Source organism: Aulonocara sp. 'chitande type north' Nkhata Bay, linkage group LG2 (assembly GCF_057382095.1).
Source record: "Aulonocara sp. 'chitande type north' Nkhata Bay isolate Kocher_YH1m ecotype deep benthic linkage group LG2, A_spYH_male_GT1.1, whole genome shotgun sequence".
Lineage (NCBI taxonomy): Eukaryota > Metazoa > Chordata > Actinopteri > Cichliformes > Cichlidae > Aulonocara > Aulonocara sp. 'chitande type north' Nkhata Bay.
Window position 1 is genome coordinate 8,830,659 of NC_141345.1, and position 144,179 is coordinate 8,974,837.

At 42.4% G+C, this 144,179-nt stretch overlaps 6 protein-coding genes across 14 annotated transcripts in view; 4 read left to right on the forward strand and 2 right to left on the reverse strand.

Annotated features, from left to right (window-relative positions):
• The window catches only part of pcdh12 (protocadherin 12), an 18,045-nt gene extending 9,611 nt beyond the window's left edge, over positions 1–8,434 (reverse strand). Inside the window, exons 1-3 of one of the 3 annotated variants that reach the window (XM_086304741.1) lie at positions 8,377–8,434; positions 5,153–8,098; positions 948–1,039 (exon numbers count right to left, since the gene is read on the reverse strand). In XM_086304741.1, coding sequence (XP_086160867.1) covers positions 948–1,039; positions 5,153–7,999 — 2,939 coding nt within the window. In that variant the 5' untranslated portion in view covers positions 8,000–8,098; positions 8,377–8,434. Of the gene's footprint in view, positions 1–947; positions 1,040–5,146; positions 8,099–8,319 lie in introns of all 3 variants that reach the window. The other 2 variants (XM_086304727.1, XM_086304734.1) reach the window with 2 other exon arrangements.
• A 7,758-nt stretch (positions 8,435–16,192) lies between these two features.
• On the reverse strand, positions 16,193–30,358 carry gm2a (ganglioside GM2 activator). The gene is made up of 4 exons (XM_086304751.1): positions 30,166–30,358; positions 26,910–27,062; positions 17,935–18,117; positions 16,193–17,790 (listed from the first exon to the last, which is right to left on the reverse strand). Exons 1-4 carry the CDS (start codon positions 30,259–30,261, stop codon positions 17,635–17,637), a joined length of 588 nt encoding a protein of 195 aa, XP_086160877.1. The 5' UTR covers positions 30,262–30,358; the 3' UTR covers positions 16,193–17,634.
• Positions 30,359–35,659: 5,301 nt separating this feature from the next.
• On the forward strand, positions 35,660–47,013 carry LOC147337403 (uncharacterized). The gene is made up of 6 exons (XM_086264789.1): positions 35,660–35,670; positions 35,805–35,848; positions 45,078–45,291; positions 45,398–45,680; positions 45,860–46,153; positions 47,002–47,013. Exons 1-6 carry the CDS (start codon positions 35,660–35,662, stop codon positions 47,011–47,013), a joined length of 858 nt encoding a protein of 285 aa, XP_086120915.1.
• Positions 47,014–65,542: 18,529 nt separating this feature from the next.
• shtn3 (shootin 3) lies at positions 65,543–98,501 on the forward strand. 6 transcript variants are annotated; one of them, XM_086304761.1, is made up of 17 exons: positions 65,543–65,808; positions 70,806–70,869; positions 84,277–84,371; positions 85,138–85,309; positions 85,513–85,610; positions 85,838–85,919; positions 86,090–86,184; positions 86,780–86,926; positions 89,849–90,002; positions 91,780–91,954; positions 92,259–92,329; positions 92,510–92,616; positions 93,522–93,536; positions 93,815–93,877; positions 94,726–94,855; positions 95,609–95,882; positions 96,191–98,501. In XM_086304761.1, exons 1-17 carry the CDS (start codon positions 65,728–65,730, stop codon positions 96,303–96,305), a joined length of 1,938 nt encoding a protein of 645 aa, XP_086160887.1. In that variant the 5' UTR covers positions 65,543–65,727; the 3' UTR covers positions 96,306–98,501. The 6 variants fall into 6 exon arrangements, with proteins under 6 accessions (XP_086160887.1, XP_086160901.1, XP_086160906.1 ...); XM_086304775.1 differs by having other exon boundaries at positions 94,729–94,855; XM_086304780.1 differs by having other exon boundaries at positions 93,818–93,877.
• Positions 98,502–99,793: 1,292 nt separating this feature from the next.
• On the forward strand, positions 99,794–103,362 carry thoc3 (THO complex 3). The gene is made up of 6 exons (XM_086262422.1): positions 99,794–100,012; positions 100,564–100,720; positions 101,773–101,977; positions 102,405–102,566; positions 102,753–102,853; positions 102,947–103,362. Exons 1-6 carry the CDS (start codon positions 99,833–99,835, stop codon positions 103,108–103,110), a joined length of 969 nt encoding a protein of 322 aa, XP_086118548.1. The 5' UTR covers positions 99,794–99,832; the 3' UTR covers positions 103,111–103,362.
• Positions 103,363–134,162: 30,800 nt separating this feature from the next.
• cplx2b (complexin 2b) overlaps positions 134,163–144,179 on the forward strand; it is a 54,981-nt gene continuing 44,964 nt past the window's right edge. For both annotated transcript variants that reach the window (XM_086262434.1, XM_086262440.1), the window contains exon 1: positions 134,163–134,281. The gene's annotated coding sequence lies outside the window, so the exon portion shown is untranslated. The remainder of the gene's footprint in view (positions 134,282–144,179) is intronic.

Sequence of the window (144,179 nt, forward strand, 5' to 3'; positions counted from 1 at the left end):
ACCACAGAACAACAACATGTGTTTGTACGTGGATCAGATTGATCATTATAACATATGCAGGTTCTTAAATTTGGTGGGACCCCCCCCTCATATTTCTGCAATCAGAAGAAGACTGCATCAGAGCGCGCAACAGTGATCACAGTCTGAAGCCAGCAGCCATCTGGCTCTTAAACAACCCTCTGATTAAAGGAAAAACAAGTTCTGCATCTACATCGGGATCTTTCCTTCAGGATATCAGTCTGTTTTTTTTAAGTCAGTGTGCAAGTGCAGTTCCTATCAGGGCAGCAGGAAGAGACTTGTGGTGACCCGTGTTAGTGTCCGGCCACATTTTTAGCTAGAATAACAAATATTGAAGCCTTAAAGGATGAAATAAAGACACTTTGAAGAAGACAGTGTGCCTGGCATGTCCACTGTGCAGTCACTTCTACTAGAAAACATTACTCATGTTTGAATTTAAATCATGAGCTGAATAGACTACAAAGAGTTAAAACTAAAAACATGCTGGCATCTGATCAGAGTTAAAACTCTTCGGGAGGTGTGTGTGTGTGGAATGTGTGTGTGTGTGTGTGTGTGGGGGGGGGGGACTGAGTCTTATTTGTTTCTTTTTGATGAAATGATGACCAAATAAACATGAATACTTCATTCGGTCTGAGCACTCTGTGTCACCTTAAAGAGTGGATTCTTCACTAATCTTGTTTCCAGCTGATTGACCCTTTTTTTTTTAATCACACTTCACCCCATCCTAGTTTCGTTCCCATTTTTAAGGCTCCAGAAGTTTAAAAGCAGTTTAAATTCATATAGGTACAGAATGTGAATGTATTTCTATTTGGAGCAAATTTTGAGTATAACGTGGTTTTGTGCCAGATAGAAGCAGGTTTGTGACCTTGCTTTGATTTGCTGCGTCTGTACTCCAGAGGAGGAGGATGGAGAGGAGAAGTCAGACTGACCTGCCATTGCGGTGAGAGTATTTGTTTCCACGGAAGTTCGTTCTGGGCTGCAGCTGACCCTGATGGAGGAGAGAGAGGAGCTGGGAGATCTGCTGTAAGGAGGAAAAGATGGAGGGAGAGGAGAGATGAAGGTGAGAAACAAGAGGAGAAAAAAAGGGTTAAACGCACATTTTCAGACATCACATTTCAGTTTATCCAGCTTCACCTGAGGTTCACCTGACAGCAAACCAGAGTTACTCCTTCACAGTGAGTACTTCTACCAGAACTCAGGCACTGACCACATGATATTTCAATACACACATGCTGCACACATATTTGTGCAGGGTCAGACATTAATATTATATATATATATCTCAGAAAGCTGGTGGGTTATTCATCGGGCCTGTTTGGAAGAGCGGGGTGTAATTTGGTTTCTACAGGTAGATGAAACATGTTTGGAGGTGTAGAACCTCAAAACCTCTAAATCAGCGGTCCCCAACCCCCGGGCCACGGACCAGAGTCATTTGGTACCAGGCCGCGAGAGTTGAGGCTCAGGTGTGAAATGTATGGTTTTCAGGGGTTTTATTGGTTTTCAGCGTTATTTTGTTATCGTTTTTATTGTTAACTCGGTTTTCCTGGGCCTTTTCACGTGTGTTATGAATAAATCTTCTTTTTTTCGGTACCGGTACTAGTTTTATTTTGTTGTATTTATCCGCGACACCTTAAAGGCCAGTCCGGGAAAATATTGGCGGGCATAAACTGGTCCGTGGCGCAAAAAAGGTTGGGGACCGCTGCTCTAAATCACCACCCAAGCAAAGCAGTTTCATGGGCAGAAGTCAGCAGGCCAGTGCGGTTATTTTTAATTTATTTTAATTTGCTAAAAAGCCATTTCATTGATTTTTTTTTGGTCACACGTGATGATCCCTCCCACTGCGTTTTCTTTGTTTTCTTCCTGGTTTTGTGTAGGAGGTAGACAGAGTGGAGCCACTGAGCTGATTGCTACATAAGCTGGTTTTCATGCATTAAATCTCTTTCTGTCTGCTTTGGCTCACTCTGATTGATTTTTATGTTTTTTCAAACATTCGAGCTCATCTGCAGTCACAGCCACACACAGCAAGTTTGTGGTTTATGGCATTCTTGAAGCTGTTTTTTGTTGCACATTTACTGACCACAGAGTTAAAAATCAGTGCCTAACGAGTGATAACAGACCCTTTTCACTGCAGGCATTTTGAACTGATTAACACTCAGAGACCCATGACAGTGAACAAGCATCCACAGAGGATCTCCTGAGCTTTTTTCCTGCTGAAGGTCCACTGAATAATCTCACTCCTAAAGTGAAAACATTTTGTTTGCAAATCAAATCGATATGATTCACAAATTTTCTACAGACTGTGATGTAACTGAGGGGAAAGGAACATGTGCGTGTGGGATTATTTAATAAGTCGCTGTATCTCCATCACATGCAAAACATCACTTTAAGTAAAAGGTTTTTCTTTTGCTTTCAGAGTTGCAGCAGCTCATGTTTAAAGGATTAAACTGAAGCTCCAGTGTTTTTACTCTTCAGTAGTTTATAAGTAAATGTATGAACAGCTGAACTTTGAAAGAAGTCAATAATAAATCAATGTAACTGCCTTGTTAAGGTGAGTGGGTTTCTCTGCTGGTTGAACAAAAAGTGCACGTGATACGAGCGACATAAGGAAATTAATTCGTGCTCTTTGTGATTTTTGTTTTAGTGTTGCAGTGTGAGAACTGAGCGGCCAAGTCCGTCTCACTGCTCTGAGCTTTCTGCTGACAACTCTGTTATACAGCGGATACACACTGCACACCAGGGAGGAAGCACACACACATGTACAAGGTGAATAATGTGTGTGTGTGCATGCATGCTAATTTATGACTTTGTTTTAGCCGTGACATTTGTGTGTTTTTTCACGTGCACTCTGCTACAGTGACAGGAAATGGTCTCTACGTAAAAGCCTATTCTTCTCTGGCTGGTTTCCTTCCAGGACGAACTCCAAAGTATGCACAGTGATGATCATTTGTGTGTGTGTGTGTGTGTGTGTGTGTGTGTGTGTGTGTGTGTGTGTGTGTGTGTGTGTGTGTGTGTGTGTGTCTGTCTGTGTCTTTGTGAGGTGGAGGTGAACAGTAAATCCCCCTCCTCCAAGGCGTCGAGCAGGCCTCTTCCTCTGTGACCTCGAGGTGGGAGAGAAATATCTGAAGTCCAAGGAGTGCCAACTGGGCTGGCTGGGAGGGTTAAGGAAAGGAACTGGGCAGAACCCAAAAAGGCCTCTTCCCGTTTCTAATGGGATTCACGTGAGGATGTCGGGCCCGGCCAAGGTCTTTGTTCTCTGTCTGCAGGGCGTTGGCAGCGACTTTTTCCCTCAATAATGCAGATCTGTTTTAACAGTGCAGCATTTCCACAGCTGAAAGTTAAATTCACCATGACTATGACGCTTGTAAAGCATTTCTAAAATATAAACTGGCTTTTCTTTTTATCACCATTAATTGGTGGCATCCTCTCTACAAAATCAAATAAGGACAAATTAAATGAAGCTTTCAAAATGTGCTTGTAACTCCAAATACTGAAGAATTTATCCCCTTGTGGTCACGTGAAGTGTTAAAATGAAACTCCACATTTCCTGAGTAACATTTTAAGCACATATAACTGATGTTTATTTATAATTCCAATTATCATTGCTTGTCTATGTTCACTGATAGGTTCAAGGAACTGCTGAAAGTAAGCTGTAAAAATCCACTGTATGCTATTCACTCAGCACCAAACAACAGACATAACAGGAAACAAAGCTAGTGGCGTATTTAGGAGCCAAGGAACCAGATATTTCCTTTGGGAGATGGTGAAGAAGGAATCCTGAAACTACCCGCCATACAAAGGCCAGTCATCAGGAGAAAGAGTGAACAGTCGGAACTATTTTTCACTGGTGAATTAATGTTCAGTTGGTTTCAGGATCACAACCTAGAACATCACAGCATGAGATATAATGGGGGTTTTTTAAATAAGAAAAACTATTGCATGAAATAAATCCTGTTTGTTGAGTTATTTTAGGCCTGTGCAGACAGGCTCTCTGTAAGTTTTTTTTTTTTTAAGCCATTTGAAAGTGACAAAGCAGCGTGTCAGAGTAGTGTTAGCTTACACTATAAACACATGACAGCTTATTTTAGCCAGCCTCCCTCACACACTCCTCTTCTGGCCCACGTCCTACAGAGCATGGAGCGGCCCTTCCTCCAATATGAATCTGATATGTGAGATTTAGTTTAAAAGTCTGTCGGGGTTTCTCGTGGGGGATTTTTGGCTGTGACACATGAGCACATGAATAAATGTGCTACTTTTTGGTTTCAGAGTGATCCATCAGCGGGTTATTCTCCCCTACACTCACACGTCTCGGCTGACTCCAGCCTTCAGGCAGTCTGAGTAAGTCATCATACAGAAGGCTGAAAAAGCACAAAGACTGCTGGGAAACTGTAAGGGAAGCTGCTCTGTGTATGTGTGCTGCTGTGGTGGTGGTGGTGGTGGAGGAGGTGTGGGGTGCTTTTAATCTCTACTCTCTAATGGACTTCACTTCAGATTAATCTCCAAGCCTCAAAGGAGAACACTTAATTACTCCAACACTAACTGTAAGCACATGTTGAAATAAATGTGATCACACATTTTCGACCTAAGTAAATGGCATTTAGATGAGAGCCAGCAGCAGCAGCACATTATCCTTAATGTTTAAGCTATAGAAGAGAATGTAAATAAGAGCACATTAAAAAATCATCATGCAGATTTAGTGAAATCATTAACACCAGATAAATGGATAAATATGTCAATTCAACCTGCAGGAAAGTTGTGTTTTGGAATGAACGTGGCTTGTTGTAATGAGTTTCATTCTTGCAGCAAATTTAAATAGTTTTAATGTTTGAAATCAGTCATGTGTGACTTCATTTTACTTAGAGATCTCTCCACAAATGAGACCTTAATTCGTCTTTTTATGCAGGTTTAGTTGTATATACCGGTGAGTAAAGGCTTTTTAAACACAAAACAGTTTACTTGATTAAAGACACCCAAACTTATTTTATTTTCAAAGACTTGAATTAATAAATACATTCAAGTGGCCAAAATTGTAGATTAATGCCACTGATCATTACCTTAGAGATAAGAAACAAACAACAATAAGATTAAGTCTTGTTAAATATTATGGAATAAGTAAAAGAAGAAAACTCACCTGCACCTCTGGAGAAGCTGAAGAAAGCTCAATGGAGTCTCCAAAAGCAGCCATGGAAAGACGGACCAGGTTTCGAAGGATCTGCCGGTGAGCTGCATCACGTGCTCCATGTCCATCCGAGGTCTTTGGCCTCCTGAGAGTTGCCACAGATGCTGATGAATATTGTGAAACCGTTTCCTCTCCTTCAGAGTTCTTCGGCCTCTTTAAGGTGCTGGAATGTGAGACTGAGGAAGAGGATGAAGTGTTTCTGGATTTGTGAAGCGTCCGGTATGATGTTGCTGGAGATGAAGGTAAGGTTCCATCAAGTTCAATGTTTCCAGGTTTCCTAAGTGTTCTGCAGTGATGGGTGTTGGGCTGAGTGACATCCTCTTCTAGATAGCCTTGGGAATGGAAGCTTGCATTCATAACTGATGGCATTAAGCTATAGTGACTCTCAATCTGCTGATCATCTGAGGCTGGAGGTGGAGTTAGTGGCTGGGCTTCACCATCGTCCTCAGGGAGGTCTTCCTTTCTTCCTCGGATTACGGGAATTAACTGGATGTCAGATTTTCTGATGTTCTTCTGTGGGCGCCGAGGATGGCGGGTGTAGGTCGATTCAGCCTGTCTGCAGTTGTAGGCCCGGTTGTCCCTTTTCTCAGGGCGGCAAAATGTTGTCACCAAAGCGATGGCCAATAGAAGAAGCAGGCATGTAGCACCGAGGCAGATTGCCATCATCATAGTGAAGCTGAGCTGTCCACGGTTTCCAGGTGATGAGTTCTTTAGATGGTCCTTGAGGTTTATGAAAGTCACCTCCAGAGTTGCCTTAGTAGCCAACCTCGGAGTGCCCATGTCAGAAACAGTGATGTCCACCTTAAAGGTTTTCCCAATGAGTTCGGTAGCATTAGTGGTATTAACAAACAGCTGGCCTGAGGTGTTATTCAGCCAAAAGAGCTCAGACGGGTTTCCATCAGTAATGAGGTACTGGAGTTTCCCATTGAGTCCCGTGTCCTGGTCTTCTGCTTTGATTGTTGATGCGAGAAATCCAAGCCCCTCTCTGACTGAGTGATCAGTTGCCACATTGGTGGCTTCCTCTTTGATGGCATTCCCCAACTCTGTCACAATCTCACCTCTGTATGCATCAACGGGTACACTGAGAGATGCTACACCTTTTCTTGGTTTTGGCTCCTTGATGACCGGGAAGTTGTCATTTACATCTTCTATGTCAATATGTACTCTAGCTGTGCTTGTGAGTGGTGGATGTCCATGATCAACGGCTTCCACAATGAAAGAGTAGTTCTTGAATGCCTCGTAGTCTAAAGGTTGCTGGACACTTATGACACCAGTTTTGGGGTGAATTGAGAAAGTCTGCGTTTTAGTTTCCTCAACAATGGAGTAGGAGACTTTTCCGCTGAGCTCCAGGTCCTCATCATGGGCTTCGACTTTGAGAATGTGGTAGCCTGTCATGTTGTTCTCCTTGAACGAAGCTCTGTAGATGGGGATTGAAAATACTGGGGCATTGTCATTCTCATCCAGAACATAGACAGGTAGATGTTCGACATAAGAAAGTAAGGGGTTTCCGCTATCCCGGGCAAAGAGCGTGATATTATACTGCATAACCTTCTCACGATCCAGGGAGCCGCTGGTGACAATCATGTAGTCGTTGCCGTGCATCTTTTTAAGTCGGAAAGGGCCTGAGCCTTGTTGAATCTGTGCAGTCACATTTCCATTTCTTCCTGAATCTGCATCAGAGACCGTCACCACAGCAAGGAGAGTATCCTCTGGAGCTCCTTCCAGCACAGTTATAACCTGCGAGCTGGCTGGGGTCCAGGTCAGGCGTATCCTCGGTGCATTATCATTAATATCTATGAGTTTGACGTGCAATCTGCAGTAAGAGGGGATCGCATTTGGCCCATGATCGCTGGCCTGTACAATTACTTCGTAAGAAGACTGGGCCTCGTAATCCAATGGTGCCCTGATACTCACTTCTCCCGTTTGTGGGTCCACATAGAAGAGCCTTTGAACTTCTGGATGTGTGTGCTTACTAAATGAGTACTCAACCTCCCCATTGGCTCCCTGGTCTGGATCAGTGGCCTTGAGCTTGATCACAGTAGTCCCGAGTGCTGTGTCCTCTGGTAATGACACAGTTGGATTGCTGTCCTCAAATGTGGGGCTGTTATCATTTGAGTCCTGAATACTAACACGGACTAATGTGCTCCCAGATCTGGGTGGATTCCCTTTATCCCACGCCACAAGGGTAAGATCAAAGGAAGCCTGAATTTCCCTGTCTAATTCTTTGACAACCACCAGCTCTGCCTGTTTCGTCCCACCAGGACCAACTGTCACATCGAGATCAAAGTGCTGGTTGACAGACAGTGAGTAGGTCTGGAGGCTGTTGGAACCTGCATCAGGATCCACTGCCCAGTCCAATGGGATTCGCTTCCCAAGGCTAGCAGTTTCTGAGATCTCCACTTCTTGCAAAGTATTGGGGAAGCTGGGACTGTGGTCATTTAAGTCCATTACTTTCACGTGAACCCGCAGGCACTTCACAGCACCTCGTTTCCTGTAGAGGACACTAAACGCCACCTCACACAGGTCAGTCCCTCGGCACAACTCCTCCCTGTCCAATCGGCCCTGGGTGGAGACAACCCCATCTCGAGTGGTGACAGAAAAAGGAAGGGCTTTTCCCTGCTCCACCACCTGGAAATCCTCCAGAGATCCGCCTTCGTCCCTCTGCCGCAGGTCATCCGCCAGACAGCTGACCCGGGTTCCCGCCGGCTGCTCCTCCGAAACCTGGTACTGAATAGTTGTTGATGAGCAATGTGAGGAGAGGGTCTTGGAGCAAAGACTCGCAACGAGAAGCAGAGCGAGCAGCATGATGATATAAAGTAATAGTTAGCTGCTGTCTAAAAAAAGGTTTGTTTTTTTCTGTGAAAGACTAATTAAACAGACATCTCTAAGAATCCATGCGCTGACCTGTAAAGAAACAAATAAGAGATATTTTAAAATCGAAAGACTGTTAAGTGAAATTATTTTGTGACTCTCTCTGCTGTCAGATAAAATGATAAAATTCACATTTCTCCCAAACTAACCACCACGACCAAGTCAACAAAGTTAAGAAAAACTGATGGTTTTCAAACACAAATACCTAGAAAAAAAAAATCCAACATGGTCAGGATACAATTATAGAAGCCTACAATTAAGATATCATCCTCTCTTTTCTTCCCTCACGTCTGCCTGCTGTTGTTACTCACACATACAGCTGCTGGCTTCCAGCCTCTCACTTCATCCTCCTTGACTCTGTAAAGTTTGGTTCCAACTGAGAAAGCTTGGAAGTGGGTTTCCACATGCTAGAAGGGCACCAGCCAATCCAAGAGCAGGAGGAGGGTCATATGTAAATGAGTCCAGACTGAACACAAAAGAGACGCTCTCCCCTGTACCGAGCAAACTCAGCTCAACTCTGGAGTGCCTTCAGAGAAATATGACACTGCCTCTCTGTCACTTACCCCCCCATTGGTCTGCATTTCATCACAACCTGCAGTGTGGGACCTTAAATCACTTGGAAATTTTGTTGTATACCAGTGGGAAGATAACTGGCTGCAGGATATATACCCGAGCTTCATCACAGTGATCTATATCTGACACAAGAATACAAACACAGATAAACCATAACACACAGGCTTATTGTTCATGCTATTAAAAGTGTATTATTACTGCGCAGTCTGCCTGAACACAGTGATGACTTTCCCCCTCTTTGAACAGTAGTCTTTGTTTTATGTATTTGGAAATATGCAACATTGTTTTATTACCTCCTGGAAAAGCAATCCTTGAAGAGTTCGCCAGCTATGAAGTAAATGCTCAAAATCCAGAAGCCTGTCCTTAATGTGACAAACCCACATTCCAGCCTTCTCCCAAATATAATTACAGAGAGTTTCATCTTCAACCACACTGCCACATGAGGTCAAAACATTTCCAGAAAGCCATGGCAAACACATTTCGCTCATTCCTTTGCACTTAAAGGTTTGTTTATCAGTGAGAGGAGTTGAATGCTTTGAAAAAAAGTCAGTTCATGTCAATTTAGAATTGAATTTTATTTAGTTCAGAATTTAAAGTAAAAAGAGTAGAATAGTCTTGTAGTTTAATGTTTTTCCAGCATGTCCTCAGAATATCCTGCAGACACACAGAATTATGCCAAGGAAGGTTCAAGCATATCACTTTCCTTTGGCTCAGACAGAGGGGGACTATTCGAAGCCTAAAACCATCAGTGCTGTCACCTGCCAGTGAAAGACTGAGAGGAAGATGGATGACTGATGAAATCAAAGAAATGCAAGACGACAGAGCTGAGAGTCCTGTTCAGAAACATATATCAGAGATAATTTATGGAACTCATAGTCACACATAGGATCCACAGATTAGTTTGCCCGAAATGAAAGCAAAGCACAAAGCAACTGACTTTTTTTTAAATAAAGTTGTAACTAAAGTGTAAAAGCAAAACATGTAATTTGCTGAACAGCCAACAACATGAGTGATTTTAAAAAGCTGAAAGTAATCAGCAGTGATGTGAAATCTCCAAACAACCGTCCAGTTCACTGACATCATAAGGAGATCGTTTCATTTCAGATTCAGTTCTGTTTAATTTATATAGTACCAAATCACAACAAGAGTTATCTCAGGGTGTTTTATTTTGAAAGGTAAAGAAGCTACAATAATTACAAATCATTAGATGCACTTTGGAAAAAAATAGTTCTGTGGTTTAGAGTGTTTACTCAAAGGATCAGATTACTTTCTCCATCAGTTCTTATTGGGGTTAAGAACTCAGGTGAAACTGAATGAAGTGATAGCAGAAACTGCGGGCTCACTTTGAAATGTAAGTATCCTGTGGTCCTTGCTGCAAAATTAAATTAAAAGGCACAAAACTGACTTCAAAATGTGATTTAAAGAAATCATTAGCGATAGTGAAAGGGACACAAACATCAGGTTCCAGAATAGCAAGACAGTACTGGAGAACAAAATATCTGAATTACGCCTAAATATTAAAAAAAACAGAATAAATCCTAAATAAAACATTTAAGTGTAATTTAACCCTCAGTGATGGAGGTCGTCTGTTCAGGCGACACAAACCTGAGCAGGAGTTCAGCCAGGCAGGGCAGAGGTCAGCTGGTCAGATGTGGTTATCTCCTAAACAAACAGCATCACCCGCCTGTCTGCTATGTGTGTGTGTGAGAGAGTGAGAGAGAGAGAGCAAGACCACATTCCCTCTTGAAGCTGCAGACGAGAATGTTTTCGCAGACACACACAGGCATATGTCTGCTTCCAATTAATCTACCACCTGTATGGAAGAATATTTATGTGTGTGTGTGTGAGGAGGGGGTTAAGTAGTTCTATACCATCAGTCTTCCTGTGTATACTCAGTTTTGTACTCGTAGTTGAAGTTGGTTCTTATTAGTGTTTTTCTTTTGGTGTTCCTACGTTCACTTTCATTCATTTTTGATGTTGAAGATGTAGATAAAAATGTCGCTCTTGGGTTGGGTTGAAAATAAAAAAACAAAACCCCAGACCCTCCACTCTAAAGTTTAATGATTGACATTATTTTTAGTCCCAAAGATGAAGCTTGGGGTCCTGAGGATGGCAAAATGAGTTAACAACAAACTAAACTTCAAGAAAGAGGTGCACATCAATGATAGTGTGAGGGTGCTCTCTGAGAAGAGAGACAAAATGAACACAAACAGATTAAAATACATGCAACAGACAGAACAGCTGCTGAGACAAGCAAGAGGGACTTAAAGGTCCATAAATGAGCAAAAAGAGAAGCAAAGCTAGAAGCAGATGCAGGACACACTAAAACAGATGCAAAAGAAAAAAAAAAAAACAATTGTAATGATAAGACCAGAACTCATGTAAATCCAAACAGACAGAGGGAAACCAGACAAAAATATACAAAATTAACAAAATTAGATGCAGAAACAGTGGAAACTGAGGAGAAACGACTGATAAGGCACACCATGAATAGCACTGCAAATAACATGTACGGTTAACATTTACACAAAAACGATCCAGAACTAAGATCAGATAGGCTGATGGAGGTCATTCTGTTTTCTTCATTGTTAATCCAGTGCACTGTTGGGTGGGGCTGCCGGAGCCTGGAAAGGTGTGGCAAACCTGGACAGGTCCTCCTGTCCATCACAGACTGAAACGGACTAAAATGAAATGCAAAATGCAAAATGCTCTTCAGTGGGGCAGACAGACACACAATGAACAAAATTTACAGTACAACCACAAAAAAACCGACTGAAACATTCTGTCTTCAGGTAAATTAATTTATTAAGTTTGTTCTTTGAGTAAATTGGCAGAAAATAAACAGAAAACAGAATTTTGTATGAAGCAAAAATGATCACAAAGGCAAAAAAAAACAGCATTCAAGTCTCCAAGTGCAAACCAGCAAATAGATGCAAAATATCCACAGAGAGACTCCAACTGTGCAGAATCCACAAGCAGAACTGATTCTGCTGCAAAAGCTTTGTGGCTGGAAACGGGACAGAGTTGGTCCCCAAACGATATGTAAAGGTAAAAGGCAGAAGGTGAGAGGAAACTCAAGCTCATTGTTGGTTGTCATTAAGTGGTAGAAGCTTCACATGACTGTGTGTGTGTGTGTGTGTGTGTGTGTGTGTGTGTGTGTGTGTGTGTGTGTGTGTGTGTGTGTGTGTTTATCTGTGACCCCATTAACTCCCGTTAGCTTTGAGGTCCCCTGTAAATTCACCTTTCGTTTGGCTTAAACCCTCACTGAAAGCAGCTCAAAAACCCCTCCACAAACAGTGTGTGTGTGTGTGTGTGTGGTTAAAAGCAGGATGTAACTGATCTGCTGACCTGCATGTTGCTAGATAAGGATCAGAGTGGAGGAAGACAAATACCAAACACTCTGGTGAGGACAAACTCTGTGTGTGTGTGTGTGTGTGTGTGTGTGTGTGTGTGTGTGTGTGTGTGTGTGTGTGTGTGTGTGAATTAAATAAACATTCTTACCAAATTTAATTTACAGCCAAACACAGAAACTATTGTCTGCAGCTGCTGCAACTTCAAGAACATTAAAGTGTGTTTTTTGTTCACTGTCGAATCAGATTCTCTGATTGTGCTAACGACAGCTGCGTGTTTGTCTGCATCACATCGACATGAAGCATCTAAAATTATGAGACTGTTTCAACATGTAAGAGAAAAATCCTTCTCACTCCCAGTTTATCACATACTGGCTCTCATTTAATGAACTGGGTTCTCCTCCGCATCAGCAGGCAGGTGGGATGGCGCTGGCGTAGACCACAGGACAAGTTTGGGCTTTGGCTGTTGGTTTACTTTCGTGAAGAGGTTGTCCTCAGTGATCCTTCTGTGATATTTTTGTGTAGCTCAATCTCCGCCATTCTTTGCGCGCGAGGGGGTGGGGGGGGGGGGGGGGGGGGGGGGGGGGGTTGGTGCACTGAAACAAACCAAAGAAAAACTTTTAAAATTTAAAAAGCCACCATGGTCACACCAAATTTGGGTTTTACTTTATATTTTTAACCTTTAAGTCTCAGGTGGAGCGGTTAAGCTGCTCCTATTGTCCTATCCTTTTGTTTGTGTCCTGTGGAGGACGGACTAATCATTTCAAGGCTGATGGAAGCCACAGTTCAGACTCTCTATATGTTGCCTTTGTCTTTATTAGTCCGATAACTCTGTTCACCTTCATGTTCTTTTCTTGGAACCTGTCCTGGAAACCAGCCTGCTTGAATGTGGCCATGCCTCCGTAAGCGCCATCAGCCACTCTCTCCTGCCTTGGTCAGCTTCTCTGTTCTCTGCAGAGGAAACGGCTCAGCTGCTTCCCACTCTCCACCTGTGAACTTCTATTCACCTTGGGGTTTTTTTTTTTTGCCAGGTCAGTACTCCTCCTAGACTCCAATCCTCACTCCTGGCAAGTAAGACTTTTGCCTTTGATCACAAACAACATGCAAAAAACCAACCAACCCCTTCGTGACCATTTGGAAGCTTTTACTCCAGCAGTGCTCCTGGTCCAGCTACTTTGGAGAACTGGTTTTATACAAAGACTTTTGAGTTTCAAACATTTCAAACTGCCGACAGTCTGTTATCTGAGTCTGTGTTTAGCCTAATTATGAAAATTGTAATAGAAGCTGAAATATCCTCACCTAAAGATGATTAGTGTTATTGAACTGCTTTGGTCAGAGTTCCTTATTCTGTCTTTCCATTGAAACAATGTTCAGATGACACTTTAATCAAAGGCTTATCCTAAATCAATCTGCAGCCATTGTTCACCTGTTACACTCATGCCCGTGCCTCAGTAACAGAACATTGCTGACTAAGCAGTCCTGCAATTGTGGCAAACGTGGCATCAGACCAACACGACAGAGTCAGGAGTCAGACTGTTATTCTAATCACAGAGAGGGTTTCTCAGAGTCAGATCATGGCTATACTTATAGCAGAAATCAGAGAAGAGAACTGAGGGATAGGAAAGGAACTTCATCCTAATAACACAGTCTGCTAAAGAAAGGAGCAAAGACTGACTGTTTGCTAGCTGAAGCAGCTTTAAGGTGACGTGGATGTCTTTAGTGAAAAAGCATCATCATGAGTTGATTTTGAAACAAAATCAAATCAAAGAAAAAAATCTTTTAAAAATATGGTTCATGTTCTAGAAACCAGTCTGAGCTTTGAGACACGGAGCTTTGTTATCCTACTGAAGACACTGCACTGAGGTCATAAAAGATGGGCGTGGTCAGCAGCAGCACTCGGGCATGCTGTGGAGCAGCAGCCTGTACACTGACACAGGCATGATGGCTCCATGTTTTAAACGCCGAGCTGACCATCTGAGACTCATTAGACCACAAAACGTTTTTGTGAGTCTGTGTGAGCTGTAGCCTCAGTTTCCTGTTCTTAGCTGACAGCAGTGGCACCCGGTGTGGTCTTCTGCTACTGTTGTCATCAGCTTGAGGGTTCAGAGATGCTCTTCTACAGACCTCGGTTGTAACAAGTGCTATTTGAGTTTCTGTTGCCTTCCTATCAACTTGACACGGTTGGACCTCTGCCATCCACAAAGCATTTGTACTCTGATATTTGTATTAACGAGAAGCCGAACAGGTGTACCTAATGAAGTGGCCATTAAGGAATTACACACGAACACACCAGGCATCAGAGGTCATACGGTATGACCTCTGATGCCTGGTGTCCACATGCTGTGGTCGGTGTTTAAGTGAAGCCACGTTACCTTTTCTGGTTAAAATGCTGCTGCCAAAGTAAAACACTTCCTGTCTGAGATTAGCCCAGAAACAAGTGGTCTGCAGCTGCATCTTACACACACACACTTTTTTTTTGAAGGTGGTGTGACACTCGACTGCACTCTAAAACATAGATCCTGCTGTGTGTGGCCAACGCGTCAGACTGCAGGGGAAGGCGAGAAGAAACCTCGCTGAGCTTTTTATTCTGTGCTGATCATCTTTCTGATCTGAACCCTGTGTCTCCTTCATCACTGCTGAAACCACAAAAGAAGAACTTCATGAACATTTTCCAGACCATGGAGGCTGATTTTCATCGGTAGCTCACCAGCTTCAAAGACCCAGATGCAGCAGGCAGGCAGGAAACACATGTGGAGACTTCTCTTTTAACCCGTTCTTGCACAGTCTCATGAATCTTTCATTCCATTGGGTTTTTTCTGGATGTAAACTCAGTGGTGTTGGTCCACTCTATGCTGGGCTGTTTGCTTCGCGTGTAATTCCTCACTTTCCTCCTTTTGTTTCCAGTATTCTTTAGCGTTTCCTGTTAACATTCACTGCTGCCGTGACTTCAACACTAAGTGGGTTTGTTTGGGTCAAAATAAAGAAAGCGGGTAATTTCTATTGTTCTGCGTTCTTGAATGTGAGTTACACATTTAGTTTCCTGCAGTGAGAAGCAGATTAAAAATGCCCAAAGCTGACTCTTGGTCTTGACAGTTAAATCAGCAAAATTCAGTCTCAGCAAAAATAACTATGAAGCATTTTTATCATCATCTGTTACTGCTGCAGGTCTACACGTGACTCTTTAATGTGAACGCTCAGGAAATGTTTGGATGTGAAATGCTGCCATCTTGTGGGAAAACACAAAAGCACACATAAAAGCTGCAGTGCCCCGTGTTCAGAGATGATCACATGTCCAAAGCGAGTCCCAAAGAGCTTCTGAACCGGTCAACAACGGTTGACCTGGTGACCCGTAAATGTTTGGTGTGGCAGAGTTCACGAGGTTAGAGGAAGCCCAATGACAGTCAGTGCGTGCTGTTCATCTAATAGATCTTTGCCGCTTTGAGGTGTGTCTCCTGCTGCAGTCTTAATTCTTCTCCACAATGATGCAAAGCAGAGGCCGAATGGCGGCCTGCGTCTCCCTCATCTGGGAGGAGCCAATTCACTGTAGAGGACCAACTCCTGTAGCAACCTTACCTCTACCTAACAGAAACATCCTCTGAACTTTGTTTTAGTCATCGTGAACTAGGGCTGTGCGATATGACCAAAATCTCATATCCCGATATAAAACACCTATCGTCCGATAACGATATAAATCACAAAAATTTAACATTATCTGTAAATTCTGTGAATCTCGGGCAGCTGAAGTGTTTCCAGCTGGGCATCGTGTGTCTGGTGTCGAGTGTTTTACCGATGCATGAAACTACACATTTTTAGACATAAGTGGTAATGGCTGCCGTTTTCTTTGCGAGTATTTATTACACAGCGTGTTGCGGGGAAAAGCCTGTTCTAACGTTTGAGTCTAAGGTTTATTTTTTAGCACCTGACAGCTCTTTTTTGCTTGTCATCGGTAAATACTCTGCATACTCTTTCACGTGATTCAGTTTATTTTGAAAAGTCTCAAAGATCTTGAGCTTTATTGTGAAAGGTTTATGTGGAAAATAAACAAGCGGACACGTGATGGTTTTACCATCTTGTTGCTAACAACAATGCATAAAAACAGGCGCTTGTCCATCCATAGTATGGTTATATTAAATATAAGAGAAAGAGAGAACTTTAAGAAATTAATATAGCCACTACAGTGACCATCAAAACGATGAAAAAAATATTGCCATAAACAGTTTATTTTGCAACACCACGAAACAAACGATAGCATTAAATGAAACATTAGTCGTTTTTATCATCATCCGATATATATCGTTATATCGAACAGCCCTATCGTTAACCTTTTTTTCCTGAGGTAATTGATTTTACTGCACCAGAAAAGCATGAATAGCTTATGTGATAAAGTTTATTTAAAGCTGTGTTGAATCAGTCAAATGTATAACAGCAACATTTCTCTGTGATCATCACACAAGAAAAATTTGAACTCTGATTTACATGAATCAAAGAAAGAATGAATCAGGCACTTAGCAACAACAAAGAGTTTTAAAAAAAAAACCAAAAAAAAAAAAAAAAAAAACCATAGTGATAACAACAATAATAATACTAATAATAAGGTCATTCACAATAACTGAACAGTCAAAACTGGCTCCCAGTTAAAATAACACATGTGACATTATCCCAAAAAAAAAAAAAAAAAAAAAAAGCACAGAATGTTTAAAAATAAGAAATAAATTAGACAAATGTTAGCAGGTTTTTAGACAGTAGCACTAAAATTCAGTGAGCTGCAACATCATTTTGTTCCAAGTTTTGTCATGAGGACCGCTGACGGCTGAATTATGAAGAAATCATAAACAGACAGCCATCCCCTCCATCTTACAGTCTTTATTATTACAGGAGCAAGAGCTCCAGTGGTTATTCTTTATGTTAATGGTGACAGGTTTAGTTCCTCAGGACACATGAAACCAGTCAGACCTTTGGGGACTGACTGAGGTGCAGGACTGGTTGAATAACTGAAGGTTGAGATTTAGTTTTGCTTTAAGCTCCACTTGAGTCTAAAGAGATTGGTTTCTATTATTTCATTAAGAGTATTCATGTGATTTATTTCAGCATATTTATGCATCTCTGTCATCCATGTTTTAATCTATTTTTCTTCATATGAGCAGATCATTTCATACCTGTGATAATAATAACGTCATATTTCGACATAAAGGCTTCGCTTTTTCCTAATTCGTTTTTCTGTTACTGCAGGAGATGAAAACTATAAAAAGTTGATGAACAACAGGAACTTCAGTAGCTTTTCCAGCAATTAAAAGTAGTTTTAATAAAATTTCAGCTCCTGTAAAATCGTTCTCAATGGTTAAAAAGCACGATAAGAGGTCCAGCAGATACAGTGACGCAGTTTGTGTTCATACAGAGTGAAAGAAGAGCAGCTTGGATGCATCTTAACGTGGAGAAAACCTGTAATTTCACTAAAGAGAATGTTTCAGTGCATCACTGCGCCTGGTTTCGTACATTGCTGCAGGAGCTCATGTTCTGTGCGTTTCATCCCATAAAACCTGTTTTTGTTGTCTTTTCTTCTGATTATTATCCCACATCTCCCCTCCCTCATTGGTGAAAACTTTTTTCATTTCCCAGTTTTAAAACCATGAGGCTCCGGCTGACGGCTCAGTCTGAGTGGATGGAGAGCGTGACTTTGAGGCAGCCCAGCTCTTTGCCCTGACTGCCGAGGACCCCCTGAACCCGGTAGTCCCCGTTAGTCAGCCAGTAGGGCAGATCGATGTTGGGCAGGTAGAAGATTGACTGTGGCAACGTGTATGAACCCTGAGAACAGAGAGGGAGAGTCATGGTGTTTCATCATGTTTAAAGGTCACAGAGCTCAGGGCTCATGTTTCATCCCTAAATGGTTTTCTACACGTTTCAATCTCAGCTACTGAGAAGTGATCTGATTTGAAATCAAAGACTTACAGCTTTGAAGGGGCAGTGGCAGGGTAGGCCGTAGGTGTGCAGCGGTTCGGGACAGTCCTGACCGGGCGGGATCAGCTGGCTCAGGATATCGCAGGCATCCTTATAGTGACAACTGCCCACCTCATCCAGACAGGGCACCTTCACCCAGAAACCTGCCACCTCCTTCTCCAGAGTTACATTTAGCTAAAGATTGAGAGGAGACAGAGAAACAGCAGCACATGTGTTAAAAATGCTGCAGCGTCACCAGCGCCGTGCCGCAACCTTAATCCTGTTGAGAGGAAACGGTGATACCCGACATACTTCCATATGCCTTTATCATAGCTAACGTGCAAGTGCTAGGTATTTGGTTTTTAACTTAAATCTACAAATCTGCAGGAAGCTTCAGTTTATTGCCTCAGTATGTGCAGAGTTTTGAAACTCCAGTTTCCTCAGCTCTCCACATAGCAGGTTCCTTCATCAGCGTGAACAAGACGCAACAACAGCCACATAAGCATGTCAGAATTATTTTCAATTTTACAAAAAGCATCATAAAAATAAGATAAAATAAAGAAAAACATCAGCAGGTTGAAGCAAACGTAAAAACTAAAAGTGGCCAAACATGATGCAGTGACCTTTGATTTGGTGAAGGTAGAATAGAACTCCTCATCACCACAATCGCCTCAGGTTAATTACCCACTGCAGCAAATCCAAGAACTCTAAAAGAAATTCTAGGAGACCTCGAAGAGGATCATAATCAGAGTTTTACAGTTCATGCTTATCACTGCACATGTGACAAAGAACAAGTTCTGCTGAGTGATAAAGTTTCTTTTCCCGTTTCAGACGCATGATTGCCGCTTTACAGCTGGAAAGGAAAAAAAAAACAAACAAAAAAAAAACCTCCAAGTGCCTCTCACATCCTTAAACACACCATCACCACTACATCATGTTACACTACTCATTACATTACCTTCTAGCTGCTCTGTAATAAACTGTGACATAATCACCAAAAAAACAATAAAAACCTGAGGCCCCACACGACACAAATTCCCATCCTAATAAGGACACATACACCATCTTAGTTTTCAAATATGAACATGGAGCAAAGATGAAAAACAGCAGGCTTCAAAGCAATCGTCATGGCGATTCTACTTTAGAAACAGACTGCTCACACTGTAACAGGATCACTGTTATCTGCTGAAGATCAGGTGTAGCTGTGGGTTGTCTTTGTGTTAGAACGGTGTGTGTCTGCGTCAGCAGTATAATCCAGATAATTCACAGTTTGAATTTTACCGTCACGCTCTTGTCCTTTCATGCAGGGGCGGAGCGTGGGGGTGGCTTACTGGGCTTAAGCCCGGGTTGTTTTGTCAGAAGCCCGGGGTCTTTTGGAGTGTAATTTTTTCATAGTTAGATGCCTGGCTGACAACTGTATAAAACAAAAAGTACACACAATATTCGAAGCACATAGTGCACACTGTGGGAATTTACGACTGTGCGTGAATCCCCCCTGATATTGGTATGATCCGAGCTCAGTCACTAAGCGACTGAGAGAGGGGGTGGGGCAGCTGCTGCCAGCAGTGAGTGCGCTGTTGGAGAAACGGAGCCAGCCATACTAAGGAGAGCTTAAGTTTTACCAGGTACCAAAGCAAATCATTCCTACTGTACAAATAATGTAAATATGACGGTGTATCACGAAAGATTGATATCAAACTGATCACTTGACCAATATTACGTTACTCGCTCTTCAAGTGAATCAACAAATGGCGAAATGAAAAGCCGAACAAATGCTATTTTTTTAAGAGAGTCTTAGCTTACGTGTGTTTATTTCATATTTTCAGTTCTTACCCTCCCCGACTAAATCGGTTTCAGTTATGTACTGAAATATAAGAATGGACATTAGAGGGTTCTTTCAAAGAAAAAACTCAGGTAAATGTTATTTTATATATTATGCTTTGTATGTTGTTCAGTATATTTCTATGCAAAACAAGAGGGGTTTCAGTACACAGCAGGATATTCACATTTGTAACCAGATATTTACATACACTTTAGGGAGAAAACATAAAATATTTTTACTGTACAACATCAATTTAGAGTAAACTTTTGTTTTAGATAAATATTGAAATATATTTTGAATTAGTTAAATGTCAGAATAAAGAGAGGGAGAGAGATCTATTTTTATCACTTTCATTAAATTTAGGAGTACATATACACTAAGTTTATTGTTAATTAATAAGAAAACTCCAGACGATTCCATTCTGAGCTGAAGAAGCTTCTGATAGGTTAGTAGAGTCCATGTGAGTAAAGTGGTGGCACAGCTGTGGATGCATATAAGGCAAAACACAGAGCCTGTTTCTTTGAAATGGGAAAACCAAGCGATATCAACCAAAACACCAGAAAAAGAACTGTGGAGCTCCATAAGTGTGGCTCAATTTTGAATACAATTTGGTGCCATTTACAATTAAGAAATACAGATAGTTTCTCTCTTTACTCTTAAAGTTAACAAATGTGTTTTTTATATTTATCAATCAAAAAAAATAAACATTTAGTCTGATTTGATGTTGCAATTAAAAAAGTGTTTGTGTTTTGATCTGAAGAGTTTGTAAATATCTGGTTTCACCTGTATATTTGATGATTGTCAGCACACAGAGGGAGAGAGAGGAACAGAGAGGGAGATGGAGAATGAGGACAGAACAGAGATTGAACAAGAGCAGGTGAGACACACATGTTAGTCAAATGGTCGTTTGCCAAAAGTACCACCGTATCATAGGTACTCATGTATCTCGTACCTAGTGTTTCTTTTTAGGTTTGTTATTTTTCAAATTCTATATTTATTAAGTTTTGCAGGCTTGTTTGCACAACAAGGCTAAATAATTATATAAACTTTTCTCAATCTAAATAGTGTACTTTGGTAGAATTAAACAAGTGTAGTGCAGGTCTATGATGATTTTTAGTGCTACTATCATCTAGTTCTGATTGTGGTTCTGTCTTGGTTAAATCCCAAGTACTCCTGATTTTGAACTCTTGTAGTCCTGTTTTAATTCTGGATCAGTTCTGGGTCTGGTTGAATTGGGGTTTAGTCCTCATGTCTTGATACAGCCCTGACCTTGTTCTGCCTTGCTGCTTAATTAAAAAACTAGTTTAAGGTGTCCTGCACATGTGATATATATTTTTCCCTATAAGAAGACATTCTTTTTTGAACAAAACTCAAAACAGAGCCTATTAATCTTTCACTCATTTCTAAACCCCCCCCCCCAAAAAAAAAAAAAAAAAAAAATCCCACATGCATACTACCCTTTTGGGCTAAGCCCCGGGTGTTTCAAATGTCTGGCTCCGCCTCTGCTTTCATGTGATAAAAATAAAAGTAATGTCCACCATCGTCGTCCTCCCTGCACACAAACTGAAATCAGCTGATCGTAGCGACGTATGCATGAAGAAAACAACGTGGTTGGTGGTGTTTTGTCTCTCTCTTGGTTCGCAGTGCAGGTAAAGAACTTTGGTCACACAAGTAACCACATAATTGTAACTGTGTGATGTGATTACTGACTTTAGTCCAGTAGCTCATTATATTACTGTGATCCTGAAGAATGTAATGTGTCACTGTGTATCAATCATACACTGCAGTTTTTAATATTGCTGTTAAACATTAGAATATGGCTGTGTCTAGTTTGCAGAATGATTTAAATTTAAAAATCTTAAACCTGTAAAAATAAATGACAGCCCTGATCCGGGGGGTGTCCGTGTGTAGGCCTCACAGGAGGCAACTGGTTGTCTATTTAGTTATTTATTTGGTTAATATGTGTACAAATAAACCGATTGAGGAATGAAAGAAAAGAAAACTGAATAAAATCCAATAAAACCTGACTGCTCTGTGCCATCAGGTGTTTCTTCTAAATGCTTTATATATCTTGGCAAACCGGACAGTATTTTTATTCCTCTGTATCAAACACAGATTGGAAACAGGAAGTGGTTTTCATGCGTGCTTCTAAGTAAAGTTGAAATATATAAAGTAATAATACCTTTCTAATATTTCTGTCTCCTCATTCTGATGATATTAGCTCATTCATCTCTTTATTTGGCGCATGTGACCATGCTTCACAGACAAGCTTCTGTTTTCAGTGTACCATGTAACCCAAACAACATTCTTTGTTTAATTTCATTTTCCAAGATTAAAGACTAATCAACGGCTTCAAGTCTACACCACAAGTTGCACACACATTCTGTAGATATAGATATATACATGAAAACTTGATGTTTTTTAATTTTGTTTAAAAGTTTTTCTTATTTCTCTTGTTATTTTTGAATGTTCAAAATAAATTCTATCTCACAAATAGGGATGGGTATCGTCTAGGTTTTATCCAATACCAGTACCAAACCGGTACTTTTGAAACGGTGCTTAAATGAAGAACACAAACTTCGTCCAAAAACCTCTCATGTTTAGCTGGGTTTTTTTGTAAAAAGATAACAATCTTAGCCTTTTCTGCAGCTACAGTGGGGCAAAAAAGTATTTAGTCAGCCACCGATTGTGCAAGTTCCCCCACCTAAAATGATGACAGAGGTCAGTAATTTGCACCAGAGGTACACTTCAACTGTGAGAGACAGAATGTGAGAAAAAAAAATAAATAAATAAATCCATGAATCCACATGGTAGGATTTGTAAAGAATTTATTCGTAAATCAGGGTGGAAAATAAGTATTTGGTCAATGACAAAAATACAACTCAATACTTTGTAACATAACCTTTGTTGGCAATAACAGAGGTCAAACGTTTACTATAGGTCTTTACCAGGTTTGCACACACAGTAGCTGGTATTTTGGCCCATTCCTCCATGCAGATCTTCTCGAGAGCAGTGATGTTTTGGGGCTGTCGCCGAGCAACACGGACTTTCAACTCCCGCCACAGATTTTCTATGGGGTTGAGGTCTGGAGACTGGCTAGGCCACTCCAGGACTTTCAAATGCTTTTTACGGAGCCACTCCTTTGTTGCCCGGGCGGTGTGTTTTGGATCATTGTCATGTTGGAAGACCCAGCCTCGTTTCATCTTCAAAGTTCTCACTGATGGAAGGAGGTTTTGGCTCAAAATCTCACGATACATGGCCCCATTCATTCTGTCCTTAACACGGATCAGTCGTCCTGTCCCCTTGGCAGAAAAACAGCCCCATAGCATGATGTTTCCACCCCCATGCTTCACAGTAGGTATGGTGTTCTTGGGATGCAACTCAGTATTCTTCTTCCTCCAAACACGACGAGTTGAGTTTATACCAAAAAGTTCTACTTTGGTTTCATCTGACCACATGACATTCTCCCAATCCTCTGTTGTATCATCCATGTGCTCTCTGGCAAACTTCAGACGGGCCTGGACATGCACTGGCTTCAGCAGCGGAACACGTCTGGCACTGCGGGATTTGATTCCCTGCCGTTGTAGTGTGTTACTGATGGTGACCTTTGTTACTTTGGTCCCAGCTCTCTGCAGGTCATTCACCAGGTCCCCCCGTGTGGTTCTGGGATCTTTGCTCACCGTTCTCATGATCATTTTGACCCCACGGGATGAGATCTTGCGTGGAGCCCCAGATCAAGGGAGATTATCAGTGGTCTTGTATGTCTTCCATTTTCTGATGATTGCTCCCACAGTTGATTTTTTCACACCAAGCTGCTTGCCTATTGTAGATTCACTCTTCCCAGTCTGGTGCAGGTCTACAATACTTTTCCTGGTGTCCTTCGAAAGCTCTTTGGTCTTGGCCATGGCGGAGTTTGGAGTCTGACTGTTTGAGGCTGTGGACAGGTGTCTTTTATACAGATGATCAGTTCAAACAGGTGCCATTCATACAGGTAACGAGTGGGGGACAGAAAAGCTTCTTACAGAAGACGTTACAGGTCTGTGAGAGCCAGAGATTTTCCTTGTTTGAGGTGACCAAATACTTATTTTCCACCCTAATTTACGAATAAATTCTTTACAAATCCTACCATGTGAATTCATGGATTTTTTTTTCACATTCTGTCTCTCACAGTTGAATTGTACCTCTGGTGCAAATTACTGACCTCTGTCATCATTTTAAGTGGGGGAACTTGCACAATCGGTGGCTGACTAAATACTTTTTTGCCCCACTGTATAGGGGATTTATGGTATCACTCTTGGCTGGAAGCAGTGCTTAATCAATGGGAAAAACAAAAAACAACAAAAAAAAAAAAAACACCAACTTTGTCCAAAAACCTCTCATGTTTAGCCGTTTCCACTTTTTCTTTGGTCATTTTAGCCTTTTTGGCCAGGATGAAGGGAGTATCTGCCATCAAACAAGAAGACAGCCGCATGTAACTACGACAGTGTTTGCTAGTTCACCTTACGTGCATTAATTTAATAACGTGGTGAGCCTACTCAACGTAAATTACACACAAACAACATTAAGCTACTGACCCAGAGAAGAATGGCTGCTGCTGCTGCTGCCATCATCATCAGTCATCATTTCTGCTACACTGGCAGGGCTAGGGGCCAGGACTCTCCTCTTCGAGTTTTTGGGGGATGTTGCTAACTCTGGGTCCGATAACAGGCACCACACCCACAATAGATGTGCTCGATGTGAGCTCTTGCAGCAAGCTATCAAATACGGTGCATTTCTCGGCTTTTAAAAAAAAACAAAAAACGCTATGCGTCGCCACGTGTTTCATCAGATTCAAGGTGTTACCTCCTTTGCACAGTATCACCTTAAAACACTTGTTGCAGGCTGCTGAGTTTGCATCTTTTGCTATGAAGTACAGCCAGACTTTGACCGCTTCGCCTTGGGCGTTTTTAATCTGTAGCTCTGCTCTAAAAGAACATATGTACCTGGGCCCGCCTACTACGCTTGCAAAGGTAAAATGATTGGCTAGAATCCAAAGTGTGTGACATCTCAGGGAAAAAAAAGCACCGAAATAAAGCACCGAAATGTGCGCTGCTTTTCGGTCTGGTTACTACCGTTTATGTCAGAACCGGTGCCATACCGGTACCCATCCCTACTCACAAGTGACTAAAACCAAGACCCTTTCACTCCACATAAACTTTAACTGTCAAAGTGAAAGTACACGTGGGCAATGAAACAATAAAACGAGGAGCTGTTTCCTCAGGGCCGAGGTCTAACTAAACTCAATAACTGTTCAAAAAATACTCAATAACTGTACTCGATTTAGGGATAGGCACACTTCATTGGGACTTTGTAGGATTCTGACAGAGAGTCAGACGACTTTTTGCTTTGCCAAATAATAAGAATATTATACCAGACAGTTAAACCACTGTTGAGTAACCTTGTGCCTGTTACTTAAGTTAACCCTGTGGAGGATGACACTGCTATAAACTAGTCAGGTTTTTCCTAACATTTCAATACTTAACTAAAGGAATCAAGAGAAAGAATTTTGTCCGTTTCCATCAGCTCTAAGTTATTCAACCCACTCATTAATTAAAATCCATCAAGTTATTCACCTCAGTCAAGCATCAACAAAATATCCTCTATTTTGCCTGCAAAATACAAAGAGTTATAAGTAGAGCTGGGCGATAGAACGATAACGATATGTATTGCGATATAACTTTTTCTCGATCAAAAAATTAAACTATTGCGATAGACCTCGCCGCTCTTGTCCTCTTTAAAAAAAAAAAAAAAAAGAACAGCCAATCCAAATTAAGTAGCGCAGAGCCGAACCAATCACAGCCGCAGCGTCGCGTCACGTGACTTGTTACGTACAGCACAAGCGCCAAGCCACACATGTGTATTTGTTTGGGAAGCAGCCAGCCGCCGTGCCGCCCGGGTAATGGAGGAAATGAGTGTGCCGACTAGAGAAAAATCAACCGAGAGCGTGACCGAAGGTTACCGAAAAGAAAATCGATGATGGTTCCAATGCCGGAGAGATTGTCGAATGGGAGAGCCATAGAAGTTCCTAGTGTGAAGGTATTTCGGCTATTTCAAGTCTGACAAAAAACAGTAGCGCGCACTATAAATTGTGCCGAAAGAAAGTCTGGAAATACAATAAACCGGTGCATGCTCAATCTCTGACTGGAAGCGCTAATTCGTCATTCGGCTTTTGTCAGACTAAAGTAACTGCTAAAACTGTTTGAAAAGCTAAGCTATACAACAAGGAGAGATTGAGAATTTCCTTTTAGTTCTCAGTTTATTTGATATTGACAAAAGTTAGTCAGTTTTGTCTGTTCTTCTGTAAAACAAACTAAGATTTATTTTTAGAATTAATATTTTGTTTCTAAGTGGAATTGACAATTTAGTCTGTTTTGTTTGTTCTATTTTGAAACTTAAACGCTTTAGCGGCTGCCTTTTGTGTAGTTTGCAATATTTGCCTTTATTTATCTGAAAAAGTCTCATGTTCCTTAAGTACATCTACCCTGTTGAACTTATTATGGGAAATAAATATTTAAGTCAAAACAAGCTGCTGATTATTTCACATTTTACTTGTGAGCAACGGCACATTAAAATCTTACAAATATAGTTATTTGGCTTATATCGTGATAGATATCGTTATCGCCTGAAATGGAAAAAACCTATCGTGATATGAAAAAATCTTATATCGCCCAGCTCTAGTTATAAGCAATATTAAGCACAGTTTTCTGATGAGTAGGAGACTCACAGTGCACATTTTAACCTTGAGATACTCGTTTGTGTTTGACCACCTGCCCAGGGTGTAGCCCACCTCTTGCCTGATGACAGCTGACAAAGGCTCCATCTCAGCTCAACCGGTTGATCTGGTTAATTTGCCTGTGTGTGTTTGGAACTTGTGAGTTTGTGAAGTGTGCTGAATGCAGCTCCCTCTAATGAAAAAAATTAAACAAAAACCATTTCAAACTGGGAGACATTTAAGCCCTTTGTTCACTGTGGCTGCGCTGAAAGGGAAGTGCTAAAACTAACAAAGTACCCTACTGCTTCCTTTAAAATCTGCTCCTTTTGATGTTAGTCATAAGTGAAAAATTATTTGTGAAACTCGACTGAAAGCATCCTCATGTCACTGCCATCCATAGATAAGCGTACTCACAGACAGAGGAGTGCCGAGTTCAACGGCCGTGGACCCAGAAGCGGAGGCTGTCAGATCACCTGGGATGGAGATTGGGTCTGGAGACATGGTGAGGGTCTTCAGCACAGCTGGAGCATCAGGCGGTCCGCAGTTCTTCCAGTCGAAACCCAAAACCTGCAAAATGCATAAAACTATGTTTAAACCTCAGATATTTCCCATCACGGTCAGAGCGTTCCCGCATTTCCGTACTCCAGGAAAATCAACTTGTCCAGACGTGAAAGCTGAGTGACGCAGTCCAAACAGACAGCAATCAAGGAATCATTGGATTCACGACTTTCATGTTTGTTTCTTGGATACTGCAGTGTTTTTCCTTTTCGTTTATTTATTTATTTATTTATCTCTCTCTAATGTTTCCATTGTGGATCCACTCTCTTCAGCTCAGTTTGTGTTTCCGGGTTTAGTTTAGAAGAGCTGTTACAGCTCGGTAGTCTCAACCCTGGACCTCGCCGAGCCCCCACACGTACGTGCAGTTTTAAGGCTCTACGACGACTCCGGCAGGTTTCACGGATGAACCGTCCACATTTAGTACGTGAGGTCCCCTAAAACAGCACGGTGGGAGCTTCGGTGTGGATAAATAAAACCCGTACAGAGGCTTTGGTACCCGGTGTTCCAGATCTACTGGCGTTTAGATCAACTGGCGTTGGTCGAACAGATGTGTGGCATTCTTGCGTTTCAGGAGCTACTACCGACAAACCAGCAAAAGAACGCCAAATGTGTCACCTGTGACACTTGTGAGGTTGTCTCAAACACACTCCGTCAGTCTTGATGCTGTTGAACAACAAAATGTTTAAAAATGTGGCGAGTTTACCTGGTGATATCCTCATGCGCAACGCGATCGCGAAAACAGCAAACAAGTAATACCACGCCGATGTTGTTCACAGGACAGCAAGAGTAAACGATCGGGAGACTCTTGTCGTCGTTATCGTTCCCATTGCACGGTTTATTTCTCCGAATTCAAGGTTTTTGCTTCACAACTAAAGCGAGCAGTTTACTTTGTGCACTAACATGGAGTCGAGTCAACCAGCGCCACCTCTGGCCAAGTGCCACAGCCTACAGCCAGATCAACTTGTGACACACATCTGCAGCACGTTTGATTTCGTTTCATGCACAACACATTTGTACCTTTCAATTGTGTCTGTTTGTCCCTAACCCTAATGATATCATATATTCCTTATTGGCCTACATTTGTACAAAATTCCAAATTATATACACAAAGTCATAGAAATCACCACTCCAATTGGTCATCATGATTTTGATATTCTTTTTCCATAACAATGAAATACGCCTTGGACAAATATGACACGTCAATATTTCATTAGTGTTGTCACATCACATCCTGTAAGCATCGTTTGTCTGTGTCCTTTCTCTGGAAATGAATATTTCCAGCCAATATAGGCAATCCATCAACATGGCTGGAGAGTTGGTAGTTATATACAGTCTGTATAAGTGTGGTTAATCCAATGAAGATTTGTAAGGAGATGGCAGTTACTTTGAATTCACAGCAGTTACACAGTGATTAGTAATAAACAGCCAGTGAGAGTGAGTGGATTTAAGAAAGTCAGTGACTCGGGTGTGTCGCTTGGTTTGTCATCTGTTTGTGAGACTGGAGGAGACGTAGAAATCTGTTTTAAATCTTAGTTAGGAAGATTCCTGTTTGAAAACAAGCACTTTTTGTGAGAAATGCAAGAAGTACATCTGCAGAAAGCACACAGTTACATTCTGTCCATCATGTGGACAAAATCGAAAATGTTGAGCATTGAAAAACTGAGAACGCTGGGCAAGTTCAACAGAAATGTGTTTGTAAGAACGAAAAACCAAATTGTTCCTAAAATAGTTATGGAAAGTCTGTGTATGTCTGTGTGCTACATGTTAATCTGATGGGAAATAAAGTTGCTATTGTTTTATTGCAGTTTTTGGATAATTCTGAGTGGATTTACACAGTACGGATCTAAATGACCCGCAACAAAATCAATGTCACTTTTTTGTTTTTCAACATAATACAAGGGTTAATTTCCAAAACTTCCATATGATCTTCAATTTGTAGCAGATCCACTATCACACAGCAGCTGGAGCAGTTTCAAATGGAGCTCAGTCCACTACTACCATAGCCTACTACTAGATTAACTTGTGACACATCTGCACCTGCTGCTATGATCACATTGAGTAGAGGCTGAGTGGCTGCACTTACCCCTGGTACATCCAAATCTACCCACAAACATGTTGAAAGATGCAATGCCAGCAATGTGGCTTGTCAACACTGAAAACAATCAGTAAGCAAAGACAACAGGGATCACTTTTTTCTGTTTATTTAGCATGCGCAACATTTGTAGTCGCCTTCTGCACAGGGGAAGTCCACACACACTGTGTGGTACCACTTTCCACAGAAGGTGCATTCAATCTGCAAGATTGAATGAGATTGTCAGAGTCATTGTCTGACTGTTTATTACTAATCGCCTGCTGTACATTCACAGTAACTGCCATCTCCTTACAAATGTTTATTAGTTTAACCACACTTATACAGACTGTATATAACAACCAACTCTAAAATGTTTGTTCGCAGAGTAAAGACACAGACAGACTACACTAACGACATGTGATGTTACAACACTAGTGAAATATTAGTGTCATTTCATTCATTTCAAAGGTTTATTTGCATGACGCACAAACAGACACAATTGAAAGGTACAAATGTGTTGTGCATGACACGAATTCAAACGTGGTGCAGATGTGTGTCACAGGTTGATCTGGCTGTAGGCTGTGGCACTTGGCCAGAGGTGGCGCTGGTTGACTCGAGTCCATGTTAGTGCACAAAGTAAACTGCTCGCTTTAGTTGTGAAGCAAAAACGCTGAAACCGGAGAAATAAACCGTGCGAGGGGAACGATAACGACGACTAGGGTCTCCCGATCGTTTACTCTTGCTGTCCTGTGAACAACATCGGCGTGGTATTACTTGTTTGCTGTTTTCGCGATCGCGTTGCGCATGAGGATATCACCAGGTAAACTCGCCACATTTTAAACATTTTGTTGTTCAACAGCATCAAGACTGACGGAGTGTGTTTGAGACAACCTCACAAGTGTCACAGATGACACATTTGGCGGTTTTTTGCTGGTTTGTCGGTAGTAGCTCCTGAAACGCAAGAATGCCACACATCTGTTCGACCAACGCCAGTTGATCTAAACGCCAGTAGATCTGGAACACCGGCGGAATTTGGCTCACCTGTACGTTCCTGACGTTCTTCCACCCGAAGGAGCCGCAGCTCACCTGAGCTAAAGCGGCAGCTACGAGCACCGTTACCGCCACACGTTTGTCCATCCTCACGTTTGTGGCACAGTTCCACAGTGCCTTTAAACAGAGCGTCGACGGCTTATACCTTGCAGCACTTCCGTATTTACGATCGCGCTGACTGTAGTCACGTGACGAAACAGCACGTCTTCTTCTTTATATTGTTTATTGGCGGTTGCCAAACAGCAAAATGGTGTATTACCGCCACCAACTGGTGTGGAGTGTGAACAGAAATGAAAAATAAATAAATAAATACAAAATTCAAATCCTAGCAAACAAATCGGTCTGCCTTAAAAATTAAATAAGGCCTGATAACTTTCACTTCTCGAGTTCTTACGAAATAAATCAACCAAGTCCAGTTTCACTTTCATATCAGCAAGCTTTTCGATCAGTTGTCTTCTTTCAGCATCATATTTCTGACAGTGCACTGAAACATGCTCTATTATTTCTTCTTCTCTATTGCAGTCACACTTACTGTACGATGTTTTCCTATTAAAAACAACATACTATTCAAACCAGTGTGCCCAAATCTGAGTCAAGGTATAATCATTTACTCTCTCCTGTTCCTTCCTGTGCTTCTCATTTCGCCTGTTTTCCTTTGGATTTTTCGCCTTTTCCTGTCTTCTTCCCATTGCTTTTGCGACCTTTCTTTCATTTTGTGCTGTATTTTGCTCTTAATCTCTGTCCTACTGCCCTTATCATTTCCCTTAACTCCATGATGCAGTGGTACCCATAAGACAGTGACCATAAACCCCACCATAGTAACTCTTTATAACTGTTTGGTGAATCTCCATCAGAACATCAGGTCTGCAATCTGAGTGACTGTCTAGCAAACTAGCCAATGATGAGCTAGGATCTGAGTGTATCACAGATCTCAGTGGTCTTGGATCTTCAATCCACTGGACAGCTAACAGTATTGAAACCATTCATCACATCCAACCTTTGTGGGGGGTTTAAACCAGGAATTAAACACTGCTGTGGAAATTCAATGGTGCTCAGATGTCAGAGTGAAATTTGGATAAAAAAAATTTAAAAAAAGATTTTTTTAAAGTTGTGTTTGTTCTCTGTGCAGTGAAATATATCCAAATGAACAAGTTGACTATTTTCTCAGTGAAGTAAGTATTTTTGACAAAGTCTGTTCAAAAGCAGCAGAAAAGATTTTTATTTTACATATAAAAACATCCGAACACAGAGAGACAATGCAGAAACAGGAGGGGAGAGCAGAGGTGGAGTCTCACACTCATGTACCTGACCTGGTCATGTGTGTCTCAGTTGATTGACTCTGAGCACAGTGTTTAAAGAACGTATTACCGTGGAAAATAAATAAATGATAATCAGCAGAAGCTTTTTCAATGCAAAAACAAAAACACTACAATATTCTTTCTGTGGTAACAGCAAAATCATTTTTCTACAGCATGGAATTAAATTACGTCCTGTATCTGCACCATAACGCCTGTAGATGTCGCTGTAGGACAGAATAGAAATTATCTAAAGTTTTTTTTTTTCATTCAAACCTTTATTTAAACCTCAGTACAATACAAAATAGAATTAAACAGTACCGTATTAATGGTGTTGTACTTACAAAAAAATTGGATACTATAGACAACCAAATAAAAGAACAATTTTCAGAACCTACAATATAAATATGCTAGGAGGAAAGTAACCAATCAAGCCAAAGAATAAAGTGATTGAAAGATCTTGATTTTTTCACAAACACCAATAGTTTTTATAGCTTTTGGGTTAGTGGAGTTCTTAATTGAATTAAGATACTGTACAAGTTCAAAGGAGAATACATAAAAAGAGGGATGTCTTCCTAAACATTTGGACTTGTGAATATGAAATTTAGCCATTAAAATTAACAAGTTAATCATATATCTGTTATCAAAGTTGAATTGTCTTTGGTTTGTGTTGGTTTGTGTTTTGTGTCAGTTGAAGGGCTATGTCTGATGTTAATGTATCTGGTTTTGCTTCCCCTTGTCTCGCCTGATTTGCCCCAGCTGTGTTTCCCTCCTGTTACCCATTCCCTGATTGCTCCCTCTGTGTATTTAAGCCCTGTGTTTCTTTATGTCTGTGTCGTTATCTACCCTCATTTATGCTGTGTGGCCTGCCTGCTCGCTCATGTAAGTTTATTTGGATTGTTTTGTTACGTTTTGCCATCCAGCAATAAAAGCTGAGTTTTGAAATACACTTTTGCCTGCCGTGAGTCTGCACTTTGGGTCCTATTCCTGCCTGCACACAGCGACTCCTGACAGTTAGTGATGGGCAGATGAAGCCCCATGAAGCACTGAAGCTTTTCATCCAATTGGTTCACCCCAACGCGAAGCTTCATGAAGCTTCATTTGCTCTAGCAGGACACCTACTGGACGTAAAAAATAATAGCTGGCATGAATTTGAAGAGTGTGGCATTTTGCACACAGCCTGTAAATGTCAACAACAAAAGGAGTGTGTAAAACACCTATAGTGTAGTGATGGCAGTATACTGTGTATATTTATGCTGGCAGTATGGAAAATGATTATTTGCGGCAAAGTTCGAACCGCTTCATGAACCAGTCACGTGGTACAGCCGGGCAGCGAGGCTTCGGACGTCATCATTTTCAGCTCCTCCCATAAATGAAGCAAGCCTCGATACGCGCTTCGCGGAAACGCCCCCTCCATTACTCGACACACGCTCCGAAGCCTCGATACAGAACGTCCCATCACTACTGACAGTATCAATGTCTAAATTGAATTTGCTTTGAAGATAATCTTTAGAATGATAAATTCTGTGTATTAATTTATAAGAACTATCTTTAATTTTGTTGGTAATTAAAAACTGATTAGGGAGTCTCCAAACTTCGTTCCACATAATACCATCTGACAACCGGTTCCAGAAAAAAAATTACATATGGTACCATGTGTAATATTCTGTCTCAAATTTATGAATAACGTGTTCATAATCTGCTTCGTGAGCCACCATTATCTTTATTGCCGCTCGTCCATTTCAACATACAACACACCCACTTTCGTGACAGCAAACACTCCCCGTTGCCACTACGGTGGACCACAAGGGACAGTAAGCACGGAGTGCAAACATTATCAGCAATACAACATCTCCCTTTTTTTTTAGATGCCCACCAGTGACACAGCTGGTATACATTTCAAAATAGAACATCCCGAACCTGAGGATAAGGAACAGTTTTTCAACATTGCCATGTGTAAAATTACTGCGGCCTAAACTAACAACAACAATGCGATGTGGGATATGCACTCATTAGTACATGGACATTTGACATGTTTCCTTTTTGTTTTTTGTTAGGGCAGCGATCCGCCTACACCCTTTACATCACAGGTCAAGAATAACCCTCGGTTTGACCACTCGTCCTGATCTGGTGGTCAGTGCAGGGCTAGTGTCCATGGTTGGTGTTTTAGTGTCTCTAGATGGCGACAGGGGCTCTGCTTGTTGCTGAGCTGCACTATCTGGCTGGGTTACCAGATCGGATGTTGGTGCTGAAGGTGCCGGTGACGCCTTGGCGCCTCTCAGGTGCCGTCGGTTACGCCGTATAGTCTGTCCCTCGCCAGTGCGGATCACGAAAGAGCGGGCAGTCTCTGCAGGTCGGATGATGACAGCCGGTTTCCAGGCTCCGGACTCGTGCTGAAAGCGAATATGGTCCCCCTGCTGCAGCCTCGGTAGTGGTGTGGCGCTGCGATTGTAGAAACGCCTCTGATGCTCTTGTCTTTCCATCCGTGTTTTTTGCACAACCGTCGGGCTTATGATGCGAGGTACCAGGTGGCATCCGGTAACAGGAAGCACTGAGCGTAGACGTCGACTCATGAGGAGCTGCGCGGGTGACCTGAAGCTGTCGACTGGCGTGTTCCTTTGCTCCAATAGGGACAGGTAGGGATCTACTCCCTGAGCATGAGCTTTATCCAGAACTGATTTGGCCGTCTTGACTGTTCTTTCGGCAAGGCCGTTGCTTTGCGGGTACAAAGGACTTGAGGTCGTGTGGACAAAGTCCCATGTGACTGCAAAATCCTTGAACTCTCGAGAGCTGTATTGTGGGCCGTTATCTGAGATAAGCGTCTCTGGTATACCATGTCTGGCGAATATGGCCTTGAGCTTTTTGATGACGGACCCTGCAGTGGTAGAGAATAGCCTTTCGACCTCAAAGTAGCGGCTGTAGTAGTCCACAACTACCAAGTAGTCCCGTCCACGCCATGTGAAGAGATCTGAGGCCACTGCCTGCCATGGCCTCTCAGGGATCTGGTGTGGGATGAGAGGTTCTTTGGGATTCGCCGCGCGCCTCTCCTGACATATGGAACAGTTTTCCACCGTGGCAGCTATGTCCTTGCCCATGCCTGGCCAGAAGAGGGCGTCCCTTGCTCTCTGCTTACTCCTCTCAATCCCCATGTGCCCAGTGTGGATTCTCTCCAGCATGTTGTTTCTTAGGGCTGTTGGCACTATAATTTTGTCACCTTTGAAGATGATGCCATGGGAGTGTGAAATTTCATCTCTGAAAGTCCAGAAGTCCAAAAGGGTTTTGGGGCATTTTTTTCTGTCCTCAGGCCAGCCATCCTGCACAGTTTGCTTCAGCAGGGTGAGCTGCGGGTCGCATCCTGTTGCAGCCTGTATCTCTGAGAGTTTTTTGTCACTTACTGGGAGGCTGTTTATCACTGAGTGGATCTGGTCCTCCATGCCTTCACTCAGCGTGCTGTCTTGGTCGGGCAATGGTTTCCTGGACAGTGTGTCGGCCACAGGTATGTCTTTTCCGGGCCGGTGCACAATCTCTATGTCGTATCTCTGCAGCTGTAACAGCATGCGCTGCAGACGAGCAGGGGCTACAGAGATTGGTTTCTTCAGTATGTGCTCCAACGGCTTGTGGTCCGACTCTACGATGACTCTCCTGCCGTATATGTACGTGTGGAAACGCTTGCATCCAAACAGCACTGCAAAGAGCTCTTTTTCGATCTGTGCATAGTTGACTTCTGTTGGGGTCAGTGTCTTTGAAGCATATGCTATTGGGTGTCCGTCCTGCATCAACACAGCTCCCAAACCATACTTTGATGCATCTACCTGTAGCCGTAGCTCCTTGGTCGTGTCGTAGTATGCCAGTATGGGGCCTGGTTCTCTGGTTATGAGATCTTTCATTTGCTGGAAGACTCTGTCGTGGGTCTGATCCCAGATGAACTCTGAGTCTTGTTTGAGCAGCTGACGCAGCGGTGCGTTCACCTCTGATAGTCGTGGTGCGAATCTGGACAGGTAGTTCGCCATTCCAAGGATTGTCTCAAGCTCATTCTTATTCTCAGGAGGTGGCATGTCCTTTATGGCCTGCAGTTTCTTTGGGTCTGGCTGGATGCCCTCCCGGGTGAGTTTGTGTCCAAAGTAGCTCACTTCTGTGGCACCTATGACACATTTCTCTGGATTGAGACGTGCTCCCGTGTGCGCTCAAGCATGGCACGGAGGTTCTCGTCGTGTTCCTCCTTTGTCCTGCCAAACACGAGGATGTCATCCACGATGGCTGCCACTCCATTGAGCCCTTCATACGTCTCATCGATTTTCCTTTGGAAAATGTCCTGTGCTGATATTATCCCAAAAGGAAGGCGCAGAAAACGGTACCTGCCAAAGGTCGTGTTGAAGGTGGTGAGGAGCGATGACTTGGTGGTTAGTTGGATGGCCCAATAGCCTGAGCGAGCATCCATGACACTGAAGTACTGTGCTCCTGCCAGCTTTGGTGTGATGTCATCCAATGTTGGAAGCGGGTAATGAGGTCTTTTGATGGCTTTGTTTAATTCGCGAGGATCGAGGCATACTCTGAGCTTCCCAGTACGCTTCTCTGCGACCACCAGTCCGTTTACCCATTCTGTGGGTTCTTTTACTTTGATGATTATGCCGTTTTTCTCCATGTCATCCAACTCCCGTTTCAGTCGTTCCCGCAGTGTGAAAGGGATCCTCCGGGGGGGGCACACAACGGGCATGGCGTCTGGGTCAATGTGTAAGTCGCATTCTCCTGGGAATTTCCCTATGCCCTCGAACACATCGGCAAACTCCTCCATGACATTTGTGATCTGTACTGACATGACCAGCTTGACTAGGTTTAGATCCAGGCATGCTCTCAACCCTAGGATGGGGGGTGCTGCAGTGTCTACTATGTCAAATGTCAGCATCTTGTGAATGCCTTTCCACCTGCACTTCAACTGGCATGTGCCCTTGATGTTGAGTTTTTCTCCTCCATAGCCAGATAGTGTGCGTGTGGGCGGTGCCAAGCTAACCTGCTTAAAACACTTCTTAAACAATCGGGCAGGGATGACGTTAGCAGTGGCTCCTGTGTCAAGCTTAAAACTCACGGTGTGATGCAGTGAGCCTACTTCTACGTCGGCGTAAGCCTGTTCATCGGCCTCCCCTTCGTTGCACTTTGTTATGGAATCTATGAATAGCTCCGCTTCATCGCTTGGAGTGTCAGGGTTAATAGAGTACACTGGGTTGGGTTGGTGTGGTGCTTGTGAACGGCATGCTTTGGCAAAGTGGTTCATTTTATTGCACTTTTTGCACCTCTTCCCTTTTGCAGGACACTCCTCCTTCTGGCTGTGTGCTCGTGCACATCTTCCACACACTTTTCCCATCTTATTATAATGAGGTGCCCTCCTATCTTTTTGCTGCGTACTCTGGCGCTTAGCGGATACTGCATGCGCGGGCGCTGCTCCCTGCAGGCTAGTGTGTGGGTCAACCATGGCTTTCAATTGCTCCCGTGCGATCTCATAGGAGCGTGCAATGTCTATGGCTTTTTCTAGAGTCAAATCTGACCCTTGGCTCAGCAGCTTTTCTCTGACTTGTGGGAAACTGGTTGCGAAGACAATCCTGTCTCGGACCATTTCATCACTGTTAACATAGCCACACTGCTTGACGAGTAACTTTAACTCGGTCACAAAGTGTTCAAATGACTCCCCTTCACCTTGGAGTCTTTCATTAAACTTGTATCTGGCGAAAATGGTGTTCGTTTTCGGCATGAGGTACTGTTCAAACCTGTCGAGATATGTGGTCAGCTTTTTAGCTTCTTCATCCGATAGCTGCCATGTGTTATAAATGTCCCTGCCTCTTTCTCCGACCCACAGAAGAAGATAGCTGCACTGGGTCTCCTCGGGCTTGCCGCTTAGCGGGCCGCTAAACATTAGCTTCACATGTTGTACGAACCTCCGCCAGGCATCGGGAAGATTGGCTGAATCCCAGTCCATCCGTGGTGCAGGAACTCCCGACGAATCCATTTCGCTCTGTCGGTGGGCGTTTAGTTCGATTTACTCTGACACCATGTAATATTCTGTCTCAAACTTATGAATAACGTGTTCATAATCTGCTTCGTGAGCCACCATTATCTTTATTGCCGCTCGTCCATTTCAACATACAACACACCCACTTTCGTGACAGCAAACACTCCCCGTTGCCACTACGGTGGACCACAAGGGACAGTAAGCACGGAGTGCAAACATTATCAGCAATACAACACCGTGGTTATACTACTCTGAAATAAAGATCTGATAGATTTATTGTTTTAGATTGCTTAGAAAACCAAATCTTGCCAACAAAAGTTTGTATAGGAGATGCCAACAGCCTGTGGAATGAAGTGATATTAGGTTGATTCATAAACTGCATACAAACCCCTGATGGTATTGAGCCAAATACTTTTGTATAATAATGACGATTTATAGCTAAATTGAAACGTAAACAAAATTCTTCATAGGAGAAGCATACCATTTGAATCAAATAATTGGTTGACTAAAACAATGTTATTCCTAAACCAACTAAGAAGAAAGATTTTCTTTTAAATAAAATATCCTTGTTATTTGAGATATAATAATTGTGTGGACTAAAGTTATGCTTGTAAATAAGAGTCCATGCTAAAAAAGCTTGATGATGAAAAGCAGAGATTTTTATAGAGATTTTATCAATATCAAAATTACAGTTAAGGAAAAATTCAGTGCCACCTAACTTAGAAAACATGAACACGGGTATAGTATTCCAATTTGAAGTAGGATTAGTAATTATCTAAAATTCTTCATCAAATACCTAAAAACACAACGTGCAGAAGAAGTTGAGCTCGCAGCAGGAAGCATTAATTTTGTAAAACTGATGTGATTCAGCTTCAGTGGACACATGACACTCTGATAGTTACACTCATTGACTGTAGAAAACAATGGTTACACTGACGTGTTAATGTGGTTCTGTGGTTATTATTCAAATCATGTTTTTAATGTAAACCAGAAGTAAAATGATAGTTATGGTGTGTTAATACGACCATAACACACCACTTTAAATTTAAACACATCGATTTGAAGTTGTCCTTCACATGAATCTGATTTTTTTTTTTCTCCCATTAGCAACTGAACTATAAACAGCTGTAATGGGGAAAAAAAATACTTATGAATATTATTAGGGCAGTACTCAAGCCCAGACATTTTATAATCAAATAATAATCATGACCACAATAATAAAGAAGTGAAGAAAAGAACACAAAATAAAGAAAAAAAGCTTTAAACTTCAAAGCAGATGATGTCACACCAGAGTTTATTTAGAGGCATGTGTACTCAGCCCAACACTTATATCTATGAACGGTTTTCAAACGCTTTCTTTAACAAAGAGAGTAAATTCTCAGGAAACAAATACATATTCAAACACAACGGGCAATAACACAGCTAATCCAGACAGTGTCAGGAGTCATGTCTCAGCAAATGATGTGAGGCCACTCCTGGACCAATTGCTAAACACAGGAGCAGCGGCAGCACTTCCGGTCTGATAACGCAGAATACGCCACCACAAAGGATTTGTAATTTTGTAGAGAAAATCATCAACCTTTACTCGGTGTAGAACTGAGGTTTTGCCAGGACACTCCTGTCACTAGCAGAAAAACAAACTGAAAATGTCGCAAGAAATGTCACCGTCAATACTAATGTCGATAATGTTCACTTTAACAACTGGCAGTTAACCATCCCATTGTTTCAGGAGTAATGTATATCGATAACCTTGAATCGTTTTAAAACAAAGAAAAATACAGATACTTCAAGTTGACATCAATAAAAGTTTTTACGTTTTACACCCTAATTTCTGTTTGTTTTCACTGTAAGTTGAATAAATACATGTTAGTTGTTATTCAGTTCAAACTGTGGGTAGAAAATGCTGTGTGACCTGTTCTCTAATGTTTGCCCCTTTTTGTTTTGTATAAGTTTCTCCTTTTTGTTATTTATTCCTGTAGCTGGTGTGGAATTCACTTTTTCACAAAATTATTTTAGCCCTCTATAGTGTTGATTTTAGTTTTTCACAGAAAAGACTTGTTTTAGATTTCAATTAATAACTTATCATTTTAACAAACAAGCCCTGCGACAGACTGGCGACCTGTCCAGGGTATACAGAATGTATTTTTAGTGACACAGGACACAAACAAGGAAGCAAGATGTATAATTAGGATTATTTATAATAAATATGAATTTATTACTGCAATTTCTTTAACCACAGAGAATAACTAAATCCTTCAGGATAATGTCACATCAATGCACTGAACTCACCATGTTATCCCTCTAACAGAGCCTCCAGATGTTCTCACTGTAATTTCCCCTCATGAATGAATTTATGCTTGCACTAATCTGAATGTTCGGGGGGAATCAAACGCATTTTACTCACAGTACTCAAGCTGACTACCTTTGTTTGAATGACGGCGTACTCACAACGCGGAGGCTTAAAAACAGCCAAATCTTGTACCCAGTCCTATATAAATACATTTTAAAACTTATTTTAGCGCATATATTTTTTGTATATTTTGAAATACATTTCAAAATATCTATAGATATCTCTATCTCTCGCCCTATGACAGCTGGGATAGGCTCCAGCACCCCCCGCGACCCTGAAAAGGATAAGCGGATACATGAATGTGAGTCCCACAGCCTAAGTAAACTATCTATACACATAATGCTTACATAGCAAATGCTGGCAGTTGAAAAAGATAAATAAATAGTATATAAGTCAAATGTGATTCCATGCACTAGTGACGTGGAATAAAAATTTGACCTTTGACCTTTAACTCGGGCTCGAATCATTTCCAGTCAGCTTTGATGGGATTCTGCAGCCACACACTGATCTATTTCCCACAAACACAGAGACTTCTGTCAACAATGAGCTTAAAGTGTCACATATTGCAGTTACTCTGCATCATGCATTGCTGATGATGTACTTTTTGAATACCACACAATCTTACAAGCAGGTGGGGCTGTCTCCATACATATAAGATCAAGATTACTTTGTGCCAAGAAGACAGGATGGATCCATGCTTTCATGTTGTTTATGTCAAATTCTGACCCCATCAATCTAACATCAGAGCTAAAATTGAGACTAATCAGATTAGATAAGTTTTTCATTTCAAATATCTTTTATTAGAAGCAAGTATCTAGCTATATAGATAACAGTTTTTCAATCTTCTATTATCTAATATTGATAGACCTGCAGAATCTTACTCTTCTTTGGTGACAGAAGTGGCGCCCGGTGTGGTCTTCTGCAGCTGTAGCCGATCTGCTTCAAAGCTTGATGTGTTATGCATTCTGAGATGCTCTTCTGCATTGATTGTAACAAGCTATGTTTTCTTCCCATCAGCTTGAAGCAATCAAATTGTTCTTATTTTACACAGAAAACTGCCACTGGATATTGTCTCTTTTTCTAGTCTCTGTAAACTAGTGATGGTTATGTGGGAAAATCCCAGTATCAGCAGTTTCTGAAATACCTTAATCTTACAGAGAATATGATGATTTTATGGATAATTAAAGTCAGTCATATATCCACAAACACAACAAGCTGAAAGTCAGTGATGCTGCTCGGTTTGCAGTCCTGAATATCACGGCACAAGCAGGATTCACTGCACTGTTAATGTTAGCTATGTTATATTGTTGCCTCTGTTCGGTGGGGTCGAGCCAAACTGACTTTAACGTGTGTTTGAATGAGCTGACGGTTCACTCGTTAAGCTGAAAGAAAGATGCTTTAATCACAGGAGTCACACATGTGTCCACTCTACCATCTGGGAACTCTTCTTGTTTAGCACTCGTAATAACAAAAACACTAAATCCTGCTTCTCTTGTGCTGTTTTGTAGCAGTGTATACACCTGAGACTGCCACCTGTCTGTTTGTCCTGCACTCTCTCTCTTTTTCTTTCTCTCTGTAATAAATGTATGAACATGTATTTATAAGTTACACTTGTGTTTGAATCCTGCAGCTTATCACACACTTGATTTCCATGTGTGACAACTGCAGGTGTCCAGAGTGAGGACAGACTGAGGGACCCACTGCTGCACATCACCTGTGAGGCTTTGCACCCCTGATGATCCACCAGGACAAACTCAGCAGTGTGTGAGGAAGAGGAGGAGGAAGAGCCAGCAGCAGCTGACAGATGGAGAGAATAGACAGACTGTTCCCTGTTTGTGAAGGACTGCTAGAAAAGTTTAAAATAACTAATTGTCTGTCCTGAATCAGTCTTATTAGGTAATGTTCAAATATTTTTACCATTCCAGTGTTTTCAGTGTGGGAGAAAGTACTCAGGGCCTTCAAGTTGAACACTATGAAAGGCAGCAACAAGTGTAATATTCAGAAACCTAAAGTATGTATCAGCAGCAGAATGGACCTAAAAAAATGTTTGTTTCAGTTCTATGAAGCTTTGAGTATTTTGGATTAGTAGTACTGCTGTGTTTGTTGCATCATATTGCTGTAATTGTTTATATGCTTTATATATTCTGAGGTAAGTTGATCTATAGTGTTATATCATATTCTATAAGGATGTTATGTGTTTCTGCCCAGTTTGACCCATTTAGCAGAAGTCAGCCTGTTTAAGGCTCTGATATCTATTCTGTATGACTTAAAGCAGTTATGACATGGTCTGATTTTCTCACCCAATAAAGGACTGTTTAATATATCAGTCTACTCTTCATTCTATCAGACACAGTTATCACAGCTTGTACATTTTGTTTTTACACATATGTAAGCATTGAGCCAAATTTAGTAATGCCAACATATTAAAAGAACAATATTTGTCTCTTATATATAACACATCTATATATACACTGTAAAATATGTTTGTCTTTGAGTGAAGATTTAAGGTAAAGGAAATTTTAATAAACACAACTTGAATCTCAGTATTTGACACAGAGTTAAAGTTCACTGCTGGTATAACTAAAAATGATTAATAGAATAACTTTAATATTGAAAATGTTTTGTTCATTTGTTTTTGTTTCTACATGAGCTTTGATCATTCTCTGTAAGATTAAGGTCAGCTATTGAACGGCGTATATTTTAAAGTAAAGGCTTTAAAACCAAATTAGTACAAACGTCACTAATGTCACATAACTTTGCCGACATGTGGCCAGCAGTAATGTTTTAATGTTCTTCGTTATTAAACATTTGCACATAAATAAGTGACATAATATTCAGTACTTAAAGTTTACTCTTCGGGAGCCCCTCATCCGCCGTTTTTTTTTTTGTTTTTTTTTTTTTCGGCAAAATTATCCACACCCAACGCCGCGCTATGAATTCTGGGATATGTTGGGCCACGAAGTCTACACCGCCACAGCCTTAAAATTCAGGGAAATGAAGTACACATTTGAGGGCCGCATTTCGAGCAGCCTTCGAATTGGGACAGCCTTTGTCGCGTCGCTGTGACGTAATCGGCCTTAAAATGCGGCCTTTAAGGCTGCAGACCCTGAATTGGGATACAGCCCCTAGGTACAAAATCTTTAGGAGCGCAAACAAGGACTTCAGTTTTTACCTCATTAAGTTGAAAGTTATCTGCAATCCAACCTCTAAACATCCAAACATCCTCTAAAAATCCAGCTATGCAAAACCTTGGAAACATCTTAGGGCTTAAAAAGGAGATATATAACTGAATATCATCTTAATATCAGTGATAAGAAATGTCGTTAAAAGTGCTCAATAAGAGCTGAAGAGGGAGTATATAGAATAGAAACAATAAAGGCCCCAAAACAGAACCTTGTGGCACACCATGGGCAAAAAAAAAAAGGTAGAAGAGGACCTATACTTAGAAGTAGCCACAGAAAAGAATTGTTCACGCAAGTTAGATGCGAACCAGTCCAAAGCAGACCCTGATATACCCACCCAGTGTCTCAGCCTATCTAGCAGAATTTGATGGTCAACAGTATCACAGTATCAAAGTAAGGTCCAACATCAGCAAAACAAAGCTTTCTCCTGGATGTTACTGGAGACTCATAAGAAATGCAGTTTCAGTAGAGTGAGCTCTACGAAAGCCAGATTGAGTCTCTGAGTCTCAGCTAATGATTGGTCCTGCGGTGGTTTCACATTGATTACAAATTGTTCTGGTCTATGTTCATGTTATTGTGACAGCTAAACTGGATTCCTGTGCCAGAGTTACAGGCTAGCAATAGTATGTGTTCATTCACCCTGTTGCTGTAGTGTTGTATATGGATGGGGGCATCCTGGTACACGGAGAAGTTGGATCCGTTCTTCAGCTTCTCTGAGGTTAACCGGCGATTCACCATGTGGTAATAAAGAGCATTCAACAGATCTCCAGGAGAGTGACAACAAACACACAATCGCTCATGGCTCCTCACATAAGGAGCATGAAGTTGCAGTGAGTGGGTCATTTTATTTTATATGCTGGAAAAGTGCAGAAAATAGATTTCTTCAAGTCAAAGACTGTGGCATATAATTTCATTTTTGCTTGATGCAATGTGCCTACAATTAAAAGATTAAAACTAAAAAAATTTTTTTGAAAAGAGACTTTCTCCATTTGATTATGATTCCTATGATTCCATAGAAATGCTTTATTTATGCACATCTGTACCGAATCAAATGACTTGTCTTTAAATGAAACTAAATAATTTAAGATTGTCGACTTTTTTGTAACATTATGTTTAATTTTTAAAAAGACTTGATTAATTTAACAGATTTACCATCAATGTGCGACACCATGAGCATCTGCGCCTGGGTTAGCCCCTCCTGGAGATTGTAAAAGTGGATGGTGCTTTCAAAGGTTAGGAAGCCCACGTGAGTCCCCAGGCAACCTGCAGCAGAAAACATTCTGTCAACCTGGTTTCTGCCTGTGACACCTGTTAACTCATTCACTGCCAGCCATTGGCAGTGAATGAGTTAAACCCATTGACTCATTCACTGCAATTGACGGCTATAGACGTCAATGGCAGTGAATGAGTTAATAATCAGCTTGATTAACTGACAAACTCATGAAGCCGCAACATCAGGACTCACCAATCCCGGTTCTTACAGTTTTTCTCAGTCGCTTTGGTGCGTTTCTCAGATCAGAATTTAAATTCTCATAACTATTAGTTCAACCTCCACAACACTCAGTCATTTGTGCACATCATAGTAGCAATTTCTCCTCTCTCTGAACAAACTGCAAATGATTTTGGACTTGAATCAGTTGCTTCCATACATTTCCCTGCTGCTTTCTGACATTTCCATTTGCTTATGTCATGTCAGTCAAAAGTAATCATACCTATGGATGCTGAATAGTCGTTCCCAATAAAACTAATAGTCATACATCCATTGCTTGAGTCATCACACACAAAATTGTTGAACTAGTTATCACATGCCAAATATTGGCCATCTGTCAAGCAAATCCTATACCTTTCTGTATCATTTTTCCTGGAAATGTCTCCGAAATTGAACAATTGATCTCAGGTGAATTACAGCTGTCACTCATGAGGAGGCGTGTGAAAGTTTAGTTGTAACCAATGACAAACAACTTGTTCACTGTCAATTATGGATGAATCCTGTGAATCCCCAATTGGCAAGCATATATAAACTGCGCAGGAGCTAGTGTGTACCATTTCTACACTTCTGTGACACAAAATGGAAGGTCAGCACCGTGGAAGAGGGGTGAGGATGCGGGGAGGAAGGGGAAGAGGGAGAAGAGGCAGATATAGGCGGATTCCTAATGAAATAAGGGCTACAATTGTGGACCATGTTGTCAATCACGGCCTCACCATGGAGGAGGCTGGTCGAAGGGTGCAACCCAATATTGGAAGAACTACTGTCAGTTCAATCATTCAAACATTCCGTAGGGAAAACAGGTATGCAAACAGTAATACACTGTACTGTACTGTGCCATCTCAGACACATCACATGTTACTGTACTGTATTTGCAATTTCACAAAAAGTTCACTCTGCACCACATAGGATTGTAAGACAACCTCGCGGAGGCGGAAGAGGGCCCCTTTTTACCCCACAGCAAGAAGAAGCCATTTATGCAATGGTCATTGCAAACAATGCAATAAAGCTGAGAGAAATACAAAGCGCTGTCATAGAGAATTACACGGTATTTGGCAATATTGAATCTGTTTCAATTTCAACAATTGACAGAGTACTCAAGAAAAATGAAATCCACATGAAGCAATTGTATAAAGTGCCATTTGAACGAAACAGTGACAGGGTGAAGGAGATCCGTCACCAGTATGTGCAGGTAAAGCTGGTCTTCTATGTTCTGCACTGCAAACTGTTTTACAGTACTTCGTAGTTTCATGCAGTACACTTGCAATTCCACAGCACATACTCTACAATGTGTTTTACCAAATGCATGCATTACTGTTTGTTACTGTACACAGGCATATTGTGACATTGCATTTCTGTCTCTCTCTAAAGCGTGTACTGGAGCTGGAAGCCAGGGAAACACTGCACACATTCATATATGTTGATGAGGCAGGTTTCAATCTGGCCAAAGGCAGAAGGCGTGGAAGAAATCGCATTGGACAGAGGGCAACCACTGAAGTCCCTGGTCAGCGCGGAGGGAATATTACCATGTGCGCAGCCATCTCAGACAACGGCGTCTTCACCCATATCCCCCTTCTTGGTCCATACAATACCCAACATCTCCTGACATTTTTAGACACTCTTTACAGGGACCTAGTCCCTGAGAATGAGAGAGGTGGAGGCCAAGTATGTTGTTGTCTGGGATAATGTCCGTTTTCACCACTCCCATCAGGTCAGAGAGTGGTTTGCAGCACATGACAGAATTCTGGTTGAATATCTCCCTCCATATTCCCCATTCCTTAATCCAATAGAGGAGTTTTTCTCTGTCTGGAGGTGGAAAGTTTATGACCGGCATCCACATGAGCAAATGGCCCTGCTAGCAGCCATGGATGCAGCATGTGACGACATCACAGCAGGGTCCTGCAGAGGATGGATTCGCCACTCCAGGAGATACTTTCCTCGCTGCATTGCGAGGGATAACATCTGTTGTGATGTAGATGAAAATATGTGGCCAGACAGACAGGAACGTCTGGATGTGCCAGAATGATTTACTGTACTGTTACATGTGCTGTTTATTGTTCACATTAGTGCACAGCTCTACCAAATGGGTGATTTTATGTTTACATGTATTCTACTGTGCACAAGTGACTGTAGCATATTTTTCTTTTGCACAATTCTGTAGGATTACAAACACTTCTACACAATGGAAATGTGAAACGTACGTATTCAGTGTCTCAGTTACTCCCAAGACTCCCATAACATCTACAGTGACTTTACTGCACATTTCAGATGGCTGTACAGGTAGGCCATAGTGCTGTCGCCAGCATTTTCAGGTGTCACCAATTGTTTTTGCAATGGGAAACACTGAAATTATAAACTGTCATAGTGGAAACATGACAATGCCATTTGACTATCTTGTTCATAAAGATGGTGTCAAGACTTTTCATTTTGATGGCACTGACAGTTTCATTGACATGGATACTTGCTTTTGAGGTATGGATAATCAATTCTGTGCATGTGATGTGCTTTTGCAGGCTATCCACTAGGTTTTGCAGTTTGCACTAATTGTTTTGGGAAATGCACTAACTGCTGTGCAAATGTTAATGGTGTTCTGAGGAATGCACCAAAGCGACTGAGAAAAACTGTAAGAAGTGATTCAGAGAAGTACTTCAGGTATCCCACTTCCACAGCATTGTGAGGCACATCGAGCACAAACAGGTGGACCACCAGCTGAGGAGGTTGCAACTGAAAAAGATCAACAAAACCAAGAGGAGTTGTGATCATAGATCCCTGAAGAATTAAAAAAATAATAATAAATCCAAATCTTTCTGTATATGAACTTTGCAAGTGTTACTTAAGGGATTACACATGAGCTCACCTATTACTGAACAAGAATTTAAAAAGGCATACAACATTAAGGCCGCAAAACATGATACAACAGTTAAGAGACTGCAGGGAAAATAAACAACAGTGACTGGACTTGTACCATCATTGGCCCGGTAACACAGGTTGCTCTTCCACCTGCACTGGTCCAGAAAGGTGATGAACGGATTGATGTAGGTGTGGCAGGAGCGACAGCACACGATCATGTTTCATGTGATCACTGGTGACTGCTGCAGAGAGGCATAAGGGGGGAAAAGCTCAGAGAAAGCAGGACTAACTTCCAAGAAAAAAAAGACGTGTTTATGAACTCAAACTTTTCATGTGTCATGCCTCCCTTTTTTGGCTTCCACTTTCTTTACTTCCATATCAGGATCCATCCAGAGATGCTCAAACCATCCCCTTTCCTCCCACTAGGTGGTGCTTTTCAAAAAAGGTAACGTTAACTCTGTGTTTTGACTTTAACATTACCACAAAGTTTAGTTCCTCTGGATGTTTCCATGGAAAATTGTTTTATCAGGTACTCATCCAAGTGCTTTCTACAGTGTCACAGATGAGTGATGAATGTATCTCCCACTGAAAACCATTGTGTCCAGTTGAAATCAATCAACTTTTTTAAGGAGAGTGTTAGATGCTGTGCTCATGAGGACAATGGGTTTTAACTTGCAGCACAGCACAAAGATGCCATATTTGATCAATGATCAAAACACTTAATTGAGCAGAATTAAGTGAAAATGGAATCAGCAATCCTCAGCTTGCAGGTTAGGAAAAGTGGAACCAGAAGATATTCAAATACATCTCTTCACAGCTGCTGATGAATTCTACAAAAAACAAAGTTTGTTAAAAACACTTGCAGGTGAATCACCACTGATTTATCAGTGATATCCATTTACTCAAAAATTACTGATAAGTGGATGACTGGAATATATAGTTTATAATTTTAACAATGTTCTGTACAAAATGGGATTTTATATGCCAGATGTGGTATGATGCTTGTGTGATTTTTAACATGACCCTACAAAACTTTACAGTACTCATGCTACTTTACCAAACTTTTGATTACTAGGTGTGCATTTCCTGCTTTAAATGCATTCACTCTTTAGATTCAGAAATCTAAGTGATAAGAGGCCAGAAATGTTTGCACTCGCTTATGAACCCCAATCAATCAATGTCTTGATGCACGCTCAATCATCTAGGTAAGGAAATCTTAAAAAGCTGATTCTGTTTATCTGGATGTACCCTTTTTTGTGGGAGAAACATTTCATCGCTCATCCAAAAAAGGTACATCCAGATGTACAGAATCAATGTTTTGGGGTTAAATCAACAGTGTCACTGCCCTCTGCTAAGGCTGGAGATAATATAATGAGAGAGAATGAATGAGATAACTGACAGCTATCATTTTAATCATCCTGTCTCAGTTGTTTTAACTCATACAATAGTGTCATACAATAATGTGGTAACATCTGGACTGACGTATTTACTGTCAGCATTTTAATCGCTAGTTTAAAGGCTGTAAGTTGCAGCCTGTGGAATTAAAGAAAATATTTTATGGCTACAATATATTCTGCATCATTAACCCTTTAAGACCTACCATAGAACCAAGTCCGCCAGAGCTTATATTATATTTTTACATACTGTAGTGCCATTTTTGGGAGCATTTCAAGTTGATATACATCAATACAACCAATATAGCCCAAATTTTAATAATATGTATGCATTAAGTGTATAGTAATGACATAAATTGCAAAAAAGTGCAATAAACGGCCAAAAAATTGAAAATCTTTTTTTTTTTTACATATATTTCTAATTAGAGAAATTTAAGCGGCGTATCCCTCAAAACTGTAAATACATAAAAGTTGCATAAAATAGTTTCCCACCACAGGAAATTTATTTTGAGTGTCTTCATATCTTTATTTTTTAAATACACCAATTTTTATATACTGCAGAAAAAACGAAAATAAATATTATAATGCAAATTTGCAAAAAAAAACAGAATATGCATCAAAATAAACTATTTCCAGCAATGCAATTTGAGTCCTAAGCATCCCAGAAACGACACAGAAAGTCATAAAGTCAAACATAACTTTTAAAAACACCAGTACAAGCTCATAAGGCCCTGATGGTAAAAAACTACATTTCGTACATTACGTCACTTCCTGTTTCGGGTAGGTCATGGCGGAAATGCGATAGTTCGCGCTGATGGACGTAGGAAGTGTTACGAACATCTGATCGGATCGGCAAAGCATGTTTCTGGAATATTATGTTTTTGTTGCTGCAAGTGCTTTTTATGCAATTTTTGCAAAGCCATATGTGGAAGGAAACTGTGGCCTAGGGCAAGCTGATGACATAAGATGTAAGTACAACTCCTCCAGTTTCATACGCAAAAAAAATAATTGTGCTAGCTTAAGTGGTTGCAGTGCTATCTGGATTTAAAAATAGTTACGCAAAACGGAGCGTGCCCGCTCCGACCAGCTTTAAAGGGTTAATGATATAATCTATAGTATTGATACTGCATTAAGATGTTTATTAAAACCTGCTGACTTTACATTAACCTTTTTATTACAGGTACAGCTAAGACCATTTTATACACATTGCATTTTGTGCTCAGTAAAGAGTTAAAGCTCAGTCAATTAAAGGTCTCAAGCTTTGTTTGGCGCGAATGTCCAGGCAATCTATTGTGTAGGTGACTTGGAGCAACAGAAGGTTAAAACTGCATACACGCTTACAAAACACATATAGTACATATAATCTAAAAACAGGCTTGAGTGAAGGCCTGAATGTATTCAGCTTCTTGTTGCAACCTGTGGCATTTGAGTTTACTTAGTAACAGGTGACAGAAGATGGGTCAACAAGAGGACAAGTCCACGGGTATCTCCAGGGGCCCGTTCTTCGTACGTCGCTTACTACATCCAAGATCAAATGACACATCCAAGATCAAATCATCGCGCTAACCGTGAGCTCGCTAATCCGGTTCCCCGAACACACCTGCTGTTGACGATTACTACAGCTGGACGCAGGAATGTGACATCACTGGGTGTCGTAAAAGGGGCTACGCATCGATAGTAGAAACATTGATCGGCAACCCGCTGATTGGTCGGCGAAAATGTCGAAGGGGCGTGCTCGGTATTTTCCGGCAGCAGAGCAAGAACTCATGAGTGAGGGATTACAGGAGTTTCAGAGTTTAATTAAAACGCAAGAGAACACTGCAAAGGCTGCAAAAGCAAGGAGAGAGGGCTGGCAGAAAGTTGCTGACAAATCAAACTCGTAGGTAATTTAATAATAATAATAATAATGGATTGGATTTATATAGCGCTTTCCAAGGCACCCAAAGCGCTTTACGATACCACTATTCATTCACTCCCACATTCACACACTGGTGGAGGCAGCTACGGTTGTAGCCAGGCTGCCATATCGCGCCATCGGCCCCTCTGGCCAACACCAGTAGGCGGTAGGGTAGATCTATCATATGACACTATATTGTCCAATATCATATGGCATTATATTATATTATAATATGTTATATTATATCCCCTTTCACATTAGAGCCACAACAGGACCCACAAGAACATGGGAACAAGTAAAAGTGGAATACAGGAGTATTCTACAGAATGGTAATATTTATCTCTTAGATTGCTTTGCGTCTCTTGGCAAGGTAATACTGGCCTGTAATACTCTGTTAGTTTGTTCATAACAGCAACCAAGAAAAGGGCAGAGGAAAAAAAGACAGGTGGTGGTCCTGCACCCCCTCGTCAACAAGTTGGTTAAGTAAATAATACCCTCACGGGAATATCGATATCTCTCTATGAGCACACTGTCGCGCTGAGCTAAAGGATCCTGTCTATCCCGCAATATACGCTGAATTCTGAGGACTCTCCTTATCAATCTTGCACCTTCCGCAATGGGTTGGTCGCGTATACGGACAGGACATGGCTGCGACAGGCTTCCCAAATCCACCTTCGCTTTTATAGCCGTGGTCTCTCATCTTGATTACACGAAGTAATTTACAATTACTACTCTGAAATATGAATTACATCTGTAATAATCACATACATGTAATAGAATGTTAATAGTTCATTTCCCTTTTTTAGGAAATGACCTGTATGTATCTGTGTGACATCAATAAAAGGATCAAGTGCTGCATTATCTTTAGTTACATTGATAATATTTATTTATGGTGAAACAGTGGAAAAATATCGCTGTTGCTTTCGTATAAATGAAGCGGACATACCTGCGTGGCCGCGATCTAATCCTGTTTACATAAAGTAAACCTGCTCCCGAGCAGGTTTACGCTTACGGCTCTGTTGCTATGACAGCAAGTCCCGGATGAGCTTCGGGGAACCGACTGATCCAGGATCACGCGAAATCGTCAACAATCTAATCCGGCTAACCTACTTAGCGAGGTACGAAGAACGGGCCCCAGGGCCTGAAATCATCGCCATATTTGGGAAAAGATGTTAGAAAGAGGAACTTCTGTGTCTGACCTTAGCTCTAAAAATTGTCTCATTGTCTGTACAAGATGCAAATGATGTTCTTAGAAATACAAAAATATGTTATAGAACGTGTAACGTTGGGTTGTGTTGCGTGGTTGAGAGGAGGCGGCAAAACACCTAGCAGGCTAGTCGGAAGAACACACACCCACGCTGGTATCGGTAATCCACGGTGGTTCTTTAATACGCCTTCTTCAACAACCATATAACGGCTGAACGGCTGCGGCTCAACAACATAACACCCAGCGCTCATACAACCCAAGTGTTGCAAACAAAACAAAACAAAAGGTCTGGAGAGGAAAACATAAATCCGTCCCTCGTTAAGCACAAGCGTGCAGGCACGTGTCCTCATAATCCCAGAGAGAGAGAGCAGTGGCACAAACTGATGACACCATCAACCCTCGACTTGGGTGTCTTAAAGGGACACCACACCATAGTGGCTGTTACAAACGCAAGAGGGGGCATCAAACCCTGATGATATATAAACCATTCTCTGTGTATTTTTGGCAGAAGAAGTTCGCAGATGTGATGGTGTGTACTTCTTCCCACACGTGTGTTCTTAATGAACTCTTCATCTGATTGCACTCAACTGGGGCCTCCATTGGTTTGTTTTTGTGCCACTTGTCGAATTTGGGACAAGCCATTGCTCAAACACTGTGACAGGTGAGACCTGAGTTTGGGAACCGTGCCTGGTAGGTGGAGCTGGTTTTTGTGCCTTTTATAAGCTCAGGTATAGGCAAATAGGTATTCTTTGGAGCAAACCCGAAGCTGTGAATGCTTGGTCCAAGCCGTGCAAGTTGGCACTTAACTTTTTTTAATAAAAGCTTGATGCGGGCCCCCTAGCCTTCTGTTAGAACGGTAGGTCATAGAAAATGTACCACTTGAGTTCTGGCTGTTTAGCAGAGATTTAAAGTTATTTGCACCCTTGTAGGTGGGAAATATTGCGTTACTCCGGCAGAGAAACGTGTAGTGGACTCCACTGCACCTGACCAATATTTATTAGGGTGTGATGCGAACTTGTGGACAGGTAAATAAACAATACCATTGAAGTCAGGTGGGAGGGATACTCCTGCTGCGTTTTACTGTCCAGTGTAAGTCATCTCCTCCTTTCATTTGCAGAGTTCTGAGCTGCTAACCCCTCTTTGCCAAGTGGACTTCTGGCTGCGGGCCGAGGACCCGATACATCATTGTATTTTAATTTGTTTTAACCTGGTGTAATTTGACATATTGTGACGGCGGCCGATTTTGTTTGGTTTACTAGTTTTATTTTTCTGTATCAGTAGGCACTGCAGATATAGACTTTATATGTATATATAGTAGTGAGCTCAGACAAGGAGGAGACAGAGGTATCATTTGGTCTTGCTTCCCGCGAGCTAGTAAGGGAGCACAGCTGTTTATTATCGTCCCCGACAACCCCATTACCCAACACAAAGTCCCGCAAATGTCCAGGTGCCCTCTTTCGTCGCACAGGCCGATCTCGACCAGCAGGGGAAGAGTTACTTGGAATTAGAACGGGTGCCACCAGCATCCCCTGCCCTGGCGCCTGCTGGAGCGGGCGGTCAGTACGGTGAGAGTCTGTCCTGGTGCAACACCAGCATGCGCCCCAGGCCTGGCATGCGGATCCGGTACACCACTTCTGTTAGCCGCTCCACGACCTCCGCCAGCCCTTGCCAGTGGCTGCACGGCTTGGGGGACACTCCTCTCTTGCGAACCAGGCAGTACACCCAAACCTTGTCGCCAGGCACGAAAGCTCCCCCTCGGCACCTGGTGTCACCGGCTCTTCTCTGTTGTACTCCGGCGCTGGCCTGGGCCTGGCGGGTGTAGTCATGAACCACCCGCAGCCACTCCCTCAGCCTCCTGCAGCAGTCCATGGCCACCAACACGTGCCGGTTGCCTGACTTGGTAACGGGGAAAGGCCCTAGGACCTCCACTCCCACTCTCTCCATCGGGCCCCCCACCAGATACTGCTGCAGGGGGGCAGTGGAGCGTTAAGTGGGGCCCTTCCGTGCCGTGCAGGTGTCACAGCAGTGCACATGAAGTTCCACATCCTGTCGACAACCAGGCCAGTAGAACCGTCCCCTGAGACAGCGGAGAGTTTTGGCATTCCCATAGTGGCCGGCCCCCACCAAGCTATGGACAAGCTCGAGCACCTGCGACCGCAGCGACCGAGGCACCAACAGCTGCAGGAGATCCTTGCCCTGGCCGGGGGCCCACTGATAGGTTTGTAGCTTGCACCTATCCGCTGGAACGTTGAAGACAATATAATTACACTGCAAAGTAAATATTTCTAAGCATAAATGACAATCAAAAATACAAACTCTAACACCCACCATCTCCTGTATAGGAGGCCGTTATGGGTCTCCAGATTGTTGTACTGGGAGTAGTAGCCATTCACAAGGCCCAACACCCACGTCCAGTCTGGGCGTAGCGCCGCTTCCAGCCAGGCCCCCACCTGAACCAATGTCGCGTCAGCCTCCTGTTCCCAATTCAGCTGCTACGTGGTCAATGGGAGCCATCCCCCTCCGCTGGCTGCAGCCTGAGCAGCAGCGACGCCCAGTGCCTCCTGGACCCGCTACTCCTGTCGTTTTGAGAGGAGCAGTCAATGTGGATGGGACGGATGGGATGAGCAGAGCCGGTGTGAATGGTGTACTGAACCAGCTGCGTCTGCCTGCAGTCTTCGTCACAAGCGGCAATGATGTCCACATTCTCGTCCAGGAAGCACTTCAACCGCTGGCGCTGGGCAATGGTGAGGCCTACGCTGCTGCGCTGCCACAGGTCATCAACAGCTTGGGTTGTCTCAGTCGAGGGAGGTGTTGGGATTCAGAGATTCTTTTATTGCTACCATATAATCTGCCTTATGAAGAATGTATTAATAACATGTTTTACAGTATCATTTATCAGTAATATTTCCTGCAGGGTTTATAAAATTGCATTGAATATTTCTGTCATCACATTGACCTTTCTATTTTTACAGGTTGAGTTCATTCTATACACAATGCATGAATGTGCTTGGTTAGAGTTGATGTTCCATTCTAGAAGGTTTTAAGCTTCACTGGTGAGAGTGTCCAGATGATACATGCTGAGGGGAGATGAGAACATAGCAGGTTAATTGCATGCACGCTTACGATACACATATTAATCTAGTAGCAGGTCTGAGCGAAGGCCTAAGCATCTTCTGCTTCAGTTTGAGACTGGCTGCAAAGTACTCTACTTAGTGATTAATGACGAGGGTCCATTATTAGCTCTCAGAGATGTTGAGACCTGAAGTTATTACCCTAAAAGGCAAGTAATGTAGAAAAGGGAAGTTATATGTCGGTTTATGGTTATTAGAAGTGTACGTGATGTACCCTTGTCCGCACGAGTTGAACTTTTGCCGGTCTGTCACCATGTATTTTTTAACTGTATTGACGTAGGTGTGATATTTTATCCTATAAAACCAGAACCCAATGTATTCTTGTCAGAGCAAAACAATCCGTATGCTGACGGTTGGTTGTTCTCCTGTGATAATAAAACTCATCGTTTGATTGCACTTTTCCGGAGCCTCCGTCGTTTGTTGTCTGGTCTGAAGTTGATTGATCTCGCAGCAGAGGTTTGTTGAGCCTAGAGGCTGGGGCTGAGGCGAGTAGAGTTGGGGTGAGTAGAGATGGTCCAGAGTCACCGGAGTCCAAAGTCTGTTGAGCGGCAGCTGCCTGAAGCCTGGCTTATCTGTCTCTGGTCCCCTCCGTTCCCTGCCTTTGACCGCACTGGAAGGCCAGAGTCTCTGTACCAAGAGTGATAGCCAGCTTCGCGGTGTCAATGCAGGCCCCCCAGCGGGTCAGCAGATCAAGGCCAATGCACTGGTCTTGGATGTCAGCAAGCCAGAAGTCGTGCACCAGCTTCAGATCCTTCACTCGGATCTGCAACGGTCTCTTCCCCCGCATGTCAGTTCTCTCCCACGTCACCAGCTGGGTGTCGGTGGGCGACCAACCCATCACAAGCAGCCCGGACGTTCCAGGTCGTATTAGGGAAATGGTAGACCCCGTGTCCACCAGGGCCCGGCAGGGCTGGTCCTCAACACAGCAGCTCAGGTAGAGACCCTTGAGGTGCCCGACTAGGCCCACCACCGTGCATCGTTCTTGGAGCGGGGCTGTAAGCTGGAGCGGTGGTTCCCTGGCTATACCGCTCCTTCTCTCGTTTCCTTGAGGCCACATAGTCTGGTCTTTGGGGTGGGTGCCAGGCAGTCGTGCGCCACGTGGCCAAGCTCATCACAGAAGTGGTCGGTCGGTTGACGGGGACGCCTCCAGGGCACCAAGGGCTGCAGCTGGCATATCTCGGTGAACTCCCCCTCCCTGTCGCAGTCTGCGGCTCTGATTTGGGGGTAGTTTGGTGGAGTTACCTGCTGGTTAGGTCGTGAGGCAAGCACCAGCTTGGCCCTTTCAGCCTCAAGGAGCGCCTCACGGAGAGTTCATAGCATGGCCAGCCAGACGTGTTGGCGCAGTCGCTCTGGAAAGAGTCCTCGCAGAAAACCATGCAGGCTAAGCTCCTCACGGGCTGCTGCTGGGAACTCTGGGTAGCCACGACGAGCATATAGCAACACATCAGCTGCAAAGGTGCCCAGGCTTTCCCCTGCCCGACGGCTCCGGTTGGTCAGCTGCTCCCTGCTCTGATCAGTGGAGTGCCGCTGCCCAAATCGCCTCTCGAGTGCCATGGTGAGGGCCTGGAGCTCATGCTGCTCTGCCGGGGCTAGGTCAAGCAGTACCTGCAGTGCATCTCTTTCCAATGCTAGTGCTAGGTGCGTAGCAGCCTCTTCATCACTCCAGCCACTATGCCTGACTTGTGAGAGGTAAGGCTCAAGCGGGGTTAGCCTGTTGTATTTCGGTACCTTAGCTGGTGTTGTAGGCATCACTGCTCGCTGTCGGGGGCTCAGTATGTCGGTCGACAGAGGCAGCCCACGAAGCATTGTCCTAGCGTCTATCGCGAAGGGCCGCTGCGCTCTCTCCACCCAGAAACACTCAGTCACAGAGAACACGTCACCTGTAACCATGGCAACGTAACGCTGCCGCCTGGAACAATATATATATATATATATAGGACATCTACTGGACGTAAAAATATTAGTTGGCATGAATTTGAAGAGTGTAGCATTTTGCACACAGCCTATAAATGTCAACAACAAAAGGAGTGTGTAAAACATCTATATTGTAGTGATGGCAGTATACTCTGTATATTTATACTGGCAGTATGGAAAATGATTATTTGGAAATGCTTAAAATGGAAATGATCATTTACTGTGAGGTGAGGTGTGGTTGGGGTATGGACAGTGTTTGTGCTTTTGTAATGTTGAGGTATGGACAGCTACACACTGAGGCTTTGAGCCCCAGTCCTGCCTGTTCACATTTTATTCTGTAAAAACTAAATTTTCACTGCTTTTAGGACCTTTTTAGTGGGGAGAAAATAGCTAGGATTTAATGATTTAACAAATCTTTTAAATCCTTTGTCCTCCACAATGCTAAATGGCTGGGAGTCCTCAATCACCATGCTAACCAGGTCTTCATCTATTTGAGATTGTTCTCCTGAGGAAAGACAATAAAAACAAAGCACAAATATAAATATCACACACGTAACTTATTACAGTTGTATAATATTGTTATATCATGCTATATTATCATGGCATTCAACATGGGATGTTCGTCTCCTCCTGAAGGCCCGCAACACTGCCTTTAGGTCAGGAGATGCACACGCCTACAGTACAGCCAGGGCTAATCTAAAGAAGGGCATCAAAAAAGCCAAACACCATTACAAAAAGAAGGTAGAAGAACACTTCTCCAACTCCAACCCCCGACGCATGTGGCAAGGACTCCAGACCATCACAGACTACAGGACCACCAAACCCTCCCCCGCATCCTCTGATGTCTCCTTCCTCAACGAGCTCAACAACTTTTATGCTCGCTTTGAGCGAGGGAACCCCACAACCACAACCAAAGCAGACATGACGCCAGACCACCAACCTATGACTCTCTCCCCCACCGATGTAGGAGCGGTGCTGAGCAGGATCAATGTCCACAAGGCTGCAGGCCCTGATGGCATCCCCGGGCGTGTTCTCAGAGCGTGTTCTGGGGAGCTTGCAGGAGTGCTCACAGACATATTCAATCTGTCCTTGGCCCACGCTGTGGTACCGGCCTGCTTCAAATCCACCTCCATCGTCCCGATACCCAAAAACTCCAACCCATCTTGCCTCAATGATTACCGCCCAGTAGCACTCACCCCCATCATCACTAAGTGCTTAGAGCGACTGGTCCTAGCACACTTCAAATCCTGTCTCCCCCCCACCCTGGACCCCCACCAATTTGCATACCGCCGGAACAGGAGCACAGAGGATGCAGTCTCCATCGCAATGCACTCTGTCCTCTCACACCTGGACAACAACAACACCTACGCCAGAATGCTGTTTATAGACTTCAGTTCAGCATTCAATACAATCCACCCCTCACAACTCATCAGGAAACTGACAGACCTGGGTATCAGTTCCCTCATCTGCAAATGGTTACTGGACTTCCTGACCAACCGCCCCCAACCGCCCCCAACATGGATAACCGCTGCTCATCTACCATCACAATGAACACCGGTGTACCACAAGGCTGTGTGATGAGCCCTTTCCTCTACTCCCTCTTCACCCACGACTGCAGACCTGCTGATGGTTCCAACACCATCATTAAGTTTGCAGATGACACCACGGTGATTGGCCTCATCAGTGACAACGATGAGGCCGCCTACAGGGAGGAGGTGGATCGTCTGGCTGAGTGGTGCGACAGAAACAACCTGCTGCTTAACACCGAGAAGACCAAGGAGCTCATCGTGGACTACAGGAGGAATGCTGACCCACATCCACCCATCCACATTAAGGGGACGGCTGTGGAGCGTGTGAGCAGCTTCAAGTTCCTGGGAGTCCACATCTCCGAGGATCTCACCTGGACGACCAACTGCTCCAAGCTGGTCAAGAAGGCTCACCAGCGCCTCTTCTTCTTGAGGACTCTGAGGAAGAACCACCTGTCCTCAGACATCCTGGTGAACTTCTATCGCTGCACCATCGAGAGCATCCTGACCAACTGTATAACAGTCTGGTACGGGAACTGCTCTGCCTCGGACCGGAAGGCGTTGCAGAGGGTCGTGAAAACTGCCCAGCGCATCGCCGGAGCACCACTTCCTGCCATAAAAGACATCTACAGGAAGCGGTGTCTGAAAAGGGCTGGGAAAATCATCAAAGACCCCAGTCACCCATCACATGGACTCTTCACCCTCCTGCCCTCTGGGAGGCGCCACAGGAGCCTCCGGACTAAGACCACCAGGTACCGGAACAGCTTCTTCCCCACAGCTGTCAGACTCCTGAACTCTGCCTCCTGACATCTGACCCACGTTAAACTCATGGACTGAACATACACACACCCACAATGGACAACTGTACCCTCAAACACAATAATAACATGGACTGAACCACCACTCACAACCACTAGCACTTTATATAGCCTCTGTAGAAACTATCTACACCCTCACTTATCTTAACTGCACTACTGTATAGCTCTGTGTAAATAATCATTCTGTACATTCGATAATCTTTAATCCTACAACTGTTTACAACTTGCATAGTTCCCATTTCTGTATAGCTGTATATCCCAGATTCTGTAAAGTTAATTATTTCATATTCTGTATAGTTTTTCATATTTATATCCTGTTCATATCCTGTACATAGCTTGTACTCACTACAGCCTGTACATACTTATAGTTATAGAATATTCACAACATACTTCATACCGTGTACATTATAACATACCATAATAGACCCATTTCTGTAATATACTCACATATCTATATTATTGCTAATATATATTGTAATATATCTATATCACTAAAGCACTTCTGGATGGATGCAAACTGCATTTCGTTGCCCTGTACCTGTGCATGTGCAATGACAATAAAGTTGAATTCTATTCTATTCTATTCGATGGCTCACCTGGTCTTGCTCCACAATCAGTGTTCCCCTTATTCTCATGCAAAGCTCTGTAGTGCCTAAACATGGATGAGGTGTTGTTGTTATATCCCAGCTCCCTGGCACATAGCAAACACTTCACCTTGTACAAAAGTAAAGACAGCTTAACGCAAATTGTATTGCACCATCAGTATTATGAAAATACATCTTCTGTAGAAATTTACATACCTTGTTGGGAGGAATAAGATCAAAATGTTCCCACACAGGAGAGGACATCCTCCTCTTCTTAGCTGGCTCCATTCTCTCCTCACTCTCCAGAACGTCACATCATCACTACCCGAGGCTCCGAAGCACTTTTTCGGTAAATTAAACGTGTTTGTAAGCTAATCTGTAACTACCGTCCTTAGCTAGGTCCTGAGACCTAGCTAGCTAAGATGAGCACTTGGCTGTCGGGGAAACTTGATTTGTAAAGTTTGTTTAGCTAACCCGTGCAGGTGAATAAATTTACCCTGACTAAAGAAATCAAGAGAAACGCCCCAGGCTGCTCAGTCACTAATTACCTTTACTGTACTTTTAGTACAAGTATTATTCTGTAAAAGCAACAGGCTGCACTCTGCTTCAGCTCCTGTGCAGAACTGATTATTAAATATCTTCAAACAACAGCATGTTTTCAGTCTCTTGCAACATCTGTAAAGACAGTAATGTGGAGGTAAGCATCAACGACACAGAGCTCTCAGTTCTCACTCCTTCTTTATTCATCTCCAACATCAACTGCGCATATCGCGCTACAAAACACAGGAACACACTTCCTATACACTGGGTGTGAGTGGAGCCCTCTAGTGGTCCACCACACATGCCCCCCGAACACCCAGCAGAACTAGTCCAGGACCCGGGGCTTAAGCAAACGGCCGGAACGGCTGAACTGGGGGGGTGGGGAACTGACCGAGGGCAACCCAGCGAGGCTGGCACTGGCGGTCAGAAAAAGCTGCAGACGACTCGGACTCCGTTGATTTTGGGTCGCTCCTGGGGGAAAAAACAGAATCCATCAGCCCGGTGGCAGGTGGGCGGCCGCGGCGAGGGGCCTGGGCCGGGACCACCTGATCCTCTTGCATAACATGTGCAGGCTTAAGTCTGTCAACAGAGACAATTTCCTGCCGACCACCAAAGTCCAAAATGAAATGTTTGTTGCCTGGTTTAAGAACCCTGTATGGCCCGTCATATGGTGGCCGCAGCGGAGTCCTATGGGCATCGTGCCTGACGAAAACGAAACGAGCAGAGTCCAAAAGTGTCAGGCAGGCAGTGGTGCACAGGACCAGGAACAGGAAATGAGTCTCTTGGGGGGCGAAAAGGCAACAAAGAGGTATCGAAACATGGGGGAGGGCTCTCGGGTAAGAATTCCCCGGGGACCCGGAGAGGCTGGCCGAGGACCAGTTCAGCCGGGGAAACCCCGAGGTCTTCTTTAACCGCGCTACGCAATCCCAGCAAAACCCACGGAAGACGGTCGACACAGTCGCCACTTGTTAAGGAAGCACGGAGCGCGGCCTTAAGTGACCAGTGAAACCGTTCGCACATCCCATTAGCTTGCGGGTGGTATGCTGTGGTGCTGTGGACCTTGACTCCCAGGCCGTCAGCCATAGCAGACCAAAGCTCGGAAACAAACTGGGGGCCCCTGTCCGAGGTAATGTCAGCAGGGGGGCCGAAACGTGAAACCCACGTTGACAAAAATGCCCTGGCCACCGTCGCCGCTGTCGTGGACACCAGGGGTACCGCCTCTGGCCACCTGGTTGTGCGGTCCACCACAGTCAAAAGGTGCGTGAAACCCTGTGACTGCGGCAAGGCACCAACCAGGTCCACATGAACGTGATCGAAACGCCTACCCGGGACACAGAAAGGTTCGGTTGTGTGTGCCGGTGGATTTTCGAGCATTGGCATGGGATACAAACCGCTGCCCATTCTTTCACCATCTTGCGAAGGCCCGGCCAAACAAACCTGGCGCTGACCAGCTTGACCGAGGCCCGGACGCCGGGATGAGAGAGGGCATGCACCGAGTCAAAAACACGAAGATGCCACGAAAGGGGAACCACCGGGCGGGGGCGGGCGGTGGAAATGTCGCAAAGAAGGTGTGGACCGCCGTCCCACACCGGGGCGTCCTCCAGCACGAGGCCCGTTTTTGTTGACTGAAGGGCAAGGACGTCCGGGTCAGCACGTTGCTCGGCGGCCATGACAGCGTAGTCGATGCCGACATACACCGGAGAAACCAACACACGTGAGAGACAGTCAGCGGCGTGATTGGACTTACCAGCCACATGCTGAATGTCTGTGGTAAACTCAGAAATGGCCGCCAACTGGCGCTGTTGGCGTGCGCTCCATGGGTCAGAGACCTTGGACATCGCAAACGTCAAAGGTTTGTGGTCAACGTACGCAGTAAAGTTGCGACCCTCGAGGAAAAAACGAAAATGTCGTGTCGCGAGGTGCAGGGCCAGCAACTCCCTGTCAAAAACACTGTACTTGCGTTCAGCATCCCGGAGCGTACAACTGAAAAAGGCGAGCGGTTGCCAGAGACCTGAAACCCGCTGTTCCAACACCCCACCCACTGCCACGTCAGAGGCGTCGGTGATTAACGCGATCTCCGCCGACGGAAACGGGTGGGCCAGCAGGGCGGCGTGGGCCAGCAGGGCGGCGTCAGCCAGCGCAGACTTCGCTGCGGAAAACGCACGGACGCGTTCCGGCAGCCAGTCAACCGGATCTTTGGCTGTTTTACCTTTTAAAGCAGCATAGAGTGGCTGTAGCAGGTGGGCAGCTCTGGGGAGAAAGCGGTTGTAAAAATTTATCATCCCCAAGAACTCCTGCAACGCTTTAACCGACGTGGGACGCGGGAAAGCCGAAACGGCCTGGACTCTGTCGGGCAACGGAACCACACCTTCAGCGGAAATGCGGTGCCCGAGGAAATCCAGAACAGGCAACCCAAACTGGCACTTGGAAGGGTTGATGATCAGGCCATGCGCTGCCAAACGCTGGAAAACCTGGCGCAGATGGGATTCGTGCTGGCTCGCTGAGCAGCTGGCCACCAATATATCGTCCAGATAAACAAAAACGAACGGCACCCCACGCAAAACGGAGTCCATCAGCCGCTGAAAGGTCTGGGTGGCACCTTTCAGGCCAAACGGCATGCGCAAAAACTCGAACAAGCTGAAGGGGGTAATGACAGCGGTTTTAGGAACGTCTTCGGCGTGCACGGGAACCTGGTGATACCCCCGCACCAAGTCAATTTTAGAAAAAATCGACGTTCCGGCGAGATTGGCAGAAAAATCCTGAATGTGGGGGATGGGGTAACGGTCATTCTCCGTGGCATTATTTAAACGGCGGAAATCTCCGCATGGCCGCCACCGAGCGTCCGATTTGGGCACCATGTGAAGTGGAGAGGCCCATGCACTGTTCGAACGCTGTACAATGCCAAGGCGCTCTATGGCTGCAAACTCTTCCCGAACGACGGACAGTTTCGTGGGGTCGAGGCGGAGCGCGCGCGCAAACACCGGGGGCCCGACCGTGGGAATATAATGCTCAACCCCATGCTTCGTTACCGTGCTAGAGAAAGTAGGGACAGACAGCGATGGAAACTCTAAAAGCAAACGCTGAAAAGCATCCCCGGAGGTCACTACATTAGCCCGAATCAGTGGCTCGGCGGCCCGAGTAAAACAGGGTAGCGAAGAAAACGAGAGAGCATAGATTAAACGTCTGTTAGCAACATCGACAAGTAGTCCATGAGCACACAGGAAATCAGCACCCAAAATAGGTACAGAGCTAGCGGCAACAACAAAGTTCCACTGGAAATCCCAGCCATGAAAACAAACAGTCACCAACCTTTCCCCAAACGTTTTGATGGGAGAGCCATTAGCTGCAATGAGCTGCGGCCCACAGTTCGCTGCTAGTTCGTTGGCAGCGGTAGGGGGAAGGAGGCTCTTCTGGGAGCCGGAGTCCACGAAAAAACGTCTCCCGGAGCGCGAGTCCTCTATGAAGAGCAGCCTTTCTGTATTGCCAGCGGTCGCGGCTGCTACGGCGCGCTGGCGGGTCCGTTTCCCTGGGCCGTGAAAGCGCAAGGCGGCAGGCAGCGACGCGCTCTGTCGCCAAAACGCTGATGGTAGAAACAGATGCTCTTTCCGCGGTGCCGGCGTGTAGCAATCCCTGCCGTCAGCAAGGGGGCGGATGCTCCGGGGGAGGCAGGTGGAGGCGTGGAAGGTGCCGCAGGCGTGTCCGTAGCCAGGGCGTGAACGTCGAAAGTGCGGCTAGCCAGGAGAATGCGATCCGCTTCTTCAGCCAGGGAGCGATAATCCTTCACAGGCAGAAGCGGAGAGTTCGCGAGGACAGCTCTCACGGCGGCCGGTAGTTGGCGGAGGAAGAGGTGCACGAAGAGGAAACCACCGTCATCCGGCCCGAGCAACGATAGCATGTTCTCCATGAGCCCGAGCGCGGTACCGCCACCCAAGCCTGACAGGTTGAGGAGCTTTTCGGCTCGTTCGGTGTCGGAGAGGGCATTGCGCCGAAGAAGCAGCTCTTTGAGGGTGGCGTATTACCCTTGGGCGGGTGGGTCCCGGAGGAGCGCCATCGCGTGACGGGTGGCCAGCGGGTCAAGCCACCACATGGTGATACTTCGTGTCGTCAGCCAAGATGCCGCGAAGGGCGAACTGAGCCTCCACGTGTACAAACCATGACGGGGGGTCATGGAGCCAAAAGTCCGGCAGTTTCAGCGCCACAGCGAACGTAGCTGCAACAGGAGGCGGAGGTCCGGCGGCCGCTGATGCATCCATAGCAGAGTCTGCGTTATCTACGGCCCGTTGCATGCTCGAGTCAGGGGTCACCAATGTGGAGGTAAGCATCAACGACACAGAGCTCTCAGTTCTCACTCCTTCTTTATTCGTCTCCAACATCAACTGCGCATATCGCGCCACAAAACACAGGAACACACTTCCTATACACTGGGTGTGAGTGGAGCCCTCTAGTGGTCCACCACAGTAATACCATTTTAAAAAAAAAAAAAGCAAAAAAAAAAAAAGCTTGTACTTCAGTAACTCCTCATTAATAATTAACTATGGATTAAACTCTTGAACTGAAAAAATGTAAGAGAAGAACTTCAGATTCTGGGTGTGTGAGGACAGAGAAGGATCAGCTCTATTTCAGATTTGAGAAATAAACTTTATATTTCAGTTTGTGATGGTTCTGTTCTCTTTGTGATTACAGGAGCTGTGCTCACATACCCAGGATCTGAAGCAGACAGATCATCCAACATGTTAACTGCAAAATTAACTGATGAAAACAGTACAAAGGTTAAAGTACCACATGTGCTGTCAGTGACTGTTTAAAATGAAGAGTGGAATCCCTATTTTAAATTGTGTTTTAAAAAACGTTTTGAAAATCAGGTTAATTTGGAATTTGAAAATGGTTTTTGAAACAAGGTTTTTATTGACATTTAGGTCTTTTCTTTGTGAAATTCATTATCAAATTGAAGTGTTTATTGATCGATTAATAATTCATTTTGAAAAATGTATTTAAAAATAGTGTTTAGATTAAGTGATTTAAAAATCAATTCGAAAATGAATTTACAAGTGCAGAAATCATTTTATAAATTATTATTTAAGCACAGAATTCTTTATTTGGATGTGTGGCTATTGTGGTCCTCCATAGAAGGAGGCGATCAGGGGAGCAGGATGACGCTGTCAGTGAAGGGAGGAGGAAGAGGAGGAGGGTCCTGCCCGCCGGCAGCAGCATCGTACTGAGCCTCTCTCCATCCCATGTGCTGCAAAGGGAAGAAAATGAGCTCACGTTCAGACATGTGCTCCTAGAATTTCAGCTCTGTTCGGCTTTCCTGTTTTTTAAAAAAATATAGCTGGTGATAAGAATACATCAACAGCCTGGAAGATAATTTGTCAATCAAAATGCTTCCCTGCTCACCATCCGCGCAGATGGAGGGATGCGAGGAGGAGGAGGAGGAGAAGGACGCACACATGCAAACAGAGGTAAAATGACACAAACGTCTCCTGTGCTGACTTCCGACACTCCAAATCAGCGTGTGAGAGGCGAGCATGCATGCGGGAGCCCGAGCGGCTCTGTTGCCCTTGTGGGACATTTCGCCGCCCGGCTTATGCTAGTGGAGCTCAGACATCAAAGAGCCGGACCCCTCCCTAAATCGTGCTCTTCACGCCATTTAAGCGAACTGAACCAGTCAGTGAGGAGAAATGATACGAGTAGCACAGCTACATCTTCCTTCATGGGGAAGTTTCTGAGTTTAAAACACGCTGTGTGTCTTTTTGTGTAAAAATGTGCGGAGTGAATGAGGCTGCCGGTTTATTCTGGACCGTGTGTCTTACTGCGTGCTCCCTTACAATAGACAGAATGAAAAACGCCTTAAATCATGTTCTCACACCACCAGGGCTTGGCTATGACCCCAAACACCTGCATGGTAGGGGTGGGCACAGGGGAAGTGAACCCCAGACCCCATTTCAGTGGTAATGCCTTGCTCTTGGAATTTAGTTGCCCCACCCTTTGACCTCCAAGAGCGAAAAATATGCTTAAAGTTGAGGTGGGAACAAAACCATCAACCTTTAGTGCTTATTCACCTGCTTCTTGCCCCCTTTTGATGGCTTTATGCCCACTTACTTACTGGGAATCGGACTCTCAAACCAAAGTGTATCAGTGCCTTGCTCTAATGTTCAAAGGCAGTAATGGATCACTAAGCTTTATGCTCGATCAGAGTCAGGGTTTCATCAGAAAATTCTGTTTTAGCACCATCTTCTGCAGAAAAATGTATTTGTAGCTGTTTTGTGGGTGAAGAAGAATGGAAAAGAGTCAGAGTCTTACTCACATTCTAATTTAACCTGCTAATATTAAACTAGTTTGCTTTAGTTTCTTCTTGAACTTTGTAAAGAATTAAGTTATAATCCAAGAACAAGAGCAGAGTCTTAGGGTCGTATTGCAGTTTTTATAGGTTTCAGCTAAATTTCCTGGTCTTCATTTGACTCAGGCACTCTCCCAGACACCCACCTCAACCATGATCATACAGTTAAAGATCCACACTTTAGCCGTACTCTGGTAATTACTGTATTGGCTTATCAAGGCCCAGCTGTGAAGCCTCAAGCTGGATTTTTAAATGCATGAGCGAGGTGTGGATCCAAGAAACACAGCATGATCACTGCAAAGAAAGAAAAGCATCTACATTTTAGCTAAATCTACCTACCGTTTACAAGGATTCAGCCAAAAGAAAAAAGCTCAACCTTCCAGGTATTATCATATGTGGACCATGTTTTAATACTGTAATTGTCTCGGTGCAAAGAAAATGAAAAAATATTCATAATAACAGTTTGTTTCCATTAAAATTAAAAGGAAATGAGAATCAAATAGCTTGGGACTGCTACTCTGATAGGTGGGGAATAGGTTTTTTGTCGTGGTCGGTGGGAAGTGCAGGAGATCGAACCGCTCAACCAGGCAACCTCAGTGCCTTCCTGTGTGCCGATGAACCGGCTGCCCTCACTGTGCTCCTGAGGGAAATCTAAGCTGACAGTGTGTGAGGCTGCAGGTAGAGCCGGGCAAAAGTGGGACAAGTGCTTCCTGCTGCTGGAGGAAAGAGAGAGAGAGCACGAGCGAGCGAGTGAGCTGGATGCTGAATGTCCTTTTCGTGCTTTTTTATCTGAGGAATGTCCGTTTTGTCGCAATTCCGCCCTTTAGTGGCCTCGAACTTTGACCACTGATATGAGATCAAGCACCGTTTTCCTGTTAGCATCAGAACACCATGAACACATCTGTGTCACTGACACAAAATAGATCCAATCAGACTGTGTTCATCTGTTTGTAGAACTTTTTAGGTCACATCTGTGAAATCTAATGTAAGGGGAGCTGAGGATGGTGAAGCATCAGTTTAGGGCTACACCCCAAGAACAGTTTAGGTTCTTAGAGCTCAAACCAGGAAGTGCTGGTGTCTGTCGGTCCTAGATTTTAATGGAATAACATTTAACGGGTTTAAGAATTCCAGAAATTAGCCCAGTTCTCCAAGTAGCTGAAGTTACACCTCTGACATCAGTGTGTGCAGGTGAAATGTGTGCAAATAGGTCTTACATTACAAATCACAAGACAAGCGAGCACCAATTGTAAGGAAAAAAAAGATCCCATCCATCCCAGAATTTATATCCATATGTGGGATTTTGCAGTGTTGTTACTTCTCTGTTTTGTCAAGTGTTGGTACGTCATCCACAAAATGTCCTCCATCACTGTCAGAAACACCAAGTAGCTTTAGGATCTTCAGTGGAAAATGTGGTCAAATGTGTCCCTGACCGCCTTGTTTAGTGATCTAAATGACCAAAGAGCTATCTGTCTTGGTGGTCATTCATGATCTAGTCTGCCTGCGACTATAATACTAGGTCATTATGGCCACACAGAGTGAAACTAATGGTGCTCTGTGAAACTCATCAAAGTCAAAAGTTGGTTCATCAGCTGCAAGTTGCTCTGTAATGGCAGATTAAGTCAAATAACTAACATTTGTTGGAACAATCACAGAGTAAATAAAGAGTAAGGGGGGAAGCCACCAACATTAAGTCACCCAGCGGTTTGTAGAGTGTTACGAAGCTTCAGGTTTGGCCTTTCATCCGTCACCATCTTTGTTTCATTTAACCTGCATCATGAGGTGGAGGTGACTGAAAAAGTCTAATCCACCTTTCCAATCCCAAAGCAGCCACACCCTGATGCAAGCACAGCTTCATCTCCTGTGGATCAGAAGTAGAAAGAATAGAGGCTTAAGATGCCTTTGAGCCCTGTGCACACTCTGTGGAAACAGCCAGTCTGTGTTTGCATCACACCCAGCTGCTGCATCAGTCAGATGCTTCTCCTGTATTTACCAGTGACTGATGACCACCTGAACACAAACCCCTGATGAGTACAGTATGGTCACCGTGGGATTTGTCCAGGCTTTACAAGCAGACAGTAACTGCCTGAATGCATCTTTAAATTGCTGATGGGCAAGCGAGGATGGACACTAAAAGCCACAAAGGAGACATCATCTTCTATTTCTGAGAACTATAAAAATCGAACGTCTGTAAGTCCAAATGTTTGAATCATCAGTCCTTGAAGGAGCCTGTATTTGGGCCACCAGGAAAATTCACTTCACCTTGACTGACTATAAAACTCGTCCCCAGCTTCTGCCTTTTGGCTCATCTTATGTCAGTCCATCTGAAGTAGTTACCTCCAATGACTGTGCTAATGACATGCTGCATGTGGACATACCATTTGGCCTAAAAGTTCATCATTTTAACCTTGTATTTGGCATTTCCTTATGATGCGCCTTGTCACGTGTGACATCACTGCAGCGGTCCGATGGAGCGTGTAAAAGGTAAATCTTTTTAACGATGCACTCCCTGCAGAGGGTCTGATTCTGATGAATCTTCAAGGTTTGGCTGTTGCCAGTTTGCATCAGTCATATGTTAACCATTATGTTTGTTTCACTACATTGCTCCAGAAAATGAGCTTGAAGCTAATCAGTGTTCTCCAGTATGCAGAGAGTGATGTTTCATGCAGTGCATTTGTACTCTGGAGGTTGTTTAAACCCACAGGGAGACGTTTCTTTGCCTGTGTACTTTTGTTTTTTGCTTTGCAGGAGATCACTGAAAGCTTTACGAGTTTCAATTACCATTTTAAATTAATTGTGTGCAGAGCACAGCAGCACAGCAGATACTCTGTTGGTGGCTGTGGTCACTCAGGAGGGCACTTTACTTCTGTCCTGTAACAGGGAGGAGATATGAATGATGGGATGATAATCCAACAGTTACTTTTCTGCTCAGTGAGCAAGCACAGACACATATCTGAGAGACGGCTGACTAGAAAGAAACCGTCATCATCCCAAAGCTTCTTGGGGCTGCTCTTTTATTCACACGATGCCACCACACACCTGGCTTTACCTGTTTGATTTAGCAACATGAATCCTTTCATATGTCAGGCAACTCTGTCAATGTTAGTAATACGGGGAGATTCTAACCAGCTGTGCGTGTTTTTCTCAGTCAGACTAGAAATACATGTTTGGGTGTGGTGGAAAAGTTGATTTGTCTTTGAGTGTGCATGTTGAGTTTCTGTTAATCTGTGACGTTTGCAGCTGCTTTCATTTTTCCAACATTCAAACGCGGCGTCTCCTCAGCTGCTTGTCCGAAACACAGCACAAGAAGAGACAGTGGATGCGAAAATAAGCAGTTATGGCCTTTCTGGCTTTTTCTATGGTGGAAGTCAAGTCAGCAGGAGCAGAGTGAGTCAGTCTGTTATCAGAGGTGATGGGCTGTCAGTGTTATTACAGAAAGCCAGGCAGCATTTTAAGACGATGGAAGAGGGCAGCGCAGCCTTCAGCACAGAGGGAAATCGGGCAAAATGAACGTTTATCTGGAGGACGTGGTAGGAAGGAAGTGCTTGTGATGCTTGTGTTAGCTGCTAACACTGTCGCTGCAGTGTTCTAAGCATTACTTCATATTAGCCACATTCAGAAAGGATTAATATTATTGTTGGATTTTAAACGTTGGTGTCACCAAGTAAAGTAATGCCAGTGAATCTTAGCAATCACAGCTTGAGAATCACCAGATACATGCAGCTAATCCTGCAGAAATATTCTACAGTGGCAGCAAGGTCATGGTTCGTACCCGCCTAACGTGTGAGTGTTTCTGTCAGGGGTCTTTGTGTTCTCCCTGTGCCTGTGTTGGTTCTCTCCAGTTTCTCCAGCTTCCCCAAAGGTGTGCGTGTTAGGTTAACTGGTGACTCTCGATTTGATGTAGGTTCTGAATGATTGTTTGTCTGATGCACCAGCTTCCAGGTACTGCTCGTTGTTGGCCTGCTGAAAGTGTTTCAGGATAAAATCGCTGCTTTGTCACAGCTGAGTGTGTAAACTGTTGTGTGTGTGTGGGTGTAACTTCACTCTGCTGATATCAGTGACCTGTACGTTCAGCCTGTTGTGGAACACGATCTGATGGGTTGACCCTGCTGTCTGCTCCAGCAGTGCAACAGACTGACGGAGGAGAGAGACGAGGCAGAGAGACAACTCAAACACATCAAGAGAGGTGAGTCCAGCTTGTTTACACCTTCTCAAACTCTCAAACACACAAAAAAATGTGTTTTGAAGCAGGAAATGAAATTAAAGAATCTTTGCTAAACAATAACCTTCAGCAGCTATAACAACCAATAATGGAGTGACAGACATTTATTCTGCAGACATTAGTGTTCTATAGAGGATGAATAATACCAAGTCATCTTCTTACTTTTAAAAGCAGTCAACTCTGAAAAACCTTTACACATATCCCATCAGAATCAGTTGATTGTTTTTTTGTGCAAGAACTTGTATATCCAATTTTTTTACCTTGACTTTACTATGAATATTTTCCCAGTTACAGGTCCTAAAAGTACATGGGTGTGGCTTCGAATTTTTATCAATGGTTTTCAAGCCTTATAACTTTATAAAACAGAAGATATCTATACCAAATTTCCTGGTCCTAAAAACAAGCTTTGTACCATGGATGTTTGATCTGTACCCTGAAGATCCAGCTACTCCTGGCATTTCCTGTCTGCTCACTTTGACCTTGGGATAAACTGGTTTAGAGTTTCTGGATCAGCCCATATTCATTAATAGTTTCTAACTTACTACTCATTTTTCTTCACCTGTCAGATTTCCATTTAGTAAAGTCCTCGTCCTCCTAGAGGTTGCAGAAAACTATAATTATCATTTAAAAGTAAAAAAAATAAAATAAATGGTGCCATTAATGCTTCAGTGCACACAGACAAATACTTATGTCCAGATATCAAATACCACAGAGCAGCCTGACACCTCATCCCAGCGAGCCTTCACTTCCTCCGTCCCTCTTCGCGTTATTCATCTGTGCCTCTGCTGGTATGACATCACCAACACCTTGTCCTCTGAACAGGTGTGTTTAAGAGGGTGTCACCCGTTTCCATGGTGACTCTCAGTTTAGTCAGCCAGTTGTAGGGGAGCACTTTTGTTCTGAGGAGTTTAACTCCTGATTCTAAAACTGAGGAAACTGCAGCACTTACCTACGGCTCCCATGCCTTCCATGATTATTCACAGAGGTAAGAGAAGGTTTACTGATGTTTATCTATTATAGAAGCATGTAGGAGTCAAGTGTTTGCATAGCTACCTGATTATGTGTGGGATGGATAAATTAGTGGTGCTAAATGTCTGTTTAGGATGCTAAAATTCAGACTACCAACTTTTTCATATTCAAAAGGCTTATATTCGATATTCTTGTAGATTTAGCCATATTAACGAACACACAAGCCAACATTTGTCTTCCAAAAAGATTACATTTTAATTATCCTTTTGTGTCTTAGAGAAGCGGGTCAGTGATGTCAGTCGGTTCAGTCAGCTATGTGTATGTGGGCGAGCTGTTATTGTCCAAAGGTAACAGGAGAACCAGGCGTTCTCCATCTGTGGCTTGTCCTCAGGTGACGTTTCAGTAAAACAGGCCGATTCAGAGTCATCACCTACCTCCCCTAACTACAGCAGTTCTTCCTAAATCTAACGGTGTCGTGTCAATGTCTGATTTAAAGATATTTTTGTTTTACTGAGCTCCTTTGTTGATTTAATTTAAGTGGAGGCATTCAAATGATCTTACCAAAGTTAGTGTCCCCTGAGGATGAACTCTAATGATGCTGTCAGGGCTCATACTCTACATCTGGTGTCACCACAGGGCATGACACTGTATTTTTTAACCTTCTATGAACATAAGTTAACAGCTGTTGGATAGATTACTGAGAATTTTGATAAACTCCATCTTGGCCCCCAGAGGATAAATCCTAATTCAGCTGACATTTCCCTGCCTGCCATCAGGTCAAACATTTTATTTGACCTTTTAATTTGCACAACGTGGTCATCTACATTCGTGATCCTGCAGTGAGACTGACCTTTTGCATTTTTAAGCATTTAATGCATTGGCATTAAATTTGGCACACAAGCATGATCCCAGCAGCATTATGTTAATCATACTGGTGATTTTTACTGCCTGGCATCATAAAGTTATAATTAGCGTTACCAGTTATTGGGTTTATGACCAGTTAACAGCCTTTTCTTTCCTTAGTGTTCTGTGAGAATGATTAAACTGACACGCTACAAGCTAAACTAAGATTGCAATCATTGCAGAGATCATTATACTTAAGCATCGGCTTTAACCCTGATGCACCGTTTGTGTTATATAATTAAGAGCACAGAGCTGCCATTGTGTCTGCAGACTTTCAGTCGGTTGTAATTTTGTCTAACTGAGCCAAGCACGAGCAGCTGTTGTTGGGGCGGGGCCTATGGCTAATGGGGATGAAATAAATGAATAAATTAACAAATATTTGTTAGTTTAACTGGCGTTTAAAGAAACATGAGCTGAGTTATCCAGCTGGTGTTTTGTTGAGGTCTTCAGTGACTGTCAGATATCGCAGTCCTCTCCTAGAACTCAATAATATTCATATTAAATGGTAATGATGTAGCAGTTTAAAGTGCACGGCATGCTCCTAATGGAAGGAAATGATTGTCTTTCATATTTTGCAGTTTAAAGTAGAGTCAGTATACAATACAACGATCGGCAAAAGCGTATCATTACACACACAACAAAGAGGCCTTCCTGTTTGCAGTCCTTATGTTTAACAGGTGCAAATTAAAATCTGGGTGTTTAAAATTTTTATCAGAAAGGCTTCTGTTCATTTGGGGATTTTTCTCAGAACATTTCATGGGAACCTGTGAGAAAAACATATTCTAGTCTTTTAATCCGACTCAAACCTCAAACTGCCAGGAAAGTGTCACAAACTTCTCATCAGCAGCAAAACTGGACCTAAGATCCTCAGCAGTGCCAGCAGAATGCTGATCCTCCTTTTCACCATGGGTCTCATCACTTCACACACCCAGTCTATCGTTCATTCACTCATTTATTCATTCACCGCCTTCCCCCAGAGAAGACAGCAGTCGCTCTTGTCATGTTATTCTCATGAATTATTAAAACCTCCTGACATGAATAATTCAGCAGCAGAAAACTGGGGACGGACGAGGGTGTGTGTGGGAGGGGGGTGGGCTCATCTTGCCTGACTCTTTATCCACTGTGGTCCTTGAAAGGCCCTTTCTACCTGTTCCTCAATAATTGATGACCGTGCTGTAATGGCTTTAATGAGGGAGACTTGGCTGCCTGGCAGGTACTTGATTTTGAGCTCTTTTGGAACTCAAAGGCCAGTCTGAGATTAAGTGAGCATAAAACAGTGAAAACATGACCCGAACCGGAGTCTCTGTGAGATAATAAACTGGCCTCAGTGACGGAGGATCCTATTCACACTGAGAGCAAACATAACTAACTGACTTTATTACAATCCTGTGAGTAAAGTAACAGAATACGTACATGATTATGATACTCACTCAACATTTCACATTTTTGTATTTTTGTTTATATAAGTTTAATTTAAGCATATTTCTGTTATTTCTGTTATAGTTTGAGACCAACTATATATTATAGTTGGTCTCAAAAATGATTGTGGTTAAAAAGTCCACCTCGGCATCACTGCGTTTGCTTCTACTGCTGTTACATTTCTTCTGTGAGTGCAGTTTTTATAAGGTATTTTTAAGGTTTTAATTTTATCTCCATTTATTGATTCCCATTGCCATTGTTTAGCATAAAAATTTATCAGTTAAATATTTGTTCCTTTTCACAAAATCAGTCTCTGAGTATTTAATGTTTGTTGCTTATAAAAGTTGCAAAAAGCACAGAGAAGAACAACAGCGTGGAAGATCATGGGTTTGATGAGAATGCTACTAATACACATAAATGTGTGTGCAGGTGATTATAACGAGGCTTACTTTGTGTAGAACTGTCCCTCTAGTTGGTCTGTGAGATATCCACATTCTAATTTGGAGTGGATTTTAATGTGTTGAGAATTAATTGTTCCAAAAATCTAAAAATCTAAATACATTTCTGTTGTTTTCCTGTGACTGGACCAAAGATAGTCCAGGCATAGCTGCCCTGTCTCGTCTGGTGCAGCGTTGTGTCATATTCCATGGCAGAAATTGTGAGTTTAGTCCAAGATTACTTCTATAAATATGTTTGCAAGCTGACAAACCCTAAAGTAGGAATAACTAAACAGATTGCAAAGGTCCTAACATGTTTCCTGCAGCAGCGAGCACTGAGGAGCATCATTTAGGAGGAGGTGATCTGTCAGAAGGTTTCTTTCCCTTTATTTTGCTTTTCTTGAACCTTATATTTTCTCTGTTAAAATGGAAGCTGCCCGGCGCCCTCAGCTCTTTTCCTGAACCTTTCAGCCAGTAGGAAGCAGGCGGAACTGATGTCTCACAGTCTGCAATTTATTCTCTATTAAACCAGTGCAGCAGAGCAAGTAAAAGAGCACAGGAGCAGAGTGACAAACCTGCCTTCCTGGGAGGGATTTTGGCAGCAGCCAAAATTTGTTTGAGCTCAGTTAAAACCAAAGAACAATGAAAAACTCCACAGAACAGAAGACAAAAGAATATGTGAAATGCAATGAACACATCAGCAAATAAACTTTAGAAAAGAGACAAAAATATATTTCTATGTTCTTCTTCCACCAGTGCTTTGCATCACCTACTGTAATGCTGCATGTAGCTGGAGGCCAACTGTGCAGCACTCAGCTTCACAGGCTGATTGCCTGCAGTGTTATTATCATGTGCAGCCTAGTTATCCAGTCTACTGTACTTAGATAAAAGCCTGTGGCTGCACTTTCCATGCATTCGAGTACTGCAGGAAGTACTGAAATTACATGCTCAGAGTCCACAGAGGACCTGTGACCATGTGACTCTGGTAGAAACTTTCAAACTACATGAAATCAGGACCCGGGCATAAATACGATGAGCACAAAGGATCCGACACTCAAAAACAGTACAGAAAATAACAGTGGCATCAGATTTAATCACAGATTGTGCCCTAAAGCATTGAAGCTGTTGATCATGTTCACAATGAACTTCTAAAGTTAAAACATAATTACACAATTAGACATTCAGTTATCTACAGCTTAGCTTAGTGTTGGAGCTTAAACGCCACAGCTCTCTGTCCTCTCCAGCATTTTAACCCTGTTTTAACACTGCGCTGGGATTTTGCTGTTACGCACAGATGAATGTCCAAACCGTTGGCTAATCCTCCAAATCTTCTGCCGATAACACAGACCGCCACTAAAGCGGCTTTACCAGCTGCAGTTCGTCGATGAAAAACAAAAGCCTGCCTCTGTTTTAGCTTCAATTGTCACAGGTTTTAACAGCACGTCATTTATCTCATGAGGCCCTGAGCTTGGAGGAATTACTGACCCAGAACAGCTTCTGCAGGACAAAGTGTGTCTGTGAGAGGACAGCCACATGTTTTATTTCAAACTGTTCCTGTGATGCTTTCAAAAAAGATGAATCGTCTGCTCTTCAATCCTTCAATCCTTATCTGACAAATGATGCATCATTTTTCATCATTTGTCATGATCTCAGTCAGCATGAGTACGCCATTTCAACTCTTTGGGGTTCCAATTTATATTTAGTTAATAAATAACATCTTTAAACTCCTAATAATTCATATTGGTAGCTTACAATTTGTCACCAAAAGGTTGATTCTGCTCATCTGGACGTAGCGTTTTCAGTGGGAGAAACGTTTCGTCACTCATCACTTATTTAAGCTACTATCGTCAGTGTACGCACACACGAGAAAAATAAAGGAGACACAACAAGCAGGGTCGGTGTGTCGCGTTCTGCTGGATAAAATGCTGAGCATGTGGCACAGCTATATTACATTAAATATGGATTATAAAACCTACACATATCCACATATGTAAAGACATCCTCGCAGACATGTGGAGATAGAAATAAATGAATTATGCATGGTTTAACTTTAAAACAACGTAAACAGCCACATTAATGGTTTTTCAATAGAGGAAAAAAATAAAAGAAAGAAGAGGAAGAAGCTTAACATTTCTCACTGCACATTATTAGGTGTGGGATTACCGGGAGATCCAGAGACTGCACCAGCTGAGGGTTTCTCCTGTAAAATAACATTTGAAAGCTATAAATAGCTGAGAATGAACTGTTTGCTGCGTCTGACCCGCAGAGCTGCAGCTGAGCTGCAGTGAAGTCAAGTGGAGGACGATCCGCGGTGGCATGTGGGCTGAAGCAGTGTTTAAAGGGACCAAAAGAATCCCTGAGAGATCTCTGAGGGTTTAAATGAGTCTCTGGATTGGAGGGAATCACACACCCAAAGCCCATCCACGAGCATTAAACATTGAATGAGGGATTAAAAAAAGATCCGGAAGCCTTCCCTGTCTCCCTTCTCTCTCACGTCATCCTCACTGCTGCTTCCTCACCCATACCCAGGCCCTTATGTAAGCATGGCCGACACTCTGGGTCAACATCTTCTGCAGCTGAAGCTTTTCTGTTTGCAGCTCTTGGCTGCTCAGAAATGTGTGGATGGATTTTATTTGGTCAGAGCTCTAATCAGCACTTTTCTTTATTCATTTATTACTTTCATCTTATGATAGGTTTAGAAACAGTTAAAAGATGATGTTAACCTAGCTTTATTCGTTTTTGAAAAATATGTACTTAATAGTTAAGTGGTTAACCAACAAATACCATCCATCCATTTTCTGCTGCTTTCTTGGGGCGTGGGGATATAAGACACAGCGCTCACTGGTCCTCTCTCAGCTTCCCAGGACAACCAAGGATGCAATGTCTCCTTCCCATATGAAGGAGCTCCCCGCCCCCGACGGTGTCCCTAGGGAGTTGCTTTGGGACTCCAGGGTATATGATCTATTGTTACAGGCCTAGAATTTCAAGGCACGGCCAATTGGAGGATCAGACAAAGCGCCTCTTCTTTTTGCTGATGATGTGGTTCTGTTAGCTCCATCAAGCTGTGACCTGCAGCCTGCACCGGGGTAGTTTGTAGCCGAAGGTGAAGTAGCTTGAATGAAAATTGCACCTCGGGTCAGTTGGTGCCCATATCACAGGCCTGCTTCATTTTTAGAATAATTTATAATAATAAATCAAACTCAAAAAACCCAGACCTAAACATTTACATGATGAGGTACATGAGGAAACTATTTTGTTTGGGTCAGTTTATTTATTTGCCCCAACAATTTTGCTGTGATTTTGTGCCTTAAAAATAAAATTACTCTACTTTAGAGATGCTTCTCATGTTAGTGCAAAGCACAAGCCCTCCTGTCCATGTATATAGGACAGAGGCAGATGTGTTAGAGCTTTGTTTTGGGTCTCCTCAGAAAACGGTTCCTTCCCCTGCTCCTCAGCCTCCTCCTGATGATGTAGTTCAGCTTTATTTCCTGGTGAAGACGATCATTTAAAACAGAGCCCAACAGGATCGATGTCATCATTTCTTTTAGCAAAAATATGTTTGATTCAGATCTACACAGATTAAAAAGCATGATTATTTGTGGTTTTGTAACATAGTTCTATAGTTGTTGTAGTATCTCCTCCAGTGCTCTGTTACTATTCTGGATCAGTTTCCCTAACAAATGTGTTGCTTTGCTTTAAAGGAAGTCATTTTTCGGTGGTCTTTAGATCAGATCAGTGTCTAAGCCGAGTGACTGATCCACAGCTGGAGCGCGACGTCCCGCAGGCCCTTTAAATCCAGCTGTTTTTGTTTACGCGGAGCTGTTGGTATGTGCCCAGAATGCATCATCAGGCAGAGAAGCATTAGTCATGTTTCCTGCAGGTCTCACCTGACTCTAAAATGTAATAAGCTCAGGTGACCTGAAGGCATCAGCGACACAGAGACGGGTTCAGCTTGTGGTCACTGTCATCATCGAGGGATTTCTATTTTCTTCTCATTGTCTGATATTACTCTGACATTTTTTACACATGCAGATTTTTTTCATGCAGCAAAAACTTTAAACGTCACTTCTGTTTATGTATTTGTGAAAATGGGACACCAAGGAAAGGCTTTGAAGGACATGCATGGATTGGTGAAATTAGAAGTTAGACTTTACTTTTTGTTACAAATTAAGGAGAAAATATTGTGTATAAGTGTTATTAGGTGATATTTCTGATCACTGTCTGGTCTGGGCACGCCGGCTGAGCTAACATCTTTTAAAGATGACAATCAGGATAAGCTGACGATGTATGTTTCTGCATGCCAGCAGACGCGAAGGTTTCACTTACAGCAGCCTAACAACCGGTCTGGCAAATGATGGAGCAGCAGCCTGTCATTAACTGCTCCGCTCATGTGCTGTGTTATGAAGTCTGCATTCAGCTGGTGATGGAAAGTGTTACCCTGCACACGCTGAGTGCTCAAATACAGGTTATTGAGATTCCTGCTAGGAAACAGTGAACGGGATTCTTCTGTCATACTGCATGTGACAACCACAAAGCAGCTTCTATTGTGCAGCTAGCTTCTGTTAGGTTTCTGTCAAGTTTGTTTCCTGAGTTTTGTATTAATGAAACTTTATGGTGTTTGTTTGAGACGCTGCTGGTGTAAGCTGGTTCACAAAATATAATACAGATGCATCACAGATACGCTGTCTGTGCCTCTAAAGTGAGAGAGTTTGGTTGTAATTTGACAAAAATTTAATTCACAGGACAGTAAAAAAAACATTTTCTATGACTTTACATACAAAAACATGTCAATTCAAGTTTTAGGTTTTTCATTTAGCACAAAGAGCAGGTCATTTTGTGTGATCCAGGCTGTGTAAATGATTCAGGGAGTAACTGTGTAAGACTCATTTAAACTTTAGATTCTTTAAACTGAGTACTCTGCAAACCCTGAACGCTGATCTAGTTGAATTGACCCTGCATGCTCCCTGTGCTGTTTACGTGCATTTAACTACACATTTCAGCTCTGCAGACCTCAACTGTGATTGGTCTGTGAGTGAGTGGCTGTAGCTTCAGAGACAGAGCAGGTCATCTATTAGTTAAAAGGTTGGTAGTTTGATCCCTGGCGGCTCCAGTCTGCATGCCAAATATTCTTGGGCAAGATAGTAACCCTGAGCTGCTCTGATGCAGTCGTCGGAGTGTGAATGTTACACAGAAAGCACAACCATAGGAAAAAGGCATGCTGTGTAAAGCACTTACAGTTTTTTCTGAATGCTTAAACCCTAACTGTGATTCCTGTAGCACAATCTCTAAAACTATTCAGACTTATAGCAAAACCACTCACTGAGTTTGCAAAACTAAAAGCACAAAAACTGCTTTGCACTCAGTTTGCAATTTTGTAACACACACTTTGCAAAACTGTAGGCACAATTCACTGCACAACACTCAATTACCAAATTTCCAACACACTCCTAGCAAAAGTATACACATGTATGGCTATCATTAACACTAATTTGCCAACTGTCTGGCACACTTTCACATGTGAAAACTTCTTTAGATAATTAGTTCACTTTGCAATCAGCCTAAGCACTATAATACAGGTAAGCTGTGTGTGCGGAGTACAATGGAGGGAGCAGAAAGAGTGAGAAGTAGAGGAGGCCGAGGAAGAGGACGTGGAGGTGAAGAAGTAGGATGAAGAGGACGACAAGGACAAGGAGGAGCAAGAGGAAGACGAGGAGGGGGGAGAGGAAGATGAGGAGGGGGGAGAGGAAGGGTAGGAAGAGTAAGAAATAGAATTGCTGATGACATCAGAGCTACAATAGTGGACCATGTAATCATATGCCAATGAGAAACACACCAATACCATTGATGTAAAAATACTGAAATTGTTACTTTACAGAATTGCTAGATGACCAGATGCTGGGGCAGAGGAAGCATGTTCACTGCAGACCAAGTAACCCATATAGTCATTATGGTGATTGCAAATAATCCTATACTTGGAAATAAACACTTGTGTTTGTTTTGATGTGTTTGAATAAACACCAGTACTTGAAGTTTGGATCCCTCTATGCTTATGGATCTATGACAGAAGTATGAGCTCAAACTGACATAGCCTACCTTGTGCACAGAGAAAGCAAAAGCCAGATGTGTTTTGTATTCATACCATCAGTGTGCAGTTGGCGCATTGTGTGCTTAGTAGATGATGGCTTGTGTGTACTGTTTGATACGGAAACACCATTTTTACGAAGGTGTGAAGAGTTAATCTCGCTGTGTTTGCTTTTGCAAGAGAACTACAATGTTTTGATTATTGGGTGACAGGTTTTCTTATTTGTGTGAAGAGTTTTGCAAAATTAGCAAATAGTTACAAAAAATGTGCTTAAGCAATCAGAAAAAACTGTAAGTAGAGTAGAATTAGAAGAACCAGAATGTATTCAGCTTGCTCAGTATGCCAGTCTGTGTATACTTCTCTCCATCCTTTATTCCTGTAAAAGTAAGTTCTGTTCTTTCATATTTTAGCGCCAACATGAACTTTTGAGCTTCAGCAGAGGGATGCAGGCTCACCAGCAAGTACAAATACAAAAAATACTGAATGCTGCCCACTACAGCAGCTGTTCACTGCAAAGGTGTGGGTTACTCTGGAGTCTGACAGAAGTGTGCCGGTTTCATCTGTTTATGCCACTTCTCTGTTTCACACCACAGACAAATATGCCCATAAATATTTTGACCAATGCTAAATGCTACTGCAACAACAACAAAGAAAGAGGACAGTACATCAGAGTTATTACAGAGTCTCTGTGGCAAATGAGGAGGAGGAGGGCAGGAACACATTTCCTCCTGCCTTCAGCTGAAGGAGTGAAGAGTATAATTAGATTTGGAGCTTGTATATTGATCAGGAAGGACTGTGTTAATGGAGCCAGGATGTTAGCAGCAGCTTCCTGTTGGCTCTAATACAATCCAGCGCCAGCTGCTGAGAGAGCCCAGGACTGACTGTGTCGCAATACCAAAACTTGTCATGTATTTCAGCTGTATTTGAAATACAGACTTTAGATTTACAGTTTTTTACAGACGCTAGGACACATTTCTCAATACTTAGGTCACGTTTGCAAAACTCCTCACACAGTGAGCACAACAGAAGTCTATGTGGGCTAAACTGAGGACCAGTTATCATTGTTTTGGCACAAAATGCATTCAATGACTACATCTCTCAAATTTCATGAATTATCTTCTCACTCAGACACAACAACTGCCAAAAATCTTTGTACGTACAGGACATTTTGCATGTGCTTACATACTGTTTTCAAAACTGTTAAACTTATGGCCAAAACAATAACACAATGCAAAACTTGAAAAGACAGCAAAATCCAACAGCAATATTTTATTGAAACATATTTTAAATCTAAAAATGCAGTTTAACCAGCCACAGCTGATTCTCATTGTAGATGAACATCTACACAGGTGTTACTCCTTCAGTCTTTCAACTCCTTCAATTCTGGCAGCCAGAAGATTCTTTCCTAGGTGTGTTGCCCTAGATGACATAAGATGTGATGTGGATGAGAATCTGTGGCCAAATGGAGAAGACCGAGTAGATTAGCATTACTATTGTATGTGTATCAGTGGATGGTGTGTATACAAATTCTTGTATTTTGGGATTACTTAGTGCAAAAAAATAAAAATACATAAACAAATATTAACAAATTCTGCATGATGTCTGATTCATTCCAGTAACATATATTGAAATTATAAACAGAGATGTGTCCTTGTTTTACACAAGAAAACGCTGTGTAATGCTACATGTTGTTAGTGTTTTTTAGGTCATTGTTTTGTGGGTGACAAAGTGTGTTTGTCGGCTGTCAACCTTTGCTAGTGTTCTGGAAGAATGAGTTTATTTGAGACCTGAATGAAGTGTTTTGGTAGTTGTAGTGCATTTTGAATGTGAAATGAACTGCTTTGCCAAGCTGAAGGTCAGTTAGGAGGATTGTGTGAAGAGTTTTGCAAAAGTGACCTAAGTATTGAGAAATGTGTCCTAGCGTCTGTAAAAAACTGTAAACTCTGGGGATTACAGTTTTTTCTGAATGCTTAAACCCTAACTGTGATTCCTGTAGCACAATCTCTAAAACTATTCAGACTTATAGCAAAACCACTCACTGAGTTTGCAAAACTGTCTGGCACACTTTCACATGTGAAAACTTTTTTAGATAATTCGTTCACTTTGCAATCAGCCTAAGCACTATAATACAGGTAAGCTGTGTGTGCGGAGTACAATGGAGGGAGCAGAAAGAGTGAGAAGAAGAGGAGGCCGAGGAAGAGGACGTGGAGGTGAAGAAGTAGGATGAAGAGGACGACAAGGACAAGGAGGAGCAAGAGGAAGATGAGGAGGGGGGAGAGGAAAATGAGGAGGGGGGAGAGGAAAATGAGGAGGGGGGAGAGGAAGGGTAGGAAGAGTAAGAAATAGAATTACTGATGACATCAGAGCTACAATAGTGGACCATGTAATCAACCGTGGAGTGACCCAGAGGGTAGCTGGCCAACGGGTCCAGCCTAACTCGAGCCGCTACACTGTAGCAAGCACCATAAGGACATCTTGAAATGAGAATCGGTTAGTTGTGTGCTTAGTAGATGATGGCTTGTGTGTACTGTTTGATACGGAAACACCACTTTTACGAAGGTGTGAAGAGTTAGTCTAGCTGTGTTTGCTTTTGCAAGAGAACTACAATGTTTTGATGATTGGGTGACAGGTTTTCTTATTTGTGTGAAGAGTTTTGCAAAATTAGCCAATAGTTACAAAAAATGTGCTTAAGCAATCAGAAAAAACTGTAATCATCAGAGCTCTCTAACCAGTTACACCCTGAATGCAGCAGAGACGACAGCACAGTGAGACGAGTTGAGCTTTATTTTGACACGATAGCAAAGCTACTTCTCTCCTCTCACTCTCCATTTTTTTCACCAAGTCTCCAGATCTGGGTCATTTTAAAATAACCCAGGAGTCGCAAAGGCTCGGTGACACGTTCGACAGCTGTGAGCGTCTAACAACCTCAAGCCTGCTTCTTTCAGCTGTTTGTGTTAGCAGATACTCTCTGAGCAAAACGACACGGCACGATGCTCTGCATGCTTCTTCTCTTCTCTGCATCAAGGAGACAGATACTCACTCAAAGGACCTTTCAATGACTCACTTTACATGTTTAAATATCTGTCTTTCTGATTGGTCAAAACCTGCAACTCACTGTGGACATGCCATTGTTCGCTTAAGGTTCAATAAAGGTTACGATCTGTACTGGAAACCTGATTTTTATTATGTTCAAAGGTCGAGTAGCTTCAACTGCATCTGTGTGCGTCTAAATAACAGTCGCTTGCAGCTAAAGTGAAAATTTGCTGAGCACTGATTTTATTCACAAATCTCGAGGTTTGATGCTTTTTTTGAAATGATGTTTTAATATTGGCTTCAGACATTAAAAAATGGTAATCTCTGTCAAAGTCAATTCATTCTGTGAATATTGTGTAAAACAGTAACAATAAAACCATATTTATGTACTTGCATTACTTATGCTGTGTTATTACTCAACATTTAGAGTATGAAAGCAAAACTGACACTCTGTGTGTGTGTGTGTGTGTGTGTGTGTGTGTGTGTGTGTGTGTGTGTGTGTGTGTGTGTGTGTGTGTACTCCTTCAGTGTCTCAGATGGTGATTGAGGAGGTGAGTGTTCTGCAGACTCAGCTGGAGATCGAGAAGTCGTGTCGGGAGAATGCAGAGGCCCTGGCCACAAAGGTTGCACGCAAACACGCACACACACACACACACACACACACACACACATACGCTGCTCAATAATCAATGCTAAGATTAGAATTATCAGGGCTCAGCTGGCAGTATCAGGAGGAGTGAGTCAGGATGACTGTGCACAGAGACGATTTGACTACATTATCTGTGTGCATTAATGCCTCCACTGCAACAGCTGTGTGGTTACATTAATGATGTAGTAATATGTCTAAAATACTTAGAACAGGTACAGCGATGATGGTGAACAATTATACAGTTTAAAGGTACGGAACAGATTTTCATGTTGATAAAAGTACTAATAATGCCTTAAAGTGCTGTCACTTTCTATCATTTCTTCCACAAACTGTTTGTCTCTCGCCTCCTGTTGCCGATTTAGTTTCTGAATAAATGAACTGATCGTTTGTCCAGTGTGACGCCTGACATACATGATGCCTGCCCAGATTATTATTATTGACTAAAAATAAGTTCTAAAAGACAAAAAAACAACAACAAATCATCATCACAGAGCATTAGAAACATCTCAACTCATAAAATAAAAGCAACGTAACCTGTCAGACCAACTAATGTTGTAAATGAAAAGAAAATAATCCAGACCAGAGCAAAAATTATTATTAAAATCTATTAAAATCTAAATGCAGTAAACAGGAAATGTGTGCTTCAGGATTGATCCCGGTAGTTTGTGATCTATGATTTCTGTGGCTTTAATCTCACTGAGCTGCTCTTACTGTCGACCCCTGTAACCTCTGACCTGCAGCTGAACTGTGAGAACAGGAAGCTGAAGTACCCGAGTCTGACGTCACGGCCGTGTTTGGACGAGCTGCTCCCCAGCATCTCCGACTGCATCGCGCTGGAGGCCGACGCAGACGCAGCAGACACGGGAGACTGCAGCCCCGACGTCTTCACGCAGTACCATCAGCAGGTTAAAGGTACAGCTCACCAAATGAGGTTCACCTTCCACAAACAGCAGGAACGTGTTCTGGAACAACGTTTTTGTCACGGATTCATTTTTACTCATTCATTCTTGCTAATAATATATTTTTAAATCACTGCACTTGATGAGTTTTCCAATACACTCCATAATTCAGCTGCTAATCTGAATAAATGAATATACTTCACTGTGTTTGCTCAGAGCTGAGGGAGACAGTGAACAGCTTGTTGGAGGAGAAGAAGAATTTTGTCTGTCAGATTCATGACCAGCAGCAAAGGATAGAAGAGCTGATTACACAGGTGAATACTGCACAGCACAAACATTACTCTTTGTGACATCATGGGTCACGTGATTAGTTTGTTTCTGGAAACATTTTTTCAGTCCAAACCTTTCTCTTATCATACAAGCTTAAACTGTGGGTCAGTGTCTCAATAGTCATGAAGATTTCATAAATAAAAATAGAAAGAGAAATAAAGTTTTTGTTTTTAAGACGTTTTCTGTGTGTTTGCTCTTCCACTGCGAGCAGTCAGAGAAAGATCAGACCGAGATGAAGCAGCTTCGTGAAACAGTCGAGCAGCAAAGCAAAACCATCAAGAGATTTAACAGAGGTGAGTCGAAATAAACTGCAGGCAAAGAGCAACTTAATGCAAAGCAGAGAGCTGGAGTAAAAGCACAAGTAACCTCATTCAGCATCACATTTATGCTGCTATGCTAATAACTCCAAACCCTTAGTGTAACATCAGTGCCTTTCTAAACATGCCCCCCCCTGTATCTGCAGTCTCCATGATGGCAGCTCAGGAGTACGAGGGAATGAAGGAGCAGCTCGACTTGGAGCAGAGCCTCCGAGTCAAAGCTGAAACTTATGCACACGAGGTAAAGAGTGAGTCACAGAAATGCGGCTGTACAGTCAAACACCTAAAGAAGCTTAAAATCTGCCTTTTCCTGTTTGTCTTGGCAGAGCAGAAATTTGAAATATGATTCATGGTGGAATCAAACACTGCTTCCAGTTTTCCAGCTGGCAAACACAATGACTAATCTTTCACTACGTTAATACATAAAAGCCATGCTTGCTGCTGCGGCTGCTGTCTCACCACAGCTGCAGAACTTAATCTTCATATTTTGCATAATCGGCATTTGAGAGTTTCTCCAATTCGTCGAGAGCACTTTGTGACTCCCACAGTTTTCTAAAGTCATTCATTCTGATAATCCAAGCTGAGCTTTGCTGCTGCTAGCTTCAGTGATAAACAGTGAACTGTGTTTCTGTGCTTGTAACTGATGTGTGTGTTAATATTGGTGAAATGTCCTGAATCTGGTTTTTACTGATCTGAAAAGTGAACAGTCTGTGGGATTAAAGCAGATTCTGTGCTGGTTTGTTTAGAGTAAAGATTCACAGACGGGCATTTCCTTCTCTCTTTCTAAAACTTCCTTTGTTCCCATTATCCTCATTATCGTCCTCGGTTTTCTGCAGATGCTGGTGAAGCAGAAGGAGGCCAACAGGCAAAGCATGCTGCTGCTGCAGAGTGCTGAGCCCAGCGTTCAGCTACTCAAAGCCCTTGAAGACGTTGCTGCTGTCACCAAAACCCTGGAGGAGGAGCGACTGCAGCATCAGCAGAAGGTAAAATATGAAGCCTCTTCTTCTGCAGCCTTAATTTCACTGCCAAGAAGGCGGAGTTTCTACTGCTGGAGCTGTGTGAATATATCCTGAAACAAGCAAATATGATCATCGTGCAAGGATAATAGCAGAGGTGTGATTTTGTTGTGTTTACCTGTGAAATCATGTAGAGCAGTTAAATAATACTCTCAGTCAAAGCGGTGAGTGAGAGCTGTGCCTGTGCTGAAATATTTCCGCTGTGCTGAAAGAGTTTAAATATCTAAATTAAAATTTTATATTATTTTTCTTGTGTGTCTTGTTGTGGTTTCACTTCCGGGCTTTGCATTTTGTCTCTAGTTCCTTTTCTGATCTTCTCCACCCTCATTGGCTCCATCTGTTCTCAGTTCCTTCTGTAGTCCTGCCTCGGTGCTTCCTGGAGATTCTGCTTTTCTGGACATTTTGGAATTTTTGTTTTGATTTTTAAATGAGTTAAATCGGTTTAGCACTGAAGCTTGCTCTTTGCTAATACTCTTCTTTGGTTTGCATGTTGATCAGACAGTCCAATATATACCAATAAACAGAAAATATGCACATAGTCTGAAATGACACAGTCTACAGTACTACATATTTCTTGTAACATATTTCACACCGGTCCCATCATGACCTTGACTGAAGGAAAAATAAATACTGAAGGAGGACATGCAGAGGGTTGGTGTGACAGAGGAGGATGTTGGGATAGGGTGTGATGGAGGAAGCTGTGGCGACCCCTAAAGGGAGCAGCTGGAAGAAGAAGAAGGTTGTTAAAGGTTGAGTTTTACAGTTTTTTCTGAATGCTTAAACCCTAACTGTGATTCCTGTAGCACAATCTCTAAAACTATTCAGACTTATAGCAAAACCACTCACTGAGTTTGCAAAACTAAAAGCACAAAAACTGCTTTGCACTCAGTTTGCAATTTTGTAACACACACTTTGCAAAACTGTAGGCACAATTCACTGCACAACACTCAATTACCAAATTTCCAACACACTCCTAGCAAAAGTATACACATGTATGGCTATCATTAACACTAATTTGCCAACTGTCTGGCACACTTTCACATGTGAAAACTTCTTTAGATAATTAGTTCACTTTGCAATCAGCCTAAGCACTATAATACAGGTAAGCTGTGTGTGCGGAGTACAATGGAGGGAGCAGAAAGAGTGAGAAGAAGAGGAGGCCGAGGAAGAGGACGTGGAGGTGAAGAAGTAGGATGAAGAGGACGACAAGGACAAGGAGGAGCAAGAGGAAGATGAGGAGGAGCAAGAGGAAGATGAGGAGGGGGGAGAGGAAGATGAGGAGGGGGGAGAGGAAGGGTAGGAAGAGTAAGAAATAGAATTGCTGATGACATCAGAGCTACAATAGTGGACCATGTAATCAACAGGGAATGACCCTGAGGGTAGCTGGCCAACGGGTCCAGCCTAACTCGAGCCGCTACACTGTAGCAAGTACCATAAGGACATCTTGAAATGAGAATCGGTTAGTACAGTCACTTCGCACAAAGATTTGTAGCACTGCCATATGCCAATGAGAAACACACCAATACCATTGATGTAAAAATACTGAAATTGTTACTTTACAGAATTGCTAGATGACCAGATGCTGGGGGCAGAGGAAGCATGTTCACTGCAGACCAAGTAACCCATAGAGTCATTATGGTGATTGCAAATAATCCTATACTTGGAAATAAACACTTGTGTTTGTTTTGATGTGTTTGAATAAACACCAGTACTTGAAGTTTGGATCCCTCTATGCTTATGGATCTATGACAGAAGTATGAGCTCAAACTGACATAGCCTACCTTGTGCACAGAGAAAGCAAAAGCCAGATGTGTTTTGTATTCATACCATCAGTGTGCAGTTGGCGCATTGTGTGCTTAGTAGATGATGGCTTGTGTGTACTGTTTGATACGGAAACACCATTTTTACGAAGGTGTGAAGAGTTAATCTAGCTGTGTTTGCTTTTGCAAGAGAACTACAATGTTTTGATTATTGGGTGACAGGTTTTCTTATTTGTGTGAAGAGTTTTGCAAAATTAGCCAATAGTTACAAAAAATGTGCTTAAGCAATCAGAAAAAACTGTAAAACCCTCAGTAATCCAAAGCAAGAGTACATGTAGTATAATAACTCAGGTAATTAGACTTTTAGTTTTGCTTCAACAGTTGGTGACATTCTGCAGGTATCATAGTGTTATGGTTCAAAATATTGGGGATGGAGACGAGAAAAAACCACAATAACAACACTGGTCCGGCCGGGTTAAGTCAAACGATGATTTTAATGAACACACGCGTGGGAGATGGACACCGTATGCAGACAGCCTCAGATCTCAAAATGGTGGAGCATTGCTCAAACTCTTATAGCCTCTGGTTCTCCCACCTTATCATAAAAGCCTAAACATTCACATGCTTTCTCTCACACAGCGCCTAAGCTACGACCTTGGCTCCCTGTTTATCTGCTCCTGCTGAGATGGGGCAGAAAACTCCAGTATATTCTGTTCTCTTCTAATCAGACAAATAAGGCGATGACTCTCTGCAAACAGTATTTCTTATAACATCATAAAACAATATCATTCATCCACAATAAATCAGCAGTCTAATGTAATGCAAATCAGTTTAACGAATGCAATAGTTATCAGCTTCTTCTAATTCAGGAGAATACTGCAAACTAAAACTACATAATAATTCACAATCTTTAATTAGGGGTATAACATGGCATAAAATAATATTATAATCTAACAATAGGTGAAGCTGGTCCTTTACTTTTTAGTTATTCCTTGATGAGATGCGGTGGTCATGTGATTTAATGGGTCTGATGGCCTTTCATCCAGTGCTGCATGCTTGGAAAGCCTTCAGTCTGGTAACGGTGCTTCTGTGTAGCTTGTTCTGAATCATGTGCTACGCCTGTGTGTAGGTGCAGAACCTGGAGGAACAGCTGGAGCAGAACCGTGTGAAGACACAGCTAGAGGCTCTGCAGAGGCAGCTGGAGCTGCTGGAGGTGGACAAGAAGGAGGCGGAGGGACGACTGGAGCAGGCACTGAAGAAGAACGAGGAGCTGGAGGAAAAAGGTGGGTGGAGGTGGAGACGCACACACATTAAGAGTGTCCCATAGAGAATATATACAGGAGGTGCACTTCACCAAGTCCTCAGGTGAGCATTAAAATAGAAGTTTAACATTAAAAGGAGACAGGAGACACACAGCATAGCAACAGAAAAAAACTATCTGTGATTGGCTGGCAAGAGTCTGCCTAAACAAACTGAGTGTAACACAGTGAAGTAGATTGTTGCTTTTGTAGGAAGACGTGATGAAGCTAAAGATAGAACAAACACTTCCTCTCAGACCTGTGGGCGAGTCTCTTCTTTCAAAGGACAGAATAATATTTCAGCTGCATGAAAACTGGAGTCCTGTTAAAACTGGGATCAGTGAAGCCTCATGCTGCTACATGTTATTTATGCACCAATACTTTTCCAGCCAATGTGGCATGTGTCAATTGACCCAGTTTTAGTGCTCAGATCAAGCTGCACCAGAATCAGACCGCTTCAACCTTCTGTTTTCCATTTTTGTTCCTAATAAAATGGACGTGCTGATGAATATGCAGAGGATTAGCAGGGGTGGACTCAATAACTCTGCACACCCACAGATTCCTCATTTTGTCAGCTGACCTTGTGTGTTGATTAAAACTTTAATATCATTGTGAGCCTAGTATAGAACACTGGAGGTGAAGGGAGGCTGTATTTACTGAATTGTGCCCACTGTGATCTTCTGGAATGAAAGTTTTCCACATTATAGATGAAAAAATTTGTTAAAATAGGAAAAGGGAATAACATACAGCAGCAGGCAGGCTGAATGGTAATCTGAGGCACCGATCAGGTCCCACACTCTGACATACAGAGAAAGACCCCACAGCTTTTAAACACAGAAGCAGGTGCCATGAGATGAGGTTCAGATAATTCTTGTATTCAAGTAAAATGTCACAAACTCACTGAAGCTGAATATGAGAGACAATAATACAAATATTAACTGTTTAAGTCTGGTTTAACTCGAGTTTTTGTCTGACCTGCTCCCTGACTGGCTTTTATATTCATCCTCCATCTTTCCTTTGGACCGGGCAGCTTGTCTGTGTCTGTGTAGAGAAGCAGGTGGATGCTGCTGAAAGAGACGGACAGTCTGTGGGTGAGAGTCCTGCCTGCTGAGAGGATCCTGGGAGTTAATCAGCTCATTCCTGCTCTTTATGATATCACTGTTCAAGCTCACAGCAGGTCAACACGGCTGTGAGTCCACCGAGGGTTAGGTTAACTGCTCGGTCCCTAATGCAGTTAGCAAAGTAATCAATAATTTCTATGTTAGCTTTGAGTCTCTTTCAAGCACTTTTTCCTGAATCTTCTACAGACGAGGAGCAAGTAAACGAACTGCAGCAGACTGATTAATGAGAAATAATCTACATTTATAATTCACATTAAGCAAAACTAAGTAAAAATAAAATATCCATGGTACAGTCAATGTTTTACGGTTTTTAGTGATTTTCTATTGTAGTATAATGTGAGGAGGAAACAGCTGACCCGACGGCTGATTAAATAAGAGGGTTACAGGTCTCGGTGCTTCGTGGCTCCTGTGTTTATTCCTCTGCTGATGCAGAAAGAAACAGGATGACTCCAGCCTCACAACACTGTCTGATACTCGTAAATGGGTCACATGATGTCAGGGCTAAAACCAGCAACCAATGACAACAGTTAAAAACATGACCAGATCCTGCTCTCTGAGTTTAGGAAGGAGCTTCAATGAAAGAAAATCATCATTCGAGCAGCTGAGAGGATTTTTAACCGCTCACGTTTTCTTCTCTCCAGTTCACGAGCTCCAGGAGGCCCAGAAAAAAATCGCCATGACAACCAGCACAGACCCTCCTCCTCCTGCACCTGGGGTCGCGCCGCCTCCCGCCCCTCCTCCACAGCCACCGCCACCCCCTCCTCCTCCCCCTCCCCCTCCACCTCCGCCTCCGCCCTCCAGATGTAACCCCCTCAGGTGAGAGACCAGCGTTTGTCTCGGCCAATCAGAAAGTCTGGCTGCCAGTGAGGGCAAACACATGAATAAATAAATAAATATTAAGAGAAGGACTTAAAATCACGTATTTATTTTCCCGTATCTGATACTGAGAGTAACAACAATCTGATAAAAAGCTGATATGGATTTTCTTTCATATGTGAGATAAACATGTCGCTGAAGCTGTAATAGGAAGTAAATTTGACTATTTGCAAATAAGTCTGACCTCGTGATTTTTCTTTTGTTTCTTGGTTTTTCATTTTGAATCATTTTGCCTGTTTCTCAGCTCTCTGATAGCCATCATGAGGAAATCTTCCAAAGGTTCCAAAGCCTCCGTGAAGGCTGAGCAGCCTCCTGGTGGGTTTCACCACACTGTTTTATATTCATGTATTGATAGACAGAATGTTATTGTTATTATTTATCATGATTGTTATGGTCAGCAGCGTGTTCTCAGCCAAAGCCAGCCTCAGAAATAAATGATAACGCTACGTTAATCCAGTAGGTGTAATTTGGGTTTGTCTCCCTCTGGCTGTCCAGCTGCTGCTGAAGGTGTGGATGACGTGAAAGTGAAGGCAGTGAACGAGATGATGGAGCGGATCAAACATGGCGTCGTCCTGCGGCCCGTCAAGAGTCAGGACACCAAGGTGAGACGGAGCACTGCACGCTGAGAGGCGTAACCCTAACCCTTTTTTTTCACAGCTAAATTTGAAAAACAAGGACACGACTGGAGTTACGAGTGCAGATGTGAACTCCAGTTTAAACCAGTAAATGTGCTGAGCTGCATTTCCAGCATGACGAGGCACAGACATGCGTCACCTGTCAGGAATAACAGGCGTTTGTGTGTCTTTGCGGTCGACCTGCCTCCGTTTCTGTCACTTGTTTTCTTCTCTTTGTTGTTGTTTTGTGTCCTTTGTGTGTCTCTTCTTTAGTCTTATATGAAGCCAACGACGAAGCTTGGGTCATTGTTGTTGGGGCTTTTGTCTCTGTGGGTATTTTTAGAAACACTGACACCCCTCCATTGATTCCCAAATATATAAATGGATGTAGAAACACCTGAGCTTGATCTATCAGCTGGTAAAGGCTGTGAGGTGAAGTCTCTGACAGGAACCACATATAATCTGATCGTTCATTTTTTTTATCATTTCCTGCTCACTTTAATATGTAAAGAAAAAAGATCACAGTATTTACTATAGTGTATTTTAATGCTCCAGAATGTGAGTGAAGCATACACTCTATAAGAAGACGCATTTGCTCATCACCATTTTAAACTAATTGTCAAACGGGTTCTTTTGTTGTCAGCTTCCATTGATTTGTTTTACCTTCAACAAGAGTAAGAGATTAAATGTCACAAATATGAGCTGTAAAAAATCAATCTGTACTTCCTGATTCATCCTTCCTGTTTTATCTCAGCTCGTTGTTCATGTGAAAATGAATCCGGGTGTCTGTTAATACTTTCAGGGCTGTTTTTTCTCGTGCAGTCTGAAAGCACTCTGCCTGATTACTGTCCTCTCTTTCCTCTCCATGTTTCTTCTTCTTTGTGCTGCTGCAGAGGATAGCAGTAAAAGTGAGTCAAGTCACAGTTGCTCTCTGGGCTTTCCAGAGAGACTAACACACACACACACACACACACACACACACACTGCAGGTCCTCTTCCAGTCACTAAAACATGTCACTTTAACGTCCATTGTTAAGCACTTCATGGCCCGGACACCATGTGCCTGCTCAGTTACTAGAAGCTTCTTCCCCTTTTCCATGATTCTCTGCTAGTGAGGCTGCACAGATCTGTCGGTGGAACATGAAGGTCATGAAGGTCAAGTGTGATGTTTCTGTTTTTGCTCCAGCAGCCTCCAACCTGTGAGGAGAAACAGCAGGAGAGCGCCATGGAGGAACTGAAAGGCATCCTGGTAAAACGGGCTTATGTTGGCTTTACTGCAGCGTGTTAAATGTTGTTAAATGTGAAAAGAGAATATTCAGACAAACTGCATGGATCTTCCTGTGTACACTGGAGATGTCAAGAGGAGAAATAAGTGCATTGCCCCCTGGTGGGCGGTGCGCATCGTAAGCTCTGACCCCACGAATACGCCAGGCTTAAGATGGTGCTTGTTTCCATCAGACCTGCTGCAGGGTGTTTGAAGATTGATCTGGACGTGGTTTTCTGCGAACAGTGCCGGGTTTCTGTTTCGCTGAACCAAGTTGCTCAGAGCAGACAAAGAGCAGAGGAGGCCAGACACGGAAGCAACGCAAAACATCAGGTTAACTGTGAAAATACGAGAAACTGCATGAAGGATAATTCAAAACTCCCCCAGAGACAGACCTCGTGTCATTCAATACATTCAGCCCTCCCACTCGAGTGGGAGGGACACTAAACAGCCCACCAAGGAGGTTGTAGCTCTGAGCAGTTGTGTGATCACTCTGACTCAATGTCTCAGCCTCGTGTTTCCAGCACACCCTCACGACACGTTTGGGTGCGTCGAGACTGGAGCATCTTCCCCCACCACCTGATCGTGCCGGGTGCACTTATGAACACTCTGGTGCTCAAACAAAGTTTTTGTTAAAGGCAACCTGTGACTAGCACAGAGGTCTCAGGTTCAGCTGACTGACACTGTAACAATGTCTAAATGTAGTATTTATGTTTTCTGGACCTGACAGTTAGGATTGTGCAGTAGGATCAGTTGTAGCATCGCTGGTTGGAAACAATTTGTTTTCAGATTAAAAAACTATACTTCCTGCAGTAATGTGTGTACTCCTCCAGGAGACGGTGAAGAGGAGCCCCAGCCGAGGCTCGCAGGAGTCGGGACCGTCACCTCCCGGAAAGAAGGACAGCGAGCTGGAGGTCATCCTGAGACGCCGACGCAACAAGGCGGGCGAGGCCGGCTCAGGAGGTAGCAACCTGTCACCAAGCAGCTCATCAGTGTTGCGTCAGCAGCTATTTTCATTAATTATATACAATAAAACATTTAGTCTTTAGAAATATTGAAAATCATTATCAAAAGTGCCAACAAGGACCTCAAAGAGCCGCCATAGTGTTGGTCAGGATACTGTCACTAAAAGTTCTACTATTGTTGTTTTTTACTGAAGTAAAAGTATTTAAGTATAATCAGGATAATATGAATATAAGATCTTAATAAAAGCTTAATGAACAAAAGTCGTTCCAAACTGCTGTGTCAGTTTGTGTCCAGCAGAGGGCGCACTGCGCACACAGGACAAACACTTCTGCTCTGCTTTCCTCGCATTGATTGACCCGTTTGGCAAAAAGAGCCACAACCTTCTGATTTTAAGTGTGCAGAGTATTTGAGCTGGATAAATATTCATCTACAAAACTTCTAATTTCTAAAAAAAAAAAACAATGACACAAAGAAGAGCGAGCAGTAAGCAGTAGGATGTAGTTTGAGTAGGAGAAAAAGTTCAAGGAAGATAAAAACAGTGTTAAAAAGCAAATAAAAATAAAATAAAGATGAATAGAAATTCAATACATGCAGTCAGAGAATATAAAGCCACAGATGAAACTAACATCTACCCTCTATTATCAGACATCTGACATTCTTTCTTCTAAATAAAAGTTCTGTACCATTTTTTTAAGACAGACTCATGTAAAAACCTGCTTTTTGGTTTTTGTCTGTCTCTTTGATAACCAGATGAGGGCCGTATGAGCCACGTCTCATCTTCTGACAGCCTGAATGGAAGGCGAACCAGCAGCGACTCCGGCAAAGATCCAGAAGGGCCCGGCGGGCTGAGTGCCCCGTCTGACCCAGCAGGGCCCAGGCTTAGCCCAGAGAGACGGGGGTCGGGCTCGGGGCCGGTCGTAGCCCGGAGGAAGAGCTCGGACACGGGCAAGGAGAGGAGGTCCTGCAGCTCTCTATCTGAGAAAGAAACAGCCGAGTCTCCAGTCAGCAACGGCTGCATAAACAGGTGAAGCGACACTCATCACAAGCATGCCCTCCATCCCGTCCTAATACTTTCTGACCCGGGTGGAGACGCCATCAGTATCCCTGGAAGTTCATGTATCTAATCTAAAAACCTTTGCATGTGTAAAACAAACACAGAAAAGAATATTTGAAGTCATGCAGTCAAGAAGGAGGCTATGTAGTTAGCTGCAGTTTTAGAGTCCAGGTTCCAGCACAAGGTTGATGCTGACCTGGTCTCCACAGATTACAGTGATCGCTGCGTCTCGGCTGTTCTCGGTCTCTTACATGTTGCTTGCTGTCTCTGCTCCACAGTGTCAAGGAGGATCAAATCAAGTCAAACGGAGTCGACCATGCAGTGCCCGGTGATGATGCAGACGCCGCCCTCTGCGACAGCTCAATCAACGGCAGCGCAGACGCAGAGTGCTAGGATGGACTCTGAGTATCTTCGGTTTGTGCGTTTATTGACAAAAGAGTGATGAGATCAGGTGATTTGCAGAGTGTTTGCCTTTTGTTTACTGTGTCAGATCAAAAATGGAAACGTTGACTTTGTTGTACTTTTGTATTTATGTTTTTTTTGGATTTACACTAACCGACTAACAACTCGCTCGGATGAAGATGCGCAGGTAACAGAGCAGTAAGAGCTAATGCACTGGTGACTTTATGAAAAAAGCAGGGCTCAGATAAGGGGAGGTGATCAGCCATTGTAGAAACTCCAGCTGCACAAAGACCGACTGTATCTGCTGCTCCATACGTACCACATGAGGCTAACGTGCTCACATTCAATAAAACTGACACTCGGATTTTTGTAGCTACTTCTAAAAACACCAAAAAGTCTCAAAGGAGCCAAAAGAACAGCGTTAGTGCACTGTTGGCTTTTCTACAACGGCTTTTATCGGCCGCTCGCTTCTCTGATGATTTTTGACAATAAACCTGTGGATCCAGGAGGAAGGATGGGCTGCACTGTACAAGGGAAGCTGCACTATTTTTGCACAAATACTCAGTTTTCTTCAGACACTTTGACTTGTATAAAGACTGCAAAGCTTTAGGTTGATTTAGTTCTATTTGATGCACAAAGATTCTGCTCAGCGTCACTTTGTGTAATCAGCAGGAATGCGCTGTACTGTTATAGAGCCCAATTCTCTGGCTTCTCCTGCCTTGCCTCCACGTCCTGTAATTTTTCTCCTGGTTAAGTTAGACCTGTGCTGCAGCTGGCATCCTCGGTGGCGCGAGCATAACTGGTTTTTCTCTGTTTATAACCTGCAGTTGCAAATAGTGGAGAAACGCTCTTCTTCTGCTGCTTTCAAACAAACGAAACACTTTGTCATGGGTTGCTTTTGAGATGTGCACCACAGATTCTGCTGTGTTCTCCGGCAAACCAAGCAATACCAAATGTACCAACAGACAGATGATTGCAGTTTTAAAAGCGTGTTTTTTGGTAATGTGGGGATGTTAAAATCGAAGCTTCTTTTCAGACATGTTGTAGTCAATGATGAAAGCATTGGATGTTTCAGAAAGTTCCAGATGAAGTAAATGAACAGTTTAGTTTTGTTGTGCTGCTTTCAGCTTCCTGCAGCTGCCTGCAGCTCCACCTGTCCAGGCGTTTACCTGAGTATGAGCTCGGGCTGATGAAAACACCTGGGAGTCATTTTTATAGACAGGGTTTAAAAAAAACAAACGCTTCCTGCCTTCTCACACCTTTCAGTCCAGGTGTGTCGTCATAAGTCATGCAAGGTGAGAAGGGGGGAAACACAGAAGTGACATGTGACTGATATTTCAGGTTTAGAGGAACACGACACAAGCTTTTTAAAGATACATGTCACAGAAATGTTCTCAGGGTCCATGGGTCAGACCTTCATCAAACCTACTTTAGGGGCCTCAGTGAGAAAACGATGAGGAAAAATGAGCTAAGAATAGAAGTGCTTTGGAGGAATTAGGGTGCTTGTGTACTTTTTCTACCTCTCCATACACCTGCATCTAAACCTCAACATCCTGAGTTATAGTCTGTGGCGTGAAAACTCATGAGATCGTGTCATAGTCCACCAGAGACGAGATGTCTTCCTCCACTGAATCAGCACTGAGTCCAGAGACCTGTGTGCACGTGTCCTGAAACACCGCCCTCGTTCCTCACCAGAACAGTTGACTTTTATTTTGTAGGGCTTGCTGTCTTTACATCGCTTTCCTGGCACGTGCCCGCAACATTAAAACATTTTTTCACGAGTATGCAAAGACGCAAGGCACATTTATGTGACGCTTTCACTGCTTGTCATCTTTTCTTAAAACACAGAATCACATTTAAAAAGTGCATTTTGTTCCGTCCATTCGGTGTGTTTTACTCTAGTGCAAAAGGACCACACACTCGACATCAGAAGCTGCCTCAGGCCTGAATATTATGCATATTGAGGCCTTGCACAGGCCTCCGGATGGCAGGGGAGTCCCCCTGCAGATGGTGCAGGTTTTGGGTCCTCGCATCGATTGCTTAGTTGGTAACCAAGTGGCTTCTTAACCGAGGGATATACCATATTTGACAGAGATGGGGTGACTAGATATTGTGTGTGTTTGAGATATAAATGGAGTGTTGGTTTTTTTTAAACATCACTTTAAATAAATTGGAATTCAAATAAAACGAGAGATTTCTGTCTTTATTTCAACAATGAATTTGGAAACTTGCATTGGTTACATCATTGAAAGATATAATGAATGTGTGCCGAGTCAAAGATCACATGTGTGGTAATATGAACATATAGCATTACTTTGAGTGACAGCGTTACTGCCACTGAATCTTAAAGTCATAGACCAACATCTGATATATGTCAGAAAAGATGATGTAAAGTTCAAAGGGCATAAAAATCTCCCCCTGCACAATCAGTGGATTTATTTTTGTACTCAAACCTATCACGCTGTTGATGTTCACGTAGGCCTATGTGCAAAGAACTGCTGTATTTTCTTTAGAAAATGAGAGATAGTAAAGCATTTTTTTCTGCATGAATTTACAAAAGGAAGGAAAAAATTGAAGAAAATAAAAGCAAAATATTTCACAATGATTTACCTAAAAGCAGATCGTGCCACTTCTTTCCAGTTCTTCCACAAATAGTCACAAAAAAAACTTTGATGTATAGATTAACCCACTTTAAACTGTATGATAAAACTATCAGCTGTAGCACATTAAATGCACATAGGCTGCAAACCAGACTGTTTCTAATTTGACTGATTAAACATGCAGTGTGTTGTGCATGGATTGTGTCATGTTATGCATTCCACATTATTAATAATGATAGAAACAATACAATGAAGCTGAAGTACTTTTTGTTTTCTGGGATTTAAACTGAAGATCACTGACTGAGCTCTGAACTGTTTCATATTTTACTGTCATACAGAAACGAGGATCTGACAGTTTGTAAATGATGGATGATGCTCATTCTAAATTTCTTAAATAGCCCATTTCCCCAAAGCTCAACGAAACCTGTTTAAATTCATTCATAAGGTTTATGCAGCTGAAATTTCTTCAAGGTGAAGTCTGGCTTTATGTTTTTCTTGTGTTGGTTTTAGTTGTTAGAAAATGCATATCAATTCAAATAAATGATGTCACAGTTTGAGATTTCTTATATATTCTTTTAAATGGATAACTTTAACTTTTCTGTTTCTAATTTGACTGATTAATCATTCTTATGAGCAATATCCTGCAATAATAAGGCCTTTTCATTTGGTATTTAGAACGATTTAAATATTTTATTCCTTGCATTAAAAAATACAGATAAGATGGATTTACACATACTTCTTTTCTACTGTTGTTTTCTGAATGTATTTATGTTACAGGACGGTTACAGGACCTTTTATAAAGTTAACCGTCTGAGCAAAGTAAACAAGTGTCGGTCCCCTCCGAACCACCAGATGGCGCGCAGGCTCCCTTAAACCCACCTACAGTCGGCGGCCACTGTTGTTACGTAGGAATCCAAGATGGCGTCGCAGTATTTCCAAGAGATGCAGGAGAGCTTTAAAAATAACAACAAAAGCCGCGAATTCGCCGCTCATACGGCTAAAGTTCACTCGGTGGCGTGGAGCTGTGATGGCAGGAGGCTGGCCTCCGGGTCCTTTGATAAAACAGCGAGCGTCTTCGTGCTGGAAAAGGACCGTTTGGTGAGTCACATAGCGGCATGTTGCTAGTATGCTAGCGTTAGCCTGGTTAGCTCGCTACCGTGAATGAATGAATGTTGGACGTTAGAGAGCCGACTGTCACAAAAAACACGGCCCCCTGGATAATCCCCATCACTCAATAACTGCCACTAACTGAACAGCCTTGTAGTTATTTAGGAATTTACGTCATTAAGCAGAAACCTATAAGCTCCGTCTGCAGCCCAGCTTTCTACTTAATTTTTTATTCATTTTAATTACGTATATGTTTACTGATTAGTATTTTTATCACTGAAATGCCCAAATTGATAAACTTTCATATTTATGTAAAGAGACATGATCAAATCAGAAAGTTAAAGTCACAGCCCTCAAGTTTAAATTATAACTTGAGGGATGCTAATTTTTTTTTCCTTTCCACAAAGTGTGGTATGCAAGATAATCTGAGTCATATTTCTAAGAGAAAACTTTACAGGTGATCGTCTTGCTGGGCTGCTTGTGGATGTGCTCTGTAAAGTGGCACACGATGGATGCCTGATACATGTGATGTTTGTCTGCAGGTGAAAGAGAACAACTACAGAGGTCACAGTGACAGCGTGGATCAGCTCTGCTGGCATCCCACCAACCCGGATCTGTTTGTCACGGCGTCCGGAGACAAAACCATCCGCATCTGGGATGTACGCACCACCAAATGCATCGCCACCGTCAACACGAAGGGTAGGCTCTTGGTTTTTGTGGCGAACAGAGTCAGCAGCTAGTACTGACCTCAGGTTGCTGCTGTTTGCCTGCATTTTCTCTTTGGGAGTTATTGTAGCTGATAGAAGCTGACTGATTCAGGTAACTGACTGGGATCCTTTATGACCCCATCTGTATATTTATGTCAGTTTGTTAACATTGTAGAGTCTGATTTGATTGTAATTGGGCATTTACTATTGACAGTTGAAGATTTTAGATTAAGATTAAAAGTAATCCTAAGTATTTTTGAGTGCTTATGCTCAAAGGCTTTGAAAGATTCCACTTCTTTAAACCGGATGTTCGTTCAGCATGAAACAAAATCATGAAAATAGCAAACAGTCCGAGTATGATGACATCATCCAAATTTGTTAATCAGAACGTTACAGAGTCACCTGTTCATGGTGAATTCATGAGTCCGTACCTGCTGATTCATTTTTTCCAGGTGGTTTCTCCCGGGAAGCTTCTGTAATTTGAACATCCTTCAAATCTCATTAAAAATAATTGTCATACAGACTTCTGTAAGGCTTGTTTGTCTGATGTTATCCTCTAAACACACAGCTTGCATTAATGCTGAATGAGCTACCTGCGCTCTTAGCTGCAGCGCTGCTTACTGTGACTAGATGGTGAAGAGACTCTTGAAAAGACACTGACATAAACCATTGTGAGTTATAGACTTCAGTAAAGCGCCAAAGATGTTTAGTGAGTCGAGCTTCCCAGATTATGAAGTCATAAGTAAAGCATAGTAAAATACAATTATTCCTTCATTCATGGTTACATTAGACAGCGAGTTGTAACCAGTTCTTTGAACAAACAACATCTCTGTGCAGCTGGTCAGCCCCCAAAAATTTAAATGAATACAAAAAACCTTCTGGTTATTCAAAGATACAATAGTCTCACCGTCTGAGGAAAGTCTGCTGGGATGATAGCGGGCACTTTTGTATCGGTCATTCAAAATGCCCACCCGTACAGGAGTCATGACCCTTCTTTAAACCTCGCTCATCACTGTGTCATCAAAACTGAATCTTTGTCTAAAGGTGAAAACATCAACATCTGCTGGAGCCCGGATGGTCAAACCATTGCCGTGGGGAACAAAGATGACGTGGTGACTTTCATCGATGCCAAGACGCACCGCTCCAAGGCAGAAGAGCAGTTCAAGTTTGAGGTGAATGAGATCTCGTGGAACAACGACAACGACATGTTCTTCCTCACCAACGGAAACGGCTGCATCAATATTCTGAGGTACGGAGCAGATTTCTGCTCACGTTCATTCCTGACATGCATGTTCATGAAAAGCTGAGCGTCATGTTCTCCGTCGCTTCTCACACACCAACACAGGCTAGCTGCTGAGTGAAAGTGTACAACTAAAGGTTGGGGAGTTTGATTTTTCTTTTTTCAAATCAAGGTGAGAAAATGTCAACAAGCTGATCCCAGAGCTGGCTGGAATGGTCGCCACTTCATTGTGATTTGGCTTTAAAATGTGTTTTTGCATTATTAGAAAACAGAGGAACTTTTCTATCTGCTCCTAATTCTGTCTTTGAAATGAACACGCAAACACTGCAGGTCAACAATAACTAAAGGTCTGAAGGTATTTTACACTGACTCACGTTTTTCCTGACCTGTGCACGAGCCACGTGGACTCCTCTGAAACACCTGGGTTTTTTCGCAGTTATCCAGAGTTGAAGCCCATCCAGTCTATCAATGCCCACCCGTCCAACTGCATCTGCATCAAGTTTGACCCCACAGGGAAGTACTTTGCCACAGGAAGTGCTGATGCGTTGGTCAGCCTGTGGGACGTGGAGGAGCTGGTGTGTGTCCGCTGCTTCTCCAGGTCAGAGACGGTTTATTTTCAGAGTTTTAGGTTTCATGAGATAATTACAGTAATGGTCTTTTAAAAAAATAAATAAAAACACATCATGGATCACATCTTTATCGTGGAATAGAAATGTGCCGTTATGACTCTAAGGTTATTCTGGATCTCAGAGAGTTTCTTTCTTTTATCGCTCTGATGGTGCAGACTGGACTGGCCAGTGAGGACTCTGAGCTTCAGCCACGATGGCAAGATGCTAGCCTCGGCCTCCGAGGATCACTTCATAGACATCGCTGAGGTGGAAACGGGTCAGTGAGACAGTTTGGAGCTGTAAATTTGAAATATATATATATTTTTTACTAAGCATTAAACACATTCTCCGTCTTCTCCTCGTGTTGTAGGAGAGAAGCTTTGGGAAGTTCAGTGTGACTCTCCAACCTTCACAGTCGCCTGGCACCCAAAGAGGCCCCTGCTGGCCTACGCCTGCGATGACAAGGAGGGCAAGTACGACAACAACCGGGAGGCGGGCACCGTCAAACTGTTTGGCCTCCCCAACGACTCCTGAGGTCATTTCTGCGTTCAGACTTGTTTAGCTTGAACTCTGTGAGCGAAACCTGCCAAGGATGGAAGTAGAGAGTCTTCTCCAGCACCGAGCGCGATCCTAAAGCAGCAGTAGCCTTTTCCCACCAGCAGATGGTGCTGCTTTCCTAGCGCTTCCTTTACAAACTTAACTCCATTCCTCATTTGTGTACATGAATAAAAATGTGCTGTAAGATACTGTTTGTATGTAAAATAAAGTGTTTTGATATTAAAGCTGCTCTCTGTCTATAAGTCTTTTGTTTTGAGCTCTGATAGCTGAACTTGTGATTATAGTTCAAATATGAAAATGATGAAAGCCTCGGAGGTGTGCGTTAGTTTATTAAGCTTCATTATTTTTATTTGACTTTAGACACTGGATGTTGACTCATCATATCCTTCCTGCAGCCTGTAGGTATACACCAGGTAGGTGTACCAGATAAGAGGAGATGCACCTGTACCCTGTATAAGTACACAGACACACTCAAGCCAAGAAAATCAATTCGCTTTTGCCTTCAAGTCAAAGACTGATTCACTGCTTTTATTACATGTCCACTGTTCCTAAATAGTTCATTTTTATTTCTACATTATAAGACCTTTTATTTTTTAATTAGGCCATCGTTATAAGGTATAACACTGCCGAGTGTAAAACAGACATCAGCTGACAGCAGAAGTGTCTTCCTGTCTTTTCCTCCTGTGACTGCTTTATCTTCCTCCACCCTGACATACGTTCACAGTGTGAGCAAAAATTTAAGGCCCTCAGCCCAGGCTGGTGGCAGCTGGTCACTCCCGGTCCCCAGAGCCTGAGAGCAGCAGGCTGCAGGTTGTTTTCCCCTAGCAGCTTCCTGTCGTCTTGGCGGGGATGTCAACGGGAACCCTGCTGTCTTGCTTTGATTTCTTTTAATTTGGTTCAACCCCACATGAGAAATGTGCCCAAAAACCTTCCTGTGGAGTGGCTGCCCTCTGCTGCCTCGCCTGTGCTGGCATTAAATTAACCTTTTATTTTATATTCAGAAATATTTGCTGGAAAATGTTTTAATGCTTCATTCACTAAAGTCTTTTAGAAACCTTTAAGGTTTCTGTGCAAAGAAGACTGTTAGCGCCATTTATAGTTATTACATGTTTTATTTTGAAAAGCCTGAAAAGGATATGGTGCTTTTGTTGTGAAAGTTTTGTGAGAAATAAAGTAAGCGAATGGCGGAGCGACACGATGGTTTTACCGTCGTTGTTGCACAAACCGACGCGTAAAACAGCCTCTTGTCCATCCAGACTCTTATTTTAGATATAAGAGAAATAGAGAACTCCAAGAAGAAACAAAGATAGCCATTACATTAAGTAAAACCATCATGCTCCCAAACAAGACGACTGCATCGCTATGAGATCGTGCAAAGTTTGATACAGCAAGTCAGTTAAGTGCACAGAGCTGTATGCATGAAGAATCTAAGAAAAGAAGAAATAAGCTTTCATGGATAAAGTTTTGGACTATGATATGCTGCTAAGCTACAAGTCGTGTTAAAACTGAACAATTGCGATTCTCAACTTCTTACAAATAAGTCAGTGACAGTGTTTTTGGTCTTAAGAAGATGACACTAACTACGAAAGCCTCAGCTTTGTGTCATAGACCATTTTGTTTCATGAACACTTGTTGAATAAGAAGTTGTGTAAAAGGGGCAGAGATGGCAGATAAAGACCCGCAAGGTTGCAGGCCCAGGGCACAGAGCTGCAGTAGCGGGACTGGCCACAAGAGCGCGCAAAAGTACACCGAAAGAGGTTTGGAAGAACAGCTCGGCAGGCACATAAACGCAAGAAGGTCCAAGCTGTCACAATTAACTTCAAAAATGAATAAAATTAGTGGACTGATGAAAGAGAATGAAAGCCTTGACATTGTTGATGAACATTTAAGTAACTTTTCAAAGCTGCATGAAGAATTCTTACGGGCAAATGATGATGTACTGTCACTGTTGCCAGAAGATGAAAGGAATGTGGACCAGATGCTCTGGTTCAATCCAAAAAAGGAGCAGTTCAGTGCGTTTATGACTGAAGTTGAGAAATGGATCATCGTAACAAGACATCAGCATCAAGACGACGTGAGCCCAGATGACAGCGTGTCAGTGACTGCTAGACTAATTGCAAAGAAATCAGGTACCAGCGTTGGAAGAAGCTCAGTCAGTAGCCGCTCATCAAGATCGTCCAGAGCTTCTTCGGTATCATCTGTACGGCAGAAAGAAGAAGCAGAGCGCGCTGCTCTGCTCGCACGAGCCGCATCCTTGAAACAGAGACAAGCCTTGGACATTGAAGAATGTAAGTTAAAAGCAAGAAGAGAACAGCTTGAGATCGAGACAGCTATTGCTGCTTCTACAGCCAAAATAAAAGTGTTAGAGGACTGTGAATATGACAGCTGTAAAAATGATGTGGAACAGTGTGAATCGGCTGTTAAGCACTTCAGCTTCCAAGAGCCAAAGGTACAAGGTGAACATGATGGGCATTCAAAGGTAAACAGTCACAGTGTAAAACAAGAAGATGACTTGCACCAAACTGATGCCAGTGTTATTCCAATGAATCTATGTGAAGTCATGTTGAAACAAAATGATATCACTGAGATGTTAGTCAAACAACATAGACTGTCACATTTGCCTCAAAGAGACATTCCCATTTTTAGTGGTGATCCACTTGAGTTCATACCATTTACAAGAGCCTTTGACCATACAATTCATGACAAAACTGACAGTGACAGTGACAGGTTATATTACCTTGAACAGTTCACCAGAGGTGAGCCCAGAGATTTGGTAAGAAGTTGTCAGCACATGAATCCTCAACAAGGCTACAGTGAGGCAAGGAAGTTGCTGTTTTGTCATTATGGTAATGAACTGAGAATTGCAACTGCCTACATGAACAGAGCATTCAATTGGCCACAAATCAAAACAGATGATGCAAAGGCTCTTCATAGCTATTCACTGTTTCTCACTGGTTGTAACAATGCAATGCAAGACATCAGTCAACTGCAAGAGATGGAGATCCCCACGAACCTCAGAGTTATTGTCTCTAAACTGCCATACAAAATGAGAGAAATGTGGAGAGTCTCTGCTTTTGACATTCAAGAAACAAGTGGAAGGAGAGCAAAGTTCTCAGATCTGGTTAGATTCATAAACAGACAAGCAAAAATAGCTGCAGATCCTTTGTATGGTGACATTAAGGATGCTGAAGACAAAGCAAAGTCATCTGCAAATGTGAGAATGACTAGATCATCCAGGCAAAGGGGAAGCACATTTGCTACAAGTGTAACACAAGCTGCAAATGAAAGGTCACCTGAAATTAACAAAAGTGCTTCTTGTCACACTAGCAATGCCTTCCAGAAACCATGCATATACTGTGAAAAACTCCATACACTGGCAGAATGTCAAAAGGTCAGAAACCAGCCTTACAAAGAAAGACTAGAGTTCCTTAAAGCAAAGGGTCTGTGCTTTGCATGTCTGACACAAGGTCATCTGAGTAAGGACTGTAAGAAAAGATCATTGTGTGAGTACTGCTCTAAGAGACATCCAAGTATGCTTCATTGGACAAAGGAGGAGGACAGTAAGGCAGACGATTGCATCCAGAGATTCCCACAACAAGTGATGAAACACACACTTCAGGCAGAATTTGTGGAGCCACGGGGGCCGGAAAAGGCATTCATGTGTTATCGATCGTTCCTGTGTGGGTTAAGTTGAAGAAAGGCAATAAGTTGATTGAGACTTATGCATTCATGGACAATGGGAGCCAAGCCACGTTTTGTTCAGAAAAACTGATGAGACAACTGGGTGTAGAAGGTAAGAAGACAAAATTCATGCTTCGCACAATGGGACAAGAAAAGATGGTGACAAGTTACCACCTGTCAGGATTAGAAGTGTGTGGTTTAAATGAGAACACCTATATAGATCTTCCTGACATTTACACTCATGCAGACATTCCAGTGTCTAGAGAGAACATCCCTACACAGGATGACTTAAAAAGGTGGCCACATCTTCGGCAAATCAAGTTCCCACATTCAGACGCAGACATTGGACTTTTGATAGGATGTGATGTGCACAAGGCTATGGAACCATGGGAGATTATTCATAGTAACGATAACGGTCCATATGCTGTTCGAACAGTCCTGGGTTGGGTTATCAATGGCCCTCTCAAGAGAGATTCTTGCTCTACTCCTTCTGACAGAGAGCTGAGTGTTTCAGTAAATCGCATCTCTGTCACTAATGTTGAGAATCTTTTGATGCAACAGCTCAACTATGATTTTCCAGAGAAAGCTTCTGAGGAAAAACAGGAAATGTCACGAGAAGACATCATGTTTATGGATTCTGTCAATGGCACAGTTGAAAGGATTAATGGTCATTATAGCATAGGTATTCCTTTGAGAAACAAAGCTGTCAAAATGCCAAACAACCGGAGTGCAGTAATGCAGAGGGCAGAGAATCTGAAAAGAAAATTAATCAGAAACACAGAGTTTCACAAGGAGTATCAGAGCTTCATGTCTGACTTGCTGAATAAAGGCTATGCAGTTCAGGTACCAAACACAAAGACTACCCCTGAAAATGAGAGAGTTTGGTACATACCACACCATGGTGTGTACCACCCCCAGAAAAGAAAACTCTGTGTAGTTTTTGACTGTGCAGCATCCTTTCAAGGGAAATCACTGAACGAAGAACACTTGCAAGGGCCAGACCTAACGAACACACTGATTGGAGTACTAACAAGGTTTAGGTGGGATCACATTGCCTTGATGTCAGACATAGAAGCTATGTATCACCAGGTGCGAGTACCTCCAGAGGACAGTGATCTTTTGCGTTTTCTCTGGTGGCCAAATGGGAACTTGAATGAACCTCTGCAAGAATACAAAATGATGGTGCACTTGTTTGGGGCAACATCCTCCCCAAGCTGTGCAAACTATGCACTAAAAAAAGCAGCAGAAGATGCTAAAGAAAAAATGCCACTAGCAGCAGTTACTGCTGTTCTGAACAATTTTTATGTAGATGATTGTCTTCTGTCAGTTTCAGATGAAACAGAGGCATGTACTATGGTCAGGGACCTGACTGCATTGTGTGAGAGTGGAGGATTTCACTTAACAAAGTGGATGAGCAACAGCAGAGTTGTCCTTGCTTCCATTCCTGAAAAGGAAAGAGCAAAAGAGATGAAAGATTTGGATTTGAGACATGATGCACTACCAGATGAAAGAGTCCTAGGAGTGAACTGGTGCACAGAGACAGATGTATTCAAGATCAGGATAACTGAAAAATCTGTGCCAAAGACTAGGCGAGGCATCCTCTCATTTGTAAGTGCAATATATGACCCATTGGGCTTTTTGTCTCCTGTCATTCTGACAGCAAAAATCATCCTGCGAGAGCTATGTGGCAGGAAGATTTCATGGGATGAGGAAATCCCAGCTGAACTGGCTCAAAGGTCACAAGTTTGGCATTCAGAGCTTTCAAAACTTCATGGCTTTACCGTCAACAGGTGTTTGAAACCTGCTGGATTTGGAGTGGTCATATCTACACAATTGCACCACTTCGCTGATGCCAGTGAGAGAGGCTACGGAGTCGTTACTTACCTCCGTATCACAAACCAGAAAAGAGAAACTCACTGCTCATTCATTATGGGCAAGTCCAGAGTGTCTCCTCTGAAGCAGATAACAATTCCACGTCTGGAGTTGACAGCAGCTGCAGTTGCTGTAAAAATGGACAAGCTCATGAGAAAGGAGCTGCAAATGCCACAAGAAGAATCTGTGTTTTGGTCTGACAGTAGCACTGTTTTAAAGTACATTTCCAGCGAGAACATCAGATTTAAGACATTTGTAGCAAATAGAGTGTCACTTATTAGAGACAACACAAAACCAAGTCAGTGGATGTATGTAAACTCTGAATTAAACCCTGCTGACCACGCTTCAAGAGGAATGAACACAGAGACATTCATGAAGTGTTCAAACTGGATTGCTGGGCCAGAGTTTTTGACAAAAGATAAGAAAAACTGGCCAATTCCACCGGACATTAAAGAAATACCAAAAAATGATTTCGAAGTCAAAGAGGTGATGAGTGTGGATGTTACAAAATTACATGAAAATCCAGTGAACAAACTGATCTCTCACTATTCAGACTGGTACCGTCTAAAAAAGGCAGTTTCCTGTATACTTACGTTCAAGCAGCTGCTTGGCAGGTTAAGTGCGCATCGGAAGCTTCTCATGTCACAAGCAAGTGGCTGTGACAGCAGTAAAAGGAAATCTGAAAAGGTTGCAGGTCAAATGCAGCAGTTCAAAACATGTATTAAGGGATCTTCACTTACCACTGCAGATGTTGCAAAGGGAGAAACTGAGATTGTTAAGTTTTGTCAAAATCAAAGCTTCGCAGAAGAAATTGCAAGTCTTCAAAAAGGTGACAAGCTTAAAAGGAGCAGTCACATTGTGAAGCTGGATCCTTTTGTCCAGGATGGAGTTTTAAGGGTTGGCAGTAGGTTGCATGAGTCTGCACTACCAGTAGATGTTAAGCATCAAGTGATTCTCCCTAAAGGTCATCATGTTTCTACTTTGATTCTGAGACACATTCACCAAGAAACAGGCCATGGAGGAAGGAATTACATATTATCCAGGCTGAGAGAAAGATTCTGGATTCCACAGGCAGATTCAGTAATAAGAAAGATCCTGTCAAAGTGTGTAACATGTAGAAGGACATCTGCGAAACCTGGTGAACAAAGAATGGCAAACTTGCCACAAGATCGCCTGATTCCTGACAAACCTCCATTCACAAATGTGGGCATAGACTATTTTGGACCTTTTGAGGTCAAGCATGGGCGCAGCAGAGTTAAGCGATATGGTGTATTGTTTACATGTCTTGCTGTTAGAGCAATACACATAGAAGTTGCCCACTCACTTGAGACTGATTCTTGCATAAATGCATTCAGGAGGTTTATTGCAAGACGAGGTCAAGTGTCTGTCATGAGATCAGACAATGGCACTAACCTTGCGGGTGCAGAAAGGGAAATGCGTGAAGCAATCAAGGGATGGAATCATTCAAAAATCTCAGAAATGCTCATGCAAAAGGGCATCACCTGGATATTTAACCCCCCAGCAGGGTCACATTTTGGAGGAATCTGGGAGAGACAAATTCGCTCAGTTAGAAGAATTCTTAACCAGATCCTAAAGCAGCAACCTCTGGATGATGAATGCTTGCGGACATTGCTATGTGAAGTTGAAGCAATTGTCAACGGCAGGCCAATAACAAGAGCGTCTAATGACCCCAATGATTTAGACGCACTTACACCTAATCATCTACTTCTTCTTAAAGGGCAGCCAGTACTGCCACCTGGATTGTTTCAAAGAGAGGACTTGTATGCAAAAAAAAGGTGGAGACAGGTGCAGTACCTGTCAGACATTTTTTGGAAGCGTTGGACTAAAGAGTATTTGCCGCTTCTACAAGAAAGACAGAAGTGGTTAGTGACTAGGAGAAATCTGAGACCAGGAGATGTTGTTCTCATAGTCGATGACAGTGCACCAAGAAGTTCCTGGTTAATGGGAAAGGTTGAGAGAACAGTTCCAGACTCACATGGACTTGTCAGACGTGTGTTTGTCAAAACCAAAACTAGCGTTTTGGAGAGGCCTATCGACAAGTTATGTTTGTTGCTTGAAATGGAGGCAACAGTTTGAATATCAGCCTCATGTGTAACAGATATATGTTCAACACATATGACTTATGTTTCATATAATGTTTGGTTAAGCCAGTTAGATTATGAGTGTTGATATTAAATGACGCTTTATTGTGTTAATATGTAATTGTTATGCCTTAGCAGTAACAATTAGGGGCCGGAATGTTATAGTTATTACATGTTTTATTTTGAAAAGCCTGAAAAGGATATGGTGCTTTTGTTGTGAAAGTTTTGTGAGAAATAAAGTAAGCGAATGGCGGAGCGACACGATGGTTTTACCGTCGTTGTTGCGTAAAACAGCCTCTTGTCCATCCAGACTCTTATTTTAGATATAAGAGAAATAGAGAACTCCAAGAAGAAACAAAGATAGCCATTACAAAGACAATGTGGTGAAGTGTCACCACTGAAACTTAAAGGTTTGCGAATTTGATGTTGTGTGTCTTTTGTCTCCCACCACAGTGTTTAACATGAAGATAATCAAGATATTTTAACCTGAGCAGGCGTTCTGTAACCTTAACCAGGTCATTTCGATATATATAGTTCATATATGTTTATATTTTATAAGTTCAATTTGTTATATCTGTGAGATACTAAGAGGCCTCCATATGCAACAGGTACTGTTGTAAAGGTTTTCACACATACAAAGAAATATAGCAAAACAAGAGTAACAAACATGTATTAGTATTGGAATAAAGTGACTAAAATATGTGGTAGTGAACGAATACTAAAAGTATTTAGATGGTGTGCTTATGACACAGATTTTAAACCAAATGAAAGTGATAATAGATTTCAGTCCTGGATAGAGAGTGGACTAACAACATTCCATTCCTTCACACATAAAGGGACACTACAGAGTTTCCAGTCTTTACAAATAAGAAATGGCTTAAGACAAGTAGATTTCTTCAGGTTTCTTCAAATGAGGGATTACTTTAATAAACACTGCAATATCCCAAACCCAAATATGGTTGAGTCAGAAATTTTTTTTTTTTTTTTAAATTCATATTTTTATTAAGGTTTCAAAAGCAGGCATTCACAATATGTACATCATGTAAGCATTCTTCATACTTAGGTTATCTGCCTTAGATACTGAAATAGTATTTTAATTTACAACCAAGTCATAAGGGAAGAATACTTACAACGATAGAAGTAATTGAAACCATCACATAATCCGAAAATCAAAAAACAAAACTAACAAACCTAAAAAAAAAACAAAAAAAAAACCAAAAAAAAAAACACGGATGTGTTGTATGGGGTGATCCTATAAATATATATACATACATCATAATTATTGGTTTGTAATAGTAAAATCTGGCCTATGAGACGTGATATATTTGACCCAGTTTTCCCAATATGATGTAAATTTCTCCAGCTTGTGGTTAACAGAAGCTGTTATCTTGAGTCAGAAATTTTTAAGATAGTTAAATTAGCATATGATAGTTCTCTGAGAAAGGCAATCTCCAAACTATATGATGTGCTCCTTCAAGCAAGGAAGGATGCTACTCAAAATGTTAAGATTAAATGGGAATTGGAATCGGGGATGGGTATAACAAACGAGAACTGGGAGAGGATTTGTAATTTTCATTGGTACTCAACAAGTTCTTTATCTTGGAGAGACCACTGTTGGAAGAACATTATTAGATTTTTCAAAACCCCTCATCAAACTAAATATAAAAATGGGACAGCAGAATGCTGGAGAAGATGTGGATCAGAAGAGGCACATCATTATCATATCTTTTGGGACTGCCCTAACTTAAAAAATTACTGGCTGGGAATCCATAAAACTTTGTGTGAGGTTTTTAAGATAAAATTTGACATCAATTTTGTAAATTTGTACTTGGGCTTGGTTGCTGACTCGGTCCGGGGAGGGGACACAAAACTCTTACAAGCGCTATTAGCGGCCAGCAAAAAAATCAACAACCAGAAAGTGGTTAAATCCAACTCCGCCAACACTTGAGGATTGGTTTAATGTGGTTTTCGAAATATTTAAAATGGAAAAACTGACATTCTTTTTAAAAATTCGGAAAGACAAATTCTATAAAATATGGAATAAATGGATTAGCTTTGTGTCCCCCATCCGCCCTGAATTTAGGTAAGACCAGCCCTGAATTGGTGTATCTTGGTGTATCTCCCATGTATCGTACAATGTCAGGTTGACCCTCAACGTTTTTTTGTTTTTTTTTTCCTTTTCTCTTTTTTTTTGACTAAATAATGTCAATGCACTTTATTGTAACAAGTCCCTTTTTTTTCTTCAATAAAAATATAATTTAAAAAAAAAAGAGTTTGTATCCTTCTCATGAATCATAACAGCATAAATACACTAACAGCCAAAATTATTCACTCACTCGTCCAAATCATTGAATTCAGGTGTTCCAGTCAGTTCCATGTTTACAGGTGTATAAAATCAAGCAGCTAGGCATGCAGGCTGCTTCTGCAAATACCTGAAAGAATGGCTGCTCTTGGGACCTCAATGAGTTCTAGTGTGATACTGTGGATGACACATGTGCAACAGGTCCAGTTGTGAAATTTCCTCACTTCTAAATATTCTACTAAGTATTAGAGGGATTATAACAAAGTGAATGCAGGCTACAGACCTCCAAACTTCACATGGCCTTCAGATTAACTCAAGAATAGTGTGTTTCCATGGCGACCAGCTGCATCCAAGCCTTACATCACCAAGTTCAATGCAAAGTGTTGATGCAGCGGTGCAAAGCACACCACCACTGGACCCTAGGGCAGTAGCAGCATGTTCTGGAGTGACCAATCATGCTTCTCCATCTGCCAATCTCATGGACGAGTCTGGGTTTGACGGTTGCCACGGGAACAGTACTTCTCTGACTGCACTGTGCCAAGTGTAGAGTTTGGTGGAGGGGGGATTATGGTGTGGGGGTGTTTTTCGGGAGTTAGTTCAGGTGAAAGGAACTCTTTGTGCTTTAGCGAAGACATTTTGGACAATTTCATGTTCTCAACTTTGTGAGGACCTTGCTTTGTGAAGACAAATGAGTGATTTAAACCAGCACAGGCTAAACTGATCCTATAAGGATCTTCATTTCGATGCTGACATAAGTATTAGTTAAGTCAAGCACCTTTGATTGAATTTGGCCTCATGAACCTGGAGTGTTTCATCCAATCAGTGTCCCTGCTGATCCCAGCTGTTACTCATTGTGTCTGAGTATTGTGAAGAAGGTGGTCAATATCCATATTTGTGATTACCAGTGAGCATCGTGAGTTAATAAATCAAGTATAGTCACCTGCAGGCTATATCTGATCTACCTGGAGCAGCCTCACCGTTTCATTAACTGCTGGCCTGTAAATCACTGATATTTCAGCTTTTTGCTGCGGCTCTGAAACCCTGTTAACTCTGCTGCTGCTGCAAGCAAAGCAGGAGTTATAAGCCTGTAAGACATTTACAGTGTTGGGGAGTAACGGAATACATGTACCGCCGTTACGTATTTAAAATACAAAATATGAGTAACTGTATTCCGTTGCAGGTACCGCTTAAAAAGGTGGTATTTAGAATACAGTTACTTTGTTGAAATAAATGGATTACACGGCGGTACTTTCCTGTTTCATATTGAGGCGGGTCAGGACTGTTTGGGTTTTGTTTGACAGCTATGTTCTGTTGTTCCAGGCGGTAGCGTTATGGTTGCCATGGTTACAGGGTGACGCTCTCTCTGCGTGTTTCCTGGGTGAGAGAGTGCCTTTTTGTTGTTGTTGTTGTGCTAAGCTGAATGCTGACAGAATGCTACAAGCTCTAAAGAATGTAGCATCATGGGCAGTGTAGTCCGTGCTGCAGGGAGAATGGACTGCCATACCCGTTATGTGTCTGTGAGCGCGAGGAGGGAGAAAAAGGCGAGTGGAAAAGTACGAGTTGTCATCGAGCAGAAACGGGAGCTGGACGCATGTAAATATAATAATAACCACTGCAGCCAAGAAGAGTGCCTGACGAGCCCAGTTGTAAGTAAGCTATTAAGACTCGACTGTACACTGTGTTCGTGTTTTCCTCCGAAACAATGTTCCGTTGGAGCAGCCTTTCAACGCCTCTCCACACAACAAAGTAAAGCTATTTTTCGGCTACAGCCCTACACGGAACCCGACGTATTAGCCAGAGGTCCCTTTACTACGGTTCGGACCTTCAGTAACAGTAATAAATCACAGCAATAGTACATTCACGTAGTTGTAAAAAGCATGATAATATAGTAAGTAATCCAAAGTATTCAGAATACGTTACTTCACAACACTCAGTGTTGGGAAGGTTACTTTTAAAATGTATTCCATTACAGAATACAGAATACATGCCCCAAAATGTATTCTGTAACGTATTCCGTTACATTACTCAATGACAGTAACGTATTCTGAATACTTTGGATTACTTACTATATTATCATGCTTTTTACAACAACGTGAATGTACTATTGCTGTGATTTATTACTATTACTGAAGGTCCGCGACTCCGAACTGTAGTAAAGGGACCTCTGACTAATACGGCGGGGTCCCTGTCAGCTCGTAGCCGAAAAATAGCTTTACTTTGTTGTGTTGGTCAACTTTTCTTGCGAGAGACAGAGAGAGGCGTTGAAAGGCTGCTCCAGCGGAACTTATTGTTTTCAGAGGAAAACACGAACATTGTGTACAGTCGAGTCTTAATAGCTTACTTACAACTGGGCTCGTCAGGCACTCTTCTTGGCTGAAGTGGTTATTATTATATTTACATGCTTCCAGCTCCCGTTTTTCCTCGATGACAACTCGTACCTTATTCCATTCCCCTTTTTCTCCCTCCTCGCGCTCACAGATCCATAACGTGTATGGCAGTCCATTCTCCCTGCAACACGGACTACACTGCCCACGATGCTACATTCTTTAGAGCTATGCTTGTAGCATTCTGCCTGTTAGCTTAGCACAACAACAACAACGAAAAGGCGCTCTCTCACCCAGGAAGCACACAGTCGCAGAGAGAGAGAGCGTCACCCTGTAACCATGGCAACCGTAATGCTGCCGCCTGGAACAACAGAACATAGCTGTCAAACAAAACCCAAACAGTCCTGACCCGCGACAAAATGAAACAGGAAAGTACCGCAGTGTAATCCATTTATTTCAACAAAGTAACTGTATTCTGAATACCACCTTTTTAAACGGTAACTGTAACGGAATACAGTTACTCATATTTTGTATTTTAAATACGTAACGGCGGTACATGTATTCCGTTACTCCCCAACACTGCCAACACTGGACATTTATTAAACATAATGACAGAAACTGTTAAAAGTCAAATCCAAATTGGATTTTTGCCAGACTTTGTGTCTGGCCTGGGTCATTTCCTCTAGATTAATTTGAGGTAAACAGCAGAGAAGCAAGCAGGACAAATCTGCAGTAACATCACATCTCATACTAGATATCTGCTCTTCATCTCTCAGTATAATGAGACAACGAGTCAGCCTACATGAGCCTGCTCTGATGTTGCCATCTACAATATTTGATGTTATTAGATAAATTCAGACACTAAAAATGTAAACATCAGCCCAGGGTGTCTCTTGTGTTACTGGTTCAGTCAGCAAATTAGAGTTTTTACTATATGCATTTTTTTAGAGCAAAGAAAGGTAGCAAATACAAAGGGATGGTGGCTCATGACCTTTGCACAGTATTGCATTTGGGGGTAGGGATGGGGGTTTAAGTGAGGTAATGTGGAAATGGAAAAAAATCTTATTTCACTGTGTGAGGGTGCAGGGTAGCATTTCCCTTGCTAAAGTGAAGCACACACTCGCCATGTCTGAGGTGCCTATTTAAGGAGTTTTTTTGGGGGGCTGCGATGTTCATGTGTGTTGAACCTTGGTATTTATAAAGAGAAATATATTCAGAGCTCTGGGAAACGACTGAAGTCTGTTGTGATTGTTTTTTCTGTTATCTGGTCCCCTTCACGTTAACTACCGACCGCTACATGCTGTAAAACATCAATTCCAGCATCTCAAAGATGCTTTCCAACAAAGCTAAGGGCAGCAGGTCTGCAACATGACAGCCATATTAGAATCAGGGAGGTTATTTTGAAGCCCTTGTTCAAATAAATGGGGAGAGAGCCATAATGTCACCAGCCACTGCAACATAAAAATTATATTAATAGCAAAAATTTTATTTTGGCCCAAATAAGAACTTCTAATTCTGTTTGACAGCTTAAAACTGCTTGATAACCTCTCTGTGTGACTTAATCACTACCGGCTATGTTTACCACTTTGCCTGCTGATTGGTTCTTTGGTGTCAGGACAGTCTCCACCTTAAATAGAATAGAATAGAATAGAATAGCCCTTTATTGTCATAGTACCTGTACAAAAAAAACTGAGTGCTCCACACCAACTGTGCCAGAATAAAATATAAATAGTAGTCAATAAAAAACAAACATTAGAAGTATATACAAAACAAGAGAAAGTCGTTGCAAAGTGCTTGGAAGTAGTGCAAAGAACAGACGTGTCTGAGTATAGAGTCTGTATGTGAGTGGCCTGAGTGATGAGGGTTACTCAGACCATGGCTCAGATTGATGAGGCGAGTGGGTACGGGTGGAGTGTGGGGGGATAATGTTTAATAGTCTGAATGGCCAGGGGAAAGAAGCTGTTAATGAGTCTGGAGGTGCCATCCAGGGGGCAGCCAGTCCAACGGATGGTGGGCAGGGTGTAGGGGTCACCTGTGATGGCCCTGGTTTTCCTGAGAAAGCAGGATCTGGTGATCCTGTCTGCCAGGGGTGGCAGAGGGCAGCCGGTGTTAATGACCCTCTGCAAGGCCTTCCTGTTCTCAGTCGTGGCCCCTGAGTACCAAACACCAGGCAGGAGGAGAGCACGCCCTCCACTGAGGAGTGGTAGAAGGCCAGCAGCAGCTTCTGGTCCAGGTTATTCTTCCTCGGGATACGGAGGAAGCGCAGCTGCTGCTGGGCCTTATTTACCAGGGCGATGGTGGTGTGGGTCCAGGTGAGGTTGGCAGATATGTGGGTGCCCAGCAATTGGAAGGTGGAGACAGATACTACCCATTCTCTATTTATAATGAGGGGAGTGGACCTGTCTGTGCCTGCTGAAGTCCATTATGAGTTGTTTTGTTTTAAGGATATTCAGCTTCAGGTTGTTTTATGAGCACCAGCAGCACGTTCTCTACCTCCACCCTGTACGCTGTCTCATCTCCATCAGAGTTGAGCCTAGCCAGCCGATGGTGTTATCGGCATACTTGACAATAATGTTGGTTGGATGGGTTGGTTGTGTGCAGTCATATGTGTACAGAGTGTAAAGTAGGGGTAGGCAGTCTCCGATGTGCTGAGAGGTTACCTGCTCAAAACTTACATGACTACAGACGGGAGGGCTGTAGGTCTGTATTCACTGAGGCTGTCTACGCCAGTCTTTTTAGGGATGGGAATGATAATGGAGGTTGGATGGATTTTGTAGACATCACCAGGCACAGAGTGAGCAGCTGTGCCTGCTCAGACTAAAGCCAGCATTATTGTGACTAAACAGACAAATGTAGAGGTATTTAAGCATTGCCTGTGCTCTCCTAACTTCACATTAAAAAAAAACAAAAATCCAGCTTCTGAAACACAGCAGGATGCTCACAGACTCCTAAACAGCCTTTCAATAATGCCTTCTTCTTAATGTGCTTAACAGTTTAAACATATGGGAGGTGAAACGTGTCAGGATTGAGCCGCAGCCTGAAACAGGTTTCGCTGATCAATTGTCTCATTAACTGAACAGCAGCTTTCCCAATGTGATCCTCCTCTATTTCATCAGAGAGCTCAGATGTGCTCCAGCATGCTAATCAATCTATCCAGAAACTAATGCTTTCAGACAAGGTGTATGTAGCTGTGTGTGTGTGTGTGTGTGTGTGTGTGTGTGTGTGTGTGTGTGTGTGTGTGTGCTGGTGAAGGCCAGCTGTGTGCTGAGAGACAATCAGACCTGCCCGTCCATTTGCCGCTGCCACAATGAATTAGGGTCCAGATCCATTAAAGGGCAATTCCACTGTTCTGGATCGTCGGCGTGCTGCATTGATTGCAGGCTTCCTGATTGATTTCTGGAGTTTGATGAGAATCTTAAATGTCCCAGCAGTGACCAAATGTGCTTTGTTTCAGCTGGTCAAATTGTTCAACAAACATCCGTCAATCAACATTATTGATCAGACTAACATTCGCTGTATTTACATGCCCTTAAGGAACCGGACTACTCCAGCTTTCCAGCTTATTCCTGCCACGTAAACAACAAACCTTGTTACCGTAATGGAAATAGAGGATTAAAGAAATCTGATTTCCCAGGTGGATTTCTCTACAGTATTTGTGAGAAACCAGATTTCTAATTGGACTTTACAAGTGTGTATAGTGGGTATGTGCATGACAGAAGACTGCTGACAGGTATATAACAGTGATGGAAGAGGTGTCCATATCTTTTATTAGATTCACTCCTTATGTGTTAATAGACCTCTCTGCACTGAATCAAACTTGTTATTAATCTCTGTCTCTCTTCCACAGCATGTCTTTTATCCTGTCTTCCTTCTCTCACCCCAACCACATACATAGGGCGATCGTGGCTAAAAGAGTTGGCAGTTCGTCTTGTAACCGGAAGGTTGCCGGTTCGAGCCCCGGCTCGGACAGTCTCGGTCGTTGTGTCCTTGGGCAAGACACTTCACCTGCTGCCTACTGCTTTAGCCATAATATAGATATATTACAAAATATATATTAGCAATAATATAGATATATAGATACAGAAATGGGTCTGTTATAGGTATGAGGGTACAAAATATGGGCATGTTACAATGTACACGGTATGAAGGTATGTTATGAATATGCTATAACCATAAGTATGTACAGGCTGTAGTGAGTGTACAGACTATGAACAGGATATAAATATTAAAGCTATACAGAAATATGAACTATGCAAGTTATCAGTGTTGGGAAGGTTACTTTTAAAATGTATTCCACTACAGAATACAGGCCCCAAAATGTATTTTGTAACGTATTCCATTACGTTACTCAATGAGAGTAACGTATTCTGAATACTTTAGATTACGTAATATATTATCGTGCTTTTTACAACTACATGAATGTATTACTGCTGCGTGATTTATTAATATTACTGAAGGCTACTCGCCATACCAATACCAACTAGATTTTTAAATCTTAATATAAAATGAATAACAGTAGGGTGGACACAGTGTTGGGGGAAAATGGAATACATGTACCGGCGTTACGTATTTAAAATAAAAAAATATGAGCAACTCTATCCGGTTGTTCAGTGATGACGCGGCGAATCCTACTTCCGGGTCTAAAGTAGTCTGCGTTTAATATGGCTTTTGTGTTGTTAACATGTTTAATGTTATGCATTTTCTTCTATTTGATCTCAAAAAGCTCCTAAAACAGTCAGTGATCACTGTTGACCTCTCTCGGCTTTTATTACCACTAATCATTTATTTAAGCTCAGTTTTTAAAACCTTAGGATGTAACTACAGCCCAGCCCATGCAGCAGTATATGAATGACTAACCTCGTATTATGGATGGATTATCTGAGTTGTTCTCCTGGCTGAAGTTTGGTCCTTTTACAGCATCCTGCCATGCGATTACATTTGTTCCTGACCACCGAGAACACTCACGTTAACTTTTATCGAGTGGAAAAAAAGTTAGCTTGTTTATATTATGCTAACATAGCTGTGTCGCTAGCGGTAACGTAGCACATCATTATACACCAGCTAGCCCAACTTCAGTAACCCTACAAACGTCACTACTGTTTAGTTTTCTGTCTTCATTTATGTTGGAAGTGATAGCAGAGCTGTACGTTTTAATTTGTTTCCAAAACCCCGCAGTCAGGACATGCTATATTGTATTTAGATTGAAGCTAGCGAGCTAACTCCCTGCTAACTTCTAACTCTGTTAAATGTCATAAATTCCGTTTTCATGGATGCCTGGATGTTAAACTCAATTGTTACACCTGGTAGAGCAGAACGCTGATCATTTTATTAAAGATGAAAGACTTTAGACAGTTTTTCAACTCTCAGTAATGCCATAGTGATCATTTGATATATGGACCTGCAGCGGAGTTTAGACCCAGACACGGCTAGTGACGTCAGACTGAACAACCGGATTACAGTTACAGTTACCGTTTAAAAAGGTGGTATTCAGAATACAGTTACTTTGTTGAAATAAATGGATTACACGGCTTTTCCTGATTCATATGTTAGGCTACGCCCTCTCTATTTTTTGGTAATTCCACACCGGACAAAACACGCATTAAGAGGCTCTAATGCCTGTGTCTCAATCTCGCGGCCCATGTCACCTCTACTTGCAGGCGCATAATGACGTGAAGAAATATTTTTAAAAATTATTTTTCAAAAAATTATTTAATATGAAGGCAATCCGGCTTCCTCCCACCGTCCAAAGACATGCAGATTGTGGGGATAGGTTAATTGGATAATCCAAATTGCCACTAGGTGTGAATGTGAGTGCGAATGGTTGTCTGTCCCTGTGTGTTGGCCCTGCGACAGACTGGCGACCTGTCCAGGGTGTACCCCGCCTCTCGCCCTATGACAGCTGGGATAGGCTCCAGCACCCCCCGCGACCCTGAAAAGGATAAGCGGAAGCGAATGGATGGATGGATGGATGGATGGATGGATGAAGGCAATCCGGTCTTTAAGTCTGACGTCATTAGCCATGTCTGGGCCCAAACTCCGCTGCAGGTCCCTAAGTCAAATGTTCACTGCAGCATTACTGAGAGTTGAAAAACTGTCTAAATTCTTTCATCTGTTACAGGTTATGTGATAGGTTTTTTGTTTTACTTTTAGAAATATAAGAAAATATAATGGTCCTGCATGTAGTGAATTATTTTATTTTGCAGTAAAGCTGCTCCTTTTTTTTTTCTTTGCATTTTTTGCATGCTGCTATCGACTGTTTATAAAGTAAAACTAACAAAAAGAAAAAAAAGAATCCAGTTCTGTGCAGCAGAAAACAGCAGACAGTTTTTGGAAACATAATGTTAAATATATATATATATATATATATATATATATATATATATATTGCTCGGTGTACTTCATTGGCTTTTTTCCCCTAACAGCTTCTCAGATAATTGAGAATTTAAGCCTATGAAGCTCAAACTAGATCTGAGCAGCCTCATTGTCCATCCACACAGGCTTTGTTCAGCAGCTAGTGCTCAAACATTTAATTGTTGTTTCCAGATTAAAGTTATCGATTTATTTGAGTTGGGATCTGTAGGAGATTACAGACATGTAGAAAGGCTTAATTTTAATTTGAGGTTTGATTTATCAGGAGGGTTTTTTGTCTTTTTTCAATGTCTTTCTTTTATTTCTAATCACATATTTGGATGAAAGCGAGCAGTGACGTTTGAAGATCAGATAGCCCAAACCCAGATGATCACGTTAACATGAATTATTTGTGCTTCCACAAAGTAGAGGGCAGGGCGAATGTGCCCCTCGTGTTTGAATGCACATCAGAATGAGCAGTATTCCTTATTCTCAGAAATATGTTTTAAGGATGTGAAAGTTTCCACCTGACAGACACAAAGCTGAACCGAAAGGTGCTGAACCGCGTGGAGGGGGATGCCAAGCAATCACTGTATTTATTTTTTATGAAAAGCAGTAGGTGTGTTCAGCAAGCCCTGCTTGGACAAATAAAGGCTGAGTCTATCACAGACGACAATACGAGATATTTGGGTGTCTAATTTGTGATTTTAACCTCAGGGGACAAGGCGAGAATGACACAGATTACTGCTTTAACTGCATGTGCAGGAGTCAGGACTTTTCTTTCTGGGAAGGCAGTGAACTGCTGACAGCGGCAACCCTCGGCTGACTGAAGCAAATGCTCTGCGTAAAGACGAGAAGCACTGGGACACACAAGCACTCACCTCAGCAGAATTCATCCTAAAGAAAGTCATCTTTTTTTACATTTTATTTTTTCAATGCAGCTTTATTTGTTCTACAAAATGTTTGCACACCTGAATTTCAACTACGCATCAGGGGAAAAAACCTGAAGATAAATAATATTTCAGTCTGTCTGAAGGTCCTCATATATATCAGTTGCATGTTCTGTTTAAATCATTTCCAATAAAGAGCTCATTTACATATTTTTTTTTCACCTTCTGTTGTTGAAATAATGACTAAATAATGACAGGAGTGCAGACTGTTAAGACGAATGTCGTTTTAGACTTAATGTTGATTAACTGATTATCATAATTGTTGTAGTGTGACATTCTAGCACATGTAGTTAATGAGCAAACTCTGTAGTTGATAAATATAAACTTCAGTATAAAAAATTTATGAGCTCGGTCATAAACAAGTGAATGCAGAAAAAAAACTTGACGCTTATGTGAGGATTTGGACCTTAGCTGTAGCTGCACAGAGGTGAACTGTCGATGAACTCTTGGTTCTTGATTCGAGATGTTTCGAATAACTCTATCAGTCATCTTCTGCTGCGTATCCCCAAGTCTCTTCCTGGGTCTAAATTGTGGACATTCACTTGTTAACCCTGAAACAATAAAGGCATAAATCTGTGTATTAATCTATATTAGTTCAAATAGATCTAATAGGTTGCTCTAGTCTTCCAAGTAATACCTTCCCCTGGGGCGACCCAGGCTTCTAAGACCAACCCAGATTAACAAGTGCCACGATCAAGAGGGGAGATGCCATGACAAATCTGACTGATAAGATTTAACCTGCGAGGTTACTTGGGTTTCTTTGTATCAGGGCAACCAGTAGATGTCAAAGCAGTCGCGTTGGGCGAGTCCCCCCCCCCCCCCAACCACATCGGCTCTAGAACCTTACTGCACTCTCTACTGCATAGGATCCAGCTCATACAAGCTGAACCAGACTTTTTCTAATGTGCTTTTGTGGGCCTACCAATTGGCAAAGCTTCACCAGTCCATTTACCATCTTTACCATGCACCTGTGCACTAGCTTTGGCCAGTGCAAATGAGACCACAAATACAAGCCCAGCTCCAAAGAAGCTGGGATGCTGTGTAAAGTATTTTATTCATAGGAAACTCTTCCACTGCTGGCATAGATGCAGTATACGGTTCAGCATCATCCTACTGAACCACGAAGGACTTCGCAGAAAAAGACATCTGGATGGGCAGATATGTTGCTCTAACACCTGTATGGAACTTTCCACATGTGCCAGCTGCCAGTTCCAGTTGCTGCTAAGGGCCTGAAAATCACAGGCATCAAACACTGATTTTCAGCCTTGTCCTGTGCACACAGAGATTTCTCTGTATCTCTAAATACTGCAGATGATGAGATATTCAGTTTTCACAATGTTTTACGGAGTAAGTTTTGGCTCCAGACACGCTCAGTTGTTGATCAGTTTTGTTCTGTCATAAGCAATCCTTCCTCTTGGCTGATAACTGTCATGTTTCCTTTCATAAACAGCCTGATTTACAAACTGTTTACTGCAACCTTTATAGCAGTTGTGATGAAAGATGCAGTAGCAATTCATCTCATGTTTTCTTCTTTGAAGTATTTCCAACAATCGAGGCAAGTGATGGATCGTTTCCCGAAGCAGGAGCGATGGCTTGTTGGCTGATGATAAACTGAGCTCCCCTTGTGACTAATGGACTAATCAGTGCGGTAACGCCGCACAACAAAGGAAGAGGAGGAGGTAACCATCCAAAAACAGGGAAAACAAATATAGAAGCTGTTCCACTGAAGAAAGTTAAGCCGATACCAAGGTTTTACCATGCTCCGGTGACTCCACCGCCTTCACTTTCTTGTGAATTACTTCATTTCTTTTGCATTTTCTCCTCCTACATTACCCAATGCTGGTGAGAAAACACAAACAAACACAAAGCTGAACAGGGTTGGCGAATCACAATCTGGTGTGAAGCTCATGGAATAAGATTCAGTCCACTGCTGTGTTTTCGCTTCAGTTTAAATGCTTTATGAAAGATTTTACTGCAGCAGGAGGAAGAACAAAGACCGGATTAATGAGGAGGAAAGGAGATAAAGGAGGGAGAGTGGGTGGGGAAGAGAGAATAGAGGAGGATGAATAAAGGAAGCCTAAATGTGGTCTGAAGAAAGGAAGCAGAGACAGCGCTATGGAAGGGGACAAGACTCAGGTGAAAGTTTATAGGCCATTTATAAACACACCACTTCCTCCCACTGTGAGTGAAGCCAGGTATGGTATAAATGTCCCTTGTGCTAATGATGTCATTTGACCACTTATTTTTTACAGACATTATTTCATACTTTAAACATTTCTTTTCCTTTGTATTTTGCTTTTGGATGCTTCCGCACCTCCACATTCAAACTGTCTTGAGCCAAAAGCAAACTGGAGCAAAATATGTCGACCTTTGATCAGATTAAAGGAGGCAAACAGCTCCTGAACTGTGCTGATCATACAGCAGGCAGAAAAGCAGCTAGTCTTTTCTGGGATTGCACATTTATTTTGTAATGATTAAAGATTTGTGGTTGGATTTGTTTCTTGAGTTTCAGGGTGACGTCATCATATCACCTGTTTGTGAAGTAAGTGTAGAAAATTAGGAAATGAAAAAGAAAGCATCAAAGTAAATCCAGCTCCTTTTCCTACAGTGACCTTTTCACATCACTGGTATACGACTCTGTTACACACACACACACACACACACACACACACACACACACGCACACACACACACACACACACACGCACACACACACACGCGCGTCTTCATTCAGTCCAGTCTCATTTCATGGCATATATACAGAGGCGCATATTACCTGTTCAGGAGATGGTGGATAATCACATTAACAATAAGAATCAAGGGAAATGTGTTCTTATTGAACAAAACCACTCTGAGGATAATTTTGAACAGATTTATCAAACTTCTCTAAGCCTCTAAATGTACATTAGAGGCTCAGTTCACCTTTTTTATTCTCACTTTACACTAATGACTGTACTACCTCCCAGCCAAATCAATATGTTGTGAAATTTTCTGGTGACACTGTGATACTACAAACCCACAGCTGTGTAGTGGAGGAATGCTCACCAACTAGATATTAATACAAATAAGACAGTGGAGATGCTGGTGGATCCCAGGTCAGTTGGAGATCACCTTCCAGTGGCTGTAAACGGCCGAAACATCCTTCAAATACCTGGGAATTCATATTGTTGGCGATCTAAGCTTGGTTTGTCCTCAGATCCATCAGTGTTGACACTTTCTCCGTAGACTCAGGTCGTTTGGTGTTTGCAGGGATATAATGATGATTTTCTTTTATAGAACAGCAATTGAGTCAGTTTTAAGGTATGGTGTTGCTAATGGTTTGGTAATCTAACTGTCAAATCAAAAGCTTATATTTGAACTTTGATTACGACTGCAGGGAAGATCGTGGGCACAACAGCTCCTCTAAACCCTCAAGAATTACTAGAACCGAACATCCTCAGGCAGGCAGATGGCATCATAACATGTTCTCTCATTTTCTGCATTCTGAGTATGTTTTACTATACTCAAGGCAAAGGTACAGAGCTTTTCTATGTAAGCATAACTGGTACAAGCACTCGTTCCTTCCCTTCCATCATTTAAGATGATTAATGAACACAGACCATGAGAGGAACAGGTCCAGAATAATAATTTAAAAAAAAAAAACCCAGATAACTAATTTGGTTCTTTAATCACTTTTATCTCGTGGTTACAGATATATAAGAGACTTTGACATTCAGCAGCCTACACCGTACACACCACAGTACTGCTTCCTCTACATCACAATTGTGTTTTTTCAGTCAAATCTGATTCTGTCGTTCACTACTAGATGCAAAGATTTTAGTAGTCATTTGATTTCTTCTCCTTTTTTATACAAGGGCACTTTGTTGAAGGCAGCACATGTTTATCTGTGACTGCATTTTATAAAAGCTGTAAAGACACAAACTCGTGAAATTTCATGTCAGCGTGCGGATCAGTCATTTCTTCATTCGAAACATCTCAGCTGATGCCTTGAAGCGGGGGGAGCGGGGCGCTTCGTGTTAGTACTGTGATCGCAGCAGCATGACTAATCTGATGCCAGTGACTTCCTCCAGCGCTGTTTTGATGGACAGATTTTTAAAAGACCTTGTTGCGTTGTAGGAATGTTCCTGGACTTTAGAACAGCAGGTCAACGCTGAAAGTGTTGATTCTGTGAACCACTGTTGGATTTAAGCACTGATGGCTCTGCAGCATGAACACATGATAAAGTGTCTTGTGAGCTGTAAACAGATGGAGCATGAATCCAGAGCATATACAGTGTTTTCTTCATATGAATTATTCACTAATGGCTGAACCTTGTGTGTTTTAAAGTGACATCTGGTTAATGAAAATGCTGCTGCTGTTCTGTAGGAGGACTTTCATTTATGGCAAACACCGGCTGCAATTAAACAAGATTATTTTTATTTAATTTTTCTAATGTTATGAATATTTTGAGGATCTACTCAGTTCCTAAAATAAGTTTACAAGGAAAACGAATAAAACTATAGGGATGTCCTGTGGAGACGGATTTAAGCCCCAGCACAAGTTTATCAAACCTTTACAGGCAAGCAGGCCTGTTGTTTACTGCTGTAGTTTTTAACTGAAGCAATAAAAATTATTATATCTGCTAAACATGAAGGCTTTATATGCTTTTAAATAACAAAAATATATATGCATCCACAAATATAACCACTCATTCTTACTTCATTTAGCTGTTTACAGCTAAATGAGGTAAGAACATTTAGCTGTTCTTACCTCACCTTACATCGTGAGGTAAGAACCCTGTCACCTAAAGCTTCTGTTGTATACAGCACAGGTACAGATACTCTACAATATTATATATATTTTCTTAAAAACAACAAGGTCATTAAGGTAAGATGTGACTTGATTATTCAAGACCTTGTATGTGAGGAGCAGGATTTGGGATCAATTGATTTTAAAGGAGCTTTTATCACATTAATGTCATGGTCCCGAGTCTTGTGACTCAGTATTTATGGTTTTTAAGTATTTATATTCTTTATTTCTGTTTATTTCTGGTTATACTTTAGTGGTTTTGTACTGTGCCTCCTGTGTGCTGTCAGTGTATTCTGCTTTGTTTCCTGTGTCTCGTTATGTCAGATTAACTCCGCTGTGCTTCCCTCCTGTTTTCCATCCCCTCGTTATTCCTGGTGTATTTAAGCCCTGTGTTTTCCTCTGTCCATTGTCATGTTGTACCCTTGTTGTGCTGTTCTTCCCTTTGTGGGCCTGAATTCAGTCCTTGGTTTGTTTTCCTAGTTTGTGTTTCTTATTTTCTGGTGTCCAGTTTAGTTTCTAGTTTTCATGGTTTTGATTTGTTTTTTTGTGAAATTTATTTTTAATGGAAAGTCTTCCCAATAATAAGTTTCCATGTAGGAGTCCTGTGTTTGGGTCCTCCATCCTGCCTGCCACAGCACACACCCTGACAATTAAACTTATAATAATGAATTATAACAGTCCCGCCTCATAAACAAGATGCAATTAAATAATGTTTTTCATCACTACTTGGACTGTATTCTAGTATCAGTATTATGAACAGTAAAAATGGCAAAGCCAACTGGAGTTGGTTTGGTTTGTATTTGTTTATAGAGAAACCAGATAGCAGCAAAGTCCATTTGGCTATAGTTTTATTTCACTTCAACATGTATTATTTAAATACATTAACTTTATTTTCCCAAAGACTCATTGCTGCAGCTTCTCTGTTTTTAAGTCCCACATGTGACGTATTTTTCCTCGGTTGGAGGCTAGCCTGCAGATGGTGTGGACGCAGAGCACATTAATTAGCTGTATTTTCTTCTGCTAGGACAGTGGTGTTTTAAAGGCATGGTGGGTTAATTCAATTACATGCTCATGTCTGTTTTTTCCACAGAGCTGTCTCAGGCCACAAATACACAGAACAAGGTTCACGTCACTCTTCTCTGAAGTGTTGCCTCAGCCCGTTGTTTGTGAGCAGGAATAAATCCTTAAATTCTTCAGACTATGATGACAATAAAAATCATATTTTATATATTATTTACTCTACTCTTTTCTAACAATGCAATTCTTTTATATACTACAGACATAAATGTGTTTGAACCTCAGAAAATGAAGTCACTGAAGAAGTGCCAAAACCTGCAGTTCCTCTAACGTCCAGCAGAGGCTCCAACAGGGACTCAATCCCCACATGTTCACAGCCTGACACAAAAACTGTTTTGGAGCATTTTAATAACATTATGTGACCAATAAAATGGCTACGGAGAGATTATACTAACAGAGCTCCAGTTTGAGCAAGCGAAATTGTAAACTGATTTTGTTTAGGATGTTAGCACTAATTGGCACAAATCTGTCTGTTGCAACCTGATAGTCTGTGCTTGTTCAAATATGGTCCTTCTTCCAATAAATGACAACCAAAAGTCAAAGTGTTATATCCAGTCTATCCGGTGATGATTCTTAAGAAGATAAGAAGAACAAAGTCTCATATATGCTGTTGTGTTTGAAAAAGTTGTACTCGTAGCTAATTTATTTGAAAAACTCAATTTAACATCCAGAACATTTCATTGTCGAGCCAAATTTTTACCTTCTCTGTAGCAGCTGTGGTGTGATCGCCTTCCCGCCCCTGACAGTGTCATTTAATATGAAGCTAATCTAGCACTGCATTTATATTACAGATTCCATTTTCTGAAAATGTGCTGAGTTCATTCTCAGCAGCTTGGAAACTCATTTCATTTACACTCAGTTATACTTAGTCCTGTTTTACAGCCTAAACTTCATTAAAGTAAATGGGAAGTGTTGAGTATTCAAGGGTGATGTGCAGAGTCGTCACTACAGGGGGATAAAACTGATGAGCCATACCACGAAGATATGAGAAAGAGTTATCAAAGCTAGGCTAAGATGAGAGGAGATGATCAGTGAGTGGCAGTGTGGCTTCCTGCTGAGAAAGAGCTCCACAGATGTGATGTTTGCTTTGACAGCGCTGATGGAGAAGTTTAGAGAAGGTCAGAGGAGATTCACTGATGATAGGGTGCCAAAAGAGGAAGTGTGGTGAGGGTAGGAGTCACAGATGGGTTGAAGGTGGGGGTGGGATTACATCAGGGTTCTGCTCTGAGCCCCTTTTTGTTTGCAGTGTTGATGGACAGGCTGACAGATGAGATCAGGGAGGGGTCTCTGTGGACACTGATGTTTGCAGATGACACTGTGGTCTGTAGTGAGACTAAAGAGGAGGTGGAGGAGAGGCTGGAGAGGTGGAGGCATGAGCTGGAAAGAAGAGGAATGACAGTCAGAAGAAGCAAGACAGAACGCATGTGTGGGAATGAGAAGGAGACAGGTGGACATGCAAGGAGCAGAGCTTTGGAGGAGAGAGAATGGATATATTAGACAAAGGATGTTGAAGATGGAGCTGCCAGTCAGGAGGAAAAGAGGAAAACCATACAGGAGGTTCATGGATATACTAAAGGAGGACATGCAGTCGGTGTCCTCAGTCATGACAGAGGAGGATGCTGGGAAACAGAAGCAGGTGATCCACCGTGGCAATGAAAGTTTAGTCTCCAAAAAAGATCCAAATTGTCCATTCGTTGTATTTTGTACACAGCACAGTACACAGCACACAGCACAGCCCCACTCCCCCCCATCACAGCCCCACTCCCCCCCATCATCCTGACTGACACCCCCATCACCTCTGTGGACTCATTCCGCTTCCTGGGTACCACCATCACCCAGGACCTGAAGTGGGAGCCCACCATCACCTCCGTCATCAAGAAAGCCCAGCAGAGGATGTACTTCCTGAGGCAGCTGAAGAAATTCAACCTGCCAACACGGACGATGATGCAGTTCTACACCGCAATCATCGAGTCCATCCTCACCTCCTCCATCACCGTGTGGTACGCTGGAGCCACTATCAGGGACAAACAGAGACTGCAGCGTGTTGTGCGCTCTGCTGAGAAGGTGATTGGCTGCAGACTCCCATCTTTGCAGGACCTGTACACCTCCAGGACATTGCGGCGTGCAGCTCGGATCTCAGCTGACCCTTCTCACCCTGGACACAGTCTGTTTGACCTGCTCCCCTCAGGCAGGAGGCTCCGGTCAATTCGCACCAGAACCTCTCGCCATAAGAACAGTTTCTTCCCCTCTGCTGTTGGACACATGAACAATAACCATATGACTGTTCCCGCCACTAACACATGACCCTACGCTGTGTTCACTGCATCATTCCATGTTTGGCACTGATCACCACCTGCACTCATGTATATATCTTTCAACGTAGCACTCTTAATTCTTATTCTCATGTATATATCCCATGTATATCTCATGCACATATCTTTCTACGTAGCACTTTTAATTCTTATCCCTACTTTTATTTTTTTTTCATGTCTATTTAAGTGCTATTTATGACACTATGTTTGCACTGAAGCACCGCAGCAATTTCCTAATGTTGTAAACCTGCTCAACATTTGGCAATAAACCCCTTTCTGATTCTGATTCTTTTGTGTAGTGAGTAATCTCATGTAGACCAATAGTGTTTACACTGACAGGAGATGTGCTGTTTAACAGAAATGTGGTTATGTAATCGCAGCCCGGTCTTGTAACAAAATGTGTGATGGCATACTGTTTCACAGTTAAGAGTTTTTATGGAATATCAGTGGGGTGGGACTCTTGGTGCTGGAAACTGGAACTGTGTAAAATGCTGTACGTGTCTCTGCAGTATATAGAATGCAAAATAAGCTACCTGTAATAGCTTGTCAATGTCTTTTAAAGTCAGGAATGAGGCAGGGGATCAGTTCTTGCTTGACCTGATTCATTTGCCTTCTCTTCGTGGGGCTTTAGTCTGCCTGGAAGCCTTGTAGTACTGCAGACAACTCAAGCTGACATCTCCTTTGATGCACAATTTAAAACACACAGCCTGACATGATATGGGCCTTGATGGAAAGTCAGTTAATCATCAAATTGATGTTTGACTTTTTTTTCTCATGCTCACAGACATCTGTATGACATTTCATAGAAATAAAATTTAAATACGTATGTGATGCAAAGAGAGAAAGACGAAGAAAAGAGTAAATTATCAACGCAGTCTAAAGTTTCATGATCACATTTGTACACTGATGTTGTGCAACATGACAGAGTCTTCTTATCCAACCAATAATCACCTGCCAAATTTTTTTTTAATCATTGATTTCTCCAGGGGAAGTGGGTGTGTAATGCTGTGTAAGCAGCCTTAGCGGCGCCAGCAGGATGTAGTGGCAGTAAATATGGGCAAATGTCACTAATGGCAGCATCCACGATTGGAGTTCCACATCATAACACCAGCACCACTGACTTTGCAGACTCAACTAAATCTTAATAGCTGATGACTGAATCCTCTGTTTTCAGAAGCCTAGGGATGGTTTTGTTTGCTTGTGTCGAAGCCACTTATTTGTTCATTAACACAAAAATGAGTGAAATGCGACCTTGCAAAAGTGGGAACCAGGAATCTTGACCATGCAAAGACAAACATCCGGTGACATTAACCCCAACAAGCAGCCTTTAAATGATTTTCAATTAGAGGATTAGTCAAAAACACACCTCTAACACATTAACCAGCTAGAACATCCAAAGATGGGATCTGCTTTGGAAAAAGAAAAAGGTCAAAATAAATGCGCACATGGTGCACACAGGAGTAACCTCCCTCTGAACCCACACGATGGATGTTTTGGAGAGGTGATGTGATTGCCATAACTAAGATTAGTATCCTCAGACGGCATAAAAGCCTGCAGTCGTGGGGAAATGACTGCCTCTGGGAAAGAGCCTTCATTCTTTTGAAATATTTAAGGTTGCAGAAGGATTTTTTTAAAGTAAAAATATAGACATTTCATTATTTAACCCCAACACAACATCTCTGCATAACTAAGTACAAACCATCTTTCAGTGTTCATGATGTTATTGTAGAGATTCAAACATATTCTTCATACGATTTTATATACATGAGAAAATGTATGTTTTTGGTTGTGTAATTAAAGGAAATGATATGAAAACTGATAACAGTGATTCACTTTAAATTTAGAAGGTTAATAAAGTGAAAATGTTTCTGAGTGAATCTCAGAAAGTTGATTTCCTTACCTGGATTATTGAACATGGAACAAGACAAACAAAAAACAAAAACTTTTTTGGGTCATTCACTGCTGCAGTATTTAATCTCTGCATTTCTTATGCTTACTAGTCCCTGACAGTACACCTAATGTTGTCACTTTCTGTAAGAAGTGTTTGAAGTGTAGAATAAAAACGCCAGTACACCATCTACGCTCATGATGCCCACATGCAAAGATGGGGTTTGATCTCAAAATGCATATTAATAATTAAACCTAAACTAACGCCTGGTGGTGCTTAATTGTGAGGACTGCGAGTTTGTTTCATTCGGCTGATTCAGCCGTGATGTTAGCGTGACACGCAGGAGGCAGCACCTGTCCTATCTGTTTGCACAGGATCTGTGTACATGCGTGTGTGTTTGCTCAGCGATAAAGGAGCTCGGTAATGACACGTTAACAATGAGTGCATTAGCGTTAGGCATCACGAGGCTTCGGATTGACGGCCTCCGGCTACGCAGGCTGCTCTGAGAGCTGCGCTGGCCCCGGATGCATCAGCGGCACCATTGTTTTGATTCATAAAGAAATAAAAGCCAGTATGTGGTCTTTGCATCTGTTCTCGGTCACATTGTGGGCATTTATTAAGTTATAAACTACCTACAGCTGCATGACAATAAAATCTGAACATCCTGTTATTTCATGTCACTGTTTCAACTCCCATGAGGGCTTGATGACTCAGGACCAGCTGTTTGACGACTCCAGGCTATTTTAAACTTCCAAACTTTCCCTTGAAGCCTGCATTGTTCAAAATTAAAGTGACACATGCAAGTCCCCCTGTCTGGTGCTTATTTTCACTTCTACGTGTACAGCAGGCTAACTTTGAATTTACAAACAGCTGCTGCAGCTGGCTTCCTGTCGTGCGCCCACCTTGTCCACATGTATATTTCTATGAATGCTATTTTTTAAATGGCAGTGTCAGGCCTCTGTGTGAAAGATGTAGCATTCGGTTATCAAAGTGTCCTCTGATCACATCTGGCAAAATAAAATAGATGGCATACTGTAAACTGGAATATTCACGCCCGCAATCAAAATAAATGAATTCACCGACACCCCATTAAAACCTCTGAGGGTAAAATCCTATTTTGTGTTCTGGCCTCTTTTAAATTGTGCACCTTTGTCAGCTTAAACACTGTTCTCTTTGAATGGACTTTATGTGTATCCTAACAGGCTCACTTGTTGGTGGTGGCGTGCGCACTTTGGAGAATTTAAACAAAACACAAAGCAGAGTCTCTACTTTTACACGGATTCGCGCTCCTGTTGAGAATCTGTCGCCATATGCTCTCTCTCTCTCTCGTCTTGGAGGAACAGAGTTGAGGCTGTGAGGTAATAGTGCGCAAGAGGGGGTGGTGGAGAGAAAGCGAGCGCGCGCGTGTGTGAGAGAGACTGGATATAGGACAGGCATCAAACGAAAGCTCTCCTGCAGACTGGTCGGGATCCCTTCGGCCCCTCGGTCCTTCAGACGCATCAGGTTAGTGAAAGCAAACGCAGCGCATGTTAGACGATGAGAGAGCCCGCGCTGCCGGGACGCCGCGGGGACCCCCGGTGCTCCGTGCTTGTTTGTGCATTAGTGCTGCAGCTCGGGTGGATGGAGGGGGAGCTGGCACTCTCGGTGAGGCAGACGGTTTTAGGCGTGAGGCTGTTTTGGTCTCGGTGTGTTTGTGCACGCGGGCGGGCTGCAGGTACGCGCTTCACCTGCTGGCGCGATGTCTGTGCACAATCCGCGCGGCTGTGGGCTGAAAGAGCCACTTCTGGCACCGGGGCGCGGAACACAAAGGCATGCTGCGGATATCTCCCCCTCCCTCCTGCTCCTCCTCTCCCCTCTCGCTCTGTGCCTTCCGTTTTTTTCCAGGTAAAGGCGGATCTCCTCAATCCTCCGCCGCCATCACTCGCATTCAAAGGTGTGCGTTTTGTGACAGAGACGGGAGAGGAGGACGAGGCTGTAGGGGAGTCAGCCGAGGGAGGAGGAGGGCCTGGCCGTCTCCGGTTCTCCGCAGTGTTGGTGTTGGTGTCGGCGGGGCCGGCCGGCGGAGAGCCGGAATTATTTATAGCAGCCAGCGCGCTGATTGGCTTTATGAGCAGAGGGTGCCGTCACAGAGGAAGTCTCCGTTTGTGTTTGGCATCGTGAAAATCAAGTGTGTGTGCCTCCGTGCATGCGCACACATGCGCACGCGCTTTTGATTAGCGTTTGATAGGCGGTGTGTGTGGAAATGAGTGAGGCACCCAGCCAATCACCTGTAGAAACGTAAGAGCAGCGGATCATTTACTCAAGTTTCCACCGCATGCTTCTCACAGACACAATTACTGCAACTCTCACAGCTCTGAGCACGACGTTTATTTCAGATAAAGATTTCACTGACAGTGTCAGAGCCTTCATTGGTGCCTGATCCTGGATGGGTTAGTTTATGATGTGTGCCACAGACAAACAGCTCAGCAGTAAAATGTCTCTCAGACGTTCCTGCATTAACTAAATGTTTGTATTGTTATGTTTTTATATTCCCTGTCACATGGAAAGAAAGTAAATGTGTAAAAACGTAACTGTCTTTCAGCTCAACATAAAACGAATCTACATGACACATACATATCAGCTACCATCATAGATCAGTCTGAAATGAAAATGAACTTTGACATGCAGACTGGAGCAGCCAGTCGTAGATAACTTCCTGTGTATCCACCTTTTCTCAAGCAGCCAAACACTTGACCACCTTTTGTAGTGTAGAATTTAGTATAATTGTAATTTTATACTCTCACTGTAAGTGTCATTAAAGTGTGAGATTGCATGCATATCTGAATTCTTATGGTCAGCCCACCTGAGATCAAGGTGGCAGTCATGTCTCACCCAGCGCTCCCGCAGCCTGCTGTGACTCCAGACACACGTGTGGTTGTTCTGATTGTGGTTGTGTTGACTGCAATGCTGAGATGACACTTGGGTCTCTGCTACTGTATGTAACGCTGTTGAGTAATAGCACATATTATGATAAAAGCTTTGCCATTTGAAATCCCATGTGGTTTCATATCATATCAGACATATTCATATCAGCCCAGATTCAAACACAACCGTAGATGGAGCAGTAATCTCTGCTGCCACAGTGCCACCTTCACATTTGAGTAACTGACAGCAAATTTATTTACATGTTAAGCATCACATCATCTCGCCTTTCTGCTGTATCTGCAAAGAGCTTCCCTAAACCCATATAGTTCCTGGACTGGACAAAAAAAAATCCCACAACCACATTTGGAGAGAACATTTAATCCGAGTTAAATCCAGATGTATTGTTCAAAAACAATGTTTCCACCTTAATCCTTCAGGAGCTGCAACAATTAACTTATCAGACAAGAGTCAGGCTTGTTATCCACCAACACGAACAGCCTTTTTTTATACATCAAGGTAGACATACACCCTCCAGTATTTCTGGCACCTCATTTTGATGTTTTTATTCCTATTTTTTCATCCATTCACATAAACTGTATGATTGAATAGCAGTGGGGATTACTCTTGTTTTAAAAGTTTAGCTGCTGCTAACCAGAGCGCCCCAGCGCTTCCTGTCTCATGTGTCGGTGTTCTAGTCAGTGTGGTAGTTATCATTATCATTCAGCGTCTTCTCCAGCTGCACAGAGCAGACCTTATACTTATGCTTATACATCCAGAGAACACCTTGTATCTCATTTATTTATTTTTAAAAGTATTTATTGAAGTTAGAGTCACATTTTTACAGAAAAATACATATATTGCACGAGTGCATGCAATATATGTATGCACTCATGCAATATATCGGGGGTGGAAGTGCCCTTGTTTTCAGTATCTTGATAGTTTTTTGCTATCAGGAAAAAACTTGTGCCACTAGACAGATCCCGTGAAACAGAGAGGTGCTGGCATCGGAAAACTACTTTTTACAGGATTTACTTTTGAAATAATATCTTTACACGTGTCCTGTATCATTATGCATTTCATGTAACCCACGAGAGCCTGTAACTGTGCATGCGAGTCATTTGCTCAGTTGGAAAGCTGATTTCTGATAACCTGTAATTTTATTCATATATTGGATATAATGTGGATACTTAGGTTTGTATGATTTAACTTAACTTACTACTTATCTTAATTTACTTTAACTGATTCTTGAAAATTCAGTTTTCTTATTATATGTAAATACCAAAAATCTTACATGCTAAAGGACTTAAAAGTTACAGCCCCTCCAGTAAACGGTATGCTAGCAGTAACATTTATTTTTCCTACTTTAATCGTTTATTTTTTACTTAAAAACACAACAAAGTGTACAAATGTATTTCATTGTATTTTCTGGATTGATGAGATACCTGAACTACCTGATCTATCTGAACCAATGCAAAGGAGGCTGGAGGTCAAGTTATGGCCTTGGCTTGCACTGGTGCCTCTACAGCTTGCTCTCTTTTATTGACGATGATCACTCGGCAGTCCCGGAGTCAGAACGCAATCTTAAAAACACACATCACAGACAGTCAAGGTGAGGAGAATGATCTGCTGTATATTCTTCATTGATCCCGTAAGTGTGCGTAGAAAAGAATGCATTTCCATGATCAGCACTGCATTGCTTTTCTGTTCTCACAAAAGAAAATCAGCCAGTGTTCAACAGTTGAATAAAACCGAGCATCGCTGGCTTTGTGCTCCTGAGCTGTGAGACGTTTGAGTGACAGCTGCACAGAAAAAATTTGCCCGGCGTGTTGGCATTCTCGCTCTGTCTGTCACCCCACTGTTGCCACAAACAGACCTCTATCACTGCGCTGATAGGCCATTATCTCGCGTTAGTCACTCTGGATGCATGATCACTATAAAAGCTGTTTGTGTGAATTTTGTTCAGTTTTTCGACAAATAAAATGTTACTGAAAATAATGTAAAGGACATCACACTTTATGTCACTTGTTTTACATGTCTGCATTCCTCTGTAATCACACTTTCAGTGCTCTTTGGCAGTGATGTTACTATGCTGCCCTGTTAAGGATCTCATGTAGTTCAGATATTTAGATTTTAAAGGTTTAACAAGTCAGTTAAGATGAAATAAATATAACACGAAAAAGAACGACTGAGCTCTGAAAATAGGAAGATGGCAGCTGCCTGCACCGGCAAAACACCGCCCTGCTGTGCTAACATTAGCATTATCAGGGATCCTTTCTTCCTGAAACACTATCTTTATGGTCACAGGGTGGGTGGGGATATGTCAGCTGAGACACGGTGCACACTGGACAGGCTGCCAGTCCACCACATGAGGCAGCCAGAGTCAGTCACACCCCATTAAATATGATGTTTCATGTCATGGCAGAAATCTGTGCACAAATAAAAATATTGCATTTATATTTATTAGCATGTTTACCCAACATGTTGCATGATAGACAATCTCTGTTATTGAGGTCTGTGTTGAGGCTGTGATTGCTAGAGTGAGGTAAATCACATTTACACAAGGTTCATCAGCTGAAGATTGTCTAAATTCTTTAAAATGACTTATTATTGTCTAAAATCCAGTATGACTAACAGAAGTTCTAACAACTCACAAAAATATTTGGCATATGCACTCTACATTTCACCAAAATTCAAAATAATTATGGTCGTGGTTAATCACTACTGGTAGAAACCTTCATATGTGACGTTCTGAGTATTTGTATAAAGAACAATTCAGTTTGTGTGTGAGAGTGTGTGTGCTTTTTGTTGTGCTGTCACTCTACAGGAGCTTCTCTGCAGGAGTGACTGCATGCCCGAGAGTCTTCATAAAAGATGCAATATTTGTAGCCAGCTGTGCACTGCAATACCTTCACTCAGAGTTCTTTATTTAGAGAGAATCTCACAGATTTCACGCCGTGAGATCTCTCACTTTTCCTTCGCTCTCTGGTACAAATAAGTGACTACTCAAAAAGTTTAAGTGCTGAAAACATTGTGTCTGTGTTTGTGGCTCAATTTACCGCTGTATTCATTCATTGCCTGTTTGCCTTATGTGTGGATGGCAGCATACAAAAATAACACCAGGACACCAGCTGTGATGAAGGGAACACTGGAAGAGAATATGTCAGAATCTGAGAGTAAGTCATATATGTAAATAAATTCAGTCGATCAATTAATGGTCACCACATCTGAGAGTATTATTATTGCACTGCCAAGAATCTAAATTAACATTTTCATCAGAATAGCTCATAGCATGATGCTGCCGCCGCTGTGCTTCACCGTATATTTCTCCTGATGAGTTTCTCTTTTCTTCATGTCTCGACAAACAGCTGTCTGATCTGACTGCACTGCTGAGAAGTGCAGTTTCACCATAAAGGGTGCTAAATGTGTTTTCTATAATGCTTTCACACAGCATGTTTGCAGTGAAGTCCACAATCATCATCAGAGGGTGATGACAGCAGCATGTTATGGGTGTTTATAGGCCAGAGTTTGATAGCGTTTGCTTTATAGTGTAAGTAAAGTCTTCACTGCCAGTAGATTTCCATGCACACAGCATGCAGTATTCCCACTTTGCTTTTGTAAGTTGTTTGGACCAGTAAACTCAAAAGCTGAAGGCTATAATCAGAGATTTTTAAACAGGAATGTCAGAATTATCAAAGTGATATTCAGGACAGTGAACTGTTTTTGTCTATCCTGCATCCCATGATTAAGCAGGTTTAATAAGTACTTTTATACCTTTTGAAACATTTATCCTTGGGTGGGGCAGAGGTGCAGTGGTTGGCAATGTGACCTCATAACAAGAATGTTCTGTGGACCAGTCTCTCTGGGGCCTTTCTGCATATGTTTGCACAGGATTTCTCCGGGTGTCCTGGTTTTCTCTGACAGTCTAAAAGACCGAGGAGTGACTAGCAGAAAAGGATTAGCTTCTTTGTAGTGACCAGAGAACATGGAATATATGTGACATTCAGCAGCTTGTAGTGACAACAGAAACAGAAACTTTAGTGGATCAAAGTTTAACTTCTCTCAGCTCTGAGGTGAGGAGCTGTGAGGACTGGGTCCATATGGAAAAGATATATATAAATCTTATAAAGTTTTTATCTGTCTTGTATGAAACTTGTATGAAAAGCATACAAGAGTGAAAACACATATAAGATCCCTTGAAAAGTTATATAATGAAACTTGTATGTTTTGTATACTTACTAAAAAAATATATGAAAGTAATAAGAAAGTGGCCATGAGTAAATCATATATGTTTTTACTATTTCTTTTCCATATGGGGGGATTTGAAATTGGCTGTAGGTGTGAGAATGATAAAGCACTAAAAGTACTAATAAACATGTGCACAAACATGTCTCACTGAGACTAGGAAAGTGCTGTTTTTCATTTCCATTGCCTCAGATCTTCACATTTTTGATGAAATTCCAGTTTCCTTCACTGTGTGTCAGCAAAAGGACTCTTGGGCAATGTTCCCTCTAATTTTTCATGTGTCTGAGCAAACACACAAACTCCCTGAGCGGTCCCTTGGACCACTGTGAGCGACATTAGACGTGTGCGCTGTGGTAATGCCAGCACTGAATCCATCCAAGTTACATGTTTATTAGAATAATCAAATTGCAGCATTTACATTTGTGTTAGACTACTTTTAATTAACTGCTTTAGCCCACTTACAATGAAAATTAAAAAAAAAAATCTTGTTCATGACCTGTGTAGTATGTTAACACTATTGGGAGTAAAAATAACTTGAAGTCCAATTTTGAAAAAACAACTTTTTTTTTCTTTCTTTTTTTTTTTTTATAAAGCTCTGACTTGTATTATGAGTATGAGTCTGTGGTCTGGGAGAGAGTCCTGTAACTCTGTGTCTGCAAACTACAGTATATAAAGACCAATGTTGGGCAATTATATAGTACTTCTTCAAAAAAGTAACTGAGTTATGCAAACAACAATGTTTTTTTGCAGCTGTTTACCTAAAAATGCAGCCAAGGCGTTTTTTAAAAAAATAAACATTTCAAACTATTTACAGAACAATCAGCTATTCTGCATCAAATTTGATGCCACACAAATTATTTGTGCCACTCCAAAAAATAATTTCTGTCCACTATGAGATAAAGGAGAACAACACCCTGATACCTGCAGGCCTGACAACAGGAGATGTATCACTCCTGTAACACCTGTAACATTCAGCAGTCGCCTCATTGTTCTGACACACGCAACAAAACTATTGACTATTGACTCTGGTTTTACGTGGCCTATCAACACAATTTAAAAACAGGTATAAAGTCCACACTTCTGCTATTGTGTCCTGTCAATTGTTCTGTCTTGCTCACATCTCCAATAGTTGTACATGGTGTCATTAACGTGGCTTCACTCCACATCAGCCACGCTGCTTTGCTAGCTAAAACACTGTTGTCGACACATAAGGACGCTGTCATAGCCTGTCAACGACGTTGATTAGCTGCGTATATACGAATGTGAAGCGCATCATTGGCTGGACTATGGGATAAGGTGGCATCGTTCTAATCCCATACGGGAGCAGCCAGTCACTTACTGACTAACACTGCAAAACAGAATTGTTAAAGTTTTAATTTTAATTTCAATTCAGGTTAGATTTTTTTTGTGCGCAACGCAGATTTTCTGTGCGCAGAGACCGTGCCAGCAGTGCGCAATTGCGCGCGCGCAGCTTAGAGGGAACATTGCTCTTGGGTTATTTTGATTGTAAGCTAGAAAAATACGCCTTTTGAAGCAGCTAAGCTGTGATCATATCTGTGGACATGATTTACTGTGGTAATTAGGAAAATAATTAATGAAAACTAATGCTTTGTAGCAGGAGTAACCATGCTGAGATCAGGCATGCAAAAGCGGTCCAAGTTTGTGAGAAAGGACACTCGGAGGCCTTCCTCGTGCCAACACTGGCTGTGCCAAAGCTTGAGATATGCTGAAAATTCAGCTCAGTGGTATGAAAGTAACTTTATTTAATTTAAAGTGAATTTCACACACACAGCATACTCTGACATGGACACTTAATCCATCTGTTTTCAGGGGCTGATAGTGGCTGGATGGAGTGTTTTTAATCTTTCTGAAATGCTATGCAGATAACTGATGCTTCATGCTGAGCTCTGATGAGGCTCAGTCTGCGCCTGGCTCGACTGAGCCTGAACTACTGCGAGAGGGTTGGATACTAGCTTGACACCACCCGGGGGACAGTTAGGGATGCTGTCACATGGAAATAATAAGCATAGATACGAGTGCCAGGGTAGACGTTCAGCTCACAATTGACCTTGTTGTTCTCCTGTGATGATTTTCAGGGTAGTCAACTTTTTGCCGTTTCATTTGGCTTCATTCATGACTCAGTGGTCTGAAACCAGGTGACCTTTTCAGAGGCAGCACCGTGGCATTAATGGAACATAAGTTTGGAGCTTGTTTCTGCTTTCTGTCCCGATCCAGTCTGTCTTCACATTTTTGCAGTTTTTTAAATTATTTACAATTTTGTCAGCTTGTTTGGCATAAGGTTTCATTTAGCCTCAAAATGTTCTTTTCTTCTATATATCATGCTGGCTGGACATGAAGGAGCATTATAGAAACTTAAAAAATAAAAACTAGTCCTTGAAATCAAAATTTTAGAACAAATAGCCCTATTCAACTAACGTACCTTTATCAGCGGGACTATTTTTGTTTAGTCAATATAAATTTGTTTTGATTTGATGAGATGAAGAAAGGATAGGTGTGCAAACCTAAAACACTTTATTTGACATTTTGCCCCTTTTTTCATAGTTTTATTGATGTTTTTGGAGGTCACTACCAAAAGAGTTGGCAGTTCAAATTGTTTTGCTTGCACATACTACTACTACTACTACTGTCAGCTGCTTCTTTGTCACAAGGGGGCACCACAGCAGGCAGCTCCACACGTTTGATTTGGCATTTTTAGTTTCAGTGACACATCTTCCTTTTCTTTTTCTAGTTCTGATGTTTTTAACAAATGTACAGCCCATTGTGGATGTTTCTTATTTATAGTCACACTGTAAATGTGTTTCTTGCTCTTGATGGCCTTAGCCAGTATCTGAGTGCTAAATGTAGTTTCACATTGAGTGAATTCATGTGCTGAAATTACAATAAAACCCCTGAATCCTTACAAATGTAGAGCACGCAAACACCCGAGACCTTACATGAGAACAAGAGTAATAGAATAAACAACATCACAATGATATATGGGAATATGACAGTAAATACTAAATATTAATCTTGTGTTCAAGAGACCAAGGAAGACTAACAGAGGGGCAGCCGCGCCACTGTCCCAGAAAGAGCTGAGGAGAGTCCCAGATGAGGGTTCACTCAGCAGCCGCGGAGCAGAAGCCAGGGGGGGTTGCAGTGACACACCCGTGAGTTCTGCCGGCAGCCAGCTGTGCCTGAGTGACCGAGCCCCAGGCCCAGAGGCTGGGGGCACCCCACCTCCGAAGTGGCCCAAGGACCTGCAGTTCAAAAAAGTGCCCCTCCGACAGCCAAACCCATCTGTTCTCTGATTGGATTGTTTAATTTGTGATTGACATGACATTTGCACTACTCTGCCTGGTTTACACTCAATGTCACTTACCCATTATATTGTATATTATATAGCTTTCTTGTTATATGTAAAATTGTATTTATTTAAATTTTTACTTTTTAATTATTTTACTTGCATTTTTTAATCACTTTTATATTTAAATATATTTAAATGTTCATTTGGTATTTATCTAGGGATTGAAGAGTAACGCAATTTCTATTCTCCGTATGTCCTGTACATGTGGCAGAATCGACAAATAAAGTTGACTTTGACTTTGACTTTGACATTGACCAATCAGCTTAAAGGAAGAAAAATAGGGTCAAAATTCGTACTTGTAACTTGCAGGTTTTTTTTTGGCTAAGTCCACACAGAAATCTTTTTTATGCACGCACAAATCTTTTTTACACATACAAATCTTTTTTACAAGTACAAAATATTTATGACCACATTTTGAGCCCATATTCGCTTCCCAACCCCCTGAGCCACGGTCGCCCCAAATAATAATAATTAAATAATAATTCTCCATAAATAAAAGAAAGCAATGTTGTTTTTGTGCATAACAAAAAGCTCACAACTGTGCAGTCAAAATGTAAACTAACAGACGCTGAGCATAATAACAAAGACAGATTTCACAGCTGCTATATTCCCAAATTCTACTGCGTGACTGACAGCCTTGAGTTTGAAATCTGCTTCGTAACCACGTCTCTTACAGGTGCCATTTATGGTCCTTATACACACACAATACAGTAATATTACGTTGATGCACTGTACGTATTACTCCGCGAGGCGATTACTCCGTATTACTTCGCGTATTACTCCGCGACTACGGTAGCCGTAGTCTGGAGCCATCAAGCGGTGCAGCTGCAAAGTCGTACTAAAACATTTTTTGACAGATTGCTGAGCACCGTGTACCACATAAAATCAGTT

Bases quoted from the DNA above. Each gene is read 5' to 3' on its own strand.
- shtn3 (XM_086304761.1), top strand. From the start codon at position 65,728: ATGCTTCCCTGCTCACCATCCGCGCAGATGGAGGGATGCGAGGAGGAG. The intron at 85,920-86,089 runs GTGAGTCGAAAT...CTGTATCTGCAG, and splicing joins CATCAAGAGATTTAACAGAG to TCTCCATGATGGCAGCTCAG. The intron at 91,955-92,258 runs GTGAGAGACCAG...CCTGTTTCTCAG, and splicing joins TCCAGATGTAACCCCCTCAG to CTCTCTGATAGCCATCATGA.
- thoc3 (XM_086262422.1), top strand. From the start codon at position 99,833: ATGGCGTCGCAGTATTTCCAAGAGATGCAGGAGAGCTTTAAAAATAAC. The intron at 100,013-100,563 runs GTGAGTCACATA...GTTTGTCTGCAG, and splicing joins TGCTGGAAAAGGACCGTTTG to GTGAAAGAGAACAACTACAG. The intron at 101,978-102,404 runs GTACGGAGCAGA...GTTTTTTCGCAG, and splicing joins GGCTGCATCAATATTCTGAG to TTATCCAGAGTTGAAGCCCA.
- LOC147337403 (XM_086264789.1), top strand. The intron at 35,849-45,077 runs GTGAGGAGCGAT...ACAAAATGGAAG, and splicing joins CAAAGGTCGTGTTGAAGGTG to GTCAGCACCGTGGAAGAGGG. The intron at 45,292-45,397 runs GTATGCAAACAG...TGCACCACATAG, and splicing joins ACATTCCGTAGGGAAAACAG to GATTGTAAGACAACCTCGCG.
- gm2a (XM_086304751.1), bottom strand. From the start codon at position 30,261: ATGGACAAACGTGTGGCGGTAACGGTGCTCGTAGCTGCCGCTTTAGCT. The intron at 18,118-26,909 runs GTGAGTACGCTT...CTCAATCTTTAG, and splicing joins AACTCGGCACTCCTCTGTCT to CTAAATGTAACTCTGGAGAA. The intron at 17,791-17,934 runs GTAAGTCTTTGA...CTCTGTTCTCAG, and splicing joins GCCACTGCCCCTTCAAAGCT to GGTTCATACACGTTGCCACA.